General features: G+C 38.3%; 1 protein-coding gene and 1 long non-coding RNA gene across 7 annotated transcripts; one reads left to right on the top strand and one right to left on the bottom strand.

Moving 5' to 3' along the window:
* Positions 1–29773: 29773 nt before the first annotated feature.
* LOC125355245 lies at positions 29774–47075 on the top strand. Its single transcript, XR_007211625.1, has 3 exons — positions 29774–29819; positions 37675–37679; positions 45826–47075. It is a non-coding gene; the product is annotated as an uncharacterized LOC125355245 (long non-coding RNA).
* Atg4c (autophagy related 4C cysteine peptidase) lies at positions 41594–98513 on the bottom strand. 6 transcript variants are annotated; one of them, XM_048351463.1, is made up of 11 exons: positions 98368–98513; positions 82710–82852; positions 80910–80993; positions 77765–77998; positions 75177–75507; positions 70828–70898; positions 63667–63803; positions 57903–57981; positions 57167–57243; positions 51956–52075; positions 41594–42682 (listed from the first exon to the last, which is right to left on the bottom strand). In XM_048351463.1, the coding sequence occupies exons 2-11, from the start codon at positions 82783–82785 to the stop codon at positions 42515–42517; spliced, it is 1377 nt and encodes a 458-aa protein (XP_048207420.1). In that variant the 5' UTR covers positions 82786–82852; positions 98368–98513; the 3' UTR covers positions 41594–42514. The 6 variants fall into 6 exon arrangements, with proteins under 6 accessions (XP_048207420.1, XP_048207417.1, XP_048207418.1 ...); XM_048351460.1 differs by having other exon boundaries at positions 82710–82848; XM_048351461.1 differs by having other exon boundaries at positions 98276–98484.
* Positions 98514–134635: the final 36122 nt, after the last annotated feature.

The following is a 134635-nucleotide window of genomic DNA, read 5'->3' as shown; positions in this document are numbered from 1 at the left end:
AGCCAGCCTAAGCAGGAAAATCCTAAGACTCTTAATTCCAATTAACCAGAAAAAAAGCCAGAAGTAGAACTGTGGGTTCAAGTGGTAGATTGCTAGCCCTAAGTGAAAAAGGCAAGCGAGAGAGAATGAGGCTCTGAGTTCAAGCCCCAGGTTTAGCACCAAAAAAAGAAAAAGAATAGATTTAACTGTTGAAAAGAATGCTTAACCTGAGAGAAGTATGACACAATGCACATCTCATCATGAGAGGAAATTTCACTGAACCTTCAATCCAAAGCTCTTCAGGCCCAGGAGGGGCCGCATCTGGGCTGTGACCTTGGGCAAGTCACTAACTCCTCTAGGTCCTCTTGACCTCCTCTTTGATTGCTCCATCTCCCACAGCCTCTGGGAGGATTCAATTTAAAAAGTAATTCCAAAAACATTATTTACTAGTATTCTTCAAAATGCTGGCTGAGCCAGGCACTGCAAAACCATATAATGACACTTAGTAATCATTAACAAATGAGGAATTATTGTAATCATAAAAATAAAAAACATCACATTCCTATGTGCTATCCAAATAGCATTGCCAAGCAATATAATAGTAGATAAAATACATTGAAATCTTATTATGTTCCAGCCACAGTAGTAAGCTTTTTACATCATTATATCAACTGCAGGACACAGCCCTCTGAGCTAGATGCTGTTACTGGGCCCATTGTACAGATGAGGAAAGGGGAGTTTGCACCAGGTTAAGTAACTTTCCAAAGAACTTGTTGGTGCCATAAGCCACTTCAGATCCAGGCCCATGGGACTCTTCACATATCCAGTCTTGGGTCAAATCTTTGTTTTTCTCTTCTTCCCACTATAGTTATTATTTGATGGGATCTCGTCCTGTCAGTCCCTTGTTATCCTTTATTTAATTTTAAGCAGGACTTGACGCACTATGGTGCTTCTGTAGGAAGCACTAGCCAAAGACTTCTCTGGTCCAGGCACGATGTTCCCAGGGCAGGAACTAGCATTCCACTTTAGAGATAAGAAGGGGAAGCACAGGTAATGGAGGAACTTGCACAAGGGGTCACTGCGTGTTAGTGACAGTGCTAGAACCAGAGACTGAATCTCCCAAATCGGAGCTTTTTCCATGTTACTTCCTGGAGGAGAGGGGAGGTTGCTGACAGCCCTATCCTAGTTAGCCAAATCCTGTATAGAAAAGACACAGGTAGAATAATTCAAGCATGAAACCTTCCTCGGAGTTTTAGGGACTTTTCACATTTTAACTTATATGATAAAGGTATTTTGAAAGAGCCAGGCACTGGTGGCTCATGGCTATGATCCTAGCTACTCGAGAGGCTGAGATCTGAAGATCAAAGTGCAAAGCTGGCCTGGGCAGGAACATTGGTGTGACTCTTATCTCCAATTAAACACCACAAATCTGGAAGTGGAGCTGTAGCTCAAGTAGTAAAGCACCAGTCTTGAGTATAAAAACTAAAGGACAGCACCCAGGCCCTAAGTTAAATCCCCAGTACTAGCTTTAAAAAAAAAAAACAGATTTTGAATGAATGAAATAGTCCACTCCTGTTTATTCATGCTTATCCCTGATAGATAGCCAATATATTTGTTCAGAGGAAGCACGAGTTTCAGACTTTCAGAAAGAAAATAAAAATCTCTTGCTCTTTGTTTTTCCAGAGGAGGGGGGGGGGGAGAAAGATCACTCAGGATTCTTTCCAAGTACACATGAAAGTTTTAAATGTGTATATGTGAAAGAAAATGTACATGTGGAAGAAAACATCTGTTTTTTTGTTAGCGGAGATTGACCCAAGTTTGCTAACTTTAAAATACGTATCTTTAGCTGAGAAAAAATGAGCAACAGGAAGGAACACACACCATGAGTTTGGCCTGGTAAGTCATAGTAAAAATGCTGCCCTTGTTCCTCTCCTTCAGCACGTCAGGCATTGCTAATAGATCATGGCACTATTTCCAGCGGATCCTGCACAGAGCCCAGAGAATCTTCACACACCTTGCTCTAGGCAGCTCCCATTAATCCATCAGAATTGACACTCATGCTGAAATCTGTCAGCCCTGACAGACTTAAAGGGTTTCTCTGTGGCACCAGGGGAATAAGAACCAACTCAAGCTGTGCTTACATTCTTGACTTTGCTGAGCAATCAGGAGTATGCAATCCAGAAAGGTGTTCTTGGGACCATTCTAATTTGGTTTGGACTTTACTAAAGAAGTGCTGGTGATAGACTCGGCATAGATTACCGTGAGAGTGTGAAATCTCAAAGCTTTTTGAGGAAGCTTTATCCCAATTGTTCCAGAATTATTAGGCATAGGCTTGCCTGTGGAAAGAATTAACACAAAATAATCTCTAGATGGCCTTGGTCCCAATTCAGGATTTCCTACCCAGTCAGGGTTAGTAGCAAAATCTCAGAAACAAATGTCCGTATGTTCAAAGGTTCTAAGAAACCTCTAGCCCTAAATGTGACAGAAATTGGCCTAAGGGATGTCACATGTGCATATTTGAAATTTAATAACGTATGTATTTGCAGCACATTAAAATTTTAAAACAGAAGGCTGGAGGTGTAGATCACTATTAGATGCTTATCTAGCATGTGTGAGGCCCTGGGTTGGTTAACTTTTTATTTCTGTTGCTTTTTTTTTTGCCAGTCCTGGTCCTTGGACTCAGGGCCTGAGCACTGTCCCTGGCTTCTTTTTGCTCAAGGCTAGCACTCTGTCACTTGAGCCACAGTGCCACTTCTGGCCTTTTCTATATATGTGGGTGCTGAGGAATCAAACCCAGGGCTTCATGTATGCGAGGCAAGCACTCTTCCCCTTAGGCCATATTCCCAGCCCCTGGTTAACTTTTTAGAAAACATCACAAGAGCATCAACCTTTCAGCTGATTAAAATTAAATAAAAATCTCCTCATTAATGTGCAATTCAAAGGAATGCAGTTAAAATGACAGTAAAAATGTATGATGATTAGATGTCCTGATTTCATCATACATTACTTTCTGTATCATCATTCATGATTTTAAAATTCATCCACATTTCTGAGTAGGTGTCTATTTAGAAAAAAAAAGATACTTTAATCAAAACTATTACCAATGCAAGAATAGTTGAACACTAAAAATACTTGGCTTAGAAATACAGCACATGAACATAAGATGTCAGGCTAATTAAAAGAAAAACATCCAGAGATTCTTGTCTGGAAGAGGCCTGAAGAATTTTATCACATGATGTCACTGCTGTTCACTTCACAGAAGGGCCACCTTATGCCACCCACATGGAACCCAAGTGAGAAAGATGTACTCCTATAGCAGAACTGGAACTCTTAGCACAAAACCTTCCTGGGGTTGTACGAATCCTTGAAAGCAATGTCAGGGAGCTGGGTGGGATATTTTGCTTGCTTGCTTGTTTTTGAGACAGAATCTCATTCTGTGGCCCAGACTGGCCTTGGTCTTTTGATCTTCCTGCTCGATCTTCTTCCTGAGTATGGGATTCCAGGTATGACCTATCATGCCAGACTCTCCTGTTTTTTAAACACCACACATATTTGACAGATTTCCCAGAATGATATTATCCGTGAAGCGCAAGTAACTACAAGCATGTACTTAAAGCAGATACAAATGATACCCAAACATTATGAAACATATATATATATATTGATTATGTTTCCTATTTCTGAATGTTTACTTGGTGTCAGGTGCTTTCCTAAGCTTTGCATGTATTCATCCTGGAGGCTGTTGCTCATTTTACAGAGGAAGGGAGTGAGGCACAGGGAAGCTGTAACTTTCCCACAGTAGTAAGTGACAACATCAAAGTCCATAGATTTTCATCACTATGGATTTTCTACCCCTCTCAATATATATTTTATTCTGTTTTAGACAGAAAGAGGAAGATAAGTAAGACTGTTTCCTCTACCTTTAAGTTGGGATGGGAGGAAATTTCCCATCAGTCTCCTCAACTCAAAACTAAACAAAAGGATAAATCTCGTTTCTAGTGATTTCAAGCCAAGACAGAGTTATTTTTGAAGGCTGAATTAATGGAACTTAGTTCAAATAAAATTGATTATACCTTTTAAATACCTGAAGCAGTAGGAGACAGTGGCTCACAACTTTAATCCTAGCTACTCAGGAGGCTGAGATCTGAGGATCATGGTTCAAAGCCAGCCTAGGCAGGAAAGTCATGAGACTCTTATCTCCAACTAACCCCCAGAAAACTGCAAATGGTGCTGTGGTTCAAAGTGGTAGAGCACTAGCCTTGAACAAAGGGGCTTCGGGACAGTGCCCAGCCCCTGAGGTCAAGCCCCATAGCTGACATCCTGAAGCAAGTCATGTTAGTAATGCAGGTGATAAAGAGCTTTACAATAATTAAGTTGAGATTGGCTCCAAAAAATGTACAGTTCTTCCAGGCAGAGTGGCAGGTATTATATTACAGGTATTGTAATCTCAGCTGCTAGAGCATGGAGGTCTGGAGGATCAAGGTTTGGGGCCAGCCCAGACAAAAAGATAGTCAGAACTCCATCTCAACCAATAAGTCAAATGTGGTGATTCATTTCTGTAGTTCTAGCTACAAGGGAAGCCATAGGTAGGAAGATTGAGTTCTGATGCCAAACTGGGAAAAACAAGGGACCTTACCTAAAAAATAATTAAAAGTCATAAAAGGTCTGGGGAAGTGGCTCAAGTGGTAAAGCACCTGTCTAGTAACTGTGAGGCCTTGAGTTCAAACCCAGTATGGCAAAAAAAAAATTTTTTTAACCCAGTCTTAATTTAGAAAGAGACATAGAGGAATAGATGATGAGGTGCAAGAATGTGACTGTGGTCCTTCCTTCCATGACGATGCTTGCATGCTGTCTTCATATCTTTAGGCAGCATATACCAGGATACATTCCATATTGCCTGCCTTGCATTTACTGGACTGTTTTTTTTTGTTTTTTGTTTTTTGTCAAAAACCAACACACTAACATTCACTGACTATAGCACTATGAAGCTTCCATAATGAAAATTTGGTGTGAGTGCACATATGTATACATACACACACACACACACACACACACACACACACACACACACACACACACACCAGACAGGTCCAGACCTCTACCATGGGAATGTCTGTTTGTGTGGTTGGTTTACATATTATTAAACCACCCATCTGATCTCTAATGGCAGCCCTGCTGACACTGTCTGACCCAGTGTGACAATCTGGATAGAAATTGTAGGGTTGGCTGTTCAATGGCTGTGACTTTTAACAGCACTGCTTTTGGGCCTCAAATCAATTCTCTCTGTTTACAGACCATTTCACAGCCCTTTACCTGCAACATCACTTGTGTCAGTCCCATAAATACTTTGGTGTATATAATGCTTGAATTAGCATAATGGTTTAGGCTCTAAGCTCTTAGCCCAAAGAAGGACACGTCAACATGTTCCCTTCACTTAAGCAATTAAGAGCCATTATGCTGCTTCAGTGGAAATATCATCAAGGTTAAAGACAATCCCAAACAGCCTTCTCACCTTTTTATTCCAAGTCTAATAAATGAGGCATAGAAATTGAAATGTTAGTAAACAGTCCTACTTGCAGGCTCTTTTTGTATCATGCTTAATCAGACCCTTGCTCGCCGGTCATTTGCAACGGATTTAGAAGTATGTATATTAAATTGCTCATTTAGTACAAGAAAATGGAGTTTATTGACTTAATTTCACAGAGATCACTGATTTGGTTTTGCCACATTTTTAAAACTTTGAGCACTGAGTTACATACAAATATTTCTATACTCTCATTCTGCAGTATGTATGACCAAAGTTGTTTCTTCAAAGGTGCTGAGGCTACGATGCCTTTTGAAAAAGGGATTATTAGCGAGATTTCCAGATTTTTTTTTAATTTTTGAAAATCAGCTTTGTAGAGCTAGATTTTGCATCTAATAAAATTCAGTTTTAAGTATACTTTGATGAACTTGGGGAAATGTGTGTGTGTATATATATATGTGTGTGTGTATACATACACATATATTATTATTATCAAAATACAGGCTATTCTATAAGCTTAACAAAAATCCCTTTGCCTTTGACCTCCTTTTCCTACTCCTGGTAACTGGTGATCTGCTTTTGGGCACTAGGACTTTTATCTTTCCTAGTATTTTGTATAAGTATAATCAGACAGTATCGAATTTTTTGTGTTTTACTTCCATATTTCTTTCTATTGTTTCCTCCCAGATGTCAGCTGCAGAAGATAATGCTGGAAATACAACTTGGATGAAATCCACCATTTCCAGCCCAATGACCCTGAGCAAGCTATTGAAATTTTCTGGCCTTAATTTTGTCTTCCAAAGAATGGCTCAGTGTCACAGAGTTGGTAAGGGGAAAGAATCTGTGAATCCATGTGTATACAAGGTATCTAGGAAATGCCTCGTGAGCGTTAGTCCTCAGAGTGGCCATTTGCTGTCTAGCTGCTTACCCCCTTAGCTGGCAGCTAACGGCCTCACTACTATGACTGAATCCAAAAAGCAGAAGCAAATACATTCAGGCTTTGGAAATATTCTGCAGTCCAATTGTAATGGTAGCTACACAATAGTACACACCATCAAAGTACCTCCACTATACACTCAAAATAGGATTTTATCATATATAATTGATGGTAAAGCTGTTTTTATAAGCCTAAAAATAATAAAGCAATATGGAAAGATTTTGAGATATCATTAGTGTAAAAGTATCATGTGATAAGACATGACCTTGATTCTGTCATCCACATCAAATAATGGTGTATCAAAGACTTTTGTAGAAACAATTACAGTGCATCCCACTGAGCCAGTAAAAGCCATGCAAAAAGCAAATGTCATTACAAAGTATGGTATTTGTGTGGATGTTTCACTTGTGTAGTAGTATGAGAGACAACTACACACATGTGTAAGAAAAAATGTAGTTCACAAACATTGTATTGCCAATTTGAACTAACAGCTTCAAAGTGTCATAAACATCCTATTGGTTTTTCTACCAAAAAACCTGAGCTCAAAAACTGGTCATTACCAGGCACTAATGGCTCATGCCTATAATCTTAGCTACTAAGGAGGCTGAGATCTGAGAAGCCCAAACCCAGGCAGGAAAGTCTGTGAGACTCATCTCCAATTAACCAGCAAAAAGCTGGAAGTGGTGCTCTGGCTTAAGTGATAGAATGACCACCATGAGTGTAAAAGCTAAGGGATAAAGACTGAGTTCAAACTGTAGTTCTGGCATGCTCTCTCTCTCTCTCTCTCTCTGTCTCTCTCTGTCTCTCTCTGTCTCTGTCTCTGTCTCTGTCTTTCTGTCTCTCTCTCTCTCTCTCTCACACACACACACACACACACACACACACACTTCATTGAAATGCTATTTGGGACATTTGTAATAAGGTAAATTATCAGAGAAGGTATATTTTGAAGGATTGAATCTTGGGAGTCTTTTTTAGAATGCTAGCCGCCTGCAGGCAGCCAATTGTTACAAAGGCCTGCCACCTGCAAATACACTTACCACTGTTAGGAAACAGGCCAGAGAGGAAACAAAGAGCAAAATCAATACCAGCTCTTCAATGGAGAGCTGAACTGGGATGCCATGGTGACCAAACAGCCAGGACACAGGATGGTAACTTGGAGACATATGGCATGGCATAATGGCTTCTGAGCTGGTCTGCATCTAAATAGGGTCAGGTCAGAGGGCAGGGTCACAGGAAGCTCCCAGTCTCAGGCACTGGACTGACAGGCCAAGGGCCCACTCCTGTCTCCAGGAATTCAGGCACACCCATCACCTGGGGGTGAGACTTCTCTTTCTCCACCATGAAGACAAAATGCCAGACCCTACAATTCACCATCTGGCCAAGATGACACCAGCCAGACCTGACCTCCTTACTTCACATTGACCCTCAAGTTTCACCAGTGTCGTCATCCCCCTGAGTCAGGCACTCTTTCTCCCTCTACCACACCTGTTGTCACATTACATTTTAATTATTGGTCTGTGTGTCTATCTTCTTCATGAGATTGTGAGATATTATAAGTCTTTTTTGTTTGTATCTTTATATTCCCAGTGCCCTGAACAGCACTTAGTAGGGTATCAATAAATATTTGATGCATCAAAGTCTAAATCCCTTTGCCTTTATCTCATAATTTGATACAGGCATTCCCCTCCAGCTGTTGTTAAGGCTGACCTGAAAACTGGAGTAACTAAATGTAAGTTTTAGTGTTAAAATTATAACAGCTTCTAAACTCTGGTGATGACACCATGCTAGAGGGCTGCACCCCTACCCGTGAGACTAGTTTCTTATAGTTAGACATTTTAAAATGTAGGGAGCACTCGGTCCCCTCTGTACTTGGGTAACAACCATGGTAACGGACAGTAAAAATGATCATAGTCATAGACTATAGAAATAACCATAATAGTAGTAGAAATGCCATGGTATCTGTTGGGTTGGTTTACTTATGATTGAGTACTGGATTGTTTTAGCCCACTCAAGCTTGCTTAGTGGTAATGGAGAAACATGGTTGCAATTGTTAAAATAAAGTTGGTACTAGGTCAGCCTGACTGCATATTCTGCTTCTATAAATGGCTTGCTTAACCCATTTGTGACTTGCTCTACCCCCTGCACTAACCCCCTGCATCAGTGCTACATGACCACCTGTTGTCAATTCCTGATATCGGGGCCAGTTCCCGATATCAAAGCCAAAATAGGTAACTGAAAGAGTAGATAGCCAATGGAAATAGGACAAGACTTGCTTGCTAAATGTCATCCAATCAAGTATCTGCCAAGTTGGAAATACCCTGCCCCTCTTATAATCACAATAAAAACCCTGCCTATCTGAGGGTCGGGGCTCTCAATCCAGATCCGCTTTGTCGGTGACGGTTGGGAGTCCAGCCTTGAGCCTGCAATAAAGACTCTCGTGCGTTTGCATCAGTATCGGCTCCTTGGTGGTCTTTGGGGACCGGAAATCTGGCATAACACTGTCTTGAGATATGTATGTAAAGTGAGAGAAGGATGCTACAGCATGAAAACAGCCAACAGGAGAAGGCATGGAATCAATAGCCAACCAGGAGAAGGCATGGAACCAATAGGCAACCAGAGAAGGCACACAGTCAGGAGAAAGGAGCGAAGTAGATAAGACAAGAGCCCTCCTCTCATAGAACTTCTGGGTGAATCATGTACCCCAGGAAGTTTGAGTCCCAGCCTCAGAGCTAGAGAACCCAGGTTAGAAACCAGCTTGACCACTACTGTCGACATACTGTCTAATGTCGACATTACATTTAAAGCCCTAGGCGAATTTTCTTTGGCGTAGGCCACATGGCTACTGTATATGTTCTTGGTACATTGTGTATTGTATATATGTCTACCTGACCTAGGGAAGGGAAAGAAAAACAGGGTGTAAGATTTCACAAGAAATGTACACACTGCCCTTCTACGTAACTGTACCCTTTTTGCACAACACCTTGTCAAAAAATTTTTGTTTAATTAATAAATAAATTACAAAAAAATAAAGAAGCCAGCTTGACCAAACTCTGCACCTTTGAATGACTAAACTCTCCTGAGCTGCAGTTCACCCGTGGCTTTCTCATCCATGAAAGATTGGAAACTATTTGTGTCCTTCTTAGGGTTCCTGTGAAGATTAGATGAGATGATGTATATAAAACCTTGACAAGATGTCTGACATAGTATAAAATGCTCACAAGATGTTAATTTTGTAGTGTGACTCATTTCTCAAGTCAAACAGATTAGATCTGAATTAAAATTCGGTGCCTAACTCTGTTGAGCCTCCAGATGATGTGTCACCTCGAGTTTCCTGAGTGCAAGACAAGGATAAAAATGGAGCCCTTCATAGGATTATTATTTAGAAGACTAAATGAGATACATAGCTAAGCATGATGGGTGCTACATAGTAGGTACTCACAAAGCCTAACCTCATAGGCTATATCCCTGATATTACCACAAAAACCTTGCTCCTCAGCAGGAATTTTCACTTCTCTCAAGTATGCTGCAGCGACTGTACAACAGCTGTGGTGAGAGGCTGGAGAGCAACAGGTTTGAGGCTCAATGATCTGAGTTCTAGATCTGGTTCTGCCAATTTCCTATTGTGTATGCATCTTTTGGCTCCCTAAGTCTGTTTCCACTAGTGGCTGGCTCTTGGCGAATACACGAGAATACAGTAAAGAACCTAATGTATGACAGGTGTTCTGTTAAACCCAATGTAATGTCCAACCCACTGTGTTCTCCCAATCAGGCACAAGTGCCCTCTGCTTGTATCGATCCAGACATTCTACACTGCTCAACACACCTAAAAATCTCCTCACTGGCTGGGGATATAGCCTAGTGGCAAGAGTGCCTGCCTCGGATACACGAGGCCCTAGGTTCGATTCCCCAGCACCACATATACAGAAAACGGCCAGAAGCGGCGCTGTGGCTCAAGTGGCAGAGTGCTAGCCTTGAGCGGGAAGAAGCCAGGGACAGTGCTCAGGCCCTGAGTCCAAGGCCCAGGACTGGCAAAAAAAAAAAAAAAAAAAAAATCTCCTCACCCAGGAAGCTGTCCCAATCATACTGCACAACTTTGATCCTATGGGTGTATCCTACACCACTCTTCTGATTTTGCCAACTCTAAATTAGTTCTGTTTCTCCAATTGGATCAGATGTTCTCAACTTTTTCTGAATCATGGACCTCTCTGATAACCTGACTCTCCTCAAAGATATGCATAGAAAGATAAAAAGTTACAAATAATTTCAAGATGTCTCTTAAACCTCTGACTCTGATTCGGAGCTCCACGACAGTGAGTATATACTCTGTGGCAGCTTGTGGGACTGAGGGTGCAGAGAACATAGGAAAGATGAGTTGCTTGATGGATTAAAGTTCACATCAGAAGACAAGCAATGGTAGGACATTCACAGTCCAGAGTGAGATGCTTGCTGTGGCAAAGGGTGAGAGGCTTTTCAGCATCAGCAGTTCTTAGTTTCTCTAAAGCACAGCAAGTCAGCTTCCTTCTGATCTCTGAGAATAGAAAAGCTTCACTGGAGCCATAAACCAACACATGGAAAAATAGTCACAGAATATCCCATTCCTGCACTGTGGACATGGAAGAGCCCCTCTCAATCCTTAGATCATCAGACCCCAATCCATAACATCCTCTCTGGGCTTTGTGGCCTCTCATTCCCCAAGTTAAGAGCTGGCTGCTCAGCTTGATTTTTCTTTTTACACAATTGCATTTGGATTTGGAATACAATAGTGTACTTTGGCCTCTGCTCATACAAAAATATCCACTATTTTTTCTTTTCTTTTTAGAGTTGACCCAGTAAGAAAGGAACTACATATGGGATATAAACACAAAGAGCCATAATTCTAGTGTTGCCCTTGAGTCACTAGTGCTGTGACCTGGGATGAGATCACCTGTCTTGTGGTCTCACGTTCCTTCTTCATACAACTTGGAAATGTCTCCCAGTCCTAACTACAATGATTCTGAGTCACTGCCATGATTCATGGTTGAAACCTAAAGGTTTTCTAAAGGGATCATGAAAATGCTTAGTAAATGTATGTGGAATGACTAGAAGGAATGGGTTTTCATGGTTTAACTACTAGGTTTAAAAAGAGTTGCCATACAAGCCATAGCAGAGCATCACAAGGCCCAATAGCTATACCCTTATGAACACATAAGATGATGCTAAGTGAAATGAACTCCATGTTATGGAAACAATTGTTATATCACAGTTGTAACTACTTTCAACGTCCTATGTGTATGTGTAGTTTCTATTATTGAGGATGTTCTTGTATCACCTTCCTATGGTTGTACCTACACTATCTCTGTAATCTTATCTGAGTATATTGGAAACCGTGTTTACTGGTATTGGAAGTAGGAAATTCAAAGGGAATACCAAATTTGAGAGACACAGGGTAAAAAAAAAAAGAGAAATAACTACAAAAGCAATACTTGCAAAACTGTTTGGTGTAAGTGAACTGAACACCTGGGGGGGGGCAGGGAGGGAAAGGGGGGGAGGGAGGGGGGCATGAGGGACAAGGTAACAAACAGTACAAGAAATGTATCCAATGCCTAACGTATGAAACTGTAACCTCTCTGTACATCAGTTTGATAATAAAAATTTGAAAAAAAAAAAAAAAAAGAGTTGCCATAGCCAGGCATCAGTGGCTCACACCTGTAATCCTAGCTACTCAGGAAGCTGAGATCTGAGGATCACAGTCCAAAGCCAGCCTAGGCAGGAAAGTCTGTAAGACTCTTATCGCCAACCAACCACCAAAAAATCCTAAGTGGCACTGTGGCTCAAGTGGTAGAGCACTAGCCTTGAGCTGAAGAGCTCAGGGACACTGCCCAGGCCCAGAGTTCAAGCCCCATGACCAACAACAACAAAAAAGTTGCCATAGCTACCATACCCCTCTATTAAACATACCTAATACAAGACAACAATACAAGGTTTAATTTATGATTGAAAACCTTTAACCTTCTTTCTTCCACTATTCAAAAAAAAATTCAGTTGTAGTGTTTTGGAAAAGATGGGAGAGGCAGATCTAACCAAAGTGTAACATATATCTTTAGATCGTGTATTATACCTCTTCCTACATCATCCACATTACATTGCTCATGAAAGAGTAAATGGCATAATAAAGCCCTTTCTTCTATCATGAGTCTCTTTTTGGCATAAAATATCATCAAAAACACCTCAGCATTTTGATATTCTAGTAACAATAACAGCTACAAAAAAAATAGAAAGGAAGCAAACAGACAGTTTCTAATTTTATTCTGCCTACTCGGACTATGCTAAGAGGGGAAAAAAGATGATAAATAGCCAGAGAGATTTTCTTGACATTGTGCTTAACTGAAATTTCAAAATAAATCAGTTGGGCTCATTTTTAAAGACCTACAACTAAATTATCATTGGGTCGTTTTGTTTTGCTCCCAACTGGGTTTCTAAGGGACTAGTGGTGAGATACAATGAGATCTGAAAATGGGCCACAGTACGCAAACATTGCAGTTTGGTTTGATTTAGTCTAACTCTTGTGTAATAACTTTCTTTGAAGTGTGGGTTGAGGAGCAGGTTAGGAGCCCGAGGCCACAAGCTCATCTTGTTCTTGTTACAACTCGGATGCCCTGCAGTCCCTGCACTATATATCAGAGGCTTGGCACTGGAGTCCCTGGGCTGATCAAGAATGGAGCCCTCATTCCCTGCACAGCACAGCTATTGAGCAGCAGGCAAACAACAACATGGTTGTGTTTGCTTGGGAAATCCTATTCCATAAAAGGAAAGAGGTGAATCTTGGAGGAGCCTGTGAGTCAGAGGTAGCCTGATATTTCTTCCAAGGCCAAGAAAAGAGCTGATAAAATAATCCACCTTGTAAACACCCAGATCTAGAGAGAGAGGCAGGAGTTTTCCCATTGCTGGCTGAATGCTTTCCTTTTCCAGCTTTCGAATGACTATTTAAATGCAGATCATCTGACCCAAGATAATCTCCAGTGGTGAATAAATAACTTTCCTGCTCCAATTCAGTCTGGTTTTTCATGGGTATATGAGAAAGCTATGCCAAACCATCTCTTAGGCCATATCCTACTCTCAAACTAAACAATTGACTCTGTAAGGGTCTTGTAGTTCACAAGGGACTAACCTTCTTCCTTCTACTGGCCACAGTATTTTCCCATAGCTAGTCTCAAAGCTAATCTGGACCATGGATGATTCTAGAAAATAATATTACCTACACAGTTTCTTAGAATTTGTGAAATGAGGAAAGGAAGTCTTGCTGCCCTCATTTCATAGAGGTATGCTAAAGGCAGACAAATCAGAAATGCCAGATCACAGAGAGCACAGGATCTGAAGAGGCACAGGACCAACAGAACCCAATGCAAGTGTCTCAACACAAGAGGTTGAAGGGGCACCACATTAAATAAGGGTGGGAGAACCATCAAAGTCAGGAACAGAGAGCATTCTGAGAACCCACCTCCGAATTCAGGAGCATCAGAGCCACCAGCAAAAATTCAGTTTGCACGAAGAGACAGTAGACCAATTAGAAGTCTTATCAGTTTTGAACTGATTCTCACCTCTACGACAGACTTGACCAAAGACAGCGACAAGGGTAACACTCATCCAATTCCTCGTGCTTTAAAAGGAAGAAATGGGAGTTCATCTGCAGGTAGAGGAAAAATCACCTGGGACACTGTAGAAAGATAGGTGGGAAGTGACAATTGTGGATATTATACTTGGGATTAGCACATGACAAGCTCCCAGCTCCCGATAGAACAGTATGTGTGTGTGTGTGCGTGTGTGTGTGTGTGTGTGTGTGTGTGTGTGTGTGTGTGTGTGTGTGTGTGTTCTGGTCCTAGGCTTAAACACAGTGCCAGGGCACTATCCCTGAACATTTTTGCTCAAGGTTGGCTCCACTAGCTTCACACAGCTCCACTTCTGACTTATTGGTGCTTAATTGGAGATAAGAGTCTCGAGTCTCAATAGATTTTCCTACTGAGGTTAGCTTCAAACGGCAATGCTCAAATATCAGCGTCCAGAGTAGCTGAGATTACAGGCATGAGTCACTGACGCCTGGCTTCAGGTTAGGGTTCTTTACCCTGAAAAATCAGTCTGTTCTGGAGATGAAACCCCAGTGAGACCCTGCCTTACCTTAGCCTGTGAGCTCTGGAGTCTTACCATAGCTGCTGTTCTTAGAATACTCCATTTCAGCAAATGATGAAGCATCAATTTATTTCGAATATGGCAACAGAAAATTGAACTTTCATGGCACAAACAAGATTTGTCTTCCTCCTGCTTCTAAATACATTCAGTCCTGCCTAAGTCTTTAGACGGTTGGTTTCAAGCTGTCTCTAGCTATCTCCAGTGGCTCACATTTGTAATCCTAGCTACTTGGGAGGTTAAGATCAGAATCATCGCTGTCCATGCCAGACAAGGCACAGTGAGAAGCATAAATAGGAGGATCATGGTTCCAGGTCCAAAGCAAAAAGCAAGACCCTATCTCAAAAATAACCAAGCCAAAAGGGCTGAAGGTATGGGTCAAGAGGTGAACTGCCTGCCTAGCAAGCATGATCCCTGAATTCAAACTCTGACTCAAAGTCCTTCATTCTTTTCCATGATGGTATCCCTACCTTAGCTCAGGCCTTCATCATCTCACCTAGACTTTCCCAGCAGACATTTCCACTTTTGGAGAAGTCCTCAAAAACTTGTCTCTTCACATTTGCCTTTCTAGTACATGCTCTGTAGCACAGACAGACCATTTTCAGAATTATTACAGAGCCATGCTCCTTTGGTCAATATCCCCCAATTGACCACATAAAATAGTGCCAGCTCTCCAATGCTGCATGGAAGCCCTGAAGTCTCATGTTCACTGATTCACATGTGCACACACACACACACACACACCTTACACACAGCACACACATCTCCCTTACATACACACATATACAAACTTATACACACATACACAATTCAATATTTCCATGCTAACAAACTATTAATATATTCTGCACACTGACTGCTCTGACATTTATCCTTGTTTCTTTATATATCCTTCCCTCTCCCTGAAATGCCTTCACTCTCACCAGTTTCCTTCTATTATACGGGAAAAATTCCTACTTGCATGTTTTCATATGATATATGTTTGCTTGGGCATAACCTTTTGTGAAGCTCTCTTTTAACCTCTCCTGCATATCCCAGAGTTAATCAGTCCTTTTTTTCTATCTTTATCTTTGTATGTGGTTCTAGCATGCCCTGAAATGCAGTTATTTATACATCTGCTTCTCCTTGGTTCTTGGGCTCTAATTCTATTTGTACAAATCCTCAGTACTTAGCACAATGCTTAGCATTTGGTGGCTCTCTGTTAGATATCTGCTGCACTGCAGAGGGGCCTCTAAACATTTCTACATTTGCTACAAAGTTGAACTTTCTGCCATATTACATGTAAACATCAACATCTGTAGTGAAAACAAAGTTAAATTCTTGAGACTGCTCGGTAAGTTTTACATTTTTTACTCAGTAAGTTTTACATTAAGTAAGGGACCCAGAACTAAGACAAAGGATTACAATGAAAAAAGGGAAATTTGAACATATAACTTCTCATTTCCTTCTGCTTGTGTCCCAAAAAGCTTTAATCAGGAAGTTGGTCCTGAAGAACACTGGCTTCTGGTATTAATCCTCCAAAAGAGAAAACTCTCATATCAGAAATAGAATCATTCAGTCTATTCACCAAACTTTTACTGAGGATCAACTATACACAAAGCATTCTGTAGCCTTGGGGTAATCTAAAGGAATCTTTTGAAGCTATGGTGAAATACTAAAAGAGTTTTACTATCTAAAATTATAGGTTATTAATATACATAAGACACATCACTGCTTAGTTATTTTATATTATGCCCAATGAAGAGAATAAACTTTATCATTGATATAAAGTAAGTGTACAGCTTTTTAGTATTTATAATGTGCTAGGAATTATTTTAAGCATTCAATTAATTCAACAACTTGTTGAGATCTAATACTTGACAGGCATATAAGGATTCAACATTACTGTTGAAAGCATACAAAAGCATACAAAAACCTGGACTCTCTAGGAATTCACATTTTGTAGAGGAAAACACAATCGACAAGCCAACAAATAAAAGGGAATTTCAGGTAGTTTTAAGTACTATAGAGAACTGAAATCAGAATGGAGACAGGAAGTGTCCGAGGCCAGGGGGTGTGGTTCTCTAATAATATTCACTGATGTTGCTGATGAAACTGATACAAAGGGGCAGGGAGCAAAGGTGACTTCAAGGATTTTTATTTCTGCCAATGAACAGATGGAATTGTTATTTATTGGTAAGGAAGACTGTGAATGTGGCAACATGAGGAATCAGGGGACTTAGCTTTATGCTAAGTTTGAGGCAGCTAGCATCTATCCAATTGGATATCCAGGTCATACCTAATAAAGCTTACCTCAATGTCACCTCAATAATAAATGATAACTAGCAGCAGATTGAAACGTGAATTCAGAAACTAGAAGATGATATGTAGTAATAGAAACAAAAGTTACCAAAAGAATCTGTTAGGATTGAGCTAACTTACACTACCATTGCCTCCAAATATTCAGAAATTAGGTTTGAAGCCCTAAAATATACCTTAATATCTACCTTGGGTTCTTCTCATGTCCTAGCAGTTAAGGCACAGTCACATTCTCTTCCTCTGTATAGATGTGCCACAAATACCTCTTGCTGGTCCTCAGCATCCTAACAGGCCAGAGATCTGGTGGTGAGAAACCAACCAACAAACCACCAGTCATTGAAAAACTCACTATGCATACTCAGATATCTCTTGTTCTCTTTCAACCAATATGGGTAGAGGCCAGAGGGAACAAAAAAGCAAAGAACATGGGGCTGGAAATGTGGCTTAGTGGTAGAGTACTTGCCTAGCATGCAGAAAACCTTGGGTTCAATTCCTCAGTACCACAGAAAAAGCCAGAAGTGGTACTGTGGCTCAAGTGGTAGAGTGCTAGCCTTAAGCAAAAGAAGCTCAGGAACAGTGTCCAGGCCCTGAGTTCAAGCTCCAGGACTGGCAAGAAAACAAAGAACATGGTCCTAGTAATATAGCAACAGACAGATTCATGGATGCTTCTTATAAATTGGAAGAAATCGTGACCACTGAAAGAAAGACCAGTCAGAAAATTGTGAATATCATATGAGACCGATTCTTGGGGTTGGAGGAATGGCTCAGTTGGTAGAGTACTAGCCAATGAGTGAAAGCTTCAGATACGGAGTTCAAGTCTGAATCTGAGACCTAAAAAAAGAAAGAAAGAAAAGACTGTTTCTCACTAACTAGTAGAAAAGCTTACGGACAGCTCAGACAACATTTCAAACTCATGTTATCAGCCCCCACCACCACCCTTTGCACATGTGTAGATCTAAGCCCTTGAATACAATGAGCAATCACAATGAGTGGTGGTTTGAAGTCAGCACTGGAGGGAACATAAGGCACATAGCCACATCCACCTCTACTCCCCAGCAGTACATGAATGAAAATATGGATTTTTTTTTTGCAGCTCAGACCTTACACATAATCCTATTACTATCCTAGGCACATATTAAATATGATTGAAACAACGCCCATTGGAAGTCTTAAAACCTTAACCACCAGTTTTACTTCTAAAATAAAGTAAACTGCCAAAAGTTCTGATAAAAGTGACAATTTATATATTTTTAAGTAGTACAACTGGAATTTTCCTATAGCTGTAGACAAAGGAATTCGTACCCAGATAAGTAGAAGAGCACCAATAAATTTAAGGTAGCTTATGCAAGTTAGGCACTAATGAATGTCATCTTCTGTTTTGTCATGAAAAAAGATCTTTCTGCTGCTAAAGGAGACTGATTTAGATTATGAATAGCTGTAGTGATTTGCAAAAATGGCTCCAGAGAGATAGAATGAGACTCCATATACTCATGGCACTTGAGGTTTCTGCCCTTTTTGTTGAAAATTAATTTGTCCTGTGGGTTATTGGATTCTAGCTCAGCCAATGTATATTGCTCAGTCATCACAAATTTACTTAAAATTTAGTGTAGCTGAAGTTCATTCAACAAGACAAAAGTCTACAGTTGAAAGCTTCTAAAAATCTTTTTTAAAAATCTGGCTAACAGTGTAATTGAAAGTGCTGGCTTCTAAGTAGATTCACATAATGTTTTGCAGGTATCAATATATACTATATTACTATGTGTGAACGAGATTTTTCACTTGTTTTCCAAGGGAGGATTCATTGTCCTTTAGTAAGAGGAAATTTTGGTTGAATATTCCACATTCTGAAAATATAGACCCCCCCCACAACATATACCGCAGTATATCACATTTTTAACTTTTTTAAATAAATATTTTAAAGCAAATAGAGTTTACAGCTCCTCTCGCTTCTAAATCCTGCAAATATTATACACTTGAAAAAAAATAAAAGTGGGCCCATTCTGTGTCCCTCCTCCATCAGGTCCAGCACAGGCAGCTGGACACCTCCAGGAGTCTCACTTCAGACCTCATCGAGATGCAAATCATTTTAACAAAAGGGAACAGTGACTTAGTGGCCATGCTCCCTTACCCAACTAGGAGAGGAAAAGGAGCTATCCTTCAAAAGAGGTTATTGTGAGAAGATGTAAAGAAAGAAAGAACAGGGTGGGTTGGAGACATGAGTGAGAATGTTGGAAGGGGTGACATTGGCCAAGAAGCATTGTAATCATAAACTGCTTTGCTGAATGCTAACTCCTTTGCACAACTACTTGAGGTTTTTTTCTTTTAAAGAACCAAAACGTAATTGTTACTTTTAATCCTTCAATTAAAATGGTTTTTCTTCATAGAACCTGTATTTCTCATTTTATACCTTTAAATAAGTATATTTATGAACACATTTAAGTAATATGGGGTTTTTTTCCCTTTGAAAAATCTAGGTAGGTGTGGTAATATGTGGCTGAGTTTCTGCATTGGAGTTTCTATGAAAGTAGGTTCAAGATGGTATGTAGTACACAAACATACAAGGCAGATACACATGCTGGTTAAGGAATGTGTGTTGAGAAAATACAAAGTCACATTTATGGACCACATTAAAACTGCAAGAAGACAGATCTTACGCAAAGATCCTTTAGAAAATGTAAATCTTGTCACTGGCCATTTAGACATGTAGAATGTAGCTCAATTTCGTTTTAAGTAACTGACCTAGAGGGTTCAAGTTGAAACTGACGCATTTTCAAATTAAAATTATTTTGTACAGAAAACAATGGTAAACCCAAGGAATCTGTTGTATGTATTAAGTAACAGGTAAAACCAAGTTCCTTAGCTTTGTTGAGGTTTTGTTCTGGAATACCATGCCTAGACACAGCAGTCTGACAGCGCGATCGCAGTGCCCTTTCTTTTTGTACATATTGATCGGACCTTTCTTTACTGTTACGTGGACACTTTCTATGTTAGTTTTGATGCATAATTCTTTGAATCCTTTTATACAAACTAGAATGTATGTGTTAATTCCTATCCCTGCAATGTAGTAACTATAAACTTATTTTTAAATAAATAGAAAACTTGTTTTTCTAAAAAAAAAAAAAAAAAAAAAAAAAAAAAAAAAGAAAAATCTAGGTAGGTGTGGTGGCTCACATCTATAATCCCAGCAAATGGGGAGGCAGAGACCAACAAGAGCACAGTTAGGCTGGGTGAAGATAGCTAATGCCTGAAGAGCAAGGTTCAAAGTCAGCCCAGGAAGACAAATCTAAGAGAACATCATCCCCAAATCACCAGCAAAAAGTCAGAAGTGAAGATGTACAAGTGAGAGGGAAAAAAAGCCAGTGAGAGTGAAAGACCCCGAGTTCAAGGCCCCAGTATCAGTACACCGGCACACACACACACACACACACACACACATACACACACACACACACACGTTAAAGCCAACCTGAGCAAAAAGCTTGTGGGACCCAATCTTTTTTTTTTTTCAAATTTTTATTATCAAACTGATGTACAGAAAGGTTACAGTTTCATACGTTAGGCACTGGATACATTTCTTGTACAGTTTGTTACCTTGTCCCTCATACCCCCTCCCTCCTCCCCCTTTCCCTCCCCCCCCCCCACGGAGGTGTTCAGTTCACTTACACCAAACAGTTTTGCAAGTATTGCTTTTGTAGTTGTTTGTCTTTTTTTACCCTGTGTCTCTCAAATTTGGTATTCCCTTTTAATTTCCTACTTCCAATACCAGTATACATGGTCTCCAATATACTCAAATAAGATTACAGAGATAGTGTAGGTACAACCACAGGAAGGTGATACAAGAACATCATCAATAATAGAAGCTACAGATACACATAGGACGTTGAAAGTAGTTACAACTGTTTCCATAGGCAAGTCATAGCAGAGCATCACAAGGCCCAATAGCTATACCCTTATGAACACATAAGATGATGCTAAGTGAAATGAACACCATGTTGTGGGACCCAATCTTAACAAGCAAGCTAGACATGGAGATTTATACTTGTAATTCCAGAGAGGCATGTGTTAAAAGTATGGGAGGCCCAAAGCCAGCCACCAAAACTAAGAGACCATATCTGAAAAAATAACAAAAGCAAAGAGTGCTGGAGGGGTGACTCAAGAGAAAAGGCACCTACCTAGCAAGCTGAGGATCTGAATTCAATGCTCAGTACAAAAAAAAAAATTTTTAATAGTTAAAATCACACCAGAGAACCTCAACTATAATTAGGTGCCATGAGGCTAGCTTCTAATTAATGATACACAGGAAGCAACAAAGATTCATTTCATTTATTGATTGGTGATTATTCTAGACAATAACACTGTTTTCTAGTGAAATTTATATTATTATTGTATAATTAAGAGCAGAACTCAAGCTGGGTGGAAGCACATGCCTATAACTGCACATAAGAAGGGCTGAATAGGACTGCCTGGGCTATTGAGTGGGTTTGATTACAGCTTAGATGATAGGGCAAAATCCTGCCTCAAAAGTAAAAACAATAATAAAATTAACCTAATAATTAAAAGAGCTAAACTTAGATGGTGAAACATTAGAATTTGTTATTGTACTAAGCAAAGAAAGCAAGTACTATTTGGGATAACCTGAACCATAATTTAGGACTTTTTGTAGGGCTGTCGAGTTTTGTTTTGTTCCTAAAACCTGATCTACAACTGTACAACTGACCAAGTCCAAACTCTGAAAAGATCGGCTCTTATCTTGAGGTACAATCACACACACACACACACACACACACACACACACACACACACACACACACACACACACACTGAGCTACAAAGCAGTAGCCAAATCCAAGCCATGACACAAGGGACTGGAAGTTTTAGATTAAGAAGTCTCTACCAGTGGAGAACTAAATAACCTTTACAGTTTTATCTACAGTTACTTGTTTCTATGAAGATTTATGGTGGCAACAGATATGCATCTTCCCTTGGACTCTCTCTATTAAAATGAGATAGTTTTAAACAAGCGTTTTTGACTGGCATAATCTGGAATTGCAGATGATGCCAATTTTTTTTTTTTTATAAAAGCTAAAAGTGAACTTGCAAGCCAAATGAAAATGACTTTGCATGTCAGATGCCTGGGTGGGGGAGGGGAGGCTACCAGCATACAGCCAAACAAGTCTGACCTTCTGCTAGGAATACCAATCCTTTACCCTGGCCTGAATCAGCCAGGTGCAATCTGTACATGCTTACCCAGGAATTAAAACTCCTCATGCGGCTGCTGCTTTAATTGATTGATGCTAAAAGTTTAGAAAATATAACCCAACCAGCTCTTCCAAAGCTCCTTTAACCAAGCCTTCGCCTTTGAAAGCAGCATCCTCAATTGAAACTGGCAGACCACATTTTTAGGTTTCAAGCAGCTCTGTCATTCTACAAGGAATGTGTCTGCCACTTCGCAGGATAGCTTGAGCTGAAAGACATGTACTTTGAATCAGAGAATCAATAGAACACTTAATGGACAATTAGGAGAACAGCTGTAGGACTGTCAGAGACCCATCTGTACTCAGCTCAAACGGCAAGGCTGGACAAGGCCCGGGAAACAAAGTACACTGCTCCAGGGCACTGGCCCCAGTACAAAACCTGCCTTTCAGTTCTCATTTAATGTTAATATAGTGTTCTTTTTCATTACAAATTTTAACACGTGTAGAAAATTATGGAAATTGCTTAAGCCATTTGTCAACTTATATCATGTGAATTGATCAATAAATTTCACTACTTTGTTGTTAATGTAGATAAATTTTGGCATTTAATTAAGCTCCAGCGAAAATGTGGCCACTTTTAATTTCAGCAGATGCTGTCGTTTCATTTGTAATACATAACTACAGGGGTAAATACAACCCAATCATGAATTATCACTAAATATTTATAGACAACATAGTACTTCAGAAAATAGACACAAAAGATTTTTACAATAAGTCAATTACTGTGTGGGAAATCCGAAATAGCTGGCAATGAACTCTAATCAGAGCCGTGAACTGAATCCTAATATTATAGCTCCACACAAGAATCATGTATGTATATTTTCTCTCATGATCCTGCCTCCACAGATAAAGTCTCTATTCAGAAGAAATTATTTCCAACTCTTTTTTTTTCAGAATTGTTCTAAATGTTCAAAGATAGGTCCCTATGTATATGGAGCTATGTAAAAATTTCTAAATTGAAAGCTCATCCTTTTATATTTGTGCATATTAAGTGTGTGCAGACACAAATTGTGAAGCTTCTTTGGCAAATCTTGTCTTGCTTCTATCATACAAATGACTTGGACTTGGGTTGTATGGACAGTCAAGAGAACAACCCTATAGGAAACGAAGAGGAGACAACACCAGACAATGGAAAAGGAAGAATGAACCTTTTACGTTTCCTCCATATGGCCTGAGGGGCCCCGAGGTGAAATCCTGCTCAAGACAGCCAGAAGCCCCCTAGCCTTAACCCTCTGTGGCGCAGTCTGACATGATAAACTGCCATCTCTCATTTGAGAAGAAATGGGCTGCCTCTTGGTGATTCTGCTGGTGCCTTCAGGGGAAAAGGATTCAGAAATCACATTGTTGTCTTCACAGGGCAAGCAACTCCAGCACGCCCATTCCCACCCATTGTCCTTAGGCCTCATTCAAGGAGGAGGACCATCGCTGGCTGGGCAGGGGCTACATTTTCAGCAGAAAAGCAGGAATGGGTGCTTGAACCTAAATCCTCTGTAACTAGTAATAGTAGTAGTAATAATAATAAAATAATAGTAAGGTTTAGAGAATCAAAGCTGACTCTGCTTCTATTGTCAAACCCACCATCATTCTGAAGGTAGTCTGGCACTTTCTCTTGCCCTGGCAGAGCAGTACCTGGTCAGTGATGATTTCCTAAATTTTGACTCCATTAGAGAAATTAGAATTAAACAGCCAAAGGGAAAGTGGATAGGGTCTTCTTGCTGAATCCAATTACTCATCTAAATCTCTGACCAAAATTCTCTTTCTGGCTTAATCTCACATGTTCATTTTTCTTTTTTATTCCAAATTTTGAATTTCCTAGGGCTCAAAGCCTATTTTTATTACCCAAGAAAGTAAAAAGAGGCTGGAAAATCTCCCTCTGCTCTAACACCAATAATCAGGAATCCATTGCCATCTCTGAATTCAGGGTTTCCATGAAGTGCTAATGCCGGCATTTTTCACTTGCTAATACAAGTGTGCCATGGATATCTGTGACTCTGAGGAAAGTATGGAAAAATAAGTTATTCCTTAGATTAAGGAAATAATAGTATTTGTTGATATCTATGTGGACATTGAAAAGTTAAAAAGTTAAGTTGTGAGATTGGTGGAGATGGGGCTGGTAGAGAGCTTCTCTAGCCTGTGTGAGGCTCTGGTTTCATTCCTAGCAGTACCCCCCCCCCCAAAAAAAAACACCAAAAAGACTGACAGAGAAACAAAAATTAAGACCCTAAAAAACTGACAGTGTGGTAGATTAAAAATGTCCACACACACAATGTTGAAAATGAACCATATAATTTGTGAGTAGGGATGGGAGAGAAAAACTGGGAGAGAACAAGGAAGGGTCAAGTTTTCAAAAAAAAATCAATGCACTCTTTACCTGATATAAGTGAATGCAACTTGATGTAATACAACCCCTCTATACATTACCTTTGTAACAATAAAATATATTTTTTAAATGACCATATACTTCTTTACCATTTCTCCCATCAATAAATGAAATCTCTTTTCCCTACCCTGGAATCTGGGCTGTGTTTAGGAGTTGTTTTTCTCAATGGAATTTATCAGAAGTGACACTGTGCCAGGTCCTCATCCAAACCTGAACAAGACCAGGAAGCTACTGTTCTTTCCATTTTTCCACTGCCATGCTATAGAAAAATTCAGGTTAGGCTATCAAATGACAAGAGGTCACTTGGAGAGTGGTACTGAAAACACTCCCAGATGAAGACACAGCTTTACTACGTGGAGCAGAACTTCACAGCTGAGCCTAACCAACCATAAAAACAACCGAAGGTTAAGACAGTACATTTTGGGGTAACTTGTTACATAGCAGTAAATTACTGACATCAAGATTTTATAAGTCTTCCTTCTGTTTTTCAGATCTTGCCCTCCTTTTGAAAGCACAGCAGCTGGCAATCAACATCTATTTCCTATGCCACTTGCAGAAGTGACCCAATAATTTAAATTTTAAAAAAGAAAAAGGAAATGGAAATGGTGCCTGTAGATCATACCTGTAGTCCTAGCTATTTGGGAACCTCTGATAGACAGATTGTGGTTGAGGCTCTCTGAGCAGGAAAGGTTTGTGAAATGCCTTCTTAATAAGGAGCTAGATTCGGTGATGTAAACCTGTTATCCTAGCTACACTAGAAGCCTTATAGGGAGATAGTACCCTGGTAAGTGCCCAAGCAGACAGAGAGGTCCTATCTCCAAAATAAAGTACATAGCAAAAAAATCAGGGCTTAGGTAATGGCTCAGCAGTAAGAGTGCCTGCCTAGAAAGTATGAGGAACTAAGCAAGAATTCAAACTCTAGTACTTGCTCAAAGGAAAAAAAAGATATTCATTGGAAAGAGGAGTGGACATAATTTTTAAAAGATGCTTAGATGGATCCTCTTAGTTCTCTCTATACACTAAATATCCCAACTCTACATCAAATGTTCAAATTAGATACGCCAAGTCAGTTTCTAGAACAAAAAGTCTATTTTTAGGACTATAGTCCTGACAACTGGAACCAATGACTTAATTTTCTTAAATACAAGTAGACTTTTACAAAAGACCCCTGTCATATATAACTTGGACAACTAATTTTAACTTTTTGGTCCTCATCTGTTTCTTCATCAATAACAAAAGGACAGTCAGGTACTGGTGGCTCATGCCTGTAGAGCCAGCTATTCAGAAGGCTGAGATGTTGAAACCAGCCCCAGCAGACTGAGAGGGAGGGCTCCTGTATTTCCATTTCTTCTTCCTCCTCCCCCTCCCTCCATCCTTGAATGATCCCAATAATCTTTTTCTTCTTCTTCTTTATTGTCAAAGTGAAGTACAGAGGGGTTATACTTTCATATGTAAAGCAAGTACATTTCTTATCCAACTTGTTACCTCCTCCCTCCTCCTCCCCTGCCCCATCTCCTAGCTCTCCACAATCCCAATAATCTCAATAATCTTAAGCCATTTTTCATATAAGTCCCTTACTCTAACAAGGGGTTGTCCTAGAAGAAGGCTTTCTAGTTGTTTTCCTTGGGGATATCTTCCACAGTACTGCTGTCTCATTTTTCTTTTTTTCTTTCTATCCTCCTCCTCCTCCTCCTCCTCCTCCTCCTCCTCCTCCTCCTCCTCCTCCTCCTCCTCCTCCTCCTCCTCCTCCTCCCCCCTCCCCCTCCCCCTCCTCCTCCCGTTCCTCCTCCTCCCTCCCTCCTTCCTCCTCCTCCTCCTCCTCCCTCCCTCCTCCTCCTCCTCCTCCTCCTCCTCCTCCTCCTCCTCCCCCCCCCCTCCTCCTCCTCCTCTTCCTTCTCCATAGGAAGAAGGAAAAGGATAGGCCATCTTTAAAGTCCTTAAAACTTTGCCACTTCTCAAATATATCATTATGTCATTTTTCCAAATTATCTCAACTTTTTGGGTTCCTTTTTTTGTTTGTTTGTTTGGTTGTTTTTTGTTTTGTTTTGTTTTGTTTTTGTGTGTGTGTGTGTGTGTGTGTGTGTGTGTGTGTGTGTGTGTGTGTGTGTGTTTGCCAGTCCTGGGCTTGGACTCAAGGCCTGAGCACTGTCCCTGGCTTCTTTTTGCTTAAAGACACTCTACCACTTGAGCCGCAGTGCCACTTCTGGCTTTTTCTTTTTATGTGGTGCTTAGAAATTGAACCCAGGGCTTCATGCATACAAGGCAAGCACTCTACTGCTAAGCCATATTCCCAGCTCAATGATCTCAACTCTTAATCCCTTATCTGTGTTATCACCTTAGTGTCAACTAGAAAGCCCTACTCTGTTACCCAAAGCAGAAATGAATGTATCCTTAATCTAATACTCAGTCCCTGAATAATTAAGATGGTTGTAAAACTTGTTTTCTCTTAGAAAGCATTTCTTTTCTTTCCTTACTTTTTTTGACAGTACTGAGGTTTGAACCCAGAGCCTTTTGCTTGCTAGACAAGCAGTCTGTCAATTGAACCACACCTCCAGTCCAGAAAGCATAATCTTAACATTTTATTATTCCATAAAAACAAGCAGTCATGACAATGCCTTTACCACATGGTCTCTAAATAGATACCTACTCAAAAAAAAAAAAGTTCCTGGGTACTCAGTGAATGGTTTGCCTATTGAAAAAATTGAGTGGGGCTGGGAATATGGCCTTGTGGTAAAGTGCTCGCCTAGTATACATGAAGCCCTGGGTTCAATTCTTTAGCACCACATATATAGAAAAAGCTGGAAGTGGTGCTGTGGCTCAAGTGACCTGGGGGGTGTAGGCTTCAATGGAATCCTTTTTTTTTTTTTTTTTGCCAGTCCTGGGGCTTGAACTCAGGGCCTGAGCACAGCCCCTGGCTTCTTTTTGCTCAAGGCTAGCACTCTACCACTTGAGCCACAATGCCACTTCTGGCCTCTTGGCCTCTTCTGTATATGTGGTACTGGGGAATCGAACCCAGGGCTTCATGTATACGAGGCAAACACTCTTGCCACTAGGCCATATTCCAGCCCAAAATAATTTCTAATATCAGCATTTTCAATGTCAGATGTAAAAACCAGTCAGTTTTAGTTATTACTTTTTGTATAATAAGCCCTTTTTCAGTTTCACTCAAGTTTTTTTGTTGTTGTTTGTTTTATTTTTTGCCAGTCCTAGGGCTTGAACTCAGGGCTTGAGCACTGTCCCTGGCTTCTTTTTGCTAAGGTCTAGCACTCTATCACTTGAGCCACAGCACCACTTCCAGCTTTTTCTATATATGTGGTGCTAAAGAATCGAACCCAGGGCTTCATGTATACTAGGCGAGCACTTTACCACAAGGCCATATTCCCAGCCCTTCAGTGGAATCTTGTAGCTATTAACCTATACATTTTTACCTGTTGTATCTGGGGAAGGAACAATATGATTTATTAACACAAACAATTCCAAATTTAGAGTTTTTGCCACTTAAGAGAGTCGAACAGATCTGAGATCGTATCCTGAATGTGACTTGCTAGATGGACATTCTCGGACAATTTTGCTTGAGCTAAGGCATGGGTTTGTTCTCTAGTAAGCACTGGTTGTGTTAATGGCATAACCTTGAGACAAGTGCATGAAGTACCTGGAGAAGTAAGCCATGAAAAAATACATTACAGTTATAATGAGAGCAAGAACCTTACCTGTTTTGTCCATTTTTCTTTCTCAATTGCATGGAGGTATGCAAATAAAAGATTCTTACCCTGGCCAACAGCTCTTCTCACAGCCTGGTTATGCTATCTACCTAACAGAAATCATTTGGTTTGATTGTCATCCCTTTTAACCTACTCTGCTCACATTACAAATAAGGAATAAACCACTTAAATGTCAAACAAACAAAGACATAAACTTAGCTCATTGATTCCTAGTAAATTAAGTTATAAATATGAATAAAAGACAACCATGAGTCATTTGAAATAGGAAAATATCTGCTCATAAAATGGGTACCTTTGAAGTTGGGCTAACCTGTTAAGGCGATCTACATTTTTCAGTTTTTCTAACAAGGAACTCAGGTTTGAGGAGATCCCTGTGGAGTAGTTATAATTCAATCCGACAGAAGAATAAAACAGAGTTGTCTAGACGATTGCCCCAGGTCAGTCAATGAACAGATCAAAATTAGAATCCAGTGCCAAGTGCCAATGGCTCACACCTGTAATGCTAACTACTCAGGAGGCTGGATCTGAGAATCGTAGTTCAAAGTCAGCCCCAAGAAGAAAATCCATGAGACTTTTATCTCCAATGAACTACCAAAAAAGCCAGAAGTAGAGCTACAGCTCAAGTGCTAGTGTTCTATCCTTCAGCAAAAGAAGCTCAATGACAGTCTAGGCCCTGAGTTCAAGCATCAGGATTGGCACACACAAAATATAAATTTGAATCTACATTGCTTAATGACCTTATCCATTATTCAATTATTGACTACACTATTTGCCTCTACTTTAACAGAAAGTCTAATGTGTGGCATAAAGGAACATTAAAAAATAAAGTATATATGTTCTCTATTTTCTTTCAATTTATATTTTGAAAACAATGTAAAAAGAAACTTGTACAACTGATCTTAAAAGTCTGGTTCTGGGCAACTATCTATTACTTCCCCAAAGGAAGTCTCAATTCTTTTTACTTCCCTATGAATGTACTGATGTGTGGCAAGCAATGACTCAGGTTAGGATTGTTCCATCCCCAAACCCATGCCTACCTAATCAATCATCTCCAGAGAAACAAGCCAGTTAATTTGGGCTCTGCTTTTAGCAGACACATAACCAAACAAAAACATTCAACTCTGAAATAAAACTATTGTGAACCAATCTTTCAACATTGATTGATTGATTGATTGATTGATTGCCAGTCCTGGGGCTTGAACTCAGGGTCTGAGCACTGTCCCTGGCTTCTTTTTTTGCTCAAGGCTAGCACTCTGCCAACTTGAGCTACAGTGCCACTTCTGGCCTTTTCTATATATGTGGTGCTGAGCAATCCAACCTAGGGTTTCATATATATGAGGCAAGCACTCTTGCCACTAGGTCATATTCCCAGCCCCTCTTTCTACAATTATGAAGAGTTAACAATACCATGACAAAGCCAATGAAGACACAAAGATGACATGGCTTAAAAAGGAGAAAAGAGGCAGGGCCCTGGTGATTGAATACTCCCTCAGGAGGCAATCTAAGGATCGTTCTTTCGAAGCCAGCCCAAGCAGAAAAGTCCATGAGACTCTTATCTCCAGTAAACTCAAAAAAAAAAAAAAAAAAGGCAGAAGTGGCACTGTGGCTGAAGTGGTAGAGCACTAGCCTAGAACAAAATAAGCTCAGGAACAGCACCAAGGCCATGAGCTTAAGTCCCAAGGCTGCCCCCCCCCAAAAAAAAGAAGAGAGCTGACAAAAAGAGTTACCAGAGAGGCCAACCCAGATCTACAAAGTCTGCTGTTGCTTACATTGCCTAAGTACCTGATAGCACACAGTATATAACATGAATTCATATTAAAACCATACTATCATCTTTTACCACTTCTACTTTTATAAGCATGATGCTAGGAAGTAGGTAGGCAGTAGGAGATGAAAGTGTAGTTTATAAGGAATAACTGGCCAAAACTTGTGTCTCATCCTGTAACCAGGACTAAATACATGCCAAATTACCTAAGAACTTTCAGATAACCATAAATCTTCACCTTTGCATGCATATGTTTGTAGCCCCTAATGAAAATTTAAGATTCTAAGAGATCGTCTACCTAAATGTAAATGCTGATAATTTTTGTTTTTCTTTTCTTTACATACAATATTGAGACATTACCCTTCTTTAATTGTGGAGGTCAGGTTAACCACAATCAAGGCCTGTCTGTGGCTTAGGACAAAGCTCACTTGAATAAGAGATGGAGCTTTTCTTCTGTTTCCAGAGCATATCAGAGAGAGCCAAATGCCGGTTCTTGAGAATGTGATATGTACATGATATAAAAATGTATATCAGAAGTATATTAATACAATGCGATCTCAACACATTCAATTTTTAAATGCTACATATACTTGTTTAATCTCCCATTTTAAAAGTAGAAAAGGTTAGATTATAACATCAGGTTATCTCTCTTTGAAGCAGGTAATAATTAAGTTGATTCACTGTTGCAATTACTGTCAAATCCCCCTTAATTACCAGAGATTTTATAGCAGCTTCATTACACGTCTGCTGTAATGCATTGTGGCCCTAAGGAGAGGTGTTGCAGGAAATTCTGCATAGCATGGATAATTCTAACCTGCATTTACAGCTTCCAGCAAAAGCTCCTGCACTGAATTTATCTTTTTTTTGACATTTCTCCCTGTTACTCATGCAGTTAAACCGAGGTAACATTACTAAAATACTTACATAACTTTGAATGTTACAATTGATTTCTCCACGGATATGAGAAACCAAACAAAAAAGAGAAAGAAAGGATAAATTAGCCATCAATTATTGCTGAAAAAGCATGAAATCATTTAATAATGAATTCTGATTATGGCATTCAAATAGATATGAGGTCTACACATCTTAGTAAAAAATAATGTCTTACATTCTTTTCTTTTTGTAGATATTTTATATATGATGAACAAGACAAAATATTACTTAATCCTTAAGAGATAATTATAAAGAGGATAATCACTGCTTTTTATTTATCAATGATTTTCCTACCAATTTCTGGGGAAAATAATCATTAAAATAAAAAGGACATTTTTAAGTTTTTCTACCACTGCTTGTTTTCACTGGAAAAATCTTTACAAATCAGAGCCTGTAAATTGAATAAAGTTCAAAACAGATAACTGAATGCCTCTCAAAGGTCCCTTTTTCACCAAGGAATTTACTCCCAGAATATTAGATTCAGAAAGGGCTGCAGTGTCAATGACACTATTGGCAGCTGTGTTAACAGTTAAGGGCCTGGCTTTGTACAGCAATACAGTTATTAAATTTCTCCAGAGACCATGACTCATTAATCAAATATTCATACATCTCTGTAAATACACACTGAACAGAGAATATCCTCAGAGCTGGGCATCCCAATACAAGTGCTCTTTCATGTAACACTGACAAAATCCTGAGAACATGTGGTCATGTTTTGCATTTCTAATGCGCTATGTACTCTTTCATACTCTATTTCCTAAAAACAGAACACAAATGATCTTACTGATTGCAAGTGTTAGATGGTTACAATTAAAATTATTCCACTATTGCTTCATACCATCTTTTTTTAAAACAAGGAGATGAATTGATTCTTCTGTTCTTTGTTTACCATCAAACAAGCAATTTTTTTCCCAGGCGGATGAAGAAACTCAGGGCCATGCTCCTATTAATACAAGAATTTGTATTAGCATGAAAACAACAAATCACTACTTAAACTAGGGAGGCCAAATAACATATTAGTAGACATGAACTTGCTATATTTTGCAAAGCCCTCAGTCTGTTTTATGCCACTATGAGTCCCCTTCCTTCTCATTGTACAGTAACAAAAGGTCTTTCTTAATTGCAGTTTATGGAAAATTGGGGTCTGAAGGCCAGGCAAAGAAGAGAAGGCTCAAAATGTCACCTTAGAGGCTCCTCACCTCAGGGTGGGTGGAATGTACCATGGTAAAGGAGAAAAGGAAAGAAGCATCTTATATAAACTTAACTTACAACTCATTTCTTTTTTTGGTCAGTCCTGGGACTTGAACTGAGGACCCAGGCATGGTCCCTGAGCTGCTTTTGCTCAAGGAGAGATTTCTACCACTGAACTGTACTACTTCTGGTTTTTTCTGCTTATGTGGTACTGAGGTATCGAAACCAGGGCTTCATGCATGCCAGGCAAGCACTCTACCACTGAGCCACATTACCAGCTCTTATTAACAACTTTTTTTTTTTTTTTGGCCAGTCCTGGGGCTTGAACTTAGGGCCTAAGCACTGTTGCTGGCTTCATTTTGCTCAAGGCTAGCACTCTACCACTTGAGCCACAGTGCCACTTCTGACTTCTTCTATATATATGGTGCTGAGGAATTGAACCCACGGCTTCATGCATACGACGAGGCAAGCACTCTACCACTAGGCCATATTCCCAGCCCTACTTACAACTCTTAATGTGCAGGTTCTAAAGCAATAAGGATTTAATCTACAATACAATTTAAGTAGAAGAAAATCTTTGTCAAGTGTTCCCCTCATCTCTTCTGGTTACCTCTAGCTTACTTAGTTAGACTGCCTATGTTTTTAACTCATTTTCCAGCTCTTCTTCTTTCTTTTTTGTGTTTTTTTTTAAATTTCTTTATTGTCAAAGTGATGTACAGAGGGGTTACAGTTTCATACGTAAGGCAGTGAGTACATTTCTTATCTAACTTGTTACCTCCTCCTTCACTTTTCCCCCCACCTCCCCCTTCCCATTTCCCTCTCCCCACCATAAGTTGTACAGTTGGTTTACAGCATATAGTTTTGTAAATCAGCTCTTCTTTTTCTTTCTCAAAAAATAGGTGTAACATTTTTTTTTTTTTTTTTTTTTTGGCCAGTTCTGGGCCTTGGACTGTCTGGGCCTGAGCACTGTCCCTGGCTTCTTCCCGCTCAAGGCTAGCACTCTGCCACTTGAGCCACAGCGCCGCTTCTGGCCGTTTTCTGTATATGTGGTGCTGGGGAATCGAACCTAGGGCCTCGTGTATCCGAGGCAGGCACTCTTGCCACTAGGCTATATCCCCAGCCCTCAAAAAATAGGTGTAACATTGCTTTCCACAAAGTCTTCTGTTTTCATTGCATCTGGCTCCTTTACCACTCTATTTTCTCTGGCCTCTCTTCTCTTAAAAACAAACAAACAAAAAACCAACACCTTATATTTAACAAGGGAAAATTAAAACCATGCTTCAATTCAGAAACTGATTTTTTTTTTTTTTTTTTGCCAGTCCTGGGGCTTGAAATCAAAGCCTGAGCACTGTCCCTGGCTTCTTTTTTCTCAAGGCCAGCACTCTACTACTTGAGCCACAGCACCACTTCTGGCTTTTTCTATATATGTGGTGCTAAGGAATTGAACCCAGGGCTTCATATGTATGAGGCAAGGACCCAACCACTAGGCCATATTCCTAGCCCCAGAAACTGATTTTTTTAATCCTAAAATTCAAATGAAAATATAGACATCAAAAAATTTTAAAGCAATGTTAGAAAAGAACAAAGTTGGAAGTTCCCTCCTCAATTTCAAAATGTACCACAAAGTTACAGTGATAAAAAGTGTGGTACTGACATGAGGAATAATACCAAGCATCCAGAAGCTAGAGGTAGAAGTTAGTAGTAGAGTATTATACTTAGCATATACAAGACTCTTAAATTCAATCTCTAGCACTGAAGGGGGGAAAAAGAGTCCAGAAATAAATCCTGACATTTATGGTTAACTAATACTCAGCAACAAGGCCAATACCATTCAACAGAGAAAGAACAGAACAGTCATTTTTTAACAAATACTGCTGAGACAACAGGATATCTGCATGCCAAAGGATCTACCATACACAAAAATCAATTCAAAATGAAGAAAAACCTAACTGTAAGAGCTAAGACTATAAAAGTCTTAGAGGGAATAGGTATAACTCTTTATGAACTTGGATGAAGCAACTGTTTCTTAAATATGACAGCAGAAGCAAAGAAAAATAGAGAAAATGGACTATCAAAATTAAAACCATTTTGTGTTTCAAAGGAAACACTAAGTTAAAAAAAGCAAAATCACATTTTACTTTTCCCCATCATGAAATTTAAAAAAGAAAAAACAACCCCACAGATTGCAAGAAAATTATTGTAAACCACACAACTGGTAACTGACTTGTATCCACAAAATACAAAGAATCCTTCAACTCAATAACACAAAGACAAAGGACCCGATTTAAAAGTGAGCACAGAACTTGAAAACATTTCTTCCAGAATATAAAAATGGAAAATAAGTACATGAAAATATGGTCAACACCACAAATGACTAGCAAAATCAAGGTTGGTGAGGAGGTAGAAAAACTGGAGCCCTCTATTATCTTAAATTTTGAAACTTATATTACTTTGGATTTCATTTTAATTTAATGTCATTTCAGAGTTGTTAGTGTGAATTAAGATTCTAAAGAGGGTTGCCTCTTCATTCTTGTTCACGTATTTCATGATATTGTTTATTTTCTCTTTCATGGAAAAATTCTCTTTCAGGTATGTTTCAATGAGTATGGAGAAGTTTGTTGTTTTTACTACATTCCTTTTGACCGGAAGGTAACATACCATTTGATCTCATCCAACAAATCACCTTACGCTTTGCATTTCATTCATCATCAATCAGTTTATCACCTTGCAAATAAACAGCATTTGAGAAAAAAAAAACTGGAGCCCTTGTAGATTGCTCTTAAAATGCTGTAGCCACTTTGAAGAAAAGAAATTTTGGTAATTTTTCAAATAATTAAATTCAAAGTTACTTCAAGACTAGCAATACCAATTCCTAGGCACAGAGTCAGAAAAATATGAAAACATATGCCTACACTATATTATGTTCATGACTGCTGAAGAGGCATTATTCATAACAGCCCCAAAGTGGAAACAATCTCAATGGCCATCAATTGATGAATAAATAAAATGTGGTATTATTCATCTATGGTGTATTATCTAGTCACAAAGACTGAAGTGCTGTTACATACTATGATGGGCAAAACTCTTGAAAAAAAAAAACACCAAAAGAATGGCCTTCAGAAGATAGGAAAATCCACAGAAAGAAAGTATATTAATGATTTCCAGGTCTGAGAGAGAAAAGCAGAGGTAGAGAGAATAAAGAATAGCTGTAAACAGTATAGGACTTATTTTTAGAGTAATAAACATGTTCTGGAATTTCCTAATGGTGATCATTACAACTCAATTTTTAAAATCAATGTATTGTATACTTGAAAAGGTGAAGTGTCTGGTATATGAAAAGTGCAACTCAGTAAGGCTATTATTTAAAAAACAAAAACAAAAAACTATAAGCTACTATGCCACTGAGATGGTTCTCTGGTTTTGAACCAGGTCCTCCAAAGATTCATGTATTATTGAAGGCTTTGGCACAATTGGGAGGTAGGCCAGCTTTCAAGAGGTAGGGCCTCACGGAGGGAAGTTAGGTATCAAGGTATTGTTTGAAGGGAATAGTCGGACCCTGTTCCCTCCTCTTCCTCTCTTTGCTTCCCCATGAGGTTAACATCTACCATGTACTCCCACCATACCATCTTGCCAAACTCAAAAGCAATGAGACCTTACTGACTACAGGCTGAAATCTCTAAAACTATATAAAAATAAGCCTTTGCTCATTTTATATTATTTCAAATATTACAGCCACAATGCTTACTAACTCAGATAGTTATAATACTTACTTTCATGTAGGTAAACATTAGACATGTACAATTCAATCCAATTTTTACCACTTTGTTAATATCATAAAAATGGAAAAATTAAAGTGATAAAAATGATAGCAAGAAATGTAGGCCTCATAATTTTAACCTAATTAATACAGATAGAAATAATCGGGGGCTGGGGATATGGCCTAGTGGCAAGAGAGCTTGCCTCCCATACATGAAGCCCTAAGTTCAATTCCCCAGCACCACGTATACAGAAAATGGCCAGAAGTGGCGCTGTGGCCCAAGTGGCAGAGTGCTAGCCTTGAGCAAAAAGAAGCCAGGGACAGTGCTCAGGCCCTGAGTCCAAGGCCCAGGACTGGCAAAAAAAAAAAAAAAAAAAGATCAGAGGGTAAAAAAAAAGACAACTACAAAAGCAATACTTACAAACTGTTTGGTGAAAATGAACTGAACAACTGAACAACTCATGGGAGGGAGGGGGAAGGGAAAAGGGGAGGGGGAGGGGGGAATGAGGGACTAGGTAACAAACAGTACAAGAAATGTATCCAATGCCTAATGTATGAAACTGTAACCTCTCTGTAATTCAGTTTGATAATATATATATATATATATATATATATATATATATATAAAGAAATAATCATTAACCCAGTTTAATGCTCCGGTGATTCTAAGTAGAAGTCAACTTTGTCAGTCAACTAACTGTATGTTCTACTAAAAAGCAAAAGTAAAGAATATCTATGAAATACTACAACCATATCAACAAGATCATGTGTAGCCTCTATGACTAAAAATAATTTGATAGTTTTTAATAATTTCATAGTATTTTTGATTCCATGGGACAGAATCTTCCTTAAAACGTTTTTAAGCTGGGAGCTGGTGGCTCACGCCTATAATCCTAGCTACTTAGGAGGCAGAGATCTGAGGATTGCAGTTCAAAGCCAGCCCAGGCAGGAAAGTCTGTGAGCCTCTTATCTCCAATAAACTACTCAGAAAATGCTAAAAGTGGTGGTGTGGCTCAAGTGGTAAAGTGCAAGCCTTGAGCACAAAAAGACTGGAGGACAGCACACAAGCTCAGAGTTCAAGCTCCAAGACTGGCAAAAACAAAAACAACATTGCTTTAAAATACTACTGTTCAATTCTTTCACATTCAACTATTTCAAGTATTTACAAGAAAAACTTACATACAAAAGTAAGGGTTTCTCTAGACATACATAAGGGCTGCAGGCCATAAATCTAGAAAAGCATAATGGGCCAGGTCTAGGAACCAGTAAAAGTCAGAGGAAAGAACACCAAATTAAGACAGAGACATGAAACCTGGTTAGTACACAAATCACAATGTGAAAGACTAAATAGCAATCCTCTTCATTACATAGAACACAGCTAAATAAATAGAAATACAAAAACAATGTACTGAACCTGATTAAAGAATGGGCACCTAAAACAGAAAAAAAAAAACTACATAAAAATTAGTCACTTGTTAAAGCAGAAACAGTGTAAGTAAATTCTTCCTAAGAGGTATATTTAAAGTAGTTAGGAAATACTTTTTTAAAAGAAAAAGATACTTTTCCAGGCACCAGTGGCTCACACCTGTAACCCTAGCTATTCAGGAAGCTGAGATCTGAAGATCATGTTCATGTCAGCCAGGACAGGAAAGTCTTAATCTCCATTCAACTACCAACCCCAGAAGTAGCACTGTGGCTCAAGTAGTAAAGCTATAGATTTGAGCAAAAGAAGTTCAGGTGTTAAGAAAGGGAGACGGAGAGACAGTAGAGACCAGGTCTGTGAAACCAAAAACTGCTTGTCAAATGGTATTTCCCACAGGATTGGGGCAGCGACCGAACAGTATGTAACTAAAACCAAACAACTACTCAACATATAAAGGTCAAAAATTGACCTCTCAGTGGAATACAATAGCTCAAAAGCTATGTATGTATGTTCATATAAGACTACTGTCAACATATTGTCTATTGTCAACATTACATTTAAAGCCCTAGGCGAATTTTCCTGGGCTTGGCCACGTGGATACTGTATATGTTCTTGATACATTGTATATTGTATATATGTCTACCTGACCTAGAGAAGGGAAAGAAAAACAGGGCATAAGATATCACAAGAAATGTACACACTGCCCTACTATGTAACTGTACCCTTTTGGTACAACACCTTGTCAAAAAAATTTGTGTTCAATTAATAAATAAATTAAATTTAAAAAAAAGAAGTTCAGGGACAGCTCCCAGACCTTGAGTTCAAGCCCCAAGCCAGCACCCCTTCTCCCCACCCCAACAAAAAAGAAATACTTTAAATCTGCATCTCTGCATTAAAACCATATATTCTAATTAGATTCCTGGACCTGAACTGCTAGGTGATCACCCAAGTCCCAGTGCTTACATTAATTGTGCTGTTAGTCCTTTTGTTCATGGACATCCAGTGGACTTCAACTTTCTTTACCTTTTCTGGATATAAAAGAAATTTTAAAACACATCATTTTTCTATTTTCATTCATTTATACTATTTTAGAATAAAATATACTTATATTATTGCATGTCATATAAATTGTGTATCATTATATATCATTGTGTCATAATTATATATCATGGTGTATAAATATATATTATAATTATCTTATGATAAATGCAATTATCTTATGAAAAAATGCTCACAAACTTTATTCTTTGGTGCCAGTCCTGGGACTTGAACTGCTGTCTCTTGAGCTTTTTTGCTCATGGCTAGTTTTCTAATACTTTAGCCACAGCTCCACTTTTGGGTTTCTTTTAGCAGATCTGAGGATGGCCGGTTGCAGTTCTTAGCCAAGCCCAATCAGGAAAATCCATGAGGCTCTTATCACTAATTAACTAGCAAAAAGCTGAAGTAGAGCTATGGCTTAAGTGGTAGAGCACTAGTCTTGAGAAGAAAAAAAAAGCTCAGTTCAAGCTCCAAGACTGGCATGCACACACACATACTCACACATTTCTAATGAATGATAGTTCCATTTGGAAGACTGTCTAAATTTCTGGAAAAATGGTTAGAGTATAGAATAGTAAAAAGTAATTTTTCTTTTTTTTAAGTAATTTTTCTACCTAATAACAAACACCTTTTACACAGTTAGAAGATTTTTCTTATCACTGTGAGAGAATGTCTATTTTTCTTATCACTGTGAAAGAATAAGTAAAATCTTATATAACTGTAGTCTTAAATGCTTTGGGCCATTGCTTGTCACCAATAATGTCGAGGAGGATTGTAAAAAAGAAAGAGAGGAAAATGGTAACTCCAAAATGTGTCTGCAGTACTAATTCTAAATATAAAAAGTTTATAAGGCAATGACAAAGACTTTAAATAACTATGAAAACCATACAAAATTTTTTAAGATTTTTGAAACTGACTTAAGATTCTAACGTACAATGATATAAAATTTATATTTTAGAATCAATAGGATGTTCTCAATTTTCCTGGCTTGATGTTTCACCTTTTCAATTTACTGTCCCAAACTAGTTAGTATGAAAGCTCAATTGAATAACACTATTCAACTGTGGTGGGCTGGCAATAATACTGAGGCTATCATCAATAGCACACTGTAAATATTTATTCCTCTTACATTTTTGGAAGATACTTGTTTTACAGAAAATAATAATCCCTTCTGTCCCCCAGAAATTGCTTTTATCATTAAGAATGTCTTGTTTTTATCTGCCATTATTTTAAATCCTCAATTGCTTCCTCATCTAACCTAATTGGTGATTTGATACCTACAAATTGTTTCTTATTTGCTCTTCTGTTTCATGCTTTTAAAAAATGTTCAAAGTGTTTTTGTACTTGGACATGAATGTATAGTCAAAAATATTTAGATGCCAAATTCAAGCTATTAAAGGTAACCTGTGATAAGCCATGAAAATGAAATTTCTCCCTACTAGAAAAGAACCAAAGTAAAAGAAAAGCTGGGTTGGTGTGATTTAATCAGTAATTAAATGCTTTCTGGCAGGGAATAATAGAAGATAACTAGAGCTCTCATAACAGATTATCTGATCCAAAAGTGGACAGATGAAAAAGATGTCATTTTTCTGCATCTTTTACCTTCATTTCTCTAAATTCGAGTTGGATTTAACATATATAGTAAGGCCTCATTAAACAATGTTAAATCCTAAGGTTAACAGAATACAAAAGTGACCTAAATTCTTAATCTTCTAAAAGGTGTCTTCTAACTAATACAGATTTAATGTGGCTGATTTAATGTAATAGCAGAAAAATGAATACCTCAGGGAAATCTTTTTTGTATATACTTATACTTATAAAAGATCTTTTCATTCATTCAGTAAATTATGACTTTCAAAATGACCTGCCAGTGGTTAATATATTGACAAAAAGGGATTCAAATTGTCAAATCTTATGAAGAAACAAAAGAAATCTTCATTACTAAAAGCCCTATCTAAAATTTAAAAATTCATTTCTGAAATGTTAATGGTAAAATCCAGTATCTTAATACTGATGCCCAAACGGAGGATTCCCATCCTACTAACAGAATGTCTATTTTAAAACTTTGTCCTTTTTGGTGTTCATTCCAGGCTAAGCGCAATCACCCATAAGCTCCACTGGCTGAGCTTAGTGACTCTTTGAACTTGAAATGAAATCTGAGTTCAAAACCAAGTCTGAAACTAGCATATACACTATTTCTATTCTAAACTCAATGATACTGTTTTTATTTGCTGCTCTCTCTCCCAAAAAAGAGTAGCCTCAATTTTATCTAGTCCTCAGATAAAGTTCAATTAATAAACAAGCAAGATAAATCTAACAGCCTTTCAATTTCCATTCATGCATTCATTCACTCATGTATACTATTGAATACTTTTATATGCATATCATTATGGTGATGATTTCATTCTCAAAATATATTCTCAGTGATGTAGATGACTATATTGATAGATTTGTACAATATTTTGAGTATATATATATTTTTTTCAATATGAACAAAAAGAAAGTTGCTGCCTTCTCTTAGCATTGTCCAGGTGCAATTTTGTCTCATTCCAAAATTGTACTAAAATGAGCCCACAATAAGCTAGGAAAATAACAAGGCTATTTGGTAACCCTAAGCTTTTATCCAGTTCTTATAGAAAAATGTACAATAAGTTGTGACTCACTGGGATATATGAGTGCTCTCTTTTGTAAGAAGCCTATGACCACTGTGGCTGTGTAGAACAGTAAATAGCAATGGCTTAGATGAAAAGACCACAGCATATATAAAGCTTCACATACCATTGGCTTCCTGTTTCTATACTGCCCTGACATTTTAGAAAATTAGTCTTGGACTTAATCTGTCCAGATTTTAGCTAGGAACAGGGAAAAAAATTAGATTTTAGACTACTTCAATTCAATAAACCATCTTTCCTGGGAAATGTCAAACGCAATTTCTCTCATCAGGCATGCTAAAGCAATCTTCTCACTCTGTTTCAATTTTACATGCAACTCTAAACAAATAGGGTTTTCTGATGGAAGAGATCAATGACTTTAGATGATACAAAATTTTATGTCTTTATAGTAACTCACCTTTACATATTGAGAGAGAAGCTCCATAAAGTAAGATAATGTTTTGCTTTCAGAGCACTAATAGTATTTGCTTTCATTACAAATAAACAGAATTCATTTAAGATGTTGTTCAAATGAAAGGATTAAAATAATCCCAACATTAAAACCAAAACAAAGGCATTTTATGTGCTCATGCCTTTATTATTCATTTTATAACCCTGGCTCAACAATAACTTTTGTATTTTTATACCACAAATTTGCCTAAGAGTAAAGCATAATATTCTATAGCAGATTTACTTCCTAAATGGTTCGACTGTTAAACACCACTACATTGTTTTATACAAATAGCAAAAATCAGGGAAGTATTTATATGGTATTTATATTCAGTTTTTAAAACTGCTGAAGTTAAATTCCCATAAAATTTTATTTTGAGATAGGGATCAAACATTACTACTAAATAATAGTAGTATTTGTATAATTTCCTTTATCTAAGTGTCTAGTTACTATTAATAACAAAACCTATAGAAAGTGCAACAGCAAACATAATGAGTGGGCATTATATCACAGTGGTATTACTTTATCTCAAAATTCTGCTTTTATAATTAAATATACAAAAACAAAACAATTCGATATACATCACAGGTAAGAGATGCTATTTAATTATCAAGATATATAAACCAAAACTACACTCTGGCTAGGTAGCATTGAAGATTCATTCTCTAGGCTCCTGGTCATTAGTACAAACTGAGGCTTCTGAAACTAATTTTGTGATCCCAGTGTTTGAGAAGGCCTGCCACAAAGCTCCAGTAGGCTAATGGGCAAGAGCAGAAGACTAAAGACTAAAAGGCTTACAATTAATGTAGTGGTTCATTAGCAGATCTTAGGAAAATAGAATACAACCATAATCATTCAATATTTATCAGAAAGAAAAATTAATTCAATCATTTCTGTCAGAAAAAGTATCTTTAAAGTTTTGTATTTTCAAATATTTTTAATAGAACATGTAAAATTAAGATGGTGAAAATAAAACTTCAAGGGTACTTGTGACTCTTCATTTTTCCCCTTTCAAGGGAGTTCCAACAAACACAAACATGTTAGTCTTTAAAGTAAGACAAATTCTTCTGTGCTAAATCTTTTTAATCTTTTCTTCTCATCCTCTGAAAACAGGTCTTCTTCATTGGTTGTAGAAGCTGTAAAATCATAGTCTCTGGAATGGCCATTTACAAAAGTAAATAAGGGATATTTCTCCTTAGAAGAAATTTTCAGCATCTGTAAGAGAAAGTACAGAAAAATCCCTTACTGATTGTAACAGTCCACACTAGAACCAAATGACTTTTAGCCTTGACTTTCTCTTGTTGGATTCTTGTTACATTTATCCAGTGCTACTGTTTTAATTGGATCAGAAAAATAAAGTTAATGAGCGTCATACAGTTTATTTGTAAGTAAATACACTCCTCTTCATGAGGACTCAATCGCCAAAAAATAAGTAAATGCTTATTTCTACCTCCAGCCTTCTCATCACATTAGCTTAGAACCATACTAAACAGTTAAGTTATAAGCTAGGTTTGCTGATTCCAGTACTAAGGAGGCTGAGGCAGAATAGGGAGTTCAAGGCTAACTGGGGCTAAATAGAGAAACCCTGTCTCAAAACCAAACGTTAAAAAAATACTTATGTTTCAAATTATCTTTATCGTTTTTGGTAGTAACAGACATGGAATAAAATAGAATTGTCTATGGTGAAATATTGGGAAAGATTGTTAACCTAACACAGATAAAAGAAGCATTAAACTGAATCAGAAGGCCCATTCTAATCTCAATTCTGCAATTTGCTTCCGTGTGACCTTGAGAAAATCACTCTTAGCCATCATCTACATAGCAGGTCAAAGAACAGCCAACTTTTCTGCTTTACAGAAAAGCAACTATGTAAAATTATTTTTAAGTTTGGTATTTGCAAAATTCATTTATTTTAAAAGGGCAGTTTGGCTGAAATATCTCGATAATAATCTAGTCAACATAAAAAACTGCATTCAACATAGTTATAATCCATACTTTACCTGCAAAAGTAACAACTCCATGAATTTAGAAGAGATACACACAATCTTACTGGCTATAAATTTGGAATTCAAAGGCAATATCTGTTAGATTCTTTCAAAATATTTGCAAAGTAGAGCTGTGGCTCAAAGTGGTAGAAAACTAGCCTTGAGCAAAAAGAACTCAAAGACAGTGTCCAGGCCCTGAGTTCAAGCCCCACAACCAACACAAAAACAAGTACATACATAATACATACATACACACACACATACATACATACATACATACATACATACATACATACATACATACATACCTTCAATATTTAAACTATTTTTAAATGATTTAAGCCAAGCATTGGTGGCTCATATATGTAACCCTAGTAACTCAGGAGGTTGAGATCTGAGGATCAGTTTGAAGCCCAAGTCTGAGAGACTTTTATCTCCAATTAACCACCAAAAAACCAGAAGTAGAGGTGTGGCCCAAAGTGTCAAAGTACTAGCCTTGAGCACAAAAACACAGGGACAACACCCAGGTACTGAAGTCCAGCCCAGGACTGACAGAAAGAAAAACAAATGTTTTAAACAAAACACAGCATGCTTCAACAACAACAAAAACTTCTTTTGCTTTCTATTTTTATTGGTGATCTTGAGGTCTGAACCTCACACTTGCTAGGCATGTGTTCGACCACTTGAAGCACTCTGCCAGCCCTTTTTGTTTGGGTTATTTTTGAGATAAGATCTTGCTTGATACCCAGGTCATCCTGGATTACAATCCTCCTATTTTTGTTTTCTTCATCATTGGGATGATAAATGTACACCACTGCACCTAGCCATTTGTGGATGTGGAATCTCATATACATTTTTTGCCAGGTACACCTGGCACTGTGATTCCCCTAAACTCCACCTTCCAAGTTGCTAGGATTGCAGGCAGAACTACTGTTTCAAAATTTTTTTTTAGTTTGAGACAAAGTCTCATTATGTATCGCAGGCTGGCCTTAAACTTGTGATATTCCTGCCTCTCAAGTACAAGGTATTATTTTTTTGTGCCACCACACATAGCAGAAATAATTTTTTCTCTCTACACATTCACAGACACTCAGAGTCTCATAAAGTAGACTCAAGTAGACTCCTTGATCCATGCCTTCAGCTCTTTTTGCTTTAGTTTATTTTTCATAGAGTCTCTTGCTTCTATATGTCAGCATACGATCCTCCAACTTTGCGTAGGTAGGATTAGAGACATGTCATATCAAGCATGACCCAGAAATAAATTTTTCTATTGGCAATAAAGGCCATCTAAGGATTCTGAAAAATTTTACTTGAGTTACAGAAAAAGCTGGAAAATATCAACATTATTTACATCTACCATTAATCATGATCAGTTAAATATGATATGTTTTAAAATAGTAATTTTAGGGGTAAAACTAAATTCTCCAAATGTCAACATTCAACTAAAGAATTATCCAATTCTTGTATATTACATTTACAGATTCTCTTGAAATCTGGCTTAAATAAATATGTAGGCCTAACATGTAGACACATTGTTAAATTCAAACAGTTAAATCAGACATTTTACTATAAAGAATATTCCTTTTTTTTTCTTTTCTTGGCAGTACTGGTGTCTGAACTCAATGGCTCACATTTTCTAAGCAAGTGATCTATCATTTAAGCCACACTCCAGCCCTAAAATGCATATTTTACTTGAGTGGAAATGAACCATTTAAAAACCACCATATATTAAAGAAAACTAGAGTTAATGAAAGCTAGATTGTATACTTCATATGCTTCTAATTTACACATTGTTTTAATCTACTTTGTTTACATCCTCCAAAAAAAGGAAGAAGGGGAAAATGTTAGAAATGAAAAAGAGGCAAAGATTAATCTGATGAATCACCTTTCATCACTAGCCAGTAGCTGGATATAGTCCAAAGTACTTTGTCATTTTACATTCATTTAATGTCACTTATAGAAGTCCAGTATCTAAGGAGCAAGTGTCCACATTACAGCATTTTCAGATCAACACAGCACAGCTAACATTATCATCTCTCACTCTTTCGTTCAAGATCAAGAAAGAACTTATTTGAATTTATAGCACAAAACTGAGTTGCTCATCAACATCATATTTAAATCTGTCCCAGGGGAAAATGTCAGACCAGAAACTTAGCCCTTTCTTATAAAAGGTACCTACTTTGTATAAACCCCCTTACAATAGAAAGCCTTCTTATATATCTCTTGATTCAAGCTTTTGAGAATTGTAATTTTCTAATGTTTTCCATTTATTTAAAATTATTTTAAAGGCCATTAAATGATGTCAGTGTCAATGACTCATGACCATAATCCTAGCTACTCGGGAGGCTGAAATGTAAGGATTGCAGTTTGAAGCCAGCAAAAAACTGGAAGTGGAGGTATAGCTGAAGTGATAGAGGGCCAAACTTGAGGGAAAAAGTTACGGAAGAGCCTGAAGCACTGAGATCAAGCCACAGACTATTACAAAAAAACAAAAAGGCAATCAAATAAAATATACATTAAAGGTTTATCTAAATTAGTTTAAAATGTATGTCTATATAAAATCTGCACACATACATTTGTTACATACTCATAATAGCTAAAACTTGGAGATAACCAAAATGTCCTTTAGTAGGTGAATGGATAAACGTAGTAGATCCAGACAATATTGTTCTATGCTAAAAAATAAATGAATTATAAAGCTATCAAAAGACACATTGAAACTTTACAAAAATGCACATTGTAAAAGTGAAAAGCGATCTGAAAGACCACATATTGTATGGTGTCAACAATGTGACATTCTGGCAAAGACAACACCGTAGAGGCTGGGAGGAAGAGGGATGAAAAGGAAGAGCAGACACAATTTTTATGGCAGTGAAACCATTCTGTATGACACTATACTGGTGATACACATCTCTAAATATTTGTCAACCCCATGGAATATGCAACTCATTCTGTGGAATCTTAAATCTATGAATTTTTTAATTTAATTTTTCCTGAACTTCACAAGGTTGTACATTGAGTTGTCCATCTGAGTATCTAGCACTTCTTGATCTGTCTTCTCATGTAAGGATGACTCCTCTTACTGAAGTTATTGAAATTCACTGCTCCTCATAGACACAGTGGTCACGGGATTTGAAAGTAAACACATCAAATGAGAGTGCTTACACATTCAAATGTGTACTAAATGTTTACTAAACATACTCTTATACAATCATTTATCTTTAATGCCCACTTCATGTCTTCCCTAAACTATAATCCCCTGAAGATTTATGAAAAATATCAGATTAGATCTCAGGAGAATAAACCTATGAAATAACAAAATATCCCTCAGATTTTACTTGGTGAATACACACTATCAGGACAATGCAATCTAGGAGGAAATGTAATCATGAACATAAGACTAAAACTCTAGCGATTTCAAAAAGACATTCACCGAAAATTATGATGGGCGTGGGAAATTGTGTGTCCTTGGAGAAAATGAGAATGTTTATCCTAGAAAAGATAAAAGAAACTTACTTCTCTTTCACTATGAGCCTACAGGGTAAGTCACATGGAGGCAGATTCCAACCCAGTATAAGTAAAGCTTTAAAGAAGAAAAATGAATGAAAACTATCTGAAAATTTAAAAGACATCCAAGAGGGGCTGGGGATATAGCCTAGTGGCAAGAGTGCCTGCCTCGGATACACGAGGCCCTAGGTTCGATTCCCCAGCACCACATATACAGAAAACGGCCAGAAGCCGCGCTGTGGCTCAAGTGGCAGAGTGCTAGCCTTGAGCGGGAAGAAGCCAGGGACAGTGCTCAGGCCCTGAGTCCAAGGCCCAGGACTGGCCAAAAAAAAAAAAAAAAAAAGACATCCAAGAAACATCACTTATAATAAAAAATAAAGTTCTCTATCACCTGAAATAAAGATTAGATAGCGTACTGCCTAGAACATGGATTGATGTATATCTAAGAAACTGTATAACAGTACTTACGAGTACATATGCTTGAGTTACTATCTGAGGCTTAAATCTCAGCACTACCATTCATTAGTTGTGACCTTTGTGAAAACTACTGAACCTTTCTAAATGCAAAATTCCTCATCTGTACAATAGATATAACATTACCTACCTCAGACTAAATGAAATAATGTATACGAAGTGCTAAGCACAGTACCTGACCTACGGTGAAGACTCAACAAATGTTAGCTTTGGATTGAATAACATCAAGAGCTCTAGGATTCAATGTCTATGAAATATAGATTCAGCTCATAGCTAAAGGACAAGTGGTCAAGTGCAATTTTTCCTGTGTGGACATCTGCAGAGAGATGTATAGCAGAAAGTTTTTTAAAGTATTATTTGGAATTAAAAAATCAAATAAGCAATTCTTATTCTTGATCTTTTTTTTATTATTTATTGTCAAAATGAGAGAGGTTACAGTTTCATACATTAGGCATTGGATACATTTATTGTACTGTTTGTTACCTCCTCCCTCATTCCCCCTCCCTCCTTCCCTTATTCTTGTTCTTAAAAACAAAGTAAGTAATCAATAAAACAAAGTTTTAAATAAAAATATTTAACCTTTATAAATATAATATTGTAGAGCTGTCTACTACTCACTAATTTATAAAAATAAGGTGAAAGTGTAGAGATATAGACTATCTTTAAGTCACTAGCAAATGAAAGATTTCTATATGTACACATTTCTATATATACACATATACATATACACATATACATATACATATTTATATAGATTACATAAATGTTACATAGCATTAGTGAAAAAAGAACATGTAAAGGAATATATGTTTATTGGCATATAATGTATGGGTATATTATACTAATTTAGGATAGTAGTTATTAGTGGGAAGGGGAAAAAAAGAAGACAGGGAAAGATAACCAATTAAAATGTTCATAAACTCAATAGCAGAATATAGACATTCATTTTGTTAGTCTCTATACTTCCCATATGAGTGAAATTTAATGTAATAAAATGAGTATATTTTTAGTGCAGTTATTCAACTAACATTCAAGCTTCTCCATGAACTTATTTTTATTACTTTTTTTTTTTTTTTTTGCCAGTCCTGGGGCTTAGACTCAGGGCCTGAGCACTGTCTCTGGCTTCTTTTTGCTCAAGGCTAGCACTCTACCACCTGAGCCATAGCGCCACTTCTGGCCATTTTCTGTTTATGTGGTGCTGGGGAATTGAACCCAGGGCTTTGTGTATGCGAGGGAAGCACTCTTGCCACTAGGCCATATCCCCAGCCCTCCATGATGTTATTTTACTGCACTTTTCTCATCTTTTTTCCTCATCTTTCACTATTGCCCATATCAATGTTCACTAAGTCTTAGACATATACATACCAATGTTTCCTAAGTCTTAGACATATACATATCATCTTCATTATTTTGCTGTGTATGCTATCTCTATTATGACTAATGAATAATTTTGTAACTTAAATAGCCTTCTATAATGTTTAATATGCCAGTTATGCTTTCATAATATGAATATACATAAACATCTATAGATATATACTTATGTCTGTAGATATATTTACATATCTACAGACATATAATATATGCTTTACTGACACCTAAAAACATCATCAAGTGTCACACAATTTTAGATTACATTGTCTTACACCAGTGGTTCTCAACTGATGTACAAGATTTTAGGAATCTTGTCAAAAACAGAGGCGCCCAGGCCACCCCCACCCCTAGGGGTTTTGACTCAGGCAGTCAGAAGACAAAAATTTTGCCCTGTATCTATACTGGACACCCATCCAATTGTACTATTTGCCATTCTCTAGGTAAGCTCCACAGTGGGCTTCTGAATTTTTCCTATTATTGCCTCAGCTTGAAGTACCCCTCCCTCTCACCAAGCCAAAGGAAATTAGACTACATTTTAAGGCTCATCTTAAATATCACCATCACAATAAAGTACTTTGACTTGGATGTGACATCTCTCTCATTTCAATATTCTTCCTTCCCCTATCAATTTATTTCCATTTCCGTATGGATGCTTATCATATTCAATGTAATATATGCCTACTTGTCTTATTTCCCCTCCTCAAGCATAAATGTTACTTGAGGGCATAAGTTTTACATCTTATTCAAAAGCAGAGATTATATCTTGGTCATCTTATGCTTTACATACAATAATTACTTACATATTTTCTGGACTCCAGTTTAACAATTTTTATTAATGTTTTAAAAATTACACAGTACAGAATATTCATTCATTCATAAAGCATTATAAATTTAGTATAAGACTCTAGACTCTCTAGCTGCATTTTCAAAATAAGAAAACTTCAGTTTTGTGGTTACATCCTAGAAAAAGAATAACTCTTAAGATATTTTAATTTTTCAAGGAAAAAGATTAATAAAAAATACCAAATTCAAGTTTGAAGAAAAAAAGGACAGAAAATTGATTAATGTATGATCACCTAGGTAAAAGTATATTGTTATTAATGTTTTTGGGGGGCAGAGGGAGGATGAGTTATAGGGTTTGAACTCAGCCTAGGTGCTGTCCCTGAGCTTTCACTCAATGCTAGTACTCTAGTATATTATTACTTGAGAATACTTGATAATATTAAAAAGTATATTATTAAGTTATTAACTGACAGTGTTTGATACTTGTACAAGGCTCCATTATCTTAAGACCACCAAAGTTAATTGATCTCACAAAATTCTCAATACTTTCAAAACATTTCAAAATAGTTTCCCTTTGCCTTAATAGTGAATGTTACTGATTCACTAGAAGCAATCATTTCTAGTTATTCTTCCAGTGTAAAAGCTATTAAAAACTTTTTAATCAGAAAACATCAATATGCAAGTCATTTGTAAATTGTTTATTTGCTAGTAGTAGGTTGTTTTGTTCTATTCCCATACTCTTCTACTGCTCGAAATACACTTAATCTAAATAAACTGGTGAAAATAGAAAATAGAGCTTCTAAACGCAAAATGTTCATGAAAACATCAATGTATGTCACAATATCACCTGAATATTTCAGCACATACGTGGCATTTCATAAACACAATTATAAAGCTCAAATGTACAAATGCATACATGAATTACAAGTATTAAAGAAAGAAAAAATGAAGAATACATGCTTTGCTCCATTAACTTGGCCTTCCATGTTGACAAAGAGAGTACACAACAACCACTATGAGAAATGAAGTATAAGGAAAGGTACCCCATACCTCATTTTCTCCTCTTCTCATTTATTTTTCTGTCACATTCCTGTCAAGTTTCTCCTTCTACATGTCAGGGCAAGTAAACTAAACATACTATATATAAGACTTTCTACTTAACTTTTCATTCCATTTCTTACATTGCTGAAAAAATATAATTTCAACTAAATATATCCATTTCCTGAACAAATTAGCTAGAAGTAAAACCAATAAAATTATTGTTTTGTCTGAGTACAAGTTAAATTTTTCAAAAATGATTCTGGTATTGATTCCACTTATCATAAAGGGTAACCTGTAACTTGTGGTACTAATAAAGAGACCCATCCAATTATATTTATCTCTGAAATAAGTAATCTTTTTTTATTTCCTAAAGTACTAAACACTCACGGGCTATTAAGTCTCTGTAAATGTTTTGGCAGTATTCAAGGACCAAAAAAATGCAGAAGTTTAAAGGTAATAAGAAGTTAAATAACCTGTTTTAAAGATCCTGTAGTAGACTAGATCAGATTAGACAAGCTTATTGGAAGGTAACAACACAGCTTATCTGATGAAGCAGCCCTGAGAAATCCAAAAATACCATTTCTCTTTTTAAAAAAATACAAGAACACTTGGACTAACAAGAAATAATGCACAATTTGGCCTGATCAAATACTTCATTAATTTTTTTCTATCCCTAAGGGACTGCCCTTTAAAATTCTCTTCTAGTGGAATATAACCTAATTGCTTGCTCAGGTCTAGTTTGCAGAAAGATTTTTATTTCAACAGTGCCACCTAGTGGAAAAATAAATACTTTCCACTAGTCATCAGTTTCATTTATCTCAAACACTGAATCTGGAATAGTTTTATTTTCTGATTTGCAATAGTCCTAACAGTAGTAATTTTAAAAGAGAAACTCCTGCTATTCCAGGCAGGAAAGTTGTGAGACTCTTATCTCCAATTATCTACTCAGAAAAAGCCGGAAGTGGCACTGTAGCTGAAGTGGTAGAGTGCCAGCATTGAGCACAAAGGCTCAGAGACAGCACCTAGGCCCAGAGTTCAAGCCCCAGGATCAGTAAACAGAGAGACAGAGAGAGACAAAAATTTTATCCAGGCACCTCCTGTAATCCTAGCACTGGAGAAGCTGAGGAGGGAGGATTGCAAATTGAAAACCAGACAAAGTGACACAGTGAGTTTGAGGGCAGTTTAGTTTACATAGTTTAACTGTCTCAAACCCTACACTCCCATAAAGGAGAAATCTTACAAAAGTATCACAATTTAGACATGTTTGTCTTCTTACATATTATGATAAAAAATTAAGTCTTTACAAATATGGTTTAAATAAAGGTACCTTAGTGATTTCTTCAGAAGCTCGTTTGAAGTCCTGAACATTTCGACAGTAAAATCCAATTGTGCAGCTAGGATCCATTTTTCGAAATGACATCTTTTTGGGAGAAGGGCAGTGGAATGTCTGTAATTTTTAAAGTTCTTTAGGATTAATTTGCCTCTGATGGACTCAAGTATATATAAGACTATTAAAATTTGATATGGAGCTTTTTCTCAAAACTATAAATGCACATTTTAAACGGCAATTCAGTCCTTTCATTCTCCTTCCTACTCCTCAAATTGTAAAACACAAGACCTAAAACTGTGTACAATTTAATTTACCCATTTACCTTATATGACATTATAGTGTTATTCTGCAAAGGAAAGCAATTGTGTTAATTGTGTCAAATGGTAAGCAGTTCTAACACAAAAAGATGAAAAATGATGTCACTAAAATGCTATTTCTATAAAATATCTTGTTAAAATAAAATATCTTGTTAAGAGATTTTTTTTAAAGAGCACAACCTGCTAATAAGGATATCGAGACCTTTTAAGCCAATCTGCATAGATTCAATAAATGCTTTGTATTAATACGTTACCTTAAGAACAGTAATTAACTAACAGAACCAGTACATACCTGTGTATTTTTCAACTTAACACTTTTGTTGTGCTTTACTTTAAGTTCCTGTTTATTCTTAACAGGGCATAGGATGAGACAGCTAAAAGCTGCCCTATCATGATCCTTGCCCTCTTTCTCACCAATCCTCCCTGTAAGTTCATTTCTCTCAAGTGGTCACAGAGAGATATAAATGAGCTGGGCAGGCTGCCCTAGTTTCTGTACTCTTGTTAATGGGACTTGGTCTTTAGAAATTACAAAGTGGGAAAAGGACTAAAGACAAAGCTTTCAATCTTTTTGTTTTTTCACCACAATAATTTGGTACTATGTTTAAAAGATACTTTTTATAATGTGAGTGCCTGGACATCCTATCATCAAAAATCATTCATGCAGGGCTGAGAATATGGCCTAATGGTAAAGTGCTCGCCCCGTATACAGGAAGCCCTGGGTTCCATTCGTCAGCATCACATATATAGAAAAAGCTGGAAGTGGCACTGTGGCTCAAGTGGTAGAGTGCTAGCCTTGAACAAAAAAAGAAGCCAGGGACAGTGTTCAGGCCCTGAGTTCAAGCTCCGGGACTGGCAAAAAAAAAAAAAAATCATTCATGCCACCAGGTGTTTTTCTTTAAGTATTTTTTTTATAAAAAATGAAAGGCTAAGCCAGGCACTAGTGGCTCACACCTGTAATACTAAACTACTCAGAAAGATGAGATCTGAGGATCACAGTTTGAAGCCAGCCCAGGCAGGAAAGTCAGTGAGACTTCTATCTCCAAATAATCACCAGAAAGCCGGAAGTGGAATTGTGGCTCAAGTGGTATAGTGCTAGCCTTGAACATAAGAATATGAGTTCAAGCCCCAGGACGGGCCAACACACACACACACACACACACACACGCGCGCGCGCGCGCGCGCACAGAACGCAGATGGCTTATGCCTGTAATCCTAGATCTGAGGACAGCCGTTTGAAGCCAGACAGGACTGCAAAATCCCCAGGAGACTTTCATCTCTGATTAACTACCCAAAAATCATAAAGAGCACTGTGGCCCAAAGTGGTAGAATGCTAGCCTCGAGCAAAAGAGGTCAGGCCCCATGAAAGAAAGACAAGAACAAAACAAAACAAAACAAAAAACTTTAAGGGACTTTAACTTAAAACTAGTTACTGAAATGTAGAAAAAGTACAGGCTGGGGCTGGGAATATGGCCTAGTGGCAAGAATGCTTGCCTCAAATACATGAAGCCCTGGGTTCGATTCCCCAGCACCTCATATATAGAAAACAGCCAGAAGTGGCGCTGTGGCTCAAGTGGCAGAGTGCTAGCCTTGAGCAAAAAGAAGCCAGGCACAGTGCTCAGGCCCTGAGTCCAAGCCCAGGACTGGCAAAAAAAAAAAAAAAAGTACAGGCTGCTATATTTGTTATGTTTATGGTAAACCAATCAAACTACGGTAGGATCAAACCTAAACAGAAACCCCAAGGTCCCTAGTTAACACAAAGATTGTCTCATGGGAATTTTACTGATAGTTTCATCTTCATTATTATTGATTATATATTACTTAACACTTAAAACTATTTTGTATTGTTCATCCAAAATTCTTAAGTCAAGCCAACATTAATTTGCTATATAATTAATTTGCTATATAATTTGCTATTATATTTTGCCAAGTAGCATTATACAAATATACTCACTGTGTGGTGATTCCTTGAGCTTTGCATGTATGATTTCTTTTTAATTTTTAAAATTCTAACCTTTGTTTTTAAAAAAGTAAAAGGCATCTCCAAGCCAAGTACTGGTGGCTCAAACCTGTAATTCTTGTTACTCAGCAGGCTGAGATCTGAGGACCACAGTTCAAAGCGAGCCCAGGCAGAAAAATTCAGGAGACTCTTAACCTCTCTAAACTACCCAAAAAAAGCTGGAAGTAGAGCTCTAGCCCCAAGTGGTAGAATTCTAGCCTTGAGCACAAAAGCTCAGGGACAGCGCCCAGGCCCTAAATTCAAGCCCCAGGACTAGCACCAAAACAAACAAACAAACAAACAAAAAAGCAGCTTCTACTTAACAGAATACATTCAAAAACATTAATTTGCATATGACACTACAGGGAAGAAAAGAAATAAACAGAGGACTTTAAAGAGCTTATGATAATACTCTGCATGTAGAAAAGGACAGTAAAAAATAAATAAAATAAAATAAAGAACTGAGTTGGTCTGATTTACTTTCAAAATGTTCAAAGTTCAACTCTAGGAACGTTAGAACTCAATCCTTTAATAATAACAGCAAAGAATATAATCTATTTAAATCCCTTTTTCAATCTTAAATATTTTAATATTCAACTTAAAAATTCATAATCCTATTAGATTTAGGACATTCATAAAAGTTCAAGACTACAGCAATTATTTACATGGAACTGGATAGACCTAAGATTTAAATTTCTGTCTACTGACCAAGAAGTATTGATCAAAAAATGTTGTACGCAAAAAATGAATTTAGTAATAAGGCAAGAAAGTGGTTTTAGATGCACATGTAATTTACTACAACATAGTAATATAGGGTAATTTAAAATACACTCCCTTGGAACATTCTGAACTTAAGACATAAAGCAAAGAGTAAAATTTTATTCTTGTATAAAACAACTTATAATAAGTTTATGTGTTAATAGGAAAATAAGAGGCTCAAATTTAAATAACCTAAATTCTCTGAAGATGAAAAATAAGACTTTTAAGAAAATTACCCAAATACATCAAGATATTTTATGAGAATTTCAAAACTATAACACCTCAATCTACTTTATAATTCTGTATAATAAACTTTTTGTGCATTTAACATAACTAAATTTCACCACATTTTACATTACAAAATAAAATCTTTAAATCTACTCTCACTTTCCATTTCTATTATCAACTCCCTAACCTCAAGTTTTCATTGTCTTACTCCTAGAGGGATACACAGACTCCCAGTAATGAATTACCCTTTCTAATATTGAATGCACAGACATAATCAGGATATTCACTTACTGATGGTCTTTGCAGAGCCTCTCAAAATATCAGATGGATAATCTCTCTATATGCTGGCCAAAATAATAAAGACCAATAATCTTCTCATTTGCCTATTTTAAATAGCATTAAATACTATGAACTAATTTCCATATGAATTTCAAGTATCTACTGTTTATAAGGAGTGATTTTGGCCCAGATAAACTGGAAATGTAACTTACATATAAGAATAGGTGCCACAAAACCACAGTGCAGGAAGAAGGAAATTACACTGTGGTACACAAAGTATAATTCTGTGGCACCTCCCACCAGTGTCAGTCAGCCAACTAGTAAATATTATTTAAGGTTTATATTCAAGATGCTATGAAGGAAGGGGGAAAGAAAACACCTGATCTCAGGCCCCAAAATATTTATTTTTATAGTTGAAGTAATAATTTACAAAGGATTCTAGGATGTCCCATAATAATCTTTTTTAAGTAGATTTTAATCTTGCAGTTTATTTTCATAATCTATCCATTAAATACTGTTAAGCATTAATGTTAGTGAGAAAGCTATTAGTAAAACAAAACACTTAATCATATTTCCAACTCGTCAAGCCCCTGAGCATTAGTGTTTCATGCCATTCAAGTGAGTGAAATTATTCTGTTCAATAAAATTACTTTACTCTATAAAAGCAACAGCTAGGGCTGGGAATATGGCCTAGTGGCAAGAGTGCTTGCCTCATATACATGAAGCCCTGGGTTCAATTCCCCAGCACCACATATTCAGAAAACGGCCAGAAGTGGCGCTGTGGCTCAAGTGGCAGAGTGCTAGCCTTGAGCAAAAAGAAGCCAGGGACAGTGCTCAGGGCCTTGGCCCAGGACTGGCAAAAAAAAAAAGAAAAAGAAAAGAAAGAAAACGGCCAGAAGTGGTGCTGTGGCCAAAGTGGCAGAGTGCTGCTAGCCTTGAGCAAAGAGAAGCCAGGGACAGTGCTCAGGGCCGGAGTCCAAGCCCAGGACTGGAAAAAAGAAGAAAAAAAAAATCAGCTAGAGTAAAGAAAGAACCAAAACCATGTTATAATTTTTTCACTAATCAACTCTCAAAATTTTTCTTAATTAAAATATTGGGTCGCAAAAATTACCTATATAAGGAGAAAAAAGAAGATAATAAACAATAAGGAAAATAAATTTTAGAAGCCTAACTGAACTACTGAAAACTTAATGAAAGGTTAAAATTTTTTTCAATGCGAGATTTAGTTACATTAAAGCAAAACAACTTAGTAGGCAGTCTTATTTTGCTGGTTTACCTTCTCTTTCATTTCTCCTTTCTTTTTCTCTTCTTAAAATTATGTCTAAACTAAGTTCTTCAGTACTGTTTAGCTGTCTTTTCTTTATTCAGAGGTTTGGTCATTTATTTTAGTAGGACAACGGTGTAAGTTGGAGACAGAGATAAATGAACAAGAAAGTATATCACAAATTAAAATTCAGCAACAAAGTACTTAACCTTTGACCACACTGTTGACAATGTTTTATAAATCAGTAAAGTATTGATTATTAACTTGCCATAATACTATAAAAGCACAACTACCAAACACATCTCTAAATAATTAGCTTGCTTCATAATAGTAAGAAAATGATACCAGCTCTTTATAAGTAGTACCTCAAGAGGGAAATCCTTTATGCTGACATCTACAAAAGATTGGCAGTAATGAGGATCCATGTAAATCAAACTGTCATCTACAAGGACAAAACAGAAGACAAGTAATTCAAAAAACACCTTATTATTACACTGCTTACAATCCAATTTCTATGTAGAACAGCTGAAAAAAATTCTAGGAGTAACAGCTTGGCAGACTGATATTCACTGACAGAAGCATAGGTTTGCACAGGATAGATTAACTTTTGCATAATCAAATATGCTTGTATAAGCAGAATTTTTATAAAGTGATGAGACTGTCATTTAATTTGGGGAGATAAAATTACTTTCACAAACACACAATTATATTCTACAGTTTGCATATGAAAAATGTATTGCACGTCTTTATTCTGACAGGAAAAACATATTGCTTGTCATTTTATCATCAACTAATACCACTAAAACTGGTAAAAAGTAAATATGTAAATAGCAACTGCCAGAATGTGGCAGCAATGTCTTCTGAAGTTTAGTGAAACCAATAAATTATGCCTTGTTTATGCAATAACAGAAATTAAACATACATTTTTAGAATCCAATTATCTTGTGGGCCAAATGACAAATGAGTGGCTATGGTAGGACTGATGAAAGTATAAGGTACTCATTTTGCTCTGTTAATCATCCTGCTTCCCAGATGATCTCATATTAACTTTCTGACTTTTAAAAGAAATTATGAAGAAATACACTTTACTAAATCACTGACCTTGAAATCCAGCAAAGTAGTATGACTGTTTTGGTTTGCCACCAATAATACCCACACAGTATTCAAGGCTTAGAACACCCTGCCCAAAAAAAAATTAATACATATTTAGGCTGAGACAAATAATAATTACTTAAAACAACAAATCTGTAGTAGCAGTAGTTTCCAAAATTTTTTTGCCAATTAGTTGTTACCTTTCTTGTATTTGCCCCATATTCTACAGTCCTCTTGTCTTCTAAACTATCTTCCTTTTTCGCTGAATCACTCAGGATTAATTTGGCTAATTCTGACCAGCATGATGATCTGCTATATTGAACTATTTTGTAGCCAAACAGGAATGGTTCATACCTGTAATCCTAATACCTCAGGAGGCTAAAATCTGATGATCATGCTTCAAAGCCAGCCTGGGCAGAAAAGTCCATGAAGCTCTTATCTCTAATTAAGCACCAAAAAAGCTAAAAACAGAACTGTGGCTCAAATGCTAGGCAGAAACGCTCAGAGACAGCACCCAGCACTTCAAGCCCCAGGACCAGCACACACACACACATAAACACACACACACACACACACACACACACACACACACACACACACACAGCTATTATGTGCCAATGAGAAAATAAACACCACACATTAAAGTAATAAAATTCATACCAAAGCCAACACTTGGCCTTTTGATTAGCTAATGAAGCCTGTCACCAACATAGCATTTTAATCAGGTTCTTTCTGCAGTGTGTGTGTGTGTGTGTGTGTGTGTGTGTGTATGTGTGTGTGTTTATGTGTGTGTGTTTATGTGTGATGTATACTGGGGCTTTAACGCAGGTACTGGGCAATGTCCTTGAGCTCTTTTGCTCAAGGTTAGTGTTCTACCACTTGAACCACAGTCCCACTTTTTGGTGGCTGTTAACAAGAGTCTCACAGACTTTGCTGCTCGAGCTGTCTTTGGACACTGATCCTCAAATCCCAGACTTTTGAGTAGGTAGGATACAGGCATGAGCCTTGGTGCCTAACTCTTTATTAGGCTTCAAAATGCCAAAGCTAGTTCTCAGACCTTATAATTTACACTAACTGAGTCTTACAATCATAAACTGGAAAGCCCTCGCTTTACAAGTTTTTGCTGCCTAAACATGGGTAATGAAAACAACCTGATGTGAAGAAAATAAAATGTAGGGGCTGGGAATATGGCCTAGTGGCAAAAGTGCTTGCCTCATATACATGAAGCCCTGGGTTCAATTCCCCAGCGCCACATATATAGAAAATGGCCAGAAGTGGCGCTGTGGCTCAAGTGGCAGAGTGCCAGCCTTGAGCATAAAGAAGCCAGGGACAGTGCTCAGGCCCTGAGTCCAAGGCCCAGGACTGGCAAAAAACAAAAACAAAAAAAAGAAACACAAAGAAAATAAAATGTATTAATCATTTTAAACCAATTTATTTTACTAATTAAAAATATTAGGAGTAAGATATCACAAGAAATGTACACACTGCCCTACTATGTAATTGTACCCTTTTTGCACAACACCTTGTCAAAAAATTTGTGTTCAATTAATAAATAAATTAAATTAAAATATATATATATATTAGGAATATTTCAGTAAATCAGCATGTTTTAGACTACTAAATATCCTAAACAAAGTTGAGCAAAACAATCTAACTTTTAGAAAACATGCTCAGGAGTCAATTAAAAACATTCAGAGAAATAATTCATGTCTTATCAATAGTTCTTGCATTAATTTTTATAGTACAAAGTACTGCTAATTATACATGTTACAAAAACTCCTAAAGCAATAAATGATTACAAAGTTCCCTTCTCTTAAATGAGAGGATGTACTAAAATCCATTGGTTACAAAATGAAGAACACAGATAGTTCTTTACACAAAAAGGTCCAACGCAAAATTTTCAACTACAATGGTGAAAAACCTATAAACATTCATTAGAAACCAGATTTTTAACATTTGGTACATTCTCAACTTAGGACATTTTTCAAATTATAATGGCTTGATTGAATATTACCACATTATAAGTTGATTTTAATGGCTATAAAATATTCTATTTTATAAACAGAATATTCTATTTTATAAATATTTATATTATATATTTATGTATAAATAAATATACATATTTATAAATATGTATACTGATATTGTGTTTAAAAAATATTATTGTAACTATTATAAAATATCTCTATTTTATAAATAGAGTATTTATCCCTTAAGCCCTTCATTGTCCATAGTGAATTCTGAGTGATATGAATATTTTGTTCCCTCCAAAATTCATGTCCTAGATCTCAATCCAAATGCAGATGCTGAAAGGCAAATTTTTATTTTATTTTATTTTATTGCCAGTCCTGGGGCTTGAACTCAGGGCTTGAACACTGTCTCTGGCTTCTTTTTGCTCAAGGCTAACACTCTACTACTTGAGCCACAGTGCCACTTCCAGCTTTTTCTATTTATGTGGTGCTGAGGAACTGAACCCAGGGCTTCATGCATGCCTGGCAAGCACTCTACCAATAAGCCACATTCCAAGACCTGAAAGGCAAAAAATTTTAATCATAATGGCTTGTGAATGAGTTGATGAGACTGTAAGAAGAACTGGAAGGAGTGTTCATTCTGTCTTGCTCTTCTGCTTAATGAAAACACAGCAAGAAGGCCCTTATTAGAGGGTGGTAATCCTAAACTCTCCAGCCTTTCAAGAACTGTAAGAGAATAAATTCCTGCTCTTTATAAACCACCCAGTCTCAGGTATTAGTCTCTACTAATCCCTCACATATTCTGTTACAGCAGCACAAAACTGATCAAATTACTCTTTAAAGAATGACCTTATATATATTTACTCTTGTAAAGTTTTTAAAAAGGAGAGCTGCAACTGAAAAAGAGTAAAACAAAATTGTCCTATTAGATTAAAAGCATAATGAACCTGAACTAACTAAAAATTAAAGATAAAACTTCACCAAAAAGTACAAGTACTTAACAGTAATAGTTATTTGACATTAAAGATTCTATTGCTTTCCTCTTAAATAAAAATCCTTACAACAGAGACAATCTCATCAGCTGATATGAGATGTTTGTGCCCAGGGACCCATGAGGAAGAGAAAGTTCTAAGCCTCTCATAGCAGAAAACAGAAAAAAATTATAGCAAGAATCATCACTGAGTTTTCTCTAAAAAAAAAAGAACCAGTCCAAGTAATGGAAGAAAGCATCTGTTCCTAACATCTATATTTTGTTTTCACCAGACTAGAGCAGATTTAGCAATGACCACTTAAAAGATTAGGAGCCAAAATGCCATTACATAAAAAAGCCACATCTCTGGAAACAAGAAACACTTTTCTGTTCCTAAAAGAGCTTCTTCACAGTTATCTAACGGTGAGAATTTATTGAGCTGTATCCATAAAGCAATAAATAAGACTAGAGTAATCAGTCAAAAAGGGAAGTCTTAATTTGTCTTGCTGAAGAAGAATTTATTGGATCTTCTTCATTCCAGGTCCTTACAAAAATAAAAATAAATATATAAAACTCTCTTGTAAGGGGTGATAAAGCACACGCCAAATTTCTTTCTCCTCATAGAATGTGGAAGGATGCCAGGGTGGTACCATCCCCGAAATACTGTGGAATTACCTCAAGTAATAAGTGTGAAAGATCAAACTGAATGGTGAATTTTAGATTATTAATGTATAATGGTTTGGCAGGAAAATATACAACTGCTGACCATACCCCCCCCAAAACAAAACAAAACAGGAGCAGAAAGGAAGAGATGGTGCAGAAAATGAGGAAGAATAGACATTTGTCTTTTTTGGACTATTTCTTTTTATACTTCTAAGTGAATATCTGTTTTCTCTCTTTCCTATTATTTCTAATTATATATATATTAGCATACATTAATTCTACAAGAGGTTTCATTGATGTTTCCCTACATGCATATGCTTTGACCAAATTCATCTCTTTTTAATCTTTATCCCCTATTTCCTCTTTATTTTACAGCTTTTACTGAGTTTCATTGTTATTTTCTTACATATACATATATATACATACACACACACACACACGTATTTCAATTATGCTCACCCCCATCACTACATGAATTTCTCTTTACTTTGGCTCTTTTTTTTTTTTTTTTTTGGCCAGTCCTGGGCTTTGGACTCAGGGCCTGAGCACTGTCCCTGGCTTCTTGCCACTTGAGCCACAGCGCCGCTTCTGGCCGTTTTCTGTATATGTGGTGCTGGGGAATCGAACCTAGGGCCTCGTGTATCCGAGGCAGGCACTCTTGCCACTAGGCTATATCCCCAGCCCCTTTACTTTGGCTCTTGAGCAACCTTCCCCCTCTGGTCAAGCATAGCACTTACAATATAAAACTATTTCACTCAACTAGTTCAGATATTTTTACCTTATAATTGAAATTTTTTAAATGTCTTAATAGTCACTGCTCTCTCGTTTTAGTAGATCACCGTGAAAACCAAATTAGAAGACACTGAAGGAATATCTTCAAAAACTTGAAAAACAATGTATGATTCTGCTACCAGATGGTTATCTGAGCCTTAGAGTATCATTTAACCTATATTTTTTTTCTATTTTATAAAAAAGAAAATAAAGGGTCTGAGAATAAAATAAAGGGCCTAGTGGTAGAGTGCTTGCCTTGCATATCTGAAGCCCTGGGTTCGACTCCTCCGCACCACATATATAGAAAAGGCCAGAAGTGGCGCTGTGGCACTGTGGTAGAGTGCTAGCCTTGAGCAAAAAGAAGCCAGGGGCAGTGCTCAGGCCCTGAGTTCAAGCCCCCGGACTGGAAAAATAAAATAAAATAAAATCCTAGTGGCCCAGACCTGTAATCCTAGCTACTCAGGAGGTTGGGAATCTGAGGATGTGGTTCAAGGCTCATCTGGGCACAAAAGTCTATAAGACATACCTTATTTCCAATTAACCATCAAAAAGCTGGAAGTGGAGCTGTGGCTCAAGTAGTAGAGTGTCAGCCTTGAGAGAAAAAGCTAGGGTGCCCTGAATTCAAGCTCCAAGACCAGAATAAGCACACACACACACACACACACACACACACACACACACACACACACACACACACACACACCAAGAAAGAAAGAGAGGGAGAGAGGGAGGGAAGAAGAAAGGAAAGAAAAGAGAAAAGAATACCTTAGCCAGGTACAGTGACCCACACCTATTATTCTAGCTACTGGAAAGAGTCAGAAGTTGAGAAGATCACAGTTCAAGACCAGCCTGGGTAAAAACGACCCCATCTCAACCAATAAAAAGCTAGGTGTGGTAGCACACAGTTCTCATCTCAACTACAAATGAAGCATAGATAGAAGGATCATGGTCCAAGCTACTGGGCATAAAAGCAAGATGCTATTTGAAAAACAACTAAAGCAAAAGGGTAAGAGATAGGGCTCAGGTGACACTGTCTGCTGAGCAAACACAGGTTTTGAGTTCAAACCCCCATACTGGGAGGATAAAAAAGGAATAAACTAAAATACATATTTTTTAAAATCACAAAAAATAATAGAATTATAGCCATATTATAGATTTTGAACATTGTTGCATCTGTGTCTCACTGATTAGCTACAAAGATTCAAAGGCTTTTCATTTTTTCACAAAACACTGCTCTACACACAGACATACACCTACTTACTTGATCTTGCAGTAGAGATTAAAATCTCTAATGTGAAACTTCACAATAAACAACTAAAATCATAAAAACATTACAAAACCTTCTGTATTTTCCATATTAGCCAGTACTTTCAAAAAGGGGGGAGGCACTTTTTTATACCTTCATGAACTCCAGGTAGTCTGTGTTGGTTCTTTCTCCACCAAGTCTAACAGGAACTAAAATAATAACAGCTTTGTCATCAGCATTACCAGAAGTCACTGAAGCACTTTGTTTATCAATTACATCACAACTGTAAACTGAGAAAACAATAATGAATATGTGTCAGGTATTATAAAAAATGATTTTCACCTTCATTTTTACCCCAGTTCTACTCCCTAACACTGGCAGCCAGTCATTTTATCTCTGGCATCACTATTAAAGTATCATGCTAAAAATACCTGCCTCATTTGTATGGTCACATAATACTATACATCAGTGGAGGTTCAGCAGTAACCAAAACAGAAAAATCCCTGTCCTAATTGATCATATGCTCTAGTAGGGGAAAACAGACAATGAAGAGTAAAATATAGCCAGGCACCAGTGGCCCATGCCTATAATGCTAGCTACTCAGGAGGCTAAGATCTGAGGATCACAGTTCAAAGCCTGCCAGGCAGAAAAGTCCCCATAAGACTCATCTCCAATTAACCACTCAAAAACCAGAAGAGGTGCTATGGTTCAAGTGGTAGAGTGCTAACTTTCAGCAAAAGGAGTTTAGGGACAGCGCCCAAGCCCAGAGCTCAAGACCCAGGACTGGCAAAAAAAAAAAAAAAAAATGGAACTTGCTATTACATATTAAGATGTTAGAAGAAAAAGATTAGTAACAAGTAACTTGCAAGATTTTTTTCCAACCCTGAGATACCACCTCACTCCAGTTAGAATGGCCTATACTCTGAACTCAGGCAACAACAAATGCTGGAGGGGATGCGGAGGAGGAACCCTTCTACACTGTTGGTGGGAGTGCAAACTAGTAAAACCACTCTGGAGAACAGTATGGAGGTTCCTCAAAAAACTCAGCATAGACACATCCTACAACCCAGCCATACCACTCCTAGTCATCTATCCTGAACAACAAATCCCAAGATACCATAAAGACACCTGTACACCCATGTTTATCACTGCACAATTCACAATAGCCAAAATATGAAAACAACCCAGATGCCCCACTACAGATGAATAAATCCAAAAACTGTGTTACCTGTACACAATGGAATACTACATAACAATTAGAAATGATAAAAATAATGGCATTCACAGGGAAATGGTCAGATCTTGAACAACTAATGTTGAGTGAGACAAGCCTAGAACACAGAGAACAAAGGAGCATGGTCTCCTTGATATATGATTGTTGGGGGTGGGGGGTGGGGGGAGAACAGTAGAGACCAGGTCTGCAAAATAACAAACTTCTTTTCAAATGGTATTTCCACATGTTTGGGTCAGCAACTTTACATTATGTATCTAAAACCAAACAGTTACTAAATAAACATAAAAAGGTCTAGGATAGACCTATCAGAGGGTCAAAATAGCTCAACAGCTATGTACATATGATTACATAAGATGAGGCTAGGCAAAATGAACTCCAAGAGTAGAAAACAGGAGGATTTTATTATTGTCGTTATGTTTAATATACTACGTGAATTTCCTATGGTGTACCCCACGTGGTTACTGTATATGATTTTGGTACACTGGATATTGTATATATGCTTAACTGAACTAGGGAAGGGAAAGAAAAATGAGGGAGGGTGTAACAAATATGACAAGAAATGTACTCACTACCTTATTACGTAACTGTACCCCCAATATACATCACCTTGTCAATAAAATTTAATTTTTTAAAAAAAAATATTTTTTTCCATGTGTGGCAGTTACTAGGATTTCAATTCAGGGCCTTCAGCTTGCTAAGTAGGGACTGTATTTGCAACATTTTGATGTAAGCAAAATAGATTACAAAAATGTCATTTAAATAGAGGAGGTCTGGGATTGTAGCTTAGTGGTAAAATGATTGCCTAGCATGCATGAAGCCCTGGGCTCAATTTCTCAGCATCACATAAACAGAAAAGGCCAGAAGTGGCACCGTGGAGTCTTAGCCTTGAGCAAAAAGAAGCCAGGGACAGTGCTCAGCCCAAGTTCAAGCACCAGGACTAGCCAAAAAAAAAAAAAAAAGATATAAAGGAATGGAGGAGGGGACAACACAAGAATTGAGAATTCACTTTTAGAGACCATCAGTTTTAGATATTTGTTAGAAATGAAAGTAGGCTGAGTAGGCAGATAGGAATATATAAAGCTAGAGTTTGAGAAGGGAACCAGGATGGACCTATAAACTTGGAAGCTGCCAGGATACAGATGGTACTGTAAAACCATGATAGTGTCTGAATTCAAATTAATGTAGACAGAAAAAAGACAGAAAATTCAAAAGCTGAACACTAAAACATGCTCAGAGATCAGGAAATTAGTAAAAACCAATAAAGGAGTAGACAAGGAGATAAAAGAAAAGCTTGAAGAGCAGTGTTCTGGAAATCAAATAAAAAGTTATAAGGATAACAAGAAGTCATCAATTGTGACAAATGCTTCTAACAGACTATGTGATATGAAAATTGGAAAGTGACCACCAGGTTTAGCAAGATGAAATTATTGGTAAGAGCAATTTAGTATTTAGCAATTTGGTAGATTTGAGCCTAAGTGGAATAATTTAAGAGAAAATGAGATTTGGTAGAAATAAATATAGACAATTTCTTTTTCAAAATAATCTTTTCTGAAATTTACACCCACACTCTTTGTCAGTTTAGCCAAACTCTGCTCTTCCTAGAAGGGCTGACTGACAAATTCTGCTGCTTTTCTTCCAGTTCTTTCCAAATATAGACTAAGATATCAAATTCTTCTGTTCACTATCTTCTCTGTCAACATTTATCTAATCCAAAGCTATTTTTTAAAAAGGCACAATAGATTGGCCTGATCAAATGTCCCTTACTCTTCACCTTCATTCAATACATATTTGTTGATAAGTTGCTATTCATTTAGGCTTTTATTTGTTTATGTGAGTAAGCTCAATTATTTTTGCATTTTTTCCTCCACCTCCATTATTTGCAAAGGCTATGATAGAGTCTCAACCAAATGATTATGCTATCTTTCCTCTACTTTTGCTATCTTAGTAATTCAATCATTGATTTACACAGAGAAACAGATCATTATAGCAAATTATTAAGTGTAATATTTAGTAGTAGCATATCAAAATGTTATGGAGAAGTTGGGCACTGGTGGCTCACGCCTGTAATCTTAGCTACTCAAGAGGCTGAAATCTGAGGATCACAAGCCAGCCCAGGCAGGAAAGTCCATGAGATTCCTATCTCCAATAAACCACACAGAGAAAGCCAGGACAGTCCCTAGGCCAGGAGTTCAAACCCCAAGACCAGCACACACACACAAAAAAATGTTAGGGAGAACAGAGGCAAAAAATAGACTAATTCTGTCTGACGTTAGTTGGAAAAGACAAAAATTTTTAGTGTAGTTTTAAAGAAAACATGAGTTAACAACAGGCATTCTGATCATAAGCAGTATTCCAAGTATAGACAATATATAAAAAGATATGGTGGAAAGTATAATATAAGAAAAATGGGAATATGGGGAAAAAAGACAAAAGGCACAAGAAATAGCAAGATTTATAGTGCTTCAGTCCGGTGTGTATGGAAAACCGTGTTAAAAGATGAATGAAGGTAGAAGTGTAGGTTGGGACAAATTGCACAGGACTTCTTTACTTTGTGTGCTAAGATAATAAAAGCTTAACGTTAATAGGAAAATCACAAGTTGTAAAATTAAAGTATGGGCTGGGAATATGGCCTAGTGGCAAGAGTGCTTGACTTGTATATGTGAAGCCCTGGGTTCGATTCCCCAGCACCACATATATAGAAAATGGCCAGAAGTGGCACTGTGGCTCAAGTGGCAGAGTGCTAACCTTGAGCAAAAAGAAGACAGGGACAGTGCTCAGGCCCTGAGTCCAAGGCCCAGGACTGGCAAAAAATTAATTAATTTAATTAAAGTTTATGACTAATGTCTTTTGATTAGATAGATCTAAAAAGGGTGACAGATAGGGAAATCAAATTAAGGTCTACGATATAGAAAAGACAAGACCTAATTAATGAAAACAAAGAGAACAAACTTCAGAAATATTTTAAAAGCATGATTATAAGCTTTTATTTGCTTTCTAGACATTAATGATAACAAAACAGTCAATAACGATAGGTTCTACCTTAAGTATACATGTGGACATGATACTACTACTCAGGAGAAAACAAAAAGGACTAGGATACGAGAGAAATGACAACTTAGTTTTAAAAACACTGAATTAAAAGAGTTTGTATGTAGAAGAAGTAGATGGAGATACTTGAAGGGTGACAGAAAACATGAGTTGCTCATACCAATGCAAGCAGGACCAGAGATGCCATCTAAGTCCTGGTGTACAGTGCATGGTCTTAAGTAATGAAATCCACATGTAATTACAGAGGAAGAGAATACACAATGGGAGGGGAAAAATACATAGAAAATTAAACCTTTAAAAACATTAATGAGGGGGAAAATCACTGATTGAATCTAGCTTCAACTAATTCCAAATCCCAGTGTATAATAAAACTGCAATAATATAAATTCTCTACTTAGCACTCTTAAATATGAATGGTAATAATTTTAAGAATAACTTCAAATTACATAAACCACTTTGTACTGCTTGTTTAATTAGGTAATTATATGTAATCACTAAGACCAAGGACTGACTGATATCAATGAAAGCACAAAAGAAAAACAAATGTATTTAATAATTAGTTGTTTCAGCACATCCTTAGCCTTAATTAAAAGTCTTAACACAGCAAATTTTACTTGTACAGCCTATTACATAAAAAACAAACATACTTACATACTCACCCCAAAACTTACAACTTTTTCATGTGGCTATAATTATGACTGTCAGTTTTTCTTTAATAGGAAATTAATAAAATGTCAAGCAAAAAGGAATTTCATAATCATTCTTTCTACACTACAACTACTAGTTGGTTACAATGGTATATTCTTACTAAATGTAACTGAAGTACATTTAACTTTTGCAAAACATTTCTTTTTCCTCTTTGTAAGCTTTCTGTAAAAATAAGCTTAACAGCACAAGGTGACTTACTTTACTTTATTAGGAAATTAAGGTCTCTATTTCTACCAAAAATAATAACACAAAACTCTGGACAAGTTATATTATTATTAAATTGTTTGCTGGAGCACTGGTGGGAAATATATACAATTCTAGGATAAAAGTCAGAATTTTCTTTCCTTGAAATATATCTACCAATGAGATAGTACCAATGACACCTATGAAGTCCAAGAATATATCCGTGCTAAATTTTCCTATTTCTTCTTCCTTCATCCTTCCTCCTTCCCCTATCTACCCCATCCTCCTTTATATATCAAGCTAGCCTGGAACTCACAATCCCCCTGCCTCAGCCAAATGAGTGTTGGAATTCCAGTCATGTACCACCATTCTTAAAATGTTTTAAAAGAGATAAAAGGGATAAAAAGCTGGGAATATGGCCTAGTGGTAGAGCACTTGCCTCACATACATGAAGCCCTGGGTTCGATTCCTCAGCACTGCATATATAGAAGCCAGAAGTGGTGCTGTAGCTCAAGTAATAGAGTGCTAGCCTTCAGCAAAAAAAAAAAAAAAAAAAAAAAAAAAAGAAGAAGCCAGGGACAGTGCTCAGGCTCTCAATTCAAGCCCCAGGACTGGCAAAAAAAAAAAAAAAAAAAAAAAAGCGGGGGAGGGACAAAAAGAGATAAAAGTTCACTAACACCTATAATCTTAGCACTTAGGAGTTTGAAGCAGAGGAATTACAAATTCTAGGCCAGCTTGGTCTACAGTGAGAACCAGTTCTTTTTTTTTTTAATTACTTTTTTAGACCCTGTCTGAAGAGGAAAAAAAGGAGAGGGAGAGAGATTTTAAATGCTGCAATTTTCTTGGAGAAGTATCTTTTAATATTGTAATTAATAATTCATGGGATATATTTAATAAAAACATCTAAACGAGACATGGTGACTCTTGGGCATTGATTCAGAACATCTGAGGTCAGGATGTGGTAAACACACTTGCACATATTCATTGCTGTACTATTCATGATAGCCAAGAGATGGAAACAACCTATATGCCCTACAACAGACAGTGAGCAAGAAAAGGTGGTACATGTACATGATGAAATTTTACTCATCTATTAGAAAGAAAAATATTATGTCATTTGCAGAGAAATGGATAGACCTAGAAAAAAGTATGTTAAGTGAAATAAGTCATGTTCAAAGAGACAAAGGCACTTTTCTTATATGTCGAGGCTACACCTAAAATATAAACAAACGATAGCAGGGTTATATGCATACAGACATGAATTAACTAGAGGATAGTAAGTATACTTACGGGAGGAATCCAATGGTGTAAATTCTTTGAACAACTAATAAACACCACTTAACAAAATGAATACCAGAAAACTGAAACATGTTTGGGAAGGAGGAAGGCAACAAGAGGTTACACATATGAGAGGAAGGAAGCATGAAAAAATGCAGTCAATATAATCAACACACACTAGTAAAAATTGAACTACATAACTCAAGAGTAGAGTTGGAATGGGGAAAGATGGGGAGAATGATGGAATGAATGACATTGATCAATATGTATTGTCTTCATAGCCTGACTTCTGTTATTGCAATCCTTTTGTAAAACTTAATAAAAATAAATATTTTTTCAAAAAACTAGGCATGATAGCATATGCCTATAATCCTAGCACTTAAGGAACATTTGAGGCAGCCTGGACTAAATAGCATGACCCTACTAAACAAACAAACAAACCTATTTAGTGCCTATTATATGTAGCAATAATGCTATGCACCACCAAAAATGTATAGACCAGTTGGATGCTGGTGACTCACAACTGTAATCCTAACTACTAAGGAAGTTAGGATCTGAGGATCACAGTTTAAAATCAACCAAGGCAGGAAAGCCCATGAGACTCTTATCTCCAATTAACCACCAGAAAACTGGAAGTGGTGCTGTGGTTCAAAGTGATAGAGCACTAGTCTTAAGCAGAAAAGCTCAAGGACAGTGGCCAGACCCTGAGTTCAAGCCCCATGACTAACAAAATGTATACACCATGGTCTCTCACTTTATAATCACTTATAATATAACTAGGAAGCTACATAAGTTAAATGCACATAAAAGGTCTGATCAAATAAATTATACAGATAAAAATTCAAATCAGATATATTATTTACCTGTACAGTCTTGTGCAACATAAATAGTTATTCCTTGTAAATCAGGGTGTTTTGCTTCTTCAACTGCTTTTCTAAGAAAAAAATAAACATATGTTGGTAACTAAAAATTTAGTTTCAAGAGGGGAAAAAGGCATCAGTTATCTGGTTGTCCTATTTAACTTATGTATCAGCTTTCAAAATTCTCCCAAATGATATCCAAAATGTTTGTTCTTTGGTTTTGTTTTGGTTTTTGTATAGTACTGAGAATTAAACTCAGGGTCTCCCACTTGCTAGGCAAGCACTATACCACGTAAGCCATACACTATACCACGTAAGCCATACCCCGGTCCTTTTTGCTTTTTAGTTCATTTTTCAAATCGTGTGTCTCATGCTAACTTTGCCTGTGCTAGCATAGTAGCACATTACTCATACCTTGGCCTCCCAAGTAGCTACGATTACAGATACACTATCATGTATAGCCACCGAAATCAAGTTAAAGTTTTCAAAGATGAATATTATAGTAACTGGCTGGAAGAACACAACGTAAGTTATAAAATATGCTTTCAAAAGTTTGAGGAATGGGAATGTGGCTTAGTTGTAGAGTGCTTGCCTAGCAGGCATGAAGCCCTGGGTTGGAGTTCTCAGTACCACATAAACAGAAAAGGCTGGAGGTGGTGCTGTGGCTCAAGTGGAAGAGTGCTAGCCTTGAGCAAAAGAAGCTCCAGGACAGTGCCCAGACCCTTAGTTCAAGTCCCAGGGCTGGCAAAAAAAAAAAAAAAAAAAAAAAAGTTTCAGGTGTGAAGCCATACCATATACCCTGAAAAAGGATTTCTCACAACCACTTTCCTGACTATGGTGAATACTCTTCAGCAGTAGTGTTTCAATAGGCTTAAAGATTTGCTTCTTATTCACCTACATCACTGGCTAGGAATGAATTACTGTGCTTGTCCCCTAGACCAATTTAAAAATGTTTTTCTTTTCTTTCAATGACAGCTTGATGCTTTTACTTCATTCAAAAACCTATGAAGGGGCTGGGCCTAGTGGCAGAGTTCTTGCCTCGTATACAAGAAGCCATGGGTTCAATTCCTCAGCACCAGAAGTAGCACTGTGGCTCAAGTGGTAGAGTGCTAGCCTTAAGCAAAAAGAAGCCAGGGACAGTGCTCAGGCCCTGAGTTCAAGCCTTAGGACTGGCAAAAAACAAACAAAAACCTATGAAGCTGGGCACTGATGGTTCACACCTGTAATCCTAGCTATTCAGGAGGCTGAGATCTAAAGACCATGGTTCAAAGCCAGCCCAAGTAGAATTGTCCCCATTAGACGCTTATCTCCAATTAACACCAAAAACCAGAAGAGGAACTGTGGCTCAAAGTGGTAGAGCACTAGCCTTGAGCAAAAGAGCTCAGGGACTGCGCCCAGGCCCTGAGTTCAAGCCCGACAAATGAAAAAAACAAACAAAAATCTCTTAAGTATGTTTCCATGTATTCAGATAGGAGAGGGATGGGCAACTGTAGCCCAAAGGCCAAATACAACCTGTTGCCTGTTTTTGTATATCTGAAAGCTAAGAATGGCTTTGAATAGTTTTAAAGAATTAAAGAATTACTTCATTTGTAACTGCTTGCATATCACCTAGTGTGTTTTCTTATAGATTTACAGGCCCAATCTAACTACAGGAACAGTCTAGCTACCACAAAGAGGGAAACCATGCAACCTTTGTTTCTATGGAGAGCTCAAATAGTATAATTCTTTAGAAAGACTAGGTCAAAGTCCAACAAAGTAAGTACTAGGAAATAGGTACTTGCAAGAAGGGGGGACATGGGGATAGGGGCAAGCAAATGAAGGGGGGAAGAGGAAGAATGCAGTCAAGAATTGTACATACCACAAAATTAAGAAAAATAAGGGAAGGGATGGGTCAAAGGGGGATAAAAATATTGAAGGGATGACACTGATCAAGATGCATTGCATACATAAACTGCTTTGATAAATAGCAAAAAAAAAATCAGTATATATCCTAAAATTTAAGAAAAATGAGGGAAGGTATATGCTGGAAAGGGTAGATGGGAATGTTGAAAGAGTGACATTGATCAAGACACACTGTATTCACAAAATTGCTTTGTTGAGTGACAACTACTTTGTATAACTAAAGATAATAAAAATATTCACACCAAAAAAAAAGAATTAAACGATTAAGTGAGACGAAAAAAAATTGGCAACAGAAACCTGTGAGAGCTCTATGTGCCACTTTACAGAAAAAAAAAGATTCTGAGCCCTGAAACATCTTGAAAAGTAGAAACTATGCTTTACAAATGCCATACTAAATTGAAATTGATATTATTTTTAACAATATAATTAATAAGATTAGGTAAATACTTTTCGAATGTAAACATCTGGTCTATAAAACAACCATATCAATAAGCAAAAAGGAGGGGCTGGGGATATGGCCTAGTGGCAAGAGTGCCTGCCTCGGATACACGAGGCCCTAGGTTCGATTCCCCAGCACCACATATACAGAAAACGGCCAGAAGTGGCGCTGTGGCTCAAGTGGCAGAGTGCTAGCCTTGAGCGGGAAGAAGCCAGGGACAGTGCTTAGGCCCTGAGTCCAAGGCCCAGGACTGGCCACAAAAAAAAAAAAAAAAAAAAAAAAAAAAAAAAAAGCAAAAAGGTTTTGTAGTAATTTCAAATTTGTATGATTATAATAGAATAAATTGATAATATACCATATTCATATCACATACTAAGTATTTATTTCATAATAGTATCAGGCCATATAACAAATAATGCAACTTTTTAAAAATTAACCAAATAAGTGGCACTTAAAGTTGAAGTACAATGAAATTTGACTTTCAAGTTTTTTTCTTACAATTCTGAATGTCACAGATGCTTTACTTTTACCCTAAGATAATCATAATATTAATATTCCCATACATTTACAACTTACAAGAACTTGATATATGCAAAGAAATGTCGAAAACATAAATTTTAGCTCTTGACATTTCTTTACGCCATCAGTACGTTATACTCCAAGTTACATTTTCAAAAAAAAATAAAATTATGACACTGTACATGCCCCAAGGTCAAAAGAGTTTTTAGAGCATTTCAATAAGACAGTCAAATGAACATCTTGGATAGAAATCAACCTTGGGAAGAAAACTTAGCCAGTAAGTAAATGAAACTCCAACCACAATGTCTTGCTTCTTTCCTACTAGCAAATCTTTAAAAGTATACACAGAAGCCCAGATGCCTATACATGATGCCTGTAAATCCTAGAGGATTGAAATTCAAAAAAGAGTCCTGGACAGGACTCTTATCTCCAATTAAACACACACACACACACACACACACACACACACACACACACACACACACAGTGGTGTGGGAATGTGGCTTAGTGGTAGAGTGCTTGCCAAGCCAGCATGAAGCCCTGGATTGATTCCTCAGTACCACATAAAAAGGGCCAAAAGTGGCACTGTGGCTCAAGTGGTAGAGTGCTAGCTTTGAGCAAAAAGGAAGCCAGGGACAGTGCTCAGGCCCTGAGTCCAAGCCCCAGGACTGGCCAAAAAAAAAAAAAGAAGGAAAAAGAAAAAGACAGAAATAGAGCTGTGATTCAAGTGGTAGAGTGCTAGCCTTGAGCAAGGATGCTCAAGGACAGCATCCAGGCCCTGAGTTCAAATTCCAGGACTAACACACACACACACACACATAGTTTACACAAAATTTGCAAAAATTTGTGTTTCAGGGGGTGACATTATCCAAAATGAAATGTGCTCTTTACCTGATTTAAGTAACTGCAACCCCTCTGTACATCAACTTGATAATAACAATTCAAAAGCAATAGTATTGGGGGGCTGAGAATATGGCCTAGTGGCAAGAGTGCTTGCCTCGTATACATGATTCCTCAGCACCACATATATAGAAAATGGCCAGAAGTGGCGCTGTGGCTTAAGTGGCAGTGTGCTAGCCTTGAGCAAGAAGAAGCCAGGGACAGTGCTCAGGCCCTGAGTTCAAGGCCCAGGACTGGCAATAAATAAATAAATAAATAAATAAATAAATAAATAAATAAATAAATAAATAAATAAATAAAACAAAACAAAAAAATAGTATTGGGGCTGGGAATACGGACTAATGGCAAAGTGCTTGCCTCATATGCATGAAGCCCTGGGTTTGATTCCCCAGCACCACATTTATAGAAAAGGTCAAAAGTGGCGCTGTGGCTCAAGTGGCAGAGTGCTAGCCTTGAACAAAAAGAAGCCAGGGACAGTGCTCAGGCCCTGAGTCCAAGGCCCAGGACTGGCAAAAAAAAAAAAAATAGTATTTCTACCTAAGCATAAAGAACTCAGTCACAAGATGAAAGACTTTAAAACAATTAATTTTACCTTAAAATGTGAGCAACAATAGCTGGTCCATACCAATCTCCAGCCTTTTTCCCAGACTTCTTCCCATATTCTACTAGTTGATGTAAGCCAAAAAGAGCCAAGGGAGAATCACCAAACCAGGAGATGATTTTCCTATGGTAAATTTCATTTCGAATTTCATCATCATCAGAATATTTCTTAATTTTTTCCTTCAGAGAAATCGTTGGAGTTTTGAGTTCTCTTTCTCCTGAAAGGGATGCTTCAAAAGATGTAGTAAATTTTTTCACAGTGTGGGAAGTCCAGGATTCAGAGTCTGAATTTTCAATGTTCAGTGCATCAGGCCAGGTCCAAGCTATAGCAGTCCAAAGCAAGGAATTCAGACAGGTTAGACAGACTTGAATGAAACTAAAACAAATAGGTAGCATTGATGGCTCACAACTGTAATCCTAGCTACTCAGGAGACTGAGATCTGAGGATCTCAAAGCCAGCCTGGGCAGGAAAGTTCAATAAATGACCAAAATATCCAAAGGGAGTTGTGGCTCAAGTGGTAAAACGCTAGCCTTGAATAAAAAGAAGTTCAGGACAGTGCCCAGGCCTCAAGTCAAGCCCCCAGGACCAGCAAAAATAATGTTACATTGGTTACTAAATTAAAACTGAAAGTACTAAACTAAAGCTGAAAGTGCAAACACAGAAAGTACATAGACACAGCTGCTATTAGACACTGGAAATTGCTGACAATGGATGTAAGGTTTCTCTGGAGCAATGCTAAAGATTCTAAAAGTCTGATAATTTCTGATATTATTTGGTAATTAAAATGTAATAACCAGAGACAATAGCCTAAAATAGTAAAAATAAAATCCTCTTACGATAGATAGATAGATAGATAGATAGATAGATAGATAGATAGATAGATAGATAGATATCACAAAATAATCTGGATGCTGGTGGCTCATGTCTATAATCCTAGCTATTCAGAAGGCTAAAATCTGAAGATCATGGTTCAAAGCCAGCCCAGGCAGGAAAGTCTTCAAAAGAAACTATGGTTCAAGCAGTAGAGTGCTGGCCTTTAGCACAAAAGCTCAGGGACAGGGCTGGAAATATAGCCTAGTGGCATGAAGCCCTGGGTTCAATTCCTCAGCACCACATATATACAAAAAGGTCAGAAGTGGCACTGTGGCTCAAGTGGCAGAGTGCTAGGCTTGAGCAAAAAGAAGCCAGGGACAGTGCTCAGGCCCTGAGTCCAAGCCCCAGGACTGGCAAAAAACAAAACAAAAAAAGTTCAGGGCTGGGGATATGGCCTAGTGGCAAGAGTGCTAGCCTCGCATACATGAAGCCCTAGGTTCAATTCCCCAGCACCACATATACAGAAAACGGCCAGAAGTGGCACTGTGGCTCAAGTGGCAGAGTGCTTGACTTGAGAAGAAAAAAAAAAAAAAAGTTCAGGGACAGTACCAAAGCCCTGAGTTCATGTCCCAAGCCTGGCACACACACACACATCTATACATACAGATTGACTAATAGAAACAGACACAGTGATGTACTTCTAGCACTCAGGAGTCTGAGGCAAGAAGATCACAAACCTATAGCCTAGGATACTTAGCTAGTTCCAGGCCAACCTTGATACAAGATCTTGTCTGGACAGAAAAGAAAAAAAAGACTAAGAGAAAGATGTTACATTAGAAAAAAGATGCAAGTTAAGTACTAATGGTATTTTTGATGGTTTAAAATGCTACACATGGGGGCTGGGAATATGGCCTAGTGGCAAGAGTGCTTGCCTCCTACACATGAAGCTCTAGGTTCGATTCCCTAGCACCACATATATGGAAAACGGCCAGAAGGGGCACTGTGGCTCAGGTGGCAGAGTGCTATGCTAGCCTTGAGCGGGAAGAAGCCAGGGATGGTGCTCAGGACCTGAGTCCAAGGCCCAGGACTGGCCAAAATAAATAAATAAATAAATAAATAAATAAATAAATAAATAAAAAATAAAATAAAATGCTACACATGATGATGACCTTATTAAGAATGTCTAATAAATTTCATATAATTGATCTTAGTCCTATTTACTAAGTTAAACATTTAAACCATTGTTAATATATAGGGAGAATATAAATAAACAAGAATAAAACTATTAAGATCTTTCAAAAATACTACTATTCTCTCCAATGCCACAGATATTGACTTGTATAGGGGTTAATGAACCAGAGATACTTCAGAGTTCAACCAAAATGGAAAGAATAACAAAACTTAAAAATCCAAACTACCCTAATCCATGGTAGCAACAAGAATAACAGCTATGTGCAAGAGATGACATTGATCAAGATATATTATATTTATAAACTGCTTTGTTAAATGGCAACTCCTCTGTACAACTGTTTAAAGATAATAATTTTTAAAAATAGAATAACAGCTATATTTAACCTATGGTTTTGAAAGGAGAATCATAAATGTTTACATAAAAGACACTTATGGCCCAATTCAATAAAAATGTAATATGCTAAGTTAGTTACTGCTAAATCAGAAGGAAAAAAATTAACTTCAAGGAATTTTTTTCAATATGCAAACTGGAGTTAGATTTAAAGAAAATACAAAAACAAACAGATTTAATTTACCTCTGCCAAGAAAATGTAGTATGAGTCCTTGAGCCAAGAGCATTTGGCCAGTTCTTAGTGTACAGCCCCAACCACAATCTGTTGTCAAGGCTGAGCCTTCTATCTGAGGAAATTCTTCTCTGTAGGTCAGCCATATTCTAGAAATGAAATCTTTCCGAAATTCTTCTACATTTCCCGCAATTACATGATCTTCTATTGCACATCCTGATCTTGCAAGTAATGTTTTATTTTCATCTACAAATAAAAATATAAATTATGTAGTCCAACTACAAAGAAATGTCAATAATGCTAATATAATCCCATTGTTGTCTTATGTTATGGATTATGTCACAAGCTTCTTAATCCATTTTTTCTTTTGTTTTTATTTGTTTGGAGCTTGAAATCAGGGCCTGGTGCTGTCCTTTAGCTTTTTTACTCAAGGCTGGTGTTCTTATACCTGAGCCACAGCTCTACTTCTGGCATTTTGCTGTTTAACTGGACTTTCTTGCCCAGTCTGGCTTTGAACCTCAACTCTCAGCCTCCTGAATAATCAGGATTACAGAAGTAAACCACCATTACTGGGAAGATAAGTTTTATTCAACCTAGTCAGGTTTTTACAAATCAAATGGGAATGAATCTTGAAATGTGTTTTCTACTGGAGCCAGCCTGGTCAGAAAAGTCCAATGGGGGCTGGGAATATGGCCTAGAGGGAAAGTACTCACCTCGTATACACAAAGCCCTGGGTTCAGTTCCTTAGCACCACACATATATATATATAAAGCCAGAAGTAGTGCTGTGGCTCAAGAGGTAGAGTGCTAGCCTTGAGCAAAAAGAAGTTCAAGGACAGTGCTTAAGCCCTGAGTCCAAGCCCCATGACTGGCAAAAAAAAAGAAAGAAAAGAAAAGTCCATCAGACTCCCTCTCCAAAATGACCAGCAAAAGGTGGGTTGGAGGCATGGGCTTAAGTGGTAGAGGGCCAATGGAGCAAGTAAGCCAAGCAATCAAGCAAGTCAAAAACCTAGTAGTGGCAAAGAAGAAAACAAAAGACACAATAAGTAATGGGGTATGCCTCAAATGGTAAAGCATTCTCCAGCAAGCATACAGCACTGAATAGAACCTCCAGTACCAAAAAAGCAAAAAACAACAAAAGGAGATAATAGGATATGATAATGGGTACAAATGACAGGATATAGAACAAGGTCCAGAAAGTATAGGGAACACAGGAGCTTATGTCCCAGGGAGTTGAGTGGCAGATGGATGTGTTCACTAACACAGAAGCTCACCAAACCTTGTACTTCAAAGGTTTTTATGAAGGTTTCAAATGCAGGCATGATGAGCTCAGTTTCCAGTTCCTCTCCTCTCCTCCAGAGGATTGAAATGAGAACTAAAAGTTCCAAGCTTCTAATTATGGCTTAGACTTTCTAGTGACCAACTACCTTCCAGAAGTCCATCAAGTATCAGTACATTAGGCCAAGAGACATATTCTGATCATCAGAAGGGATTCAGAGCCAAACTCTACAACAGAAGATACTCCCACATGTCTCTATTATTAAGGATATTACAGGAATATTTGAAGCTCTGTGGTTAGGAAGTAGGAGCAGAAACTGACATATTTCTTAAGTATATACTGTGCTATTATTCTCATGCATTTCCTTCTAGGCATGATCAGTGTGCCAGCCAGTATATCCTGAACAAATAATTGCTGAAACTAGCCAGCTGGAATTTCATTCAAAAACCTTAGATAACGATTAACAATTATGGCTGGTGCCAGTGGTTCATGCTGATAATCCTAGGTACTTAGAAGGCTAAGATCAAGGATCATGGTTCAAAGCCAGCCCGGATAGAAAAATCTGTGAGACTTATCTCCAATTAACCAGCAAAAAGCCAGAAATGGAGCTGTGACTTAAGTGGTAAAGTGCCAGTCTTAAGCAAAAAAGCTTAAGGGACAGCACCTAGGCCCTGAGTTCAAGCCCCAGGACCAGGACACCTACATTCACACACACACACACACACACACACACACACACACACACACACACACCACACACACACACAATGTAATGTCAAGACCCAAAAAAAATTCTAATGATAATATTCTACAAATTCCTTCTCTAATGAATTTCATTTAGAATGCTTATTTACACCAGACATATTACTACATACCTATAAAATAAGTTATCACTGACATTTGGGAAGATCAAATCAGTTGCCTAAAATAACAACTAAACAGCAAAAAAGAGACAAATTCAAACCCAGATATCTGACCTGAAAGCTTGTATGTACTCTTAACCATTCTGCTTTAGCTGTACTCTGCCTGTAAAAACATGTTTACATGGGATGGGCTAACTCTATATAGATTCCTTCTCCATAATTTGATCCTTTCCAGAATTATTTCCCAATCAGAACTAAAGTAGATATCTCTATTTCCTACATTTTCCCCCTAATATTGCTATTGCTTTCATCATGCCACTCTAGACATACTTTCTTTTTTTTTTCTTTTTTGCAGGTTATGGGGCTTGAACTCTGGACCTGGGCACTGTCCCTGAGCTCTTCAGCTCAAGGCTAGCACTCTACCACTTGAGCCACAGTGCCACTTCGGATTTTCTCGTGTTTAATTGGAGATAAAGAGTCTCAGGGAATTTCCTGCCTGGGCTGGCTTTGAACCTCCATCCTCATATCTTAGTCTCCTGAGTAGCTAGGATTAAAGGCGTGAGCCACTGGCACCTGGCTCTATGCATACTTCTTTACATATCAACTTGGTACTCAACCTTCAAGATTGTTGAAGAACCCAATGAGTGAGAAATGTAAACTACTTAGAATACTACTGGCTATTATTACTACACAATAAATATTGGCTGATATTATTACAAGCCATTTACAATGTTTTAGAAAACTACTGATAAATGATATTTCAGAGTAAGCCAACCAAAAATGAATAAGCCTTGATAATAACATATGTTCATATACAGTCATTCTTTTTCTTTACAAAAGCATGTTCATGCATTTTAGATACACATACTCTCTCACACACAAACATACAAAACCAAAGATGTACAGTAAAAAGAATACCAGTGTTAAAGATATATCAGTTTAAATTCCAGATTCAAATATTTTTAAGACTTTTCGATTTAAAAGATTTATAAATGCTTTAAAAATTTATCACTTACCCTCATATTTAAAATGATAACATTTGCCAAGTAATAATACAGGGGAATTTCTACTAAAATATGTCTTTGTTTTCAACACCCAACCTAAAAACCAAAAAGAAGAGTTTTGTTATTAAAAGATTTAAAAATATACTTCTAAAAATATTTTTACTTGACTTTAAGCCAATAGTTATCACTTATAAATGTATAAGTAGTTGTACAGAGGGATTTTAATTCAACATGCCAGTTTATGATAGTAGATGTACATTTTTAAAAGAATGGAAAAATATTTGAAGAGAGCTAAAAAGAGTGACATGCTATTTTTGAATACTCTTTTAGCCCCATTTCATTCAAACATAAGAAAGAAAAAAATAACATAAGAAAGAAAAATAATTAATTTTAATTTACTTTGACAAGTCACAATATTCTGACAGCACAAAACTACCACTTTGAGCCACAACACCACTTCCAGTTTTCTGGTGGTTTCCTGGAGATAGAGTCTCACAGACTTTCCTGCCCAGGCATAGCTTTGAACTGCGATCCCCAGATTGCAGCCTCCGAAGTAGCTAGAATTACAGGTGTGAGCCACTGGCGAAGGCTGAGACTTTTATCTCCAGTTAACCACAAGAAAAATGGCAGTGGTGCTGTGGCTTAAGTGGCAGAGCAGTAGGCTTGACAGGGACAGCATCTAAGCCCAGAGTTCGAGTCCCAGGGCCAACAACAACAAAACAACAATAACAAAAAATAGACTATCTTATTTTCATGACATGTCTATCATAGTCAAATCTATAGAGACAGAAAGTACATTGGTGGTTTCTAGGAGCTAGGGAGAGAGGAATAGGGACTGACTGCTAACAGAAATAGAGTTAGTTGCCTTGGGGATAACTGATCATCAGATACTGATGATGATTTCTAATATATTCACCATTTTGTTCATATATTAAACACTAGTGGGCTATATATTTAAATTAGCAAATTACAATCCTGAAGTGAGGTTACCACCCAGTATATGAATGTATGTAAATTGATTTTTTAAACACTAAAATGTAAGTCATATAAATAAAATAAATCATATAAATAAAATAAAATTTAAATCAATTTTGTTTACTTCCTGATTAAGAGATGGAGATGCCAAAAACTGAATCTGAACAATATAGTTATTATCACTTGAATAAACTCTATCTGCTTTGGGATGTTAAAAGGGGGAGGCTGGAATTTTGGTTAGTGGTAGAAGAAATAAAAGGAAAAAAGAAATCCTAGCTACTCAGGAGATTAAGATTGGGAAGATTATAAACCCAGATAAAAAGTTCATGAAACACCTTTCTCAACCAAGTTAATAAAAAATGCTGGGAGGAAGGGGCCAATTACAGGACAGTCATTCAAGCTAGGAGTGGTAAACAGGAAGATCTCAGTCCAGGTTGGCTCCAGCAAAAAGAGAGACCCTGTTTGAAAACTAACGAAAGCAGAAAAGACTGGGAGGTATGGCTCAAGGGGTATAGCAACTGTCTAGCAAGCATGAGGCTCTTAGTTCAAACTGCAGTACCTCCAGAGTTACAGTAATTATAATAACAATATGGATATCTATGTATTCTATCAAATTAGGAAAAAAAGAATACTAAGTATGAGTTTCTAAGCAATGTTCATGGCAATATTCAACTCTTTCTTTAAAAGATTCTTATCTACACTGCTTATAGAAATAGTATATGGTAAAGTATTTCATTCATAACTAATTGTTGATGACTTAAGGAAGATAATATGTACATCTTTAAACACTTATATTATATATATATTATATATATATAATGGACAAATCATACTCACTGTATTTCATGTTGTTCCAAGCAGATACAAATTTGGTTTTTAACTTGTCAACTTCATCTGTTCCTGTGGCCTCCATATTCAACTTCTAAAGGAAAAGCCATCACTTGATTGCATTCTAGTGTAGAGTTAATCTTCCATACTGACTTGAAGAAAAAGATCAGGGCAAGATCAGTAATTAGTATATATTGCATGATGCCATACTGCTAAAGTTACTTAAGTGATTAAATAAAATTTGAAGCAACAAAAACAAAATGATTTCTCACTTTACAGAAGAAATATTACATAATATTCTGTATTTTAACTAAACAAAACATTTAACATCAAATGTGAAACAAAATTATCACATAAAACCAAATAACCTCCAAATGCACAAAACCAAATACAACAATTTTAAGTAACACAGCTCAGCTATGATGCTTGTGTGACAACCTAAGGTTTGTTTTATTTGTAATCAAGAAGGCAATTTAAAAACATTGACTATCTTCAGAGTGGCGACTTCTACTTATATTGATTAAGTCATTAATTCCATTTAAACTCTAAAGGCTTTGTTTTATTTTTAAATTATGGCATATTCCACATTTCTTTCCAATCTCAATACTGAAGAATTTTTTGAAAAACAAAATGGCTGGGGCTGGGAACATGGCCTAGTGGCAAGAGTGCTTGCCTCGCATACATGAAGCCCTGGGTTTGATTCCCCAGCACCCACATATATAGAAAACGGCCAGAAGGGGCACTGTGGCTCAAGTGGCAGAGCGCTAGCCTTGAGCAAAAAAGAAGCCAGGGACAGTGCTCAGGCCCTGAGTCCTAAGGCCCAGGACTGGAAAAAAAAAGAAAAACAAAATGGCTTAAATTTACGACAGAATTTGTTTTACTCTAAAAACAAAAAGAATAAATGAAGTGTGTGTTTCATAACTTGATGAAGGAAAATTGAGATGTGTGATATAATCCAAGAGAAAAAATTATGACTGAAAATGTCTTTATTTTAAATCATTCACAAATAATACTTAGTTTTGAAGAAAAGAGTATTGTAGGGAACATTACTCTTTCAAGGTTATAAATGTCTCCTCAAAATATTGATATACAGGGGGAGGGGGGAATGAGGGAGGAGGTAACAAACAGTACAAGAAATGTATCCAATGCCTAACGTATGAAACTGTAACCGCTCTGTATATCAGTTTGACAATAAAAATTTTTTTAAAAATTGATATACATTTCTCTAATAATATGCATCCTATTTTATAATGTATAACAAAAGCTACTATTTATATACTGTGGTTTTAAGGCAAAAGAAAACAACCTACTGAAAAAATTTAAAAAGCAAACTTGTCTACAGTACAGAAAGTCCAAAAGAGTGGCACAAGATGAAAGCAAACAGGGCCCTCCAGATTTTAGCCACCTAGGAGACTACTAAGATCTGAGGATCGAGGTTCAAACCAGACCAGGCAGAAAAGTCCATGTGACTTATTTCCAATTAGCCAGCAAAAAGAAGTGGAAGTATGGCTCAAGTGGTAGAACACCAGCCTTAATTAAATTGAAGCTCCAGTCAGGTGCCAGTGGCTCACACCTGTAATCCTAGCTACTCAGGAGGCTGAGATCTGAGGATCAAGGTTCAAAGCTAGCCCAGGCTGGAAAGTCTTGAGACTCCTATCTCCAATTAACCCCAAAAAACTGGAAGTAGCACTGTGGCTTAAGGGGTAGAGTGCTAGCCTTGAGCTGAAGAGCTAAGGGACAGGACAGTGCCCAGGCCCAGAGTTCAAGCCCCATGACTGACAAAAATAATAATAATATTTTTTTAATTCAAGCTCAGTACTGGCATTCAAAATAAAAAAGAATTTTATTATCTATCCTAAAGGCAGATGGTTTCAAATAGGAATATCAGAATCCGATTTTGTGGGCTTTGTTTTTATTAATATCATTATTGTTGTTCTAATAAAAGCATGAAGAACAGGCTGAAAACTATAGTAGATAGCGAAAGTCTGCTACTATTGTACAGCACTAGGACAGAAATGACATCCTGGCTAGGAGCAGTAGAGAAGGACAGAAATGGATACAGGAAACATGTCACAAACTCAGGAAGGGCTGGAAACAAGTGGCAGAGCACTTGCATAGTAAGAGCAAAATTGAGTTCAATCCCCAATACCACCAAAAGTTTATTCTTTCTTGGTGATGAATAGTGAAGGTAAAGAATTGGGATATGCTACCCAAAACTCTGAAATTACTGCAGGACAGAATAGAAGAGACACTAGAACTCATAGGCACAGGCAGGAACTTCCTGAACAAAGTCCCAGGGGCACAACAGATTGGAGAGACTCAACAAATGGGACTATATTAAAATAAAAAGTTTCTGCACATCTGAAAACATAGCTACTAAATTAGAAAGACAACCAACCAAATGGGAAAAGATATTCACCAGCAATGCATCAGACAAAGGCCTAATATCCATCATATACAAGGAACTCAAGAAACGAATCCCTCCAAACTAATAAATGAATCACTAAATGAGCAAGGGAGCTAAAGAGAGACTTCACAGAAGTAAAAATGGCAAAGAAACACATGAGGAAATGTTCATCATCCCTGGCTGTAAAGGAAATACAAATAAAAACAACCCTGAGATACCACCTTACCCTAGTTAGAATGGCCAGTATTCTGAACTTATATAACAAATGCTGGGGGGAGTGTGGAGAAACAGGAACCCTATTGTACTGCTGGTGAGAGTGTAAACTAGTACAACCACTCTGGAAAGTAGTCTAGGCGACCCTCAAAAAACTAAACACAGACATACCCTACGACCCAGCCATACCCACTCCTAGGCATCTACCCTGAGCAACAGGAACCAGAATATGACAAGGATACCTGCATTTCCATGTTCACTGCTGCAATGTTCACAAAAGCCAAGATACAGAAACAACCCAGATGCCCCACTACAGAGGAATGGAGCCAAAAAAATGTGATATCTATATACAATGGAATTTTACACCGCCATTAGAAAGGATAAAATAATAGCATTCGCAGGGAAATGGAGAGAATTAGATCAAATCAGGTTGAGCAAGATAAGCCAAGACTAGAGAGACAAACAGTGCATGGTCTTCCTGATATGTAGATGGTATATTTAAAAGCAAGGAGATATAACAAAGTAAACAGGATTCAAGATACCAATACACAGTGAGAACAAAAAAAAGGACAGTCTTGGGAGAAAAGCACCAAATAGTAAGACCCAAGCACCTCTTCATATGTACATAAAATAATATACAGACTGAAAAGAACCCTAAAGATAAGGAAACAAAGGACCTCTTCTTAATTTGTCTTATTATAGTTTTTCAAGACCCTATATTCTTTACCTCACATGGACCCAAGAACTGCAGCAGACATTGATGAAAATGAACTAAGCAACTCAAGAGCAGTGATAGTAAGGAGGAAATGAGAGCAAAAGAGGGAACAGATGATACTAAGAAAAAGTAAAGAAATGTACATCATCTAATGTGGAAGAAACTGTTTTATTGTTTATGCTCATGACGTTCATAAGCTTAGTTAGGCTGATGATGTCCATCATTGGGAAGGTTAAAATGTGTAATGTAAAATTTATGTAGTTCCTTAGTCTCAATAAAAGAAAAACAAAAGGAACCAGGATATGTCAAAGATAACACCTATACAAATGGTACCTATTATTGAAACAGGGAACATTAGGGAAAGGGAAGGTTAAAGGGAGATCAAAAATTTGATATGAGGCTGGGAATATGGCCTACAGGCAAGAGTGCTTGCCTCCTACACATGAAGCTCTCGGTTCAATTCCCCAGCACCACATACATGGAAAACGGCCAGAAGGGGCGCTGTGGCTCAGGTGGCAGAGTGCTGGCCTTGAGCCGGGAAGAAGCCTGGGACGGTCGGTGCTCATGCTCTGAGTCCAAGGCCCAGGACTGGCCAAAAAAAAAAAAAATTTTTGATATGAGGCTTGTGGCATCTGAGATGTCTGTGAGAAATACAAGTAAAAATTGAAGTACAATTGAAATACAAGTAAAATTTTGTTTAATCATTTAATAAATTTTAAAAGGCATTGTTGTAGGAATTAAGACAGCAGAGAACAAAGGCAATGAAATAATTCCTTTCATGCAGCCTACATTCTAAATATATTTAACAGATATGAACCAGGAAGTTAGTTGTATAGATCTGGAGTTCAACAAGAAGTCTGGGCTAGAGATTAAAATTAAGTTGTAAACAGCTGATAAACAAGAATTAGAGCTATAAACACATTTGTGTTTATATGCTTTGTGTTTAATGTACTTAATGCTTTGCCTTCTTATTGGTACCCTCAGCACTTAGCACATGCCTGGTACTAAAAGATATTTAAGGGGCTGGGGATATAGCCTAGTGGCAAGAGTGCCTGCCTCGGATACACGAGGCCCTAGGTTCGATTCCCCAGCACCACATATACAGAAAACGGCCAGAAGTGGCGCTGTGGCTCAAGTGGCAGAGTGCTAGCCTTGAGCAGGAAGAAGCCAGGGACAGTGCTCAGGCCCTGAGTCCAAGGCCCAGGACTGGCCAAAAAAAAAAAAAAAAAAGATATTTAAGGCCTCCATGAAATAGTTCTGCCCACTTACTGAGTTTTCCTCACGTGACACTCCCTCACTCACATGTGCCACATGGTAAAGCTACTTTTAATACTAATATTAAAGCTTCTTGAACTCGGTATGCTACTATTTGACACCTCCTTGCCCTTGCTAATGTTGTTTCCTCTACCTCAAATGACTTCCCACTTACACTCACTGTTAAACTATCTTACTATCAAAAGCCCCTAGGATCCATCCAGCTTAAGTCTTACTTCCTTTGGTAAGACGGGTTAAAAGTTCCCCAGCTACACACCTCAAGTTAAGACCAGTGCCTTCCTCTTAACTCTCATGGGATCCTTTGTTGTCCACTGTCACAGTGCTCATCATGCTACATGGTCATTATTTACTTTTTCCCTGTCAGCTATACTAGACAGTAATTTTTTTGAGTGTCCTTATATTTTGTCTGGCATGCAACTGGTTCTCAAAACTACTAAATGGATCACTAAATGATAAATTAATGAAACACAGGTATATGGTAGTAACATTTCACAAGAATTAGAATTATTTTTTGTTTTGTTGTTTTTTTGCCAGTCCTAGGGCTTGAACTCAGGACCAGAGCACTGTCCCTGGCTTCTTTTTGCTCAAGGCTAGCACTCTGCCACTTGAGCCACAGCACCACTTCCGGCTTTTTCTATGTATGTGGTACTGAGGAATCAAACCCAGGGCTTCATGTATACGAGGCAAGCACTTTACCACTGGGCCATATTCCCAGCCCCAAGAATTAGAATTATTTTTAACTGACAACCAAAATTAAAGGAAGTCTGTGCTAGCCAGGTACTGGTGGCTCACACCTGTAATCCTAGCTACACAGGAGGCTGAGATATGAGGACTGTAGTTCAAAACCAGCCTGGGCAGGAAAATCCGACGGACTCTTAACTCCAATTAATCACAAAAAAAGCCGGAGTGATGGTGTGGCTCAGTGGAAGACTGCTAGCCACCCAAGTACTGAGTTCAAGCCCCATAAAGGACAAAAAAAAAAAAAAAAAAAGCCTGTGCTTTCATGCCAAGTGTTTGTTTTATGAAATTAGGTATATGTATGTATATAAATATTTACAATTGTTATCTCCACTTGATGGATTGTTACCTTTCTCAGTATGATGTCACTTTCATTTGTCTCTTTTTAATTTAATTTTGTTTTTAAGTTTACTTAGTCAGATATCAGTATAGCTACTCTGCTTTCTTGTGGGCTCTATTTGCTTAGAAGTTTTGGGTTTTTTCTGTCTTTTCACTTTAATCTTATATTTGTCTTTGTCAAGGCAATGTGTCTTCCATAAACAAAAAACAGTTGGGTCTTGTTTTTTATAATCAACCTGCAGATATGTATCTTTTGAATGGAGAATTGAGACCATTAACATTTAGTTATTATTATTTTTTAAAATATAGTAATGAGAGTCATTTTGTTGTTTCTTGCAGTGTCTGTTTCTTTTTCTAATCCTCATTTGCTTTCCACTTCTCTAGTGATATTTATCTCACCTGTACTTTGCTAATTGTACTTATCTTTCACTTCTATGTGTCTTTAAGTACCTTCTACAGTGCTGGGATGATGGTTTTGAATTCTTTTAATTTTTATTTATCATCTTCTTTAATTTTGCAGGATAGCTATTTTGAATAATCTAAATTGGCAATTAGTACTCAGGCTTAAAATATGTTTTTCCAAGCCGTCCTGGATCTAAGAGTGTCTAACTAAGAAGTTTGTTGGGGCTGGGAATATGGCCTAGTGGCAAGAGTGCTCGCCTCCTATACATGAAGCCCTGGGTTAGATTCCTCAGCACCACATATATAGAAAATGGCCAGAAGTGGCGCTGTGGCTCAAGTGGCAGAGCGCTAGCCTTGAGCAAAAAAGAAGCCAGGGACAGGGCTCAGGCCCTGAGTTTAAGGCCCAGGACTAGCAAGAAAAAAAAAACAAGTTTGTTGTTCTGATGGATTTTTTCATAGTGTGACTTGTAGCTTCTCTCTTAAATTTTGAATATTCTTTCCTTCTTCTGTACATTTAATGTTTTAAATACAAGTGCAGTGGTTTTTTTCTGATATTCCCTGTTACGTATCCTCAAAGTTTCTTGAACATGAATGACTAACTCTCACAAGTTGGGAAATTTTCTACTATTGTTTGAATTGTTTTTGTTGTTGTTTGTTATTGGTAGTGGTGCTTGTCAGGGCCTAGGCACTGTCCCTGAGCTCTTTTGCTCAAGGCTAGTGCTCTACCACTTTGAACCACAGTGCCACTTCCAGTTTTCTGGTGATTCAAGTTTATTTTTAAAAAGCCATAAACCTTGAATCTTCTATATCCAAAATTTTTATGCAAGAGAATGTACATGAACATAATTTCTTCTAAGTCAGAAATGAAGTATGTCACTGGGAAGCTTTTGCTCTGACAGTTCCCAACAATGGATACCAATAACAATCTGGATAGTTTTTAACAATAAGGAAATGTAGATGTACTAGAATAGCAAGGTGAGATAGGCAACAAATGTAGAAATTATTGAGCTTAATATGACCTCAAAAAATGTAAAGTGGGGCTGGGGATATGGCCTAGTGGCAAGAGTGCTTGCCTCGTATACATAAGGCCCTGGGTTCAGTTCCCCAGCACCACATATACAGAAAATGGCCAGAAGTGGCGCTGTGGCTCAATGGCAGAGTGCTAGCCTTGAGCAAGAAGAAACCAGGGACAGTGCTCAGGCCCTGAGTCCAAGCCCCAGGACTGGCCAAAAAAAAAAAACAAAAAATGTAAAGTGGCCCAAGCAGAAAAGCTCATGAGGCATTAATTAAGCACCAAAAGCCAGATGCAGAGCTAGTTCAAATGCTAGAGCACTAACCTTGAGCAAAATAACTCAGGGACAGCACCCAGCCCCAGGATCAATGGAAAACTTCTTAAAAAGCAGAGATGCACATCAAATGGTAAAGCTCCAGTCCTGAGAGGAAAAGCCAAGCAAGAGCTCAAGGCCCTGAGGTTCAAGCCCCAATACCAGTATACACACACATATACAAAAAAATAATAATAATAATTTGAAGAATTTCAACTCCAAATCTCCAAATATAAAATATCTGAATACTTTATTTTCATTATTTATATAGAGTTGGGATAATAAAATTATCATCTATGGTCAAAGTTAAGATAAAACTGTACTATTTAATAATTCATATGGGCACTTTTTATATGACTAAAATGAAATTCCATTCTTTCAAAAGGATTAAAGCCAACTTTATTTAAATGACTGTTTCTAAAACTCTTTAGAGCAATCAGAGATTACTTTGTAAGGTGATCCCTTCAACTATGTTGTAAAGTATTACAAACTGAGACATTTTATGAAGGATTAACCAAAAATTCCTAATGAGATTTGCCTGGTAGAGTGTTAAAACTCATTATAAAACTACAGTAATTAAACTTTAGCACTATTTAAATTTATTATTCTTATTAGGACAGGATGACACTGAATAAAACATACTAGAAAGCAGAGCAATAAATCCTAGCATATTTGAGATCTGAGTGCCTGATATTAGCAATATTTCACATCAGTCAGAAAAAATAGCTATTTTAATAAATAGGACTAGAATAACAGGCTGTTTTAAACAATAAAGCTCTATGACTACCTCATGCTTTGTCAGTTCTAGATAGTCAAAGACTTAAATGTAAATGCAGCTGAAAGTGGTGGCACATACTTGTAATCCCAGCACTGGGGAGTCTGAAGCAGGAGGATTTAGAGTTTGAGGCCAGCCTGGTTATATACACGCCAAGTTCCAAGTCAGCCTGAACTATACAGTGAGACATAATCAATCAATGACTAGGGATGGGGCTGGGAATGTGGCCTAGTGGCAAGAGTGCTTGCCTCGTATACATGAAGCTCTGGGTTTGATTCCCCAGCACCACATATATAGAAAATGACCAGAAGTGGCACTGTGGCTCAAGTGGCAGAGGGCTAGCCTTGAGCAAAATGAGGCCAGGGACAGTGCTCAGGCCCTGAGTCCAAGGCCCAGGACTGGCAAAAAAAAAAAGATTGTAAATGACTAGGGATGCAGCTGAGTGGTAGAAATCTTAACAAGTTCAAACTCTAATACAAAAAAAAAAAAAAAATTCAGATTAAGGCTGCTCCTAACAGCTCTCCAAGTAGTATATTCAAGACAAACTTTGTCTTTCAGGAGAAAGAGAACATTTATGACAAAAATCAGTATTATTTTTTTTCCTTGATGGTGAAGGATGATCCTCAAAGCAAAGAAGTACTTGTCACCAGGATGGTGAATGTAAAGAAGGACAAAGGAGGGGCTGGGGATATGGCCTAGTGGCAAGAGTGCCTGCTTCATATACATGAGGCCTTGGGTTCGATTCCCCAGCACCACATATACAGAAAATGGCCAGAAGCGGCGCTGTGGCTCAAGTGGCAGAGTGCTAGCCTTGTGCAAGAAGAAGCCAAGGACAGTGCTCAGGCCCTGAGTCCAAGCCCCAGGACTGGCCAAAAAAAAAAAAAAGAAGGGCAAAGGATCAGTGCTTCTCCATGCAGATAAGAAGATAACTGCACAACTGGTATGGCTAACTCAGACCTGCTGGCTTTCATGATTCATAATGAGTGCTTAGTCTCCTTTCAAGATAATTTCAAAGTCATGGGCAACATGAGCTTAGCAATCAAATAATAAAATCTTCAGCTTCATCTAGGCAAATAAATATATACATATGTACATGCATATATTTCATTGTAAAAACTTATACTGAAACTTCACGTTGGCAAACAGAATTTGTTTTTAAATTTTGTTTTAAAGTTGTTTTAATTTGTTGCTAGAAAAGGAGTGACCAATCATGTTTTTCCCCAGCTCTGAGTAATAGAGACTGGTGGTATAGTACCACTTTGTAGAACTGCATACAACTATGTACAAAAAGGTTAGTAACTGATTTCAGGTAAATTTGAGTTTCGGATTAAAATTAGGAATAGTTAAAATCTATTGAGGAAGTAGAGATTAAAGCATTCATGGCTAGAAGCCAATGAGCAAAAGGAGATCCCACCAATCTCAACAAACAAGCTGTGGTAACACACATGGAAGGCTTACATCGGAGATCATCCAAGACCACCCTACATCCCTAGCAATAAACAAAACTTTATCTGAAAAATAAAGTGAAGCAAAAAGGGCAGGTGATATGGCTCAAGTGATAAAGTGTTTACCTAGCAAGCACCAGACCATGAGTTCAAACCCAGTACCACTAAAAAACAAAATTTAGAAGATAGCCTTTGTTAATTCACAGATTCAATTTCACCTCAAAATAAATGTGGCAAGATTAGAAAGAGCAAAAAGAATAAATTAGCACTTCAGCTCAATCTATTAAAATACTTTTCCTATATTTGTGTGAGAGATGCCTAGTAAAAGGAAAATAAACATAGTTCACAAATGAGAAAAAAAAATCTACACAAATGTGAAAAACACAGTGAATTTTAAGAGCAATAGTCTTTACTGCTAATTCCTGAACTATCCTTACCCACATTTTCCTTTGTAAAACTGCCCTAGTTAAAAAAAAAAAAACTTTATAGATGAATTGACATTCGTTGGTCTAAAGCCAGACACAGCAGTATACACCTGCAACCTCAGCTAATCTAGAGTGCTGAAGCAGGGCTACCTGAGCTAGGAATTCAAGGTCAAGTCCAGCTCAGGCAACCACTGAGACTATGTCTCCAAAAGACAAACAAAAAATCCTGTGTCTACAAAGCATAAAGTGCACTCGTTACACTTCAATCCTTCTAGATCCCTCAAAGATTTGGTTCGACTATCCCTATAATCAAACTCATAACATCACAATTCTTATTTATTCTATGTAGTGTCATCAGAGCCAGTTTAGAGAAAATATCAAAATAACACTATTTATAGCTTCCAAATTACTTTTAAAAGGTGTTTATGTCTTCCTTCTCTCTTTTTTTTTCCTCTCTCTCTCTCTCCCTCTTTCTTTCTCCTGCTGGTACTGGGGCCTGAACTCAGCTGTGAACTCCCATTCTGCCTTTTCTGCTCAGGTTGACACTCCACCACTTAAGCCATACCTCCACTTCTGACTTTTTACAGGTTAACTGGAGATAAGAGTTTTGCAGATTTGTCTGCAGAACTGGCTTTAAACCATGATTTTCAGATCTCAGCCTCCTGAGTAGCTAGGATTATAGGCATGAGCCATGAGAACCTAATAATGTGTTTTTGTGGAGGGGTTTTTGGTATTCACAAATTTACTTGCTTAGCAGAAGTTGGAATTGGCAATAGTTATACATCAGACTCTTGTTCACTTTGGGTATTCTCAGGAACTTCCCATTTGTACATCAATGGCTACCTTCCCACACATTTGAATCACCTGGAAGCTTTCAAAAACTACCAATGCCAGGTGTTATTTCTTTTTTATTTTTCGCCAGTCCTGAGCCTTGGACTCATGGCCTGAGCACTGTCCCTGGCTTCTTTTTGCTCAAGGCTAGCACTCTACCACTTGAGCCACAGCGCCACTTCTGGCCATTTTCTATATATGTGGTGCTGGGGAATTGAACCCAGGGCTTCACTAGGCCATATCCCCAGCCCAGGTGTTATTTCTTAAGACAAGAGAAATTACAAATCTTTTTTCAAGGAAATGTCTTTAATAATGCATATATAACAAATGTTACCATCTACCACCTCCTTATTATTCATTGTTTATATTCTAACAAATAAACTTTTTCACCTAAAACCATTTCCATTTTGCTCTAACATGTTGAATTTTAGAGAATAATTGTACTGGGAGGAGAAAATGCTACATAATTCTGCCTCCTTAAATTCAGATAAGTGACCAAAATGAGGTCTGTTTCTAAGCTTTTTCTCTAGTCCCATTCCATTAGTTATTGTGGCCAAGAAAATGGCCATAATAGTGGCATGTAGTAGCTACATGCCATTTAAAACAACACATTTAGGGCTGGGGATATAGCCTAGTGGCAAGAGTGCCTGCCTCGGATACACGAGGCCCTGGGTTCGATTCCCCAGCACCACATATACAGAAAACAGCCAGAAGCGGCGCTGTGGCTCAAGTGGCAGAGCGCTAGCCTTGAGCGGGAAGAAGCCAGGGACAGTGCTCAGGCCCTGAGTCCAAGGCCCAGGACTGGCCAAAAAAAAAAAAACACATTTACTTATGTAACACTGGAGACGATGCAAGGCATTACAAGAGATAAAATGATCCATGGAACTCAGTTCCTCTCATTAACTTTACATTCTAATAAGCAAGATGTTTACAAGTAACACATACAAGTAACATACAACTAAACACAGTTATATCTCAAGATATGAAGGGTAGGCTAGATGCTAGTGACTCACACCTGTAATCCTAGCTACTAGCAATCATGGTATAAAGCCAGCTGGGGAAGGAAAGTCTGTGAGACTCTTATCTCCAATTAACCAGCAAAAAGCTAGAAATGGAGCTGTGGTTCAAGTGGTAGAATGTTAGCTTTGAACACAAAAACTCAAGAACAGCACCTATGCTCCGAGTTCAAGCCCCAGGATAGGCACAAAAAAAAAAAAAAAAGAGGGGGCTGAGGATATAGCCTAGTGGCAAGAGTGCTTGCCCCGTATACATGAGGCCCTGGGTTCAATTCCCCAGCACCACATATATAGAAAATGGCCAGAAGTGGTGCTGTGACTCAAGTGGCAGAGTGCTAGCCTTGAGCAAAAGGAAGCCAGGGACAGTGCTCAGGCCCTGAGTCCAAGCCCCAGGACTGGCCAAAAAAAAAAGATATGAAGGGTAATAAGAGAGAAATACTTTCCACTTTCACACACGAATAATATCACAGGGTAAAGCAGAGTCACAACCGGCACTGAACAAGGATATGCAATGAACAAGGATAAACAAGTAAATCTTTCTATTCTGCAAATAAATACAGAAAAACACTATAGACATAATACTAAAGTATCTTCAACAATTATGTCCTATTGTTAGAGCTAATGCTTGAATTGTATCATCAGCCAAAGGAACATTGTTTAAATGCTCACAAACACAATTGTTTTGGCTTATAAATGGAATTGGTTGATGTTACTTTTCTTGTCACTCCTATTTTTAAGTAATATTATGTTAGAAAAATAGAGCCGCAACTATAAATCCTTCGTAAGATTAAAACTCTATGTTCTTAGACTAGAGGTGTGGTTAGTGGTAGAGAAGCCGCTGAATAAGTATGCCAAACAAATTTGAGATTCTCAGAACAAACCCCAGTACCACAAAAAGAAACAGAAACTATATATTCTCTAGCTGATATAATTATTGTAAAGTTCCCTATAAGTATGCATAATGATAAAGTTTTAAATTATTTTGTCTACTTTAATAGATTTTAACAGATAACTGATTTTTATAGTATATTAAAAGGTCATTTTACTGGACATATTAAATTACAACCCCCCCAGTACAATCATTTAAAGCTCAGAAAATAAAAAATAGAATAAAATAAAAACTAGGTTTGTAGAAACCTAACTATATTTTAAATCATAATCATAAAAAATTCAAATTATTTCAACACCTTTTTTTTTTTTTTGCCAGTCCTGGGGCTTGGCTTAGGACCTGAACACTGTCCCTGGCTTCTTTTTGCTCAAGGCTAGCACTCTGCCACTTGAACCACAGCGCCACTTCTGGCCATTTTCTGTATATGTGGTGCTGGGGAATGGAACCCAGGGCTTCATGTATGCGAGGCAAGCACTCTACCACTAGGCCATATTCCCAGGCCTCAACACCTATTTTAACTATATCTTTGGTGAGATAAAAGGCCAAAAAAAAATCCTTTACTTGGTGGATTTGTTGAAAGCAATGATGGTATAGTAATTTCAAGCCTATTTTCTGTGTTACAAGATAGATTAAATGTGTAATATATTGATATAGTTGAGAATCCAAATTTTCGAAATTGAAAAAAAAGAAATACAAATATGAATTGGGAAGAAAGGAAGAGAAAACTTTAGTACTGAATTTGGGTTGAGGGTGTTCTATGAACTCATTTCTTTTGGGAGAGTGAGAGAAAAACCTTATTTAAAGGGTTTAAAAGCAATAACAACCAGTAGCAATTAATATGTTCAATGACAAGATCTTGGTTTCTAAATACAATTTATCACTAGAGTTAAAGAGAAGTCACAACAAAGTCTTTACCGAACTTCATGGTAAAATATAGTTACAGTGAAACAAGAAAATGTTTCAATCATTAGAAGATGCAGGAGGAAGTAATTAAGGGTGAAGTGACAAAGTATCTTCACTTCATTTTCACATGGCTCAATAAGGAAAAATAATGGGTAGGTATATTTAAATATGAAGGGTAATGGCATAGTAATAAGTATGAATTCAAAGGAGGGACAGTATTGACTACTGTCTCAACTTTTGCATGGGTCTGACACTTTCAAGAGCAAGCTCAAGTGGTAGAACACCAGCCTTGAGTGAAAAAAGCCAAGTGAGAGTGCAAGGTCCTAAGTTCAAGCCCCAGTACCAGCATACAAAAACAATTTTTAGTGGCTGAGAATATGTGGCTGAGAATATGGCTAGTGGTAGAGTGCTTGCCTCCTATACATGAAGCCCTGGGTTCGATTCCACAGCACCACATATATAGAAAAGGCCAGAAGGGGGAGGACACACTACAAATTCATTTGAGTTACATAGGCCCCAGATATAAGGGACAAAATTTCTGTCTTCAGGGCTGGGAATGTGGCTTAGTGGTAGAATGTTTGCCTAGTATGCATGAAGTCCTGGGTTTGATTCCTCAGTACCACATAACACAGTGATAGAATGCTAGCCTTGAGCAAAAGAAGCCCAGGGACAGTGGCCAGGCAGGCCACTGATATTTGCCAGAGCTACCAAAAGATCTAGAAACATCTCATTACAAAATATCACAAACATATTTTTCAAAAGTTCACATTACCAAAAAAGCATCAGTTGAGCAGCTTTTAACCTTTTTACTAAATTATAAAAGTTTTTGCATTGCTCACTTTGTAATTCCAAACAGTTCTCAATTTTTTATACCAAGTGAACTAACTGATCATTCAATTAGCCTCAGATTATTGGACTAATCAAAAACTCTAGAGGAAAAGCTTAAGCATTTTAACACTCAGAAAATACATTGACTTTACCTTCTTAAAGCCTTTCCAATACCTCTGGGACCTCCAGTGATTCATAATCTAATTACAAATCACAAGCAAGCAAAAAGGAAAGAAGACTCCCTTGTGTCTGCTATCAATTGACCTAACATCATTGCAAAAACTCCACTGAGATATGTGGTCAGTAAAAGGAAAAGAAAATCCGCATCTAAGTAGTTCAAATATAAAGAGCTGTAAGGTCAGACACTCTCTTAACGCTAGGGTAGCAGTGAACCCCATGGGGGAAAATAATCAATACAAAAATGTAAACCAATCATGATATTACACATCAATGGACATGTTAATTTGAAATTCCATGTACAACTATGTGAAGATATACAAGTTCAATAGGCAGAGTTATGCCGTGAGGTTTCTTGTGCGTAACCATCGCCTATAAGATTCTATTCTAGATTTCTAACCTCAAAAGTTCTGGGGTGTGGATGAGATTAGGAGCATGATGAAAACCATGATGGATTATATTCAGATGCAAAGGCATTGATATATTGAAGTCAGTATGTTATACTTTGAAGTAGAGACAAGCCCCCACCCCCCAAGAGGGAAAAGGTTACAAGAATAGGAATTGAAATCTGGAGTTGGGCTTAAATTAGGTTTTGCTTGCTTGTCTGTCTGCTTTAAATGATGACAACCCGAACCCACAGACACCGGGAAGGCGTTAAACGCCACAGACCAGGCAGTGGCCGGAGCACCGAGGAAATCCTCAAGTTCAGAGGAGAATCGCTTGCCCACATGTCTTCTGTCAGTGCAGCCCAGGGCAGGGCGAGGGGGACACGGATGACAAGCAGGGGAGATGGAGGGCCCGCCCAAAGACGCCTTCGAGGTCCCCTTACCGAGGGCAGGGCCCCCCGAGAAGCCCCGGCAAGAGATACTAACTCCCAGACACCTCGACTCCGCCAGTCTCGAGCGGAACCCTCACCGACACGGAAGACGCTGAAGAACTGTACAAATGTAAAGGAGTCACCGACCCGGGAACCGCGCTGCGGCGCTGGCGGCGGCGGCCACCAGAGCAACCCGCCCGCAGACACTCCGGCCCCGGCGCCGCGGCAGCAGGAACTGCGCGCCCCAAGCCCCGCCGGGCCACCATAGTCGGAGGCACGGCCTCCGCCGTAGACCCATTCGCCTGTCACTTCCGGGACGCGGTAACATCCCGAAGGGTAGCGGCGGCTGCGGCGCTCCGCCCCGACCTTCTTTTCCACCTGTGCTACTCCAGCTTTCTAGTCAGCAAAGCGGCTAGCACGGAGAGAGAATCCACTCGTAAACAACCTAAGGCCTGTCGGTAGGATAAGACGTTGCAGCTGCCTCACGGGTCTGTTCAGGAGTTGGACTTCAACTACCAGCATACCATGCAACACCCTCATCTCCCTTGCCTGCGGCGAAGGAACTACAAGGTCCAGCGTGCACTGCGGTCCCTTACTGCCCCATCTTTGTAGCTCTCCAACCAAGCCTTGCTTTGATTTAAAAACAAATAAATAAATAAATAAAATAAAAGTATCCTCTCTCATCCTGTTGTTAGAGTACTCCAAGAAAACCTATGGGAACTATAGGCTAGATAATTGGAGGTCATCCATTTGTGCACTCATTTTCCACATTCCGGTGCTTTTCAAGGATTGAAACAACAGTCTTAAGGAGGCCTCACTTTTTTGTTGTTATTATAAAGGTGATGCACAAAGGGGTTACAGTAACATAAGAGGTCATGCTTTTAGGAGATGTCAAGACAAATACTAATTATTGCAAAATGTGACCCGACAGCATTCTGAAGTGCCTCAGAGTTTTTTGGAACAAAACTAACAGACCTTTCTCCTGAAATGCACAGGAAATCACAGAAGTTAGAAATACTTAGCAGTATATGCTGCCTGACCATGAAACACCATAGGAATGAAAACCAGAATACAAAACATTTTTCAAATGTTATGTGTTTAGAGGTTTGGATTAGGTGGTGTTTTGTTGTGTTCTGGGCCATCCTGGGGTTGTACTTGATGCCTTACACTTGCCAAGCTAGAATAAAGCTAAGCCACATCTTCAGTCCAGTTTTTAAAGGGTTTACTTTTAAGGTAGAGTATGCTTCCGGCTCTGGCCACTGAGCTGCAGTCCACCTATTTGAAGCTTCTTCTAGAGACAAGATAGATACATAAAGATATGGGAAATTGTTATTCCCAGCAAATACCAAAAGGGCTATGCTCACAAGTTAAAATCGAGAAGTAAACTTAGAAATTAGATAAACTCCCAGATAAGATGTGTGCTTTTAATGTTAAATGATAAAATTGAGGTAAGAGGTGTGGCTATCTAAATCTGTTTTATCCATGGAAATGGCAAAAAATCTTTAAAAGTCACCAGGGTTTTTGTTGGACCCCACTCAACTTACCTACCCAAAGTGATTGTTTTTGGAGTTACTGACAAGCACATGTATTCCCCCAGCTCAGGAAGAATAAAGGCAGCAAATATGTCATCTTGAGTCCTTAACTACCATTTCAAGCATGGGGAGCAGAAAATGTTTCTCTTTCTCCCTTTGTTAAAACTTTCACTTTAAGCCAGGCATCAGTGACTCACTCCTATAATCCTGAGATCTGAGGATCTCTGTTCAAAGCCTGATGGAACAGGAAAGTCCAAGAGACTCTTATCTCCAATTAATCTCTCTCTCTCTCTCTCTCTCTCTCTCTCTCTCTCTCACACACACACACACACACACACACACACACACACACAGCTGGAAGTGGAGCTGTAGCTCATGTGGGATAGAGTGCTAGCCTTGAGCAAAAAGGAGCTCAGGGACAGCTCAGAGTTCAGGGCTGCAGGATGGGGGAGAGGGGATGATACCTTGTGAGACAGTCCTTTTTACGAAAACCCGGGAAATGGAGGTGTTACGGTAGCAATGTTATGGGGTTCGAGGGAGGGGAGTCCCTGTCCCTCCAAGAGTCCACCACTCAGAGACAGTCTCAAGCAAAAAGATGGATTTAATGGGGAAGCAAAAAGGGAACTGACTGGCCAGGGACGCAGCACAGACTCAGGAGCTGAACTGTGACAGTGAAAAGTGGGCTGACTGGCCAGGAACACAGGGCAGACTCAGGAGCTGCCACTGTGACCCCGAGCAGTCCTCAAATTGGGGTTTATAAAGGTAAAAGCGTAGCACAGAAGTAGGGGGTTGTCACAGGGTGGTGAGCAAGCAACAAGCAAGTTAAGCAAGCCAATTGCAGAAGCAGAATTTGGGGGTCAGGTTGATCTAATCAACTCCCCCCCAACATTTCCTACCATGTTTCCCTAGTCAAGATGGAGTCAGCTCTACAACAGAGGAAAGCCTTCGTTCATTCCCTGATGACAGTGTCATTGCTGGGTAGAGTGCCCTATCCAGCCTTCTTCTTTTTTTGCCAGGGCTATCCTAGAATCTTGATCCTCTCCATCTCAGCTTCCCACTTATTTTGGTATGATAGACACATACCATTGCAATTAACTATGGCTTTATAAGGAGTCTTACAAACTTTTCTGCCCTGGCTGGCATCAAGCATAAATCTCCCAGTTCTCAGCCTCCCAAGTAGCAAGTATTACAAGTATGAGCTACAGGCACGCTGCTTATTTTGTTTTCTAGGTAAAATCTCACTATGTAACCTGTTGTAGGACGTACAGCTGACTCCATCTTGACTAGGGAAACATGGTAGGAAATGTTGGGGGAAGTAGATTAGGTCAACCTGACCCCAAAATTCTGCTTCTGCAAATGGCTTGCTTAACTTGTTTGTTACTTGTGCTACCCCCTGCGTCAACCCCCTACATGTGTGCTACACTTTTACATTTGTAAACCCCAATTTGAGGACTGCTCGGGGTCACAGTGTCAGCGCCTGAGTTGGCACTGTGTCCCTGGCTGGTCAGTTCACTTTTTGCTTCCCCAATAAATCCATCTTTATTGCTTGAGACTGTTTCTGAGTGGTGGACTCTTGGAGTCGAACCCCGTAACATAGGCCATGCAGGCCTCAAACTTGTGATCTTCCTTCCTCAGCTCCCAAGTACTAGAACTACAGGACTCTGACACCACAATAGCCAAATTAGTCTACTAGTCTATTTTTATTTATTTTTTTATTCTTGTTAGTCTCTCAAAAACAATCAACCTATCACACATGGTCTGACAGAATAGCAACGAGATCATTTATTAAAGTGAATGAAAAAACAAAATAATTGTTTCCAGGGCTGGGAATGTGGCTTAGTGGTAGAGTGCTTGCATAGCATGCATGAAACCCTGGGTTTGATTCCTCAATGCCACATAAACAGAAAAACCTGGGAGTGGCACTGTGGCTCAAGTGGTAGAGTGCTAGCCTTGAGCAAAAAAGCAGCCAGGGACAGTGCTCAGGCCCTGAGTCCAAGCCCCAGGACTGGCAAAACAAACAAACAAAATAATTGTTTCCATACTGTGGTTCCTATATTTTGAAATGTAGACCTCATTCTGATTGTTTAGGAGAATTAACATGAATAAGCCCCTACCTTGTTGTAATTCCCAAAAAGACTTGGTGTATAAAAATTAAAAGAATATGGCCCAGCCATCCCAAGGGACCATGCGGAGATAATCACAGACAGGAGAAGAAGGTTTATAAGGAGGTTTATTAGTGGGGCCATAGCTCCCACGGGAGAGGGAGCTACATGGCATCTGCACCTTATCCAGGTGGCAGCTTCTCTCTCTGGGGGTAAAGGGGAAGTAGGTAGGTCTTAATAGTGAGTAGGAGTGGCTCATTACTTATGGGTGGATCTGGGGGCTAATGGGAGGAGCTGAGGACCTGAGGATAGGGAAATGCTAACAAAAATGAATATATTTTATTTTTGGTATTTTGCATTAACAGGACTTGAGAAACAAACTTAGATTTGCAAAATGTCTATATGACCATTAGACGAAATTAAATTACCTGTTCAACAAATATCAACCTTCTGTGGATTTATACCAAAACAAATTTTAATTGGTTAGGAAAAAGGAACAGAATATATTTCATATTTACAATTTCACATAGAAGTCACAGAGGGACCTTATATTCTGTAACACTGACATGGCATCAGCTATTATACAAACTGCTTTCCAACTCCAGTGTGCTAAATTATGCAACACAAGCATGTAAATATTTAAAATCTATGATCATGGCAGGCAATCTGCTACTTTCCATACTCATGAATGAAAACAATATGATTAGAAGGAGAGAGAACATTTCCACTGTAGTGATTCAAAGGTCATGTTGATAAACTATAATTAGGTAAAATGATATTCACAAATGATTTTATTAGGTAAACATAAATTGAATCTACTTATTAGTGATGTTATTAAGGAAGCCTTAAAACATACTAAATATTTGATGTATATATTTCCAAGGCAGTTTCAGTGATCAATTGTGTAAATGAACTTGGAAGAGAGTTTAAAGAGTACATAATTTATGTAACAGACTGGTTTTTAGAGTTTCTTGCAGCTGTAGCATGCAGCAATATTCCCGCCTCTACATGTGCCTTTGGTTTTTCAATCCAGCTAATTTCTAACCACACGAAAGTTTCAACTGAACAAGCTGTTCATCTCTGTCCAACAGATTAAGATGATGAGTGCTATTTCTGAAGAACAGATAATTTCAATAATTAGGAAAGATTTAAAAGGAAAAAAAATCAGAGAAGAGAGCTTGTGCAGAATGGAAAAACAGAAAAAAGGTATGCATAATACTGCCAGATTAGCATGTTAGTCGAAAGTGAATATCGCCTCATATACCTGCTCAAAAGCAGGTGCTATGTTTTGAACATCTCTGTCCCAGTCCACTCTAACCACGTACTTCACACACAGTAACCAGCTCTCAATAAATGTCAGAATGTGCTGTTGGCAGAGCTTTCTTCTCATTTATATTATGTAGTTTCTTGGTTACTGTGCTTTCTTCTTGTTTATTTGGTTGGTTGGTTGGCTGGGATTTTGTTGTTGTTGTTGATGATGATGATTTATTTATCATTGTTGTTTTGCTTTGTTTATGTAGCAGTACTGGAGTTTCCACTGGACAATGACCCTAGTCCTACTTATTGCTTATTATTTTTGAAATGGGGTCTCATTTCATGGTTGATACACACCTGAACCACAATTGCCTGTTTTAGGTTTCCCATCATTGCTGGAATAACAGGTGTATGCCACTGAGTTCAACTTCCCTCTATGGAGTTTTCTGCCAAGACTGGCCTAGAACTGAAATCCTCTTAATCTCAGCCTCATTTAGATCTTAGGATGACAGATGCACTCTTCTGTACCTAGCTATGGGTTGAGAAGAGTTCTTGTAAGTTTTTATTACAGGCTGGCCTTGAACCATGACCCTCTAGGTCTCAGCCTTCCAAGTAGCTAGGATTACAGGCATGAGCCACTGATACCGGCTTCATACTATGTACCTCGGTGTGTGTTTGTGTGTGTGTGTGTGTGCGTGTGTGTGCACGCGTGTCCAGGTAGGCATGCGTGTGTGCATGCACGCATGCCAGTCATTGGCTTAAACTAAGGGTCTAGGCACTGTCCCTTACCTTTTTTGCTCAACATGGGCATTCTGCCACTTGAGCCACAGCTCCCTTCTATAGGTTACTTAGAGATAAGACTCTCATAGACTTTACTGACTGGGCTGGCTTGGAACAGTGATCCTCAGATCTCAGCTTCCTAAGTAACTAGGGTTACAGGCATGAGTGACAGGCACCCTACTTATTTCTTTATATATGGTCATATTTATCTATGAATAGTTTTAGTTTTTCTTTCCCAATCTAGATACCATTTGTGCCCACGCCCCACACATTATGGGGCTTGAACTCTGGGTTTGGGTGCTGTCCCTGAGCTCTTTTGCTCAAAGTTAGCATTCTACCACTTTGAGCAACAGTGCTTCTGGTTTTCTGATGGTTAATTGGAAATGAGAGTCTCACAAACTTTCCTGCCTGGGCTGAATTTGAACCGTGATCCTCAGATCTCAGCCTCCTGAGTAGTTAGGATTACAGGCATGAGCCACCAGCTCTAGGACTTTCATTTCTTTTTACCTAATTGTTCTGTATAGAATCTTTTGAACAATGCTGAATAAAAATGCCAAGAATAGTGTCTTTCTTCTGTTCCTTACTGGAGGGGGAAACTTAGTAGCTGTTTAACTTTGGATACAGTATGTAACTTTTCTGTTCAGTTTTCCCCACATCAAAATGAGAATAATGCCTTTTAATGTTGTTGTAATGATTACAAAATTAATAAAATTTTATTCTTAAAAGCACTGGATAGGGGGCTGGGGATATGGCATAGTGGCAAGCGTGCTTGCCTCTTATACATGAAGCCCTGGGTTTGATTCCCCAGCACTACATATATAGAAAATGGCCAGAAGGGGCGTGTAGCTCAAGTGGCAGAGTGTTAGCCTTGAGCAAAGAGAAGCCAGGGACAGTGCTCAGGCCCTGAGTCCAAGGCCCAAGACTGGCAAATAAATAAATAAAATAAAAGCACTGGATATACATTGTCTCCTTTATGTGTTCACCTTACTAAATGTTATGTATCTTCTCATCATTGTTTTCAGCGTAATAGTCAAGCTAGCCAAATTTCAAAGAATTCCTAACCATGAACATTTTTGTTACAAATTATGAGGGCTGTATTACTGATATTCTCCTTTATACAAAATACAATATGAAGTTTTAGCTGATCAAACTTATCCAGAAAGTTGCTCACAATACCATTTATGGGAGGATATTTGACATAGAAACCTAATGAAATAATAGATTTCAATGAGCTGCCAGTAGATGGCTCTCTTAATTTGCTGTTTTATTTTCAGTACAGACATATCACATATCACATCACAACATCATAAAACCTCAAAAGAAGGGAAGACATGGTTCTCCAGGAATAATCTAAATCATTTTCCTTATTCCAGCAAGATTTAACCTCCACAGTAGTAAATGTACTTACAGAAGTACCTCTTCCATTGAAAGCTCTGGGCTTTTTACATTATTTTGTTTGTCTCTTAGGTAATAAAATAGAAGGGAACGCTTCAATTGGAACCTAGAATTTCAGTTCTGTTTATCTGACATGATAGATGAATGAACACATTTCATCTATCTAGTTAGTTAGTGGTGCCGGGGGTTGAACTTGGGGCCTTGATAATTCGAGACAAGTGCTCTATCATTGAGATACATCCCCAGCCCCTGGGGTTTTTTGTTGTTGTTTTTTGAGACAAGGACTCACTATGTAGTTCAGTCTGGCCTTGACTTCACTATGTATGCCGGACTGGTCTATAGAATGTGATCCTTCTCCATCTTTCTTCACATTGCTGGGATTACAAGATTGCGTTGCCACACCCAGCTTATATTTTAATAGATAATGTGCATCTAGTTTAATTTTTTTATTTATTTTTAGTACAGAGGGATTTCTTTGTGATGTGTCCATACATGCATATAATGGACTTTAATTAAATTTGCCCCATATTACTCTTTCTTACCTTTCACTCTCTATTTCGTGGGGTTTTTTTTCCCCTCATTTTAATGGGTTTTATTATTCCATCCTCATTTGCACATAAAGTACTTCAGTCATATGATCCAATCATATGATCTGATCTGAAGTTCATGTTCATTCTTGATTTATTAATTCAATCTTGCGACTTTGGCCCAGGCCCTGTGAAGGAGTCTGGAAATGTAGATATATGCTTCCAGAGAGTGCATACTTTTAAAAAGGAAAGTAGATTTAATACAAATAACTAAATGTACAATGTGCATTATAAATGGTAATTATAATAATGTATAATTATTTGAGCCTGAAGTAAGTCAGTCTCAGAGAGACAAATGGAACATATTTTCTCTTATACATGATAACATATACAGGGTTTTTATACATATACATACAAACTGACTAAAGTATGATATGCTTAGGGGAAGAGTCCTCTGAGCAACTAACAACTGTTTAACAGAATGAATAGTAGGAAGCAGAAGCATGTTCAGCAGTGAAGAGGGTAATGAGAAGGGAAGACACAGAATGGAGGGAGGCCAGGTGAAAAAATTCAGTTGTTACAGTTCATGTACATTATGTGAAAAAAAAATGTAACTATATAACTTGAGGACAGGGATGGGAAGGTGAAGGAAAAACAGAATGTATAACAGAAGATGATCTAAATTGTGAGATTAGAAAAATTGTCCCTGAGAACTTGATACTTGCACACTAAACCAAAAGAATAGAAGTTAGTACCATAAAGAAAAAAGAAACACAATACAAAACAAAATAACAGAGCAACAGACATCAGATTTAGGAAGGCCCTATAAATTTTTGCAGCCATTCTTTACCATGAAGAGAGTCAGCCATGTTACAGGCCATGTTAAAGCATTTCAGACTTTAGCATAAATACACAAGACAGTCTTTGTAAGGTTCAAAGCTGAGAATTAGATACTACTCAAGTATTTGTTAAGTGTTGTGCTTTACTGCATACAGACTGATGTAATGATATGTGTCAGTGTTTTCATGACATTATAAGGTTGGTACTCTAGGGTACTTCAGTTTGCAATATATAGCAATTTTCTATCTTCTTTTTTGAAAACATACTTTGAATTCGGAATGGAGGATGGATGAAAAGAAAGTATAGTTGGATTGCTTTGTGCTATAAACTAAGCAAATCTAACAAAAAGTGGTTTAAACAACTGAGTTTACTGACTTATATAACTGAACAGTTCTACTAGAATAAACTATATCATGATTTCTTTCCATTTCTCTCGTTTCTTGCATTGTTTCCATCACTATAGGGTTGTTCCCCTCCCCATGATCTCAAAATGGCCCCAGCAGTTTTCATCATCCTTTGTTACGTTGAACAGGCAGAGAAAATGGCACACTAAGAGCAAGCAAGAAACTTCCTTCCCAGAAGCCCTCAACATATATTTTATTGTGTCTCACTGATGTAAAATAATTCTAGGAAATAGATGAATTCACCAAGTGAGTGTGTTTTGTACGCATTCACTAAGTAGCTAGCATAATTAGAACCTACTCTTGGAACTGAGGGTGGGGTTAAATACCACTGAAATTACATGGTTGAGAATATGAGAGGGGTGTTTTCCAAAAGGAGGTTTAGGGGCCTATAACTAAGAAAGATCCAAAATGGATGCTTGGCAGCAAACATGCACATCCATTAAAGTTAGCAAGATGAATCAGGGCCAAATTAGATTAGAATGCTTTGGCATAATCCAAGTGAGAAATGACAGTGCCCTAGACCATAGAAAGTCAATGCAGTAGACAGATTTGAATGATGCTTAGGAAGCAGAGTAAAAACAGATGGATAACTTGTTGACTGAGAAATACAAAAAGGGAGGGAACTAGTCAAAGATAACTTAGAGATTATAGTTTTCTAAGACAATCTTGTTCCTATAGGGTGTTTTCTTTCTTTCTTTTTTTTTTTTTTTTTTTTTTTTTTTGGCTAGTCCAGGGGCTTGAACTCAGGGCCTGAGCACTGTCCCTGGCTTCTTTTTGCTCAAGGCTAGCACTCTGCCACTTGAGCCACAGCGCCACTTCTGGCCGTTTTCTATGTATGTGGTGCTGGGGAATTGAACCAATGGTGTCAGGTATACGAGGCAAGCACTCTTACCACTAGGCCATATTCCCAGCCCCCTATAGGGTGTTTTCTAAGCTAATCTAGTCATATAGCTCCTTCATCCTTTCCATTTGTCTCTTGTTTTTCTGGAAACTGTCACTTCCTTCCATAATTCACTGCTCTGTACCAGAATCACTTGAGGTTAAGATAATTTCGACTTTAGCTTCCTCAAGTAATTTCTGTTATGGGGTTTGAGGGAGGGGATTCCCGGGAGGGGATTCCCTGTCCATTCAAGAGTCCACCACTCAGAGACAGTCTCAAGCAAAAAGATGAATTTATTGGGGGATTTCCACATGGACCAGTCCCAGGTTTCAGGAAAACATGTAACATAAAACAGGACAGAGACACAGAGACTTACTTCCAGAAGATTTACCAACAAACCAATTCAGCTCCAGGGACTTGGGACACCAGGGGGAAGAGAGATGAACCAGGAGACAGGACACGGGACGTGAACATGGAGACATGTGGCATGGCATAAGGGCGCCTGAGCTGGCGTGACCCTAAATAGGGTGAGGTCAGGAGGCTGGGTCACAGGAAGCTCTTAGTTCCAAGCACTTGACAGACAGGTTCAGTAACCTATAGGCCATGTCCCTGCCCCTGTCTCTTGGGATTCAGGAACACCTGGGGATGGGACTTCCCTTCTTGTTGGAATCCAGGCACACTCATCAAGACAAGATGCTAGATAGTACAACTTGCCATGTGGCCAATGATGGCACTGGCTAGATCTGACCTCCATATTACAATTTCAACCTTAGCTTCTTTATTAGGCAATAATTTGGTCATTGAGGATAACCATTGGTGCCTCAACTATTCAGGATGCCAGTAGAAGCAGAATATGTTGAAGTTTTAATTTAATCCAAAGTAGTTTTTCTAGAGTCATAAAGAAGTCCACCTAGAATTATGGAAACAAATTGAGATGGCTGATAATTCCTCTTTCACTGTCGCAGAGATTTCAACATCTAAAAAAGTAGACACAGCAATTAGCCTGTGTCGAGTTCAATTCCTCACTTCCCCTAGTCACACTCATCTAAGGAGTGGGCTTTTGGAATTTTTAAAATTAAAACTATGAAAAAGAGGGCTTGGCATATGGCTTAGTGGTAGAGTGCTTGCCTAGCATGTATGAAACCCTGGGTGCGATTCCTCAGTACCAGGTACATAGAAAAAGCCAGAAGTGGCGCTGTGACTCAAGAAGTAGTGTGTAAGCCTTGAGCAAAAAGAAGCCAGGGACAGTGCTCAGACAGAGTCCTAAGCTGCAGGAATGGCAAAAACAAAAAACTATGAAAAAGAGATTCATGGGCTGGGGTGCCTAGCATGCATGATGTCTTAGAAGTCAATCCTCAGAGCAGAATAGATTCTTTCTTTCTTTCTTTCTTTCTTTCTTTCTTTCTTTCTTTCTTTCTTTCTTTCTTCCTTCCTTCCTTCCTTCCTTCTTTCCTTTTCTTTCTTTCTTTCTTCCTTTCTTCCTTCCTTCCTTCTTTCCTTTTCTTTCTTTCTTTCTTTCTTTCTTTCTTTCTTTCTTTCTTTCTTTTTCTTTCTTTCTTTCTTTCTTTCTTTCTCTCTTTTTTTTTGCCAGTCCTAGGGCTTGAACTCAGGGCCTGAGCACTGTCCCTGGATTCTTTTTGCTCAAGGCTAGCACTCTACCACTTGAGCCACAGTGCCCCTCCTAACCTTTTCTAAATATGTGGTGCTGAGGAATCGAACCCAAAGCTTCTTGTAATATGAGGCAAGCACTCTACCACTAGGCCATATTCCCAGCCCTTTACTTACTTTTAAAATGACTAAGCTTGATAGCTTACATAGCTAAGATCATAATACCAGGTTTCTTTGGCTACATATTCTTTATGATTACAAACAATCTATTGAGGGAAAGATTGAAACCATTGAAAAAAGATGCAGAGAGAAACAGAGAGACACAGCAACCTCGAACTCTGGTACCATTTATCACCCTGAATCCTCCAGTCTCTGGAGATAGATCTATTTCTGACTTTTCTATCCTATAGTCATGTGCCCCCAAAAAGCAAAGATCTCAAGTGCCTGGAATATAATAGCCAAAATTAATTGTAGCGATAGTAACTTTACTTTGGAGCAAAGTAGAATGATGTGCTAGATTTGCCTGTTTTCCACATGAAGCAATTCTTTCACTTTTTTTTTTTTTTTTTTTGGTCAGTTATGGGGCTTGAACTCTGGGCCTGAGCTCTTCAGCTCAAGGGTAGCACTCTGCTACTTGAGCCACAGTGCCACTTCTGGTTTCTGGTGGTTAATTGGAGATAAGAGTCTCATGGACTTTCCTATCTGGGTTGGCTTTGAACCTTGAGCCTCAGATCTCAGCTTCTGATTAGCTAGGATTACAGGCATGAGCCACCAGCGCCCAGCTCTTTCACATTTTTATTGGCACATAGTAATGGTACAACATGGAGCATTTCATTTGATATTTCCATATATGCCAGATGCAACAATAAAAATGAGACAAAATATGTGAACCAATGGCCTTTAGACATTGACTATCAAGTAGTGCAGAACAGTGAAATCTGAGAGAGAGGAAACTGAGTAGGTGAGCCTGTTCAATAATTCCACTTCATTGTCTATATCACAAAGAAGAGAAGCTAGGTGACAACTCAAGAATTCTCTGAGTTGAAGAGGTAGACCTGAAGGTCTGGGGAGGGCCAAGTAGTTAAAAGTTCTCAAGGGTGTCATACCAAGGAATAGATGGCTGCATAAAGAGAGTATGTTGGAGATCTGTAAAATATCCCTATTTATTGTCCAAAGGGTATTAATCAGGGTGGTATAGGAGGGACTATTAGAGTTGAGAGCTTAAGAAAAAATTCTCTAAGCTGGGTGTCAGTGGCTCACACCTGTAATCCCTAGCTACTCAGGAGGATGAGATCTGAGGATTGCTATTTGAAGCCAACTAGACAGGAAATTCGTCCATGAGACTCCTATATCCAATTAACCACCAAAATATCTGGAAGTAGAGCTGTGGCTCAAGTGATGGAACACTAGCCTTGAGCAAAAAAGCTCCAGGATGGCACTCAAGCCTAGAGTTTAAGCTTCAGGAATCATACATACATACATACATACATACATACATACATACATACATACATACATACATACATACATAGAGAGAGCAAGACTTCCTGGAAAAATGGAAAAGTGAAAGAAGGGGTGATAAATATTGTCAAAAAAGAAATGAACTCATTACCTGATTTATGAAATGGTAACCCCTAGATATAGCACCTTAATAATAACAATAGAATTATAATACAACTTTCCCTATGTTCTGATTTGGAAATGAACTACAGTTTCAATAAAAAAAATCATTTTAAAAATGCAAGTCAATACATCTATCATCTTTTTCTGAAGCTAAATCAGTTGGGTTTGTCACTTGTCAACAAAGACTTAACCAAGACATATTACAAGTCTACTTCTCTGAGCTTATCTTCACAAACCAATAAAGGCTTCCAAAGATTTAGGTTGTAAGAATGCTTATCACCTTCATGTATAAATGTAAAAAAATCAGAAGCAACCCAAATCAAGACTTTCTATGTTAATTACAACAAATTCACTGAAAACACTACATAGTAACTAACTACATAGTAACTAATATTACATTTTGGTGTCTTATTAACATAGAAATATATATGGTCATGATATGTAGATGGTTTTTTGTAATATATAGATGATTTTTAAACCAGGTAACAAAATGCAGGATTTCTATACAAAAAAATGGATGTTTATCATATAAAATCTACCAAACGTTATCTCAAAATCTTAGTAATTCCTTCTGGCTAATAGAGTTTGGAGGGGCTGGGAATATGGCCTTGTATACATGAAGCCCTAGATTCGATTCCTCAGCACCACATTTACAAAAAAAGGCCAGAAGTGGCGCTGTGGCTCAAGTTGGCAGAGTGCTAGCCTTGAGCAAAAAGAAGCCAGGGAAAGTACTCAGGCCCTGAGTTCAAGCCCCAGGACTGGCAAAAACAATAATAATAATAGCAATAATAGAGTTTGGATGCTTTTTTTTTTTTGGCCAGTCCTGGGCCTTGGACTCGGGGCCTGAGCACTGTCCCTGGCTTCCTTTTGCTCAAGGCTAGCACTCTGCCACTTGAGCCACAGCACCACTTCTGGCCGTTTTCTGTATATGTGGTGCTGGGGAATCGAACCCAGGGCCTCATGTATACGAGGCAAGCTCTCTTGCCACTAGGCCATATCCCCAGCCCTGGATGCTTTTTTATTTAAAAAAAAAAAAAAACAACTCTCTGTACCTGAATATTTTACAATGAATTTGTTTCAACTTTTTTAATGCTGTCTCCTTCTTTGACCTCTAAGATTCTGTGTTTTGTTTCTTTGTTTTTAGAGTTCTGATTTCTATCTAAAACTTCCCCCAGTTTTTTGTTGTTGTTATTGTTTGTTTTGTTTTGGGGTTTTTTTGCCAGTCCTGGGCCTTGGACTCAGGGCCTGAGCACTGTCCCTGGCTTCTTTTTGTTCAAGGCTAGCACTCTGCCACTTGAGCCACAGTACCACTTCTGGCCTTTTCTATATATGTGGTGCTGGGGAATCGAACCCAGGGCTTCATGTATATGAGGCAAGCACTCTTGCCACTAGGCCATATTCCCAGCCCCTGGTTTCCAGTTTATTTAGAAAGCAGTAAAGGCTGACACACTTTTATCCAGTAATTGAATAACTCATTTCTTTCCTATTCAAATTACAAATTCCTCCTATTTCCCCAAATCCTTTTCCAAATCTCTATGTTAAGACAAGTATAAACTATACAAATACTACAGACACAATAATAACTACTAAATGGATGGCTATTTTCTCACTAATATCCTAAGGGAGAAACATACAGTCAAAGATGTATGTTCAACACAATAGGGTTTTAGACTTTTAATAAAATGTTTTGAAGCAGCTGAGTTATTAAAGCTTAGAAATATTTTTCAGTGCTTGGCTGAGCTAATGTTTTGACAAACACTGAAAGTAACCTGTGTCCCTAGGGACACACACATATTATGTCTAAGGATTTGATGTCCCAGATTTTCCAAAAGAGATTTCTCTCTTTGTTTTTCCATAACAAAGGTCATTCCTTTAGTGGATTTGGACTTTCATATTCCTGGAGGATTTTTTCCTGTAAATGAATTCATGGACTAAAAAAAGAAAACTTAATCGATAACAAATCCAAATATTTAATTTAGAAAAGATGATCACCAAAGCATCAGGGTTGGAACAACTCACCCTCAGATAGGGTAACGTGCTACCGGTGGAAGATCTGGGAGAAATAGGTATGTCAGAGATGCTGGGTGTCCCTGGCTCACACCTATAATCCTAGCTACTGAGGATGGTGGTTTGAAGCCAGCCCAGGCAGGAAAATGTGTGAGACTCTTATCTCCAATTAACTCCTCCCCCACCCCCCAAAACTGGAAGTGGGTCTGTGGCCTAATGAGAGAATGCTAGCCTTGAGCAAAAAAACTCAGGGACAGTGCTCAGGCCCTGAGTTCAAGCCCATGGCCTACAAAAAGAAAAAAAAAAGCCAGATGCATGGAAATGGCAGAGTACCAACTCAGCAAGCAAGCCAATCAAGCAAGTGCAAACCCTACTGGAGATTTGAACTCAATAAACCAAGTAAGCCAAATTTTAAAAATACTAAACTAAAAGTAAAGGGACTAGAGGGTTTGGCTTGGCTTATGTGATAGAACATTTATGTAATTTACATAACAAGCATGAGTCCCTGAGTTCCATCTCTAGGACAACCAAATAATAATAATAATAATAATAATAATAATAATAATAATAATAATAATAATAATTTGAGAAAACTGGCCAGGCACTGGTGGTTCACACCTGTAATCCCAGCTACTCAGGAGGCTGAGATCTGAGGATCATGGTTTGAAGCCAGCCTGGGCAGAAAAGTCCCCATGAGACTCTTACCTTCAATTAACAACTTCAAAAACCAGAAGTGGTGCTGTGGCTCAAAGTGGTAAAGCCCTAGCTAGCCTTGAGCGAAAGAGCTCAGGGACAGCCAGGCCCATAGTTCAAGCCCCACAAACAACAACAACAGCAATAACAAAAACTGTTAGCAGAAGCTAGGTGGAATATAGAAGTTCTAAGAAGTAGAAGTAGTGTCAGGTACTGGTGGCTTGCACCTGTAATTCTAATGAGCCATGAGCAATCAAGTCAAGCAAGAATGTAAGGCCTTGAATTCACACAGGGAAAGGAAGTAGAAGGCAGGAGGCTAGTTTGTTTTACATATCAAGACATGTTCTCAAAAGAAACAGCTGGGCATTGGTGGCTCATGTATGTAATCCTAGCTACTCAGAAGGCTGAGATCTGAGGATCAAGGTTCAAAGCCAGTCCAGGCAGGAAAGTCCATGAAACTCTTATGTCCAATTAAGCATCACAAAAGCTGAAAGTGGAGAAGCTCAAGTGGCAGAATGGTAGCCTTTGAGTAAAAAAGCTCAGGCCCTTAGTTCAAGTGCTAGGAACACACACACACACACACACACACACACACACACACACACACAAACACAGAGAGAGACAGAGACAGACAGAGAGAGAGGGAGAGAGAGAGAGAGAGAGAGAGAGAGAGAGAGAGAGAGAGAGAGAGAGAAATTGTTAGTGGTCTGTATTTTTCCAGAACATAAAGAATGACTTCAAGTTCAGTCAACCAAGTGAAATCTATTTCCTATCTTTGCATGGGGCTGTAAAAGGAAGATTCCTGGTCAAGAGCCAGAGTCAAAAGACCAATGTCATCATATCCAGGAGGCAGTTCAACACTTGACCAAAAAGAGGAGACAAAGGCCAGATGCTACTAGCCAGTGAATCTAATTGAAGAGACATACTAAGAAGAGACATACTGAAGCAAGCCTGGAGAGCATGGGGAATTAGCTAGAAACAGATTTGGAATTCTTTCTACTTATTTATTACCTAGCAGCTGTCAGCTCTTGGTTCAGAGTAGTTTGAAAACTCAAGACAAGTGTCACTGGCTTAAACCTCTATTCCTAGTTACTCATGAAGCTGAGATCGGAGGGTCTCAGTTCAAAGCCAGCTAAGGCATGGGAATCTATGAGACTTAGCTCCACTTCTGGATTTTTGCTGGTTAATTAAAGATTTCACTGACTTTCCTATCCAGGCTTTGAACTGCCCCAGTAGCTAGGATTACAGGCATGAAGAACCAATGCCTGTCCTTTGATATATTTTTTGTTTGATATATTTTTATAATTTCTATTTTTCCCTTTGTGTGGAAATGATTGATTCATGGCCTATTTCAGTAAGCTCCAAGCTTCTGTATGGAAACCCTCCCCAAATTCAAGATGAGGTTGAATTCTCCTATTATGGAGCCACAATTCCATATATTAAAAAAAAAAATGTTTAGCTAGGTGCCAGTGGCTCATGCCTTTAATCCTAGCTACTCAGGAGGTTGAGATCTGAGGACTGCGGTTCAAAAGCCAGCTTGAGCAGGAAAGTCTATGAGACTTTTATCACCAATTAACCACCAGAAAACAAGTGGTGCTGTGGCTCAAGTGGTAGAGTGCTGCTAGTCTTGAGCTGCAGAGCTCCAGGGACAGTGCCCAAGCCCAGAGTTCAAGCCCCATGACTGATTCCTTACCCCCACCAAAAAAAAGCTTATGTATTTGATTAGTTTTTTAGTAGAGTTGGCAAGTACCACTCTCCATTCCTACATAACCATTAGCGCTAAGGCTTTCTTTATACACCATCAAAAATAATGTTCAAAAGAAAAAAATAATGTTAGTTACTCCTTTAGTAAAAGCAATATGTTAAATTTGTACAGAGTTCTAAAAGTCAAATGATTCTCTACAACTTATATGAAAAAAAAACAACAACAGTAGAGCTCCCTTTTTTCTATACCCAAGCCCTACTACACAAAGATGATGTTTTCTTCTACTGTGTTAGCTGTTTCTGCTGATCACTTGACTCTCTTCCTAAAGAGCATTCTTGTTTCGATGCTATTTTGAAATTGCTCCATTTTGCGTCTTTGACTTCCTGCTATGGCAGATGAATAGTAAGTTCTCTTTTAACTTTTCCCACCTCACATCCTATGATACACATTCACAAATATTCTCTATATTCCCTGTCTTTCCCCATGTGATTATATTATTCCACAAGTCTTTTATTGTCAAGGTGATGTACAGAGGGGTTACGGTTACATACATAAGGTAGTGAGTACCTTTCTCACTACCGCCTTCCTCATTTTTCTCCCACCACAAGTCTTGATTAACTCAACATAATGTGCAATTATTACATTTTCTTTCTTCTACAATGTTTGGTGTTTTTCTGGAATTAATAATTATCTCTATTATTTGCTTAAGTTGTCAGGATACCTAAAACTAATTAATTCCCCAAATATTCCTCCAGAATTAAAATTTTCTTTTCATAATATTCAAATGAATCAGATTATATATATATATATATATATATATACTTAGGTGCATATGTATACACTATATATGTACATATATGCACACACATTAATTCTGTTTTCATTTAAGAACGGAATAAAGACATTTCATTTCTTCTGTGTGTGTGTGTGTGTGTGTGTGTGTGTGTGTGTGTGTGTGTGTGTATATACCAGTCCTGGGGTATGAACTCAGGGCCTAAGCACTATCTTAATATCCTTGGGTCTTTTTCTCAAGGCTAGTATTGTATCAATTGAGCTACAGCTCTACTTACAACTCTTTTGTTGGCTGTGAGGCTTGAACTCAGCACTTGGGCTCTGACCCCGAGCCTCTTGATGCCAAAGTGCCACTTCCAGTTTTTGATTGATTTAGTGGAGATAAGAATCTTAAGGGGACTTTTCTGCCCAGATTGGCTTCGAATTGCAATCCTCAGATCTCAGCCTCCTAAGTAGCTAGGATTACAGGCATGAGCCACCAATACCTGGCCACTTCCAATTTTTGTTGGATTATTTATTGGATATAAGAGTCTCACAGACTTTCCTGTCCAGGCTGGCTTTGAACCTTTATCCTCAGATCTCAGCTTCCTGAGTAGCTAGGCACGAGCCACTGGCTCCTGGCTTGCATATATTCTTTTCTCCTTTTTCTTTTCTTTTCTTTTCTTTTCTTTTTTTGTTTGCCATTCTGGGGCTTGGACTCAGGGCCTGAGCACTGTCCCTGAGCTTCTTTTGCTCAAGGCTAGCACTCTACCACTTGAGCCACAGTGTCACTTATGGCTTTTTCTGTTTATGTGTTACTGAGGAATTGAACCCAGGGCTGGCTTCATACATGTTAGGCCAGCACTCTGCCACTAAGCCGCATTCCCAGCCCTTGCATATATTCTTAAAAAAAAGCTGTGGGGGTGGGGGGGGCATTGCACTTGCTAGCAGGTATTGTACCACTAGAGTCACTTCTCTGGCTTTTTAGTTATTTTTCACATAGGATTTTGCTTTTTTCCCAAATTTGCCATAGCTTCCTGCTTAGGCTTCCCTCATGGCTAGGATGTCAGTCATGTATCACGATGCCCAGCTTACTGGTTGAGATAAGATCTTGCTGACTTTTTACTCGATCTGACCTGAAAATATGATCCTTCTGATGTATACTTCCAAGAAGCTGGGATTCTAGATGTGAGTCATCATGCCTATCCAGATGTTTGTGTTCTTGAAACTGTACTGGACGTGTGCTCTTTCTCAGTAATGTGCTCCAGAAAGTAAGAGAACAAAATAAGACACAACGAAAATAGAGGAACCAACCAGGGAGAAGAAGAGACCTAAATACAAAACTTTCTGAATACAGAATTATAGGTTGAAACCATTTTCTTTGAAATTCTGAAGACAGTATTCTGTTGTCTTTTTGATGGAACATTGCTGCTGCAGTTAGCTCATTTTTCATTTTAGCTCTTTATTGTGGCCTCTCTCTGCTCTCCCCCCACCCCCAGCCCCAGTCCTGGGGCTTGAATTCAGGGTCTGTGCTCTGTCCCTGAGCTTTGTTGCTCAGGGCTGTCCCTCTACCACTGGAGCCACAGTTCAACTTCCTAGTTATCCATCTCTTTCACTTTCATTTTAGATTGTAGTCGATATATGTCCTTTCATTTTATCTTCATATTCCTCCAGTTCCTGAACTTATTTTAGGGGGGAGAAGGGGCGGGGCAGGCAGTATTTCACAACACACACACACACATTAACTTGTGATTTCCTTCTCTTTCTGAAATTTCCATTTGAGCATTCCACACTGCAGTATTTGTTCTCACTCATCTGCCCCTATATTTCAAATTTTGTTGTATTGTTTCCTTCCCAATTCCTTTGTTTCTTCTTGGTTTGTGTCTTTTGGAATCACTTTTCTAAGATTTCAGGAAGAATGTGTGGTGAATGCACATGTTTAATGTGTATATAATCAGGACCTTTGTTTCTTATGTTTGTATGTGGTGTGTGTGTGTGTGTGTGAGAGAGAGAGAGAGAGAGAAAGAGAAGAGAGAGAGAGAGAGAGAGAGAGAGAGAGAGAGAGAGAGAGAGAGAGAGATGGGGAAGCAGGGGAGAAAGGAAGAGGACCAGGACTTGAACTCAGGGCTTCAAGCACTCAGTCAGCTTTCTTATTTGTGGCTGATGCTCTAACCAGTGCATGTCTTTAGTCTGGATTTTTTCTGGTTAGTTGAAGATGGAGCTTCATAGCCTTTTTTGCCTGGGCTGACTCTGAATTGAGAGCTTTCAGGTCTCTGCCTCCTGAATATTTAGGAAGAATAATAGATATAAGCCATTGGCACCTTAGCTCAGCCATACTTGCTTTTAGACAGCTGGGATACCTTTGACTTATTGCAGAAGATCATACAGAAGGAGATACAGAAAGAAAAAGCACAAATAATATATTTTAAAGGGGCTGGGGATATGGCCTAGTGGCTAGAGAGCTTGCCTCGTATACATGAGGCCCTGGGTTCAATTCCCCAGCACCACATATACAGAAAACGGCCAGAAGTGGCGCTGTGGCTCAAGTGGCAGAGTGCTAGCCTTGAGCAGAAAGAAGCCAGGGACAGTGCTCAGGCCCTGAGTCCAAGGCCCAGGACTGGCCAAAAAAAAAAAAATATATATATATATATATATAAATATATAAATATAAATATAATATATAAATAATATATATAATAAAATATAATATAAATAATAAAATATAATATATAAATAATAAATATAAATATATATATTTTTTTAAAGTATTATTTTATAACATTTCCGACAGTACTAGACCTAGGCCATACTGACTCACAAGAATAGATTTTTTTTTTAGGAATTTAGTAAACCAGTTGTTAAAGTTCATTACATTTTATAAGAAAAATTACATTAAACAAGATAATAAACACTCAAAAGGCAATAAATAATACTTCCTAATTATTTTAGTGAGTTAACTATTATCTATCTTTTTAAGATTATTTATATCTATTGTAATTTTATTTATTTATTTATTTATTTTTGTTGTTGTTGTTGTTTTGCCAGTCCTGGGGCTTGAACTCGAGGCTTAGGCACTGTCCTTAAACTTCTTTTGCTCAAGGCTAGCACTCTACCACTTGAGCCACAGTGTTATTTCTGGCTTTTTCTGTTTATATAGTGCTGAGGAATCAAACCCAGGGCTTCATGCATGCAAGGCAAGAACTCTACCGCTAAGCCACATTCCCAGCCCCTTGTTGTTATTTTTTGATGCCATTCCTGGGGCTTAAGCTCAGGTCCTGGGCACTGTCCCTGAGCTTCTTTTTCCTGAAGGCTAGTACTCTACCAGTTAAGCCACAGCTCAACTTCTGACTTTTTTTTTTCAGGGTAGTTTATTGGAGGTAAGCGTCCCATAGAATTTCCTGACTATGCTAGCTTTAAACCACGATCCTCAGATCATACCCTTCTGAGTAGCTAGGACTACAGGCATGAGCCACTGACACCTGGCTAGGTACAAATATTATACAACGGATTGCCATAGATTTCCTCCAACTCTGTGTTGAGTGAAGTCAGATTAGTAGTTTAAAAGAGGCAAGAATTCTGGGTGATGGTATAATCCTAGCTACTCAGGAGGCTGAGATCTGAGTACCACAGTTCAAAGCCAGCCTAGGTAGAAAAGACCCCCTGAGACTCGCATCTTCAACAAACTACTCAAAAAAAGACAAAAGTGGCTCTGTAGCTCAAATGGTAGAGCACTAGCCTTGAGCACAATGAGGCTTAGGGACAGCACCCAGGCCCTAAATTCAAGCCCCAGGACAGCAAAAAACAAAGGGGGTGGGGCGGCAATAGTTAGTTGTTGGCCACTCACTTCTAATCCTAGCTATTTTGAGGTCAGTAGGATCATGGTTTGAGGCCAGCTTGGGCAAAGAAAGTACACTAGACCCCATCTCATAAAAAAAAAAAAATACTGGTTTATCCAGCTAGTCACAAAGCACAAGTAGGGGATTTCAATCCAGGCTAGCCTTGAGGTGGGGGGAAGGAGAAGGGAGAACATTTCTTAAAAAAAAAAAAAAAACTAAAGCAAAGAATGCTGGAGACACCTGAAGTAATAGAGCCCCTGCCTTGCAAGTGCAAAGCCCTGAGTTTGAGCTCCAGTCTTTCCAAAAGAAAGAAAAAGTGCTAGTAGTTCTGCTCATGGTGGTTCATCTCTGTAATCCCAGCTATGGGAAGTGGAAGCAAGAAGGACTCAACTTTGAGGCCAGTATGAACAGTTTAGCATGTCTCAAAACAAAATTTTAAGAAGGGCAGGGCTGGGGATATGTCACTGTCATACTGGGTTCATTCCCAGTCCAACCACAAAACAAATAAAAACAAATGTGAGAATGTTTATTCCACAGAAACCAGAAAATCCTTCAACCAAAGAATTTCACTGTCTGAACTTAAAAGTTCAGAAGAAAGTGTTAATAATGCAAATTAAAAGTATGTATCTGTAGCTTTTAGATTGCAAATGTACACAAAAAACACTGAGGAAATATTCTTTCATTATTTAAAACCTATTATACTATTCAATGAAGAAATTTTGAAGCACTGGCAATCATGTGAAGTTCTGCCAGTCTTTCTTTCATCTTGCTCTTTAACTTAAACGAAAACATCAACCAACAGTCAGATGAAAAGTTCACTTCTGTCAATTGTCACTATATGTTGGCCATAGATGCCAGAGTTAAGTAAAAAAAAATCAATCTGGCTATCATCAACTTACAATAAAATTGCTAAAATGTAATACACAAATACACCTATTTTTTTTATCTTTGAGAACTGATTGTTAAATAGTGATTAAGCAACACTATCTATATTCATCTCCCTATTACAAATTCCATAGGGGCAATAACTTTCTGTTTGATTCCCCAACACTCAGTTTCTATTAGCTAGTAGGTTCTTCATAAATATTTATTGAATGACTGCATGATTATTCAGAAACTTTGCCTTCTTCATATTTATACTTATCAGATATTTGTACCAGCGGATAACAAATTAAGTCCTGAAAAAAAGTGTTTAGTGACCTGAGCTGAACTTGAACCATAACTTCCTGATTCCAGAAACACTCCCTTAACAATCAAACACAAATCAAGAAAAATAGTGTGGTGGTTTTTTATTGTCTTTTCCTTTTTCTTTTTTTTCTTTTCTTTCCTCCTCCTCCTCCCCCTCCTCCTTCTCATCCTCCTCCTCCTCTTCCTTCCTGCGCCCACCCCCTTTTTTGCAGAAAAAAGATAGTCATGAGCTTGTTTTTGTGGTTGCTTTGTAAGTTAAGTCACTTGTTGCCCTATCCAAGGAGAGAAAGCCAGTTCTACTTCTAAAACAGAGATTTACTCATTAGATTTCCAATCTCTCAGGCCCCAACATTTAAAAAAGAATTTATTGTCAAGGTGATGTCAGAGGGGTTACAGTTACATAATAAGGTAGTGAGTACATTTCTTGTCATATTTGTTACACTTTCCCTCATTTTTCTTTCCCTTCCCTAGCTCAGATAAAAATATATACAATATCCAGGGTACCAAAATCATATTCAGTGACCACAGGGGGTATGTCAGGCCCCAACATTTTCTTATGCGAGTGCCAAACAGAAGAGCTGGCTACTTTGTGATTACAAGAGTTTTATTTAAGTAAACAACAATAAATGAAGTCAGGAGGAATCAGAGAAGAATTAGACAGTGTCTATCTTTTGATGAACCCACACTATGCTTATTAATAAAACTCAGATTTAAATTTAGTTGCTCTCAACAGCTCCCTAAGATTGGAATTAACCTTAATTATAAACGAAGATGCTGGAATTCAGAGAGAGGCTTCTGGATTTATCTAGAGAACTGTGTTGTTGTTTTTGGTTTTTATTTGGGGGTGGGGTGGTACCAGTTTTGAAGCCTGAATTCAGGGCTGGGGCTCTATCCCTTAGCTTTCTTGCTCAAGTCTAGTGCTTTGCCACTTGTGCCATACCTGCTTATCTGGCTTTTTGTGTGGTTAATTGGAAATAAGAATATCATAGACGTTCCTCCCTGGGAGGGCTTAGAACTGTGATCCTCAGATCTCAGCCTCGTGAGTCAGCCTCAGTGGCATGAGCCACTGGCATCTGGCAAATTTCATTATACTTTGATTGGACAATGTTTCAAAATATTAGCTGCCCATGGACCATTGTTTATCTAATTTCAGTATTTAAGTACAGCTGCATGTCAATCATCACTTACTTCCTATCTTCCTTTGACCTTTTATTTTTTTATAATTTATTTATTAATTAAACAAAAATTTTTGACAAGGTGCTGTACACAAGGGGTACAGTTCCATAGTAGGGCAGTGTGTACATTTCTTGTGATATCTTACACCCTGTTTTTCTTTCCCTTCCCTAGGTCAGGTAGACATATATATAATACAAAGTGTACCAAGAACATATACAATAGCCACGTGGCCTACGCCAAAGGAAATTCGCCTAGGGCTTTAAATGTAATGTTGACAGTAGACAATATGTCAACAATAGTCTTATATGAACCTACATACTTAGCTTTTGAGCTATTGTGATCCACTGAGAGGTCTATTTTTGACCTTTATATGTTGAGTAGTTGTTTGGTTTTGGATACATAATGTAGGGTTGCTGACCTACACCTGGATATACCATTTGACAAGAAGTTTTGGTTTCACAGACCTGGTCTCTACTGTCTCCCCCTTCCCCCTCCTTAACAGTCATATATCAAGGAGATCATGCCCCTTTGTTTTCTGTGTTCTAGGCTTGTCTCCTTCAACATTATTTGTTCAAGTCCTGACCATTTCCCTGCAAATACCAATATTTCACCATTCCTAATCGCTATGTAGTATTCCATTGTGTATAGGTACCATATTTTTTGGATCCATTCATCTGTGGAGGGGCATCTGGGTTGTTTCCATATTTTGGCTATTGTGAATTGTACAGCAATAAGCATGGAAGTGCAAATGTCTTTTTGATATCTTGGGACCTGTTGTTCAGGATAGATGCCTAGGAGTGGTATGGCTGGGTCATAAGGTAGGTCTATGTTGAGCTTTTTGAGAAACCTCCATACTGTTCTCCAAAGTGGTTGTACTAATTTGCACTCCCACCAACAATGGAGAAGGGTTCCTCTTTCCCCCCACCCCTTCCAGCATTTGTTGTTGCCTGAGTTCAGAGTATAGGCCATTCTAACTGGAGTGAGGTGGTATCTCAGGGTTGTTTTTATTTGCATTTCCTTTACTACCAGGGATGTTGAACATTTCCTCATATGTTTCTTTGCCATTTTTATCTCTTCTCTTGTGAAGTCTCTCTTTAGCTCCTTTGCCCATTTCCTAATTAGTTTACTGGTCTTGGAGGGGCTTAGTTTTTTTGAGTTCTCTGTAGATGACAGATAGTAGGCTTTTGTCGGTTGCTGTGCTGGTAAAGATCCTTTCCCATATGGTTGGCTGTCTTTCTATTTTGGTGGCTATGTCCTTAGCTGTGCAGAAACTTTAATTTGTACTAGTCCCATTTGTTGAGTCTCTCCCCTAACTGTTGTGCCCCTGGGACTCTATTCAGGAAGTTCCTTCCTGTGCCTATAAGTTCTAGCATCTTTCCTACTCTGTCCTTCAGTAGTTTCAAGGATTCAGGTCTGATATTGAGGTCCTTGATCCATCTTGAGTGGATCTTGGTGCATGGTGATAGGCTAGGGTCCACCTTGAGTTTTCTGCATATGGCTGCCCAGTTTTCCCAGCACCAGTAGTTGAAGAGGCTCTATTTATTCCATTGTATGTCTTTAGCTCCTTTGTTGAATATCAGCTGACTGTAAGAGTGTGGTTTTATTTCTGGATCTTCAATTCTAATCCATTGGTCTTCAGGTCTGTTTTTATACCAATACCAGGCTGTTTTTGTTATGATGGCCCTATAGTAGAGCTTGAAGTCTGGTATTGTGATACCTCCTGCACTGCTTTTTTTTGCCTAGAATTGCTTTGGCTATTCCATTTGCTGTTCCATATGAATTTATGGATTGCTTTCTCTATTTCAGTGAAGAATGTAGCTGGGATTTTGATGGGGATTGCATTGAATTTGTATAATAATTTGGGCAATATGGCCATTTTCACTATATTGATTCTGCCTACCCATGAGCATGGGTGGTCTTTCCATCTCCTTGTGTCTTCTTTGATTTCCCTTATTAGATTTTTATAGTTCTCATTAAATAGGTCTGTCATGTCTTTGGTTAGGTTGATCCCTAGGTACTTTATTCTTTTTTTGGCTACTGTAAAAGGAATTATTTCCATAATTTCCTTTTCTGCTTGTATATTGCTGGTGTACAGAAAAGCTGCTGACTTTTGTGGATTGATTTTGTATCCTGCTACTTTGCCAAATTGGTTTATTAGGTGTAGGAGTTTGGGGACTGAGTCTTTTGGGTCCTTCAGATATAAGATCATGTCATCTGCAAATAGGGATAGCTTGATTTCTTCCTTGCCGATGTGGATCCCTTTGATGTCTTCCTCTTGTCTTATTGCTATGGCTAGGGATTCCAGCACTTTGTTGAAAAGAAGTGGGGAGAGTGGGCATCCTTGTCTTGTTCCTGAGTTTAGGGGGAATGATTTTAGTTTTTCCCCATTTAATATGATGTTAGCAGTTGGTCTGTTGTATATGGCTTTTATTGTTTTGAGGAATGTTCCCTCTATTCCTGTTATCTCCAGAGCTTTTAATAAGTATGGATGTTGTATTTTGTCAAATGCTTTTTGGGCATCGACTGAGATAACAATGTGATTCTTGATTTTAGTTCTGTTGATGTGGTGGATTACATTGATTGATTTACGGATGTTGAACCATGCTGTGACTGTGGGATGAAGCCTACTTGGGCATGATGTATAATTTTCTTGATCAGTCTCTGGATCCTGTTAGCTAATATTTTATTGAGGAGCTTTGCATCTGTGTTCATTAGTGATATTGGTCTGTAGTTCTCTTTTTTTGTTGGGTCTTTGCCTGGTTTGGGATGAGTATAATATTAGCCTCATAGAATGAGTTTGGTATTTCTCCCTCTGTTTCTATTTTGTGGAAGAGTTTGAGGAGTATTGGTATTAGCTCCTCACTAAAGGTTTTATAGAATTCGTTGGTGAATCCATCTGGGCCTGGGCTTTTCTTTGTTGGGAGGTTCTTGATCACCCCCTGTATCTCGCTGTACATTATTGGTTTGTTTAGTTGATTTATTTCACTTTGGTTCAATTTGGGCAGTTTATACTTCTCTAAAAATTGTTCCATTTCTGTAAAATTATTGTTTTTTAGTGAGTAGAGGTTCTGGAAATAGTTCCTTATGATTGTTTGAATGTCGTGTGTACTTGTTGTAATTTTTCCGGTGGAGTCCCTGATTTTACGTATATGAGTCTCTTCTCTTCTTTTTTTTGTAAGTCTTGGAGGGGTCTGTCGATTTTATTTATTTTCTCAAAGAACCAGCTTTTAGTCTTATTTATTTGTTGAATGGTCTTTCTACTTTCAATCAGATTTATCTCGTCTTTAATCTTTGTGATCTTTCCCCTCCTAGTCATTTTAGATTCGATTATTTCTTTTTCTCCAGTTGTTTTAGTTTCATCATGAGGTTATTCACCTGCTCTGTTTCCATTCTTTTAATGTGAGTGCTGATGGTGATGATCTTTCCCCTCAGTACTGCCTTAGCTGTATCCCATAGGTTTCTTTGTGATGTATTTTCATTGTCATTGTGGTTTATGAATTCGTTAATTTCATCTTTAATTTGGTCTGTGGTCCAAGTGTTGGATAACAGTGTGGGGTTTAGCCTCCAAGAATGTGTATAGCCTCTGTGGTAACCATTGTTATTGAGGGTTACCTTTATTCCACTGTGGTCAGATATAATACATGGGATGATGTCAATAATTTTGTATTTGCTGAGGTTCTTTGTGTGGGCTATGACATAGTCTATTTTGGAGTATGATCCATGGGCTGCTGAGAAGAAGGTGTATTGGGTCTCTGTAGGGTAGAAGATTCTGTATAGCTCTGTCAGATCCATTTGGGATATGGCGTTACTTAGGTCCTCAGCTCCCTTGCTAATCTTCTGGGTGTTGGCTCTGTCTCTTGGAGAGAGTGGGGTATTAAAGTCACCCACTATGATTGTGTTTGGGTCTATCTTGTTCTGTAGTTCTGTGAGAATTTGCTTGACATATGTAGGGCCTCTTTTGTTCTGTGAGTATACATTTATCACCGTGATGTCTTGATTCTAGATTTTTCCTTGTATTAAAATGTAGTGTCCTTCTTTGTCTTTTTGAGTTGATTTTAATGAGAAGTTCAGCTTGTCTGAGATCAGAATGGCTACTCCTGCAGTTTTGGTAGGTGCGTTTGCTTGGAAGATCTTTTCTATTCCAATTATGCGCAGATTATATCTCTTGTCTTTGTCCACTAGCTCCTGGATTAGTCTGCCCTGGAGCTTTACTGTTTCTTGGAGTGTGGTAATTTTCTGGTCCTTATCAGCTGCATCATCGTCCAAGAGAGAGATTCTGGATTCAATATGGTCAATTCTTTGTGCTGTGGATTCAATTGCGGAGTTTTGGATGTCAGAGAGCTATTTATGGTTGCCGGATCAGCTCTGATCGTGGAAATTTCTTCCTTTAAAGAGTTGTATTTTAAATTTATTTTTTCATGCATTTCACTTCTCAGGATGTTAAGATCTTCTTTAACGGAGGTTTGCATTGTATCCATTTTTGCTTCCATTTCTTTCTTGGCTTCCTGGAGGTCCTTCGAGACTTCCACTCTAAACTCCTGGAATTGTTTTCTGATTTCATTTCTGAGGCTTTCCATCATTTCTGCTATCCTAGCCTCAGTTGTTGTTTTATTCTCCATCTCCTCTTCGGTCATCTTGCTTTTTGGAGCTGGCAAGTTGGCTTGCCCTTTGATGAAATTTGTTATGTTTCTTTGTGGTTTGCGCATCTGGAGATCTGTGGGTGGCTTCCCTGGGTTGGCTTTGTGCTGGTTCCAGCTGGTCCGTCAGTGGGAGACTTGTTTGTGTCCTGGTTCTGGGTTTGAGTTTGGCTGTTGAACCTTACTGCCCAGTGGGTGAGCGTGACCGTCTCGGTTGTTGCTGAGGTGGTCACCCTCCCTTGTGCCCACTTGTGCACTCCCGCGTGGGTTTGGGCAAGAGGTCCTCCTGCTGGGGGGCTAACACGCTGGCCCATGCTGGCCCTCCAGGGGGCGCTAGCTTGTGCACTCTAGTGCTTCCTTTGGGGTTTTGTTGCCCCGAGTTGTTGGAGGGTGCTTGTGTCCTCTCGCGAATTTGCTGGGGGCGGTATGCGTGGGCCCCAGCAGGATCAAGTGTCCAGTTGCGGGTTGGTGCCCACAGACTCTCTGTGCCTACGCTGTGAGGGGGGCGTGTGTTCAGGCCCAGGTGACCCTGCTATGCCGGTGTTGCTCACCAGTGAGCCTGGGGCTTCCAATGCCTACCAGTCCCCGGGCCCCTGGTGGGGAGGAGGTGGGGCCGGTGGGGCCAGGTTCAGGGGGCTCTGCTGTGGCTTTGGGGGGGGATGCCTTGGCGCTGCTCCACCTCTGTTAGTTCCTGCATCCTCCCAAAGGTCTTAGTGCTGCCAGCTATGGAGCTGCTTTATTCCCTCGGGGTAGGGAAGGGGAGGGAGGGAGCTCTAGCTTCTTTGTAGGGTTTGGGTCTCCGCTAGAGCTGGTCTCCCTTTTGGGTGGGGAAGCAATGGGGAACTTACTGGTCCTGGGTTGAGTGTGTGTCCTGCGCTGCTGTGGGTTTTTGGGGCTGTGGTGGTGGCGGCCCCGGCTCTCCCCGTCGGCACCTTGGGTTCCCCTGCTGCTTACGTCTGATCCTGGCCGTTCGGTCCCACAGCTCCAGTGTCTCGGTCGTCTGCGCTCCCCCTGGGGTCCGTGGAGCTCTTGCTGTCTGGACTCTGCACTCCTGGCGTGACTTTTCGGCTGTTGGTTTGCCGGCGCCGGGTCCCCTTTCCTAGCCTGGCAATGTTCAGACCAGGGTCGGCGGGTCGGGGAGGGGTACCCCGGAGATTTTCCTGCTCCGTGGAGGTTATAAGCTCTTCTTTTTTTTGTTCTTTTTCGTTTCCTGTGTTTCTCTGTTGCTTCTGGTTGTTGGGTTTGCTGGATTCTTGATGGGGTGTTGGGTGCTGGAGTTCCCAGCTCACTATTCAGTTGGAGCGAGTTGGGGTGCCTTCCTATCATGACGGCACCATCTTCTCTCTGACCTTTTACAATTATTGTTTAGGGCTGGGAATATGGCTCAGCAGTAGAGTACTTGCCTTGAATGCATGAACCTAGGTTCAATTCCTCAGCACCACATAAACAGAAAAAGCTAGAATTGGTGCTGTGGCTCAAGTGGCAGAGTGCTAGCCTTGAGCAAAAAGAAGCCAGGGACGGTGCCCAGGCCCTGAGTCCAAGCCCCAGGACTGGATATATATAATTTAGCCTAGTCTTAAGCAATAGTATCCATGAACTTATAAATTGACATATTATATTGTCCTAATACAAAATTATTAAAATAAAAATTTCATCCACCTAACATTGAATACTATTAGAGATATATGTATTTCTTAAGCTAAACACAGCACCTTGTGATACTGTCTATTTCACCTGCATTGGAGTAGAGGCAAGTGTACTGATCATATTTGTGGGCTTTCCTTTGGCTTAAAGGAAATAAAATAACCTCTTTTTTCTCTGAGAGGTAGGGAGGGAGACTGACTCGTGCTTCCTGGGCAAATTCCCTTGGCACCAAACAAGGAGGTTTACAAACTCTTCCTCTACAAATAACAAACTCGTCCAAGCAACTGAACTGGAATTAAATTTGGCAAAGACAACTAAATACCTCCAGCATTAGACAATTGCAGATTTCTGCAGCAAGAACAGAATTCAAGAAAAATAAAATCAAATTGTTGGAAAGCACTTTCACTGAGAGGAAGGCAGGATTTAAAAAGCTAAGAAAAGCTGCTTGGCATTTGTGCTGCCCCAGCTAGAGCTGGCAGAATTGTTTCTATTCTTTCCTGTAAGTATTTTGGGGGAGGAAGTAGTTGGGGTGTCTTTCTGTGCTTTTGAGAGGGAGGAATAATGCAGCATTATCAGAAAGAAAAAAAAAAACAGCAAAAGCAGGGCAGGGGAATTGTTGGAGCTGCTATAAAAGTAAATTCATATCTCTGTGAAAGAAACTGGATTCAGTTTAATAATTTGCAATGTCATTTAAGGCAATTAAAAAAGGGGGAAGAAGACCTCAGAAACCACAATGGCTAAAGTCCATGGTGGTAAGCTGGATAAATTATTTTTAAAAGCTTGTGAAGGAGAAATGTCTGCATTGAGCTTGGGGGTATAGTAGCTAGCTCAGTGGCAGACTATTTGTTTAACATGCTCAAGGCTCTGCAAAAAAAAATAATAATGTCTACATTTGGTTCTATTTTAATACATCTCCTTTATGGTGTCTTTAAGCCCCTGCCCCAAATAAATTCCAACCTATATCTAATTCTCTCTGTCCTTAAAACATATTTGGGGTGCAATACTCTGTACCCTAATTAGCCCAGGCCCAGAGACACTGGCATAAGGATTTCACCTATGTATGGATTTAAAATAGATTGGAATTTAGTTACTGCTGTCTTTTTATTCCATACAGAGAAAGATCTCCTGTAGAATTTAGAGCTAGAAGTTTTGTTTCTCTTGAAACAGAATCTTTCACAATCATTAGGACTTCATGACGGAATGTGTTTTCCTCCTGCCTTGGCTAGCTGTACTGCTAGTAACCTAAGTGACAGATTAAATGGTTGCTACTTGCTGAGGAATCAGAGTTCAGCTTGGCTCCCTTTCTTGAGATAGGATAGGTCAGGGTTCACATTCTCTTTGGTAAGGTCTAGGCTTCCTTCATTTAATCAAAAGAACATTGTTTTCTGAAATCTGGGCTCTGAAGACTTGCTGGATTGACCTAACAGTGAGAGTTTGAGGTTAAACAAGAATGGGCTGGAGTAGAGAATGATTCCCAGAGTTAAGAAGAGAGCTGTAATAGAGCTTCTAACTATGGGGATCTAATCTCTGCTTCTTCTCAGTGGCCTGGAAGTCATAGGTATTCTTATGGGCTTTGTTTTATGTGTGTCTGGGGACTAGCATTCTCTCTGTTGTGAAAGTCCTAGTTGTCACATCTGTCATGGATTCCTTCTATATGATTAACTTGAGCAGAGAAAGTCTGCCTTTGAGTCAAATACCTAGATTTAGACAAAGTAATTTCATCAGCAAAGAAATGTGTTAAAAACTCTCTTCCTACTTCTTTTCCACATTGGTTTTCCCAGTTTTGTAAGCCTTTGGGTTCTTTCATGAAAAGTGAAGTAGGACCTTCTAAAAATAACAGATTAAATTACCAACAATGTGAGTTAACAGGCTCAGTGGATTTAATAAAGGAGATAATGAGACATGACATTCCCTATACTTTAGTTCCAATTGTCTACTGCTGTTCAACAATATTACCATGAATTGTGTGGCTTAAAACATCATTCACTTATCACAGGCCTTAAATATTCACTTATTACCTCATAGTTTTTCTGAGTCATGAATCTGGGAGTGATTTCACATAAACTGCTGGTTCAGGGTGTCCCCTAAGCTTCAGACAGACATTAGCATACCAATAGGCTTTCACCCAAGATTCCAGTGGACATGGATCTTCTTCTGAACTCCCATGGATACGGCAGTATTCACTTCCTTACAGACTGTTCCATTGAGGAGCTCAGGTCCTATATTCTTTTTTTTTTTTTTTGCCAGTCCTGGGGCTTGAACTCAGGGTCTGAGCACTGTCACTGGCTTCTTTTTTTTTCTCAAGGCTCTACCACTGGAGCCACAACATCACTTCTGAATTTTTCCATATATGTGGTGCTTAGGAATTGAATGCAGGGCTTCATATATGTGAGGCAAGTACTCTACCACCAGGCTATATTCCCAGCCCAGGTCCTATATTCGTAAGAGGAGGCTGCCTTCAATTCCTCATCAGGCAGGCCTTTTCATCTGATGATTTGCTTCGTCATAATTATCCAGTGAGAGCCAACAGATTTTACCAGCAAGATCAAAGTTCCAGCCCTTTGTTATGTGGTTATGCAAAGCATCTCATCATCTCGGCCATATTCCACTAGTTAGGAGCAAGTCACAGATTGCACCCACATTCAAGGAGAGGGTCATATACAGAGCATAGATACTAGGAATTGAAGATAATTTGGGACTATCTTTGGGTCTAATTTACATGAAAATTTATTTATGGTCACTAACACTTAGAAGTTATACACAATGATTTTAAATCTGTTAATGTTAGTAAGTCCATGGGAAATTATACTTTGAATACAATAATTTATATTTACCCCCAGTAGTTGTCATATTAGGATTTTTCCTCAGTATTCATTTGTTTCTTTTATTTATAATTTCCTTCTTGATTATATATGCCTTTGAAAACTTTTCTGAAACCTTTTTTATTTTATTTATTTATTTTTTTTGGCCATGGAACTTGAACTGTGAGTCTGCGCACTGTCCCTGAGCTCTTTTTGCTCAAAGTTAGAACTCTACCAACTTGAGCCACAGTGCCAGTTCTGTTTTTCTAGTGGTTAATTGGAGATAAGAGTTTCATAGACTTTCCTGCCTGGGCTGGCTTTTGAACTGCAACCCTTAGATCTCAGCCTCCTGAGTAGCTAGGATTTCAGGCATGAGCCACCAATGCTCTGCTTTTTCTCAAACCTTTTGTGGAAACAGGATATAATAAGAATACTCGAGGGCTGGGAATATGGCCTAGTGGCAAGAGTGCTTGCCTCGTATACATGAAGCCCTGGGTTCAAGTCCCAAGAACCACATATATAGAAAACAGCCAGAAGTGGCACTGTGGCTCAAGTGGCAGGGTGCTAGCCTTGAGCAAAAAGAGGCCAGGGGCAGTGCTCAGGCCCTGAGTCCAAGGCCCAGGACTGGCAAAAAAAAAAAAAGAATACTCGACATACTTACAAAAATGACCATTTTCTTTTAAAAAGTGTGACAGATTTTAAAGTATATAATAGGTAATATTACATGTAATAAAATGAAAACAAATTTATACTAAACAGTTATGCAAAGTTTTTCTGTGACTATTTTTTACTTATAGTAAGAGAAATGCAAGTTCAAATTTACTGATATAAAAATATTATATGTCATGTTGGCAAAATTTTGTGAATTTTGTTGCTGAAGCTTGTGGAAAACAGATAAGAAACTAACAAACATAAACTAGAATGTTAAGTATGATAAATGCTATAAAGAATATTGAGGTTAAAAGTGACATTGCTGCTATTTTTATATAGAATAGCTTCAATGGTATTTTCTTTTTGTGCAGGTCCTGAGGCTTGAACTGAGAGCCCGGGCACTGTCTTTGAACTTTTTGGCTCACGGATAGGGTTCAACCACTTGAGATGCAGTTCCACTTAAGGCTTTTCGTGATTAACTGGAAGTAAGAGTCTCATGAACTTTCCTGCCCTGGCTAGCTTCAAACCAGGATCTTAGATCTCAGCTTCCTGAGTAGCTAGGATTACAGATGTGAGCCACTGGCACCTGGCTTCAATGTCCTTTTCAGAGGAAGAGATATTTGTATAGAAATCTAAACAACTGGGTTTAGGAATGTAGCTTACTGGTGGAGTGTTTGGCTAGCATGCGTGAAGCCCTGGGTTTGATTCCTCAGTACCACATAAAGGCTGGATATGGAGTTGTAGCTCAAGTGGTAGAGTGCTAACCTTTAGCAAAAGAAGTTCAGGGATAAGTGCCCAGGAGGGGGAGGGGGAGGGGGGGAGGGGGAAAAGAAGGAAGAGGAAGAAGGAAAAGGAGAGGAAGAAGAAGAATGAGAAGAAGAAGAAGAAGAAGAAGAAGAAGAAGAAGAAGAAGAAGAAGAAGAAGAAGAAGAAGAAGAAGAGGATTAAAAAACAGTCCTTCAAGTCCTTCAAATATCTAAAGAAGATGTTTAAACACAATTAGCTCAGAAATGGAAACAGGAAGAAAGCTAGTATAGTTGAAGCACAATAGGCAAAAAGGAAAATTGGTGAGAAATGAAGCTGGAGAGGTGGTCAGGATTCAGATTGTGTAATGCACTGTGGAATATAGTTTAAATTTATTTTTTTTTATTTTTTTATTTTTTTTGGCCAGTCCTAGGCCGTGAACTCAGGGCCTGAGCACTGTCCTGGCTTCTTTTTTGCTCAAGGCTAGCACTCTGCCACTTGAGCCACAGCGCCACTTCTGGCCATTTTCTGTATATGTGGTGCTGAGGAATTGAACCCAGGGCCTCATGTACACGAGGCAAGCACTCTTGCCACTAGGCCATATTCCCAGCCCCTAAATTTATTTTTTTAACTCTGTGTTGCAAGGGCACTTGTGGTTTTAAAGCAGGAAAGATGATATAATAGGAGTTACTTCTCAAAACAGTCACTATGGTTGCTGAGGAGAGTGGGGGTAAGGACAGGGCTTGGACATGAGTAGAGAAGAAAAACAAATAAAAACAATTTGGATACCTACCAACTGTCAAATGGAACTCATAATTTCCAGGGCTGCTTTTGCTCTTAACCCATATCTACCATTCTTTCCTATCTCAGGATTGATACGACCATTCTCCAAGTTGCCTAGTTCATATCCCAAACCTCCCATACCTTTAAAAAAAAAAAATGCCAAAATCCATCCTTCTACCTCCAAGGTACTTTTCATCTCACATCTGAACAGCAATATCCTCCCTGTCTGTACTTCCAACCCGTACAATCCATATCATCTATGTAGAACCAATCGTATCTATGTTTTTGAACCATATTTCAGATTATGACACTTACTACTAAAATTTGGCAGCTTAGAGTACTATCAGGATTTTCCTATTATCTCTATAAAGCCTTACTTACATTATCTGTTTCAAGCCTACTTCAAACTCATTTCCTGCATGTGGCAGTGAGAATTTTGGCTTCCACGGTTTCATGTTATTTCATGATGGAGAAAAGTTATATGGCAATGTGCCTTCCCTTGAAAATAGAGGCAGAAAAAGAAGCCAGAGAAATTCAAAACACAAGGAAGATTTGACCTACTTTTTATTGCTTTGAAAATGAAAGAAGAGACCCATGAACCAAAGAATATAGGTAGCCTGTAAAAGCTGAACACCCCCCAACACCCGCCCACCCTAGCCAGCAGCCTGCAAGGACAGGAGTCCATGCGTGAGGGCTTTTTAAACTTTGTTGTGATTTGTTACATAGCAGCAGACAACCAATGGAATAAAACTTTCCTTTCCTCACTCAGTTTTACTATTCAGGTTTTGTTTTTTTTTACTAATAAAAAAATTGTATTTACTTAGAAGCATTCAG

Source organism: Perognathus longimembris, chromosome 7 (genome assembly GCF_023159225.1).
Source record: "Perognathus longimembris pacificus isolate PPM17 chromosome 7, ASM2315922v1, whole genome shotgun sequence".
NCBI lineage: Eukaryota > Metazoa > Chordata > Mammalia > Rodentia > Heteromyidae > Perognathus > Perognathus longimembris.
Note: the sequence above shows the minus strand (reverse complement) of the source record. Positions and strands in the feature narration are given on the sequence as shown.

Coding starts and splice junctions, on each gene's coding strand:
- Atg4c (XM_048351463.1), bottom strand. CDS start 82,785: ATGGAGGCCACAGGAACAGATGAAGTTGACAAGTTAAAAACCAAATTT. Junction 70,899..75,176: donor ATTGTTGCTCACATTTTAAG/GTAAAATTAATT, acceptor TTTTTTTCTTAG/AAAAGCAGTTGAAGAAGCAA. Junction 52,076..57,166: donor TAAAGGATTTCCCTCTTGAG/GTACTACTTATA, acceptor TAAAAATTACAG/ACATTCCACTGCCCTTCTCC.